We start from the raw sequence: 144,179 nt of genomic DNA, 5'->3' as shown, positions 1-144,179 counted from the left end.
ATTTTCTACGAAGTTTTCATACCCTCCCTGTAAGGACCCTCGCTTGAGGGTTAACAGTATTGTTAAATAAATAAATAAATATGCGCCCTGGCGTCCTCATCGGCACACTGCTGGAGAAATTTCATGCTCACGCGCTAAATGTTCTTTGGTGCACTGTTATCTTCAAGCACTTACGTAGACAGAACACGAGCTATTTGCTAAGCAAAGAGCAGGCAAAAGCGAGCAGCAGGTATCAAAATGAGCAGCCACAGAGCCGAAAGCTGCTCGCGCGGCTGTGGGCGGGGCGAAGCGATCGCGGCGGCAACGCCTATTGGTCGGTTCGGGCTGCGTTCGCGTTTCGACGGCATTTCAAAATCTGGAATGTCCCCGCCGAGCTCCGTCGACTCGAATGTCATCCGAACCGAATGCCGTTGAGAAACTTCATGTAGCAGCGTAAGTTCGGCAGTCGAGTCGAATGACATTAGGTTGGAAGGCATTCGATATACTAAATTCGGTATACTAAGGTCGGTGCGACTTACTAATATCAAATACTAAATTTAACAACTATTAGCCGGCACGCAATACTACGCGAAAATGTTGTGACCCATAACAGAAGCGCAACAAACATTTTTATAACAACATTACAGAAAACGATATGTATATGAACTTGTACATTTTTGTGAATGATACGATGTTGTCTTGCTCCGGACTAGTCCGGCGCAAAGTGGAGCAAGTGCATTTGAATATGGGAATGCAGTTTGCACCTCGTTCCTAACCGGGTGAAAACAGTCAACTATTAGACTAAATGATGCGTGAGCGGAGTAAATATAAGTGACCCTCAATGTTGTTTTATTCCCTACCATATGCATACTGCCCTTAACAAGTTTGTGTTCGGTGATAGATGAATCATCCTAACTTAAAGCAGATAATCTAATACAATGCGTAATTACTTTTTGTTCTTGCGTTGCCGTTATTTTAAATGGAGCGATTTTTCCAGGGTACCTTTTTAACAATCTCTGAAAGACCATTACTTAGGTTTCATACTTGGTGCTGCAGATGGAATAAAAGCACTTAATTTTTCTGATGAAGTATATGGCTGCACATACCAAAATCAAACCACAGGTAATGACCCAGTAGTGCGTTACAAATATAAAAAAAAGGTTTTAATGTTACATTATTCAAACAAAAAAGTTAAAAACTTACCGTTTTCGCGATGACTCTCTCGACGGAGTGGTACATCAGTTGCTTCTGGCAGAAAGGTGAGGCTGCAGTTGCTGGGTGTGGACGAATGGTGTTCAGCATCTCGATGGTACTGTATTTATAGTACGCCAGCTAACAACCTAGCATAAAAACAGCGTCAAGGATTCGGGATCACGTGCAAGGCTCACGTGCTTTCCCTTTTGTCCGAAGACGCCTCCCGGAAACTAAACATCGCGAAAGAATTCCTTTTTTTTGGAATTTTGCTTTACCTTCCTACGAAACCGGTTGTGTAAACCAAAGCATTGTCACTTTCTTTACAGCGGGGAGCGACCTATCCCTGGGGTAAACAGCGTGACGTCAAAGGGGAAAGGCCCGATGAGCAGAATCGTCAAGTTTTTCTTCTAAACTGGCTTTGCACGTGACGAGCACCTGCTACCCATCCATGTCAAAACGCGCATTCCAGCCGCCTGAGTCGAAGCGACAAAGGCGGCTACGGGAAAAGCCAAATACCTATGTGTCCCCCTCATTCCCATCCCATGTTCCTTCAGCTGGTTGCCGACGCCATTTATTATTCGCCATTTTTTCTACTTTATTGCCATGCTCCCTGTTTTCCTCTTTTTTTATTTTGGTGCGTCTCTGTCAGGAATTCGGTCAGGCGTGTCAGTCCTATACTAGTACTGTCGAATGTGGGCGAGTAATTCTCACTATTCAAGCGGCTTTGCCTCCCCAAATCTCTCGCGGCGCACAGAAGAAGGCAGCTGGTCGGCCCGACGATTAAGTATCGCTGTTTAGTTATTGCGGCGATAAACTCACCCCCATGGCAAAAAGTGGAGATGTTCTACTACCGGCGCATTTCGCGAGTGACTTTGGGAATTGGATCCCTTTAAAGACTTTGTATCTATTAAAGAATTTTGAAGACTTCGTTAACTTTCGATGTTTACAGCCTTCAATTTATAGTTCAATAATAGTTTTTGAAATGAATATAATCGCGGATATAATGTCCGCCTTGGCGCACAATCCACCTGCACGGACCACGACGATGCATCTTTTACGGCTTTTAAAAGAAAAATCTGAATACATTAGCAAAAAAAAGCACGCGCTATTTGCTGCAGCCAACACGTTATTAATGAACGTCCGTCACGTCTGCAGCTTGGCAGCGTTAACAACAAGGAACAAAACAAAGAAAAAATTCAATATACACGCAAAAAATTTTGAAAAGAGTATGATACAAGCAAGAACGCGAATTCAGCTTCTCATAACGAGATGAAGGGCAAATGCTTACCCATGAATTCTCTCTAGTGAGGCTATTTGTTTAGTTATTTTTTGTTAAGAGACTTCAAGAGAGTTAAGAACGAATTCTTCTCAGAAGCGAGACACTATCCTAAAATCGGGTCGCAAGCACTTACTGATAGCAGTGCATTGACAAGGAATCATCGTTCCAAGTCTTTACTTTATTGTTATAGCGTCGCCGCCGGCAACTAATACAGCAAACGGTTTCATCACTTTTGCAAGAGCATAGTATTTGAATGCAAGCATGCAAATACTCAGATAGTAGTTCTACAATCTTTCCGTTCCACAACCAAGCGAGCTAACGACTACGCTACTTCCTGCCAACGCATATGTAGTTCTGCTTGTCTAGGACGCTGGAGAGTGTTTGCAGAAGGGCGTCGAATCAGATGGATGCCTCCCAAATGCCCTGCAGTCTCTCCAGCCTTTAATATTCAGAGGCAATTATGTACTTAATTAACATATTAAACCCCACATCAGTGACACAAGCAGCAACACCGCGCTAAAGGCTTTCGCCTCACCGCACTTTAGTTCAACAAAGTGCCCCCTGAATTGTTTTTCTGGTTCTAACGTATTAATTGTTTGCAGCCTGATACTGCGATGCAAATGTTACATTTGCGCAGGTAAGAAGCGTATTACACGCCGCGTATTCTGTATAGCAACGTTGTGTCCATTTTCGGGAGGTTACGTTGCTGCATTCCCAATTTTATCCACAGATTCAATTCTGAAACTATGCTGCAAATGTACAAATTGCATGCAGTGGGAGACCGAGACAGGCAACCATAGAGGGATATAACGTCGGAACCCGACGCATGGCGTTGCAGCGCTTCTAATATTGTCGCAACACTGAAGTCAGTGTTCTGAATAACTGTCCGGCTCGATTACGATGTACGAGAGCTGTAGTACACAGAACATGGTGAGGACGGTTAGTTTTTTTCTTTTGCTTCGGGCTAGTCTGGTTTGGTTTATTGGGTTTTAACGTCCCAAAGCGACTCAGGCTATGAGGGACGCCGTAGTGAAGGACTCCGGAAATTTCGACCACATGGGGTTCTTGAACGTGCACTGACATCGCACAGTACACAGGCCGCTAGAATTTCGCCTCCATCGACATTCGACCGCCGCGGCCGGGATCGAACCCGCGTCATTCGGGCCACCAGCCGAGCGCCATAACCACTTAGCCACCGCGGCGACTCTTCGGGCTAGGATAATTTAACAAACAAGCGCAAACAATGGTACCTGGATTTGTTTGATAACTACGTAACAGAACCAAGAAACAATCCTACTCATGCTTTGTGCAGCTTGTTGGGACAGCAGTGGTGGTGGTTTCAATGTACATGCGGGATTACCCTTACTGTGGTCTGTCGGCAATTGCTCCATCTGAGACGGTGTCCAAGAGAACGTTCAGTCTCCTCAGATTGCACAGGAGTGTCTCACTATACGGTCCCAAAAAAAAACCTGGAGTGCGCCGCTATTCGTGGTTTCACCAGTTGATGTTAGATACGTTAAGTTCTGGACACGAAGTCCTGTATTTATTTATTTATTTACTTATTTATTCAATACTGCAGACCCCTGCTTGGGTGCAAGCAGGAAGGGCACAAAGATATAACATACAAGGGCAATAAGTCAGTAATAAAAGCATGCACGACAAATAAAACTGAAGAATATCTCTATACAGCAACTAAAATACATCATCAAAGGCCTTCAGAAAGTCAACAGCGGATATCACTCTCTCAGGGAGAGCATTGCAGTCAGTAACCCTCCTCGGAAAAAAAAGAAAGAAAATTTATAACCGTTACTTTTCGCGAAATATAGCGCTGAACTATAGTCGTGCTGATGAGGAGTTCGACGTGTTTCTGAAAACTGTACATGGCATTACGCGGATAAAAGAGCTGGTTCACTGATCCGCCACAAAGATAGGCGACAGCAATTACACAACCAAGACGGCATCTTGCAACTAACTCCCCAAATGATTGTTGAGATTGGCCTTTTGGACACTTCCATTGCGTTCGCCCAAAAAATTCTTCTACAAGCATCTGACATCCCAGCATTCGGCGTCTTTGATTTTTAATTTTTATACATATTAATTTGGCTTCTAATCACGAGCTTAAATCCAGGAGTTCACTAAGGTGGCAGTTTGGGCTAGTTGTAATGCAGCGGAAAGATACGGCGCCGGTGAGACATGACACACTGTATCACTGCGTCCTGTTTCTGCTGGGATGTATCTCTTCTCTACCTTACAACTCGTCAAAAAGAACCACGGGTTTTCACTCCACACAGCGTCCCTATCGAACGGCCTCAACAACCCCTTCAGCCATCTTGCCTTTTCCGTCCCCTCTTTCTCTTCTAACTGGGCGCCTTTCTCAATATCCTGCTACCGAACATGCGTTCCTCAGGCGCAGCGAAGGCTTCACGCCGCATTGATAGTTTTTTTTTTTTCGCCCACAAATCCCTACTTGCTCCTTCCTCCTCCTACAGTGTGGAATCCGAACAATGGTTAACCGCCCAACCCAACCCCGCAGCTGTGCGCCCTCCCGTCTGCCTGCGTGCGGCTATGCGAGGCAGGAAAGGGGAAAAGAAAAGAGAAAGAAGGAGTTCAGGGTGAAGCGGCCCGTGGTGGCAGTTTTCCGAACTAAACGGCCATCTCCCTGAAAGGTGGGCTTGACGGCGCAAAAGAGACAAGGACAAGGAATGCACAAAAAATTAAATTCTGCCCCGTTATTTATTTTCTGCGTTCCTTGTCCTCTCTTTTTCGCCATCTTCAGAATCCAGCCTAGTCGAGAGAATACTCGTCAGGAAAAAAAAAAAGCTTGCAGCCTTACACTTATCAGAACAAGGTTCTAGGGATGCAACAATATCAAACATAACACCGTAATCAACTTGCGGGAAAAAAATTTCATGTGGAAATCCATATTTTTCGTCAGTCAGCAGGTCATTATCTGTCCATCGAATGCCGATAGGAACTCATTACATTTGGATAAGCAGCATAGGCTATTTGCTCGAGATAGATGTGAGCCATTTAGTTCTATTTTGACAGGGTTTGGTTTAGAGTGTATATTTTCCTTTTTGCAGTTGTGCTCTGAAGCACTAACAGTGCAGTACGCAATGCTCGCCCAAACGTAGGAGCTTGTCAGGCGCGCCTGCAGTAGTCATGACAACCGCTGGCGTCAATATAATATTATTCGCGCGTGTGGCCGACAGCTGAAAACAAGAAGGTGCGACATGATCTTCGTGGTCGTAAGCCAGCGCGCACGTAAGGATGCCTGTTTATAGGTTTTTGCTAATCACTAGGCGCATTTGCTTGGCAGCGTCTGCACGCAACCCAATCTGGATACATGCTTTTTTTATCCTCTGCTACGTTTCATAGCAGCGATCAAAGTCAGCAGGTAGCAGCGACGAAAAGCTTACACAATAGCATTTCCTCTCAACCCAACTCCGTGAGTTTGAATGACTGGTGTGAAATGAATGGTGTTTTTGATTACTTTCTTGCGCAGAATATGTGGTGACAATTTTTTTATGTCCCAACGGTTCTTTGGCAAAGTAGGACCATATCAATATTCAAATCAGATCGATGATCCTCAAGAGCGCTGTTACCTAAAAAAAAAGTTCATTCTGATGGAGAGACGGTTTAGCGGATGTTGATCACATCTTCCTGAGCTCGCTACTAGACTTTCAAAAGAGAAGGAAAAGACGTGTTGTACTGAGAAGGAAAGAGAATAGAATTTAACACTTTTAAATGAGTGGTGACTTATTCACAGCTTTGAGTGTTCTCTACTGCTGTGCATAGATGCAACATTTATGTATTTTTTGTTTGTGAGTTCAGATGGAGTTATTTTCGCTTTTTATTCATGAGTTCCGGCACACCATCTCCTGAGGACAGCGAAAAGCTCCTCCAAACCTGTCACCAAGCTTGGCAGTAGCCAAGAAGAATACATTAAACATTGCGTCCCCTAGGACGTCTCATATAAGTAAACTGAATTTCCCAATTTAACTGGACGACTGTCGTGGGGGTTGCTAACTTTTACAGTTTCCTACGTTAAATTTAAAGCCTCATTCAACAAAAATTCGGCTTAATTTCTCTGCCCATTTAATGAAATCTGCTGTTCGAAGAAGTACCCTAGAGCTGAGCCCGCTTCTGAAGCTACATAATACTATCGTAGCTGAAGCACTTCGCTACAGGTGCTCAAAATAAATAATTCAATGCACGAAAAAAATTAAAATAAAGCGGTCACTGCGAAGAAAGCCTAGCAAGCCTGTATTCTAGGTGACCATAACACGCGCACCTTGGGTTGCAATCCCGACAATTTTCTGCACAGGAAAATCGATCCTTTCCAGCGCTGTTAACAAAGCGACCTTTATGCAAACACCACGAGTGGTTTCTTCGAGAGCCACCATATCCAAATGGTCTTCCCTCATGCCGTCATCGAATGAAACATAACGAAAGAAAACGGCCAGTTGTGGCTCGTTCTGGATATCCATCGATTAATCAAGCACTAAGCCTATAGCTTGACAACTATTCAACCATTCTTAAGCTTGCTCACTAAGTCAGAACTACGCAGTACTACGTGATTGCAGCGGCCCGTCAATTTTTTCCAAACCATGACTGCACCGCTACGTCTCCACCTGACTTATCGGTTACAGAGCCCTCCGATGGGAAAACTTCTGAATTCACCATGGCCGAGCTGCTGGCCTCCATTGAACGTTTAAAAACTACTTCTACTCCCGGGCACGACGGCATACTTAACTCCTTATTCCGTAACTTGGAAGGGAGGGCTTTGCAAACCCTACTTGATACTTTTAACGAACTGTGGATTTCTGGCGTCATGCCGGGAGACTGGAAACATTCTATTGTGATTCCAATAACCAAGTCAGGTCAGCCTCCAGTATCTCTCTCGGCCCTTCGTCTAATTTTCCTTACGCCTACCATCTGCAAGCTTTATGAAAACATTCTAGCCGCACGCTAGTCGTGGTGGCTGGAATCCCATGATTATTAGCCAGATTCCCAAATTGGTTTCCGCCCACAAATTGGAACGGAGGACGGCCTTGCTACTTTGGCTGCTGACGTGCTTGTACACTCTCCGCAGAGTCATCTTGTACGAACCGTAATCGCTACAGACATAACAAAGGCATATGCTAACATCCTTCACTCTGCCATTCTTGCCTCCCTTCAAACTCTTGGTCTCCTTCACCGGTTCCTCCTCTCCATTCACGCCTTTTTAGCAAATCGAACCTTCAGCGTGAGTGTCCACGGAAAGCACTTTGGTAACTTCACTTCCAATAGAGGAGTGCCGCAGGGCTCCGTTCTCCCAACACATTATTTAATGTGGCTTTAATTCCACTTTTTCGAGCCCTAGAGACCATCCCTTCTATCCGCATGCTTGCGTATGCCGATGATATAACCTTGTGGTGCTGTCATCCAGATGCGTCTATTCATCAATCGGTCCTTCAGCACGCGCTGGATGTATTGACATCTCGCCTCCTACCTCTGGGTCTAACACTCTCTCCTACTAAATCATGTTTCATTCGCACTGAAAATAATGCCGTCTTACGGAAAGCTCCCCCTTTAAATTTTACGGTACATAATTCTCTGATTCCTCAGGTAGAAAGTGTTCGTATTCTTGGTCTTCTCCTCCATACATCTGGGACTGGCACGCCGTGGCTGACAGCCAAACGCCAATCGGCACACGCTACTCTAGGTCTGATTCGTCGCATAGCTATGCGCTCTGGTGGCGCACGTGCTCATAGAGCCCGCCAGCTTGTGCGCTCTATCCTTCAGCCACGGATAGTATATCAGGCACAATTTAAACTTCTCACCCACCGACAGTGGGACTCCCTTGACGCTATCAATCGTGAGGCTATGCGCGTCATAACATATCTGCCTCGTTTAACACCCATACCTGTGCTACAGGAGTTCGCCCAACTTAATACACTCAGTGAACTCGTCGACCAACGGGTGGCAAATAGAGCTCGAAAACAGTCTCTCCAACTTCATCGTTTAAAGAAACTTCCTCCGTGGTCATATTACCAGCTCACTGACAATCACCCCACTGTTTCACCGTCGGTATCAGCAGCGTATCTGCCTGAAGGGTGCATATTATACACGGATGCATCTCATTCTGCAGAGAGGGGAGTTACTGCTGTGTATAGTCCATCTCATAAGCATCTTAACTCTCGCGCGACGTACACTGCGGATACGTGCACTCCCCTGGCATTGGAACTTCAAGCCATTTATAATGCCATTGCTTCCCTTCCACTCGTTCCAACATTCAATACAGTTCATATTTACACCGATTCCCGCGCCGCTCTTAATACAGCTTAAGGCTGTTCGACGGACATTCCAGATTTCACAGTCAATTCATGTGCTCTGTGCAAAGTATTCATGGCCTGTGCGCATACACTGGGTTCGCGGCCATGCCCAGGATCCACATAACATTCAAGCGGATGCTATGACTCATCTTCATACATCAGACGATCCGCCACCTTCCCCTCTTCCCCCAGATCCGTTCCTGTCCCATGTTTCCGATTCCGAAGTTCTGCGCCAGCGAACACGTGCTCTAATTCCTCCGTGTTCGCACCCTCTCCCCCGTAGTCTTACTCGGCAGGAGGAGGTATCCGTGCGCCGGATTCGGGCAGGGGCGGCTCTGACACCATCTGTCCGTCATCGGTGGCGTGCCAAAGATCTGCCAGCACCTGACAGGTGCCCTCACTGTAGTGCTGCACCGAACATTTGTGATGTGCAGCACTTGTTGTGGACGTGCCCAGAGACGGCTGCTATCATAAAACGGCTCCTCAGGGAGGTGGGCCTGCAGTGGAACCGCGAAAGTGACTACGTGAAGTGGACTATGAACAACAGTTTCATTAGCTACCTCTGGGACTACCTCAGCGTAACGGGTCTTCACTCCTTCTTTTAACTTTCGGTCCCGTGCATCCCTTTCCCCCTTCCTTTTTTTTCAACTGATGCCTCATGGCACACTTCTCGAATAAACAAAAATAAAAAAAGTCAGAACTCAGCTCTGAAAAGCACCTCTCGACCGAGTGCCGTGACACTGAGAGTTGGCTGAACAGCTTTTGAAGTTTCATTTTGTTCGGGTCCAACACTGTCAAGATGTTGCAGATGTTTTTCTTTACGAATTCTCTCCTAGAATAGGAGCGCTTAGCGCGAGCAATGTTCTGTGAAATTAAGACGCTAGCGTCAGCCCCTTTGTACAATTCTTTGCTTAAGACCTGCCCCAGGGACTGCTGGTTCTGAAGTCATGATTTGATTAATTTGTTTATTTGGGACGCTAATTGTGCCGCACGGCAAAAACCGTGATGTCATTAAAGAACGTTGTAATACGTTACAAAAAATGCCGTTAAGTCTGGTTATGTATAAAAGTTCACATAATCTTCGGGCGTAAATGTATTTCGTTAGCCACAGGTGTAAATCGGAGTAATTGTTTGAGGACAGGCCTGCCTCTTGAAGAACGCGAGCGCGCACCAACGAAGTTCCTGGGCATGTCCACAATAGGTGGTGGACAGTGGTGTCAGAAGCGGGTGTTTCGCAGTGAGGGCGCAATAATCTTCTCACTTTTCCACTGGTTGAGAACTGCAGGCGTAAGGGCCATTTCGACCCGCAGCCGCCTCAGAGAGACCTCCTCCACCCGTGATAGGTTGGGGGAAGGGGTATGTACACGGGGTAATGAGAGCACATGTACGCTGTCTGAGAGAGGCTGAAGATGTTAAAAGCGTCAGAAGTGGACCCGGTGGCAAAGAGGCAGGGGGAGTTTGTGGAACGTCCGTTAAACGAGATATCATGTCAGGGGCGATGCTATTCACCTCTGTGCGCGCTTGAACAAAGTGGATGAGTATAGGCGCCGGGTAAGATTGACAATCAGCATTTATGGCCTGGGAATCCTTGGAAGTCGTGATTTGAGCGGCGCCAATTTCGCTTCCGCAGATCCCATCAGGCTGGAGAATCCCTAGAAAACATTTTGTGTTTGGCCTCAAAGGGACGTCAGGGATTACTCGGCTAGTATTCCTTTCTTTCCTTCTTTCTTTCTTCCTTTCTTTCCTTCATTCTTTCTTTTTTCCTTTCTTTCTTTCTTTCCTTCCTGTTTCTTGATTTATTTATTTATTTGTTTGTTTCTTTATTTATTTGTTTAAATTTTATTCATTTATTGCTATAAAGACCCTGAATGTGGGGCTTATTACGTGAGGGAATGTGAGTGTGCATCAATATTAATGAGACAAATGTTTTTACCATTTTTCTCCGTGGGGAAGTCTTTCTACCATTCAGGAAGAAAACTACAATGTTCTTCTTCGTACTTGCGCTCTCTGTTAGGTGTCGAACGCCGTTTTGCTGGGGATGGTCAGTCCCACTGCAGTAATTATCTTCATTTGCGGACAGAGGATATAAAACATCGGTGTTGCAGCTCAAGTGGCCGCATATGCGGAAGAGGGCTGCAGCATGCATTAGCTGGAACGAATGGACCATAAATATACTCAGAAACTACGAGTTGCACACGCATAATTTCGCGGATTGCCCGCAGGACGGCGCCAACTGCCGAGCGCCGGTGTTCTACAATATAAGAGAAGGTGTCTTAGACAATGAAATAGGTAAGTGGGCGGGGTTCCAGAGAGACACGACCCGCACTTGGAATCGCGAGGAGCCGCAGCCTGGCCACATCTGCATAGACGCTCTATATGTAGCCAAATGTTAGTGACCATTAAGTCTCCGTTCCTTGAAGCAGAAGCCAAGTATCATGAATATCTAGTGACATTTATTATATGTCTTTTCTAACTTGTATGGCGCATTCTTTTGTACCCGCGATTTTCATGTTATTTAAGCTCTTTGGTGATTCAGATTTCTTGTCTCTGCAGTAATGAAACCAATTTTTGGGCAGTGCTAATGCAGGCATTTACCTTTCTACCGCCCTGGTCAATTTTCACTGAAGCCTTAGACTGTTCCTTTCGAGTTCGTTCATCCTTCTGACTGAAGTCAGATTTCGCGAAATAAACAACCTATTCCTTTGAAATAAAAGTCGCGTCTTTTCCTTTTTACCTCAAGCTCAGTTGCTGTCAACAACCCCGGGATCTATATTTCAAAGAGTGAGGGACAGCACGCTGAAAAGTTACCCTTGCTTGGCAACATACAAATTTGCCCGTGCAATATAATAGGACATCCATAAACTTCTCTCTCGTAATCTAAGCCACATTTCAAGAGGATTTCCCAATACATTTCCTTTGAAGTAGCTCAAATCCACCATGTCTTGAAGACATAAAGGACAGCAGATACAGTGTGACATGGCGCCCGATATAGAAAGAGCCGAAAAGAAAAATTAACAAAATTGTGCGTGGAAACGTCGCAACCATCAAGTACAGTTTCAGAGGTAAAAAGAAAACGAACAAAAAAGTAAGATGTTTGACTTGTTATGAATTCACTTTCAGCGCTCCTCTTTGGAAATTGGATTCACATCAAGTTCGAATGACGCGCCTAAGTTCAACTTTATCCAGCTACGAATACCTTTCCTAACCCTTGCCTACGCCGATGTCGGCGTAGGCAGTCGCTGGGCTTTCGTAAAAAAACTGGCAGGGAAAATGACTTTTCTGTCACTGAAGCCATCGAATGTCACACAAGGCTTCGAAACGTTACATGTAGACAAGTAATCTCATATTGCGTCAGCTTTTTTCCCATCGGTCAATATAGCAATGGAAAAACTTGCGCAGGAACTTTAAGAACGGCACAACGTTTTTCTATGCAGCATTTCGTAGTAGTCTTTGGACTACAGGGTTTCTCATGAACGAGCTGCGTTCAGTTAGCGCCACGAAATGAAATCGCAGCGAAGCTGCAGGCTTCTACAGCGATGTTTGGAATGTTTTGGTAAGAAGTAAAAAATCTTTAGTCACTAGGCATAAGTCAGTGTACGAGTGGCTTAAGCTTATACACTACTAAACGTGTGGTATTGTATGATATTTAAATAGGAGTCCAATGTTCGAAAACATTACATATGCTATGAGAGACCCCGTAGAAGAGGTTCTGGTCGAATGCAGGCCACTTGAGGCTCTTTACGCGCACTTAAATGGTTAAGCGCGCGGGCTTATATGCAGTTCAAGTGCACCGAATGCGGCCTCCGTTGCACTGTATCTACCATGTTTCCCCGCCTGCAATGCAGTAGTCGCAAAAGAATTTCTTGTTGGGCTAATTTATTATATTAATGCCGGTAGAATTGAAGCGAAGCTTGAGTCAGGCATCACACGTTGCGTTAAACAAGACAGCCGTGCAAAATGCAACAGGAAGCAGTAATGCTACAAGGCCTGGTTTAAGGTGTTGTTATTTTACCAGAAGCATGACGCTGTTTGTGAAACACTAGTTTTCACCTAGGCTCTGTACTTTACGGCTTTTACCAAACAACACCAATAAACAACCACCAGTAAACAGAAATACAAAAGAGGTTACAACCGAGATGCACCGACTTCTGGGCAGTTTAAGGCTAGCCGATGTTTGTTTTTGGCAACATATTTTCGTTTTAGTTTTCGTTTGCAAGTGACGAAAAGTTGGGCACGCACTCAAATTTGTATGCCCAATATTTGAAACTCGCGTCGATGTGAACGCCGCCACAAAGCTTCTTTTATTTGTTCAAAGAACGCACTGAACAAGTTTGACAAGCGCAGACAGCCGACTCGATTCTAGGAATGATTTTTATGCTCAGCAGCAAATTGTACTGGTTGATGAATTGAACTGTCCTTTATTTATCCACAGCAAAAGAAAGCATAGAATTGGTCTAGCTCATGGGCAGAAGCGTTAACTACTTCGGAGGAAAGTACTGGATTACGGCTATCCGGAAGAGCTGCCACTAAGTGGAGCGCGTTAAGTTTAACGTTCTGTATCACTTTTCGGTTCCGAACGAAAGAGAATGTGCAGAGTGAGCTGAGATGGTTTTCTGCCGGGCACTCGTTAATATTTTCAGGAATTAGCGCCAGATTTTTGCCGTTTTTCAAGCTTAATAATGCCGTCAGAAGAGCCCTAAAATCACTGGTAAATATATTCTATCATTCACATGAAATTCATAAATTGGCCTTTCAATACAATGCACCTGCCTCATTACCCGAAATTTAGAAGAAGCTTCAGTCCCAGAAATACCTCGCATATTAGATGTCCTTTCCCAGGTGTGAAACTTGTCACCTTGCGCAAGAAGTTAAAGCAAGGACTGCGGTAATTTACTAAAAGCGTAGACACCTTATCGAACATAGAAGACCAAGATATAAGAATAATGCTCAGTCAATTTTTCGGCATTCTTCAAGGCTCTTAAGAATTTCTGATCAACATCCAGAGAAGCACCACTTGTATTTCATAGGTGAAACCCACACGGTTCCCTATATGTTTACGATTGTGGAAATCAAATTTTCCGGTAAAATTTGTGCACTATGAACAGAGCCACACATTCTTAGTGCGCCACAAATACAGGTAGAAAAATATTAGGCAGTGGCTTAGCTCTGGTTAAGCCTGGATATACAAGCGAAAAGCTTCAGTCATGCTTGGTTTGGCGTCACGTTATGCTTTGTAGGTTTGCCGGTATTATATACATTGTTTATCTATAGGCGTAGACATGGTTACTCAATGGCTGCACGTTTAGCTATGGCTCTATAATTTTTTCGCTGTTGTGCAGCCAGCTCCTAAGCGAGTACTTCTGGATCGGACGAATTTAGTTTCTCAGCTTTTCTGCGTAGTCTAGCAGCAGCCGCATTCTCCTTCCCTTCCATGTCGAGTGCGCACGCCTATTCTCTGGCAAGCGCATTATATAGCCTCCTTGCACATGCACATGACGCACATGTGCAGTAGCGTGCGGCTGCGCCGAAAGGTCAGACGACGGCTGCGCCAGCGGCGAGGAGCGACCACCTGCGCGGCTCGTGACGTCACTCGTTTTCGCGCATGCGCATAACTCAGAAGGGTATATGCTTGGGCTTGTTGGTTCATAACTTCAAGGTGAAAAACGTAGCGCAAAGAAACGAGGACACAGAAAGACGGACAACACACGGCGCTTACTTCCAACAATGGTTTTTCTCAGAAAGAAAAAGTGGTTTTATAACGAAATCACGACCAACACGAAGTCAAACCATGTGCTAGCAAAGCGTATCAGCCAGATATGCGAGCTCTTTCGCCATCAATGATACAGAGGGGGTACTCACACAATCATCTTTCAAAAGTGATATCCATTCCGCTTCTATGATTTCTCGTGTCAACCGGTTATTGTGCACTTTTAAAACCATGCATTGTTCAAGAAGCGGTATGCAGTGACATGACCGGCAGTGGACTGACAACCCTTTTCCACGCATATCATCTACGTCACGCCCATGCTCTCGAAGCCTATCATTCAGGCATCTGCCGGTTTGCCCTACATACTGCTTGCCACAGGAAAGAGGAATTTGATAGATGACATTTTCAATACAATGGACAAACTTTTTCCTATGTTTTTTCGTACAACCAACACCGTTTTTTGATTTTTTGAAATCTTTCGTACACAGATGACTCAACTTCTTAGCGCCGAAAAAACCACTCTGGCTCCCGAACGTTGCGCTATTTTTTTTTGATTATGAGAAAACTTATGAAAATAAGGAATGACGGCAACTTTTTCTTTCTTACTCATGGCTTCCTGGTTATCCTGGCCTTTTTTATTGCCGACTTTCTTCAAAACACCTTCCGCCACAGACACTAGGACATGGGAAGGGTAACCAGCATTCTCAAGCCTCTTACATTGCTGAGAAAAACTTTCATGCATGAGGTGCGGGCAAGACTTGTTCAAACAATCAAAAAGTGAAAGGCTAGCAATAGATCTTTTTACGAGCTTAGAATGGGCTGAATGAAATGATAACAATGGTTTTTCGCCGCGGGGTTTGAACATCCAGCACGTCCGATCATGATGCATTGTGATGCTGATGTCAAGGAATTGGATAACCCTGTTTTCAGGTAGTTCAAACGTTAGTTCAAGAGGACTAAAATGGTTACGAAAAAGGTTGAGAACATTAAGAACATCATCCTTAAAGGAACTGTCATTACTGTTAAGAACAATCAGAAAGTCGTCAACGTACCTAAAAATATTGATTACATTGGTATCTTTTACAATATCAGCAAACGACCTATCCAAACGGGCTAAAAACAAATCGCTGAGGATGGGTGCAATGCAGGAACCTATACAGATGCCATCTTTCTGAAGATAAGGTTTTTCATCCCATACAATGAACGTTGACTTGAGATATAATTTCAAAAGTTCTATAAATTCATTCACCGAGATGCCAGAAGCATTTTGAAAAGCAATCGGCCGTTGCTGGTCTATACATTCTTCAATACAAGATAACAAAGCATCATGCGGAATGGAATAATACAGATCTTTTATGTCCACAGAGAAAGCGCATAGGCCTTGTCCTTCATGTGACCTGAAAAAATCTAGAACCTGCTCAGAATTACGGACAAGAAATGGATCCTGAATAGAAAGCAGCTTTAGTTTTTCTTGTAGGCACATGGCAACCAGTTCGGCTCACGCGAAGCTCGACTCTGACCCGCGTAGTGAAGCTTTTCGTTTCAAAACTGCCTGAGGTTCAACCCGGCTGAACCCAGTTTACAGAGCGGAATTTCGATTAAGCATGGTCAGACACGGCTTGCTGTGGTTTATACAACGTTTCCTCACTCTATACTTCGCGAGAATAACACAAAATCGAAAGAAAAAAAAGGAAAAAATGTTGCAACTGGATACTATCGGGTGCACGTACGTTTAACCTTTCCTGATATATTTCTGAATGATGAGAATCGCCTTTGTGCTTCTTTCAATGATATATTTTCTTTGGTATTGATGGCTATAATGTCATTTTCTTTCTTCCAAGATGGACACGCCCGGCTTTTATACAACTACTCCACTCCTTACCCATGTGTATCAGCAATGCAGCCTCGCTAATGCACAGCCGTGAGTATGTGCCATTCAGTCTGAGGACATCGTCATCATCATCATCATATGCCGGCTGGTCCCCCTAGCAGTTTGCACAACAAGGTGTACCGTCACAGCTATCTGACTTGTAATCTTTTGAAGCGCATTTCGCGCACTTTTCGTGGCCGCGACAGCTGAGCGAACCATGACCGTATTTCTGGTATCTGAAGCATTTCCGGGGGTTTGGCGTGTATGGGCGTGCATTTAGTTTCATGTACCGCTCTTTTATTGAAGCTGGGTAAAATAGGTGTTCAGGGGCTGTTCCCATCCATGCTGATAGCAGCTGTGGTGTTTGAGACAAAAATACTAGCGGTAAAAAGAAACAGATACAAGTAATATCTTCGAAGGTAGCGTTCTTCTGCGTCAGTCATGCTTGTATTTGTCTCTCTTTGGCGCTGTTATTTCCTGTCTCAAATAGTATGCACCATCTAGCCCAAACTGACGTTCGTTTAAAGCAGGTGTGGTGTTTTTTTCGCATTCACAAAACATTGCTGCGGTCTACGCGGTGAACTGATTCCAATCGAAGAGATAGCACTGCTGCCCAGTTTGGGAAAAATACTGCACTTCCAAAGCTTTGGTAAAAAGAGCAGCCGTGAGTAGCCGTCATCACTCGAGAAACAACCGCCACCTTTCTTCAGACTGCATCGGCGCTGTATTGAACTAAAGAACTGTGCGCAACTACAAAGAATATTTATTACGAGACAGGATATCAGACGCTTTGGGCTGCGCTTGTGCGAGTCCAGGTTGCGTGAAATTTTATCCCGAATAATTTTTTGAGTTACTCCAAAATAGATAATATTACGGACCTGAGAATGCGACGAAGTGCCTACTCAGACGCCCAATTTACTCGCACTGTGTGTTTATTACACTTTAGCAATGAAACATGAACGCCGTTTTAATGCGCTATATGGAGCACTGGATTGATGCGGAAACACTCGCTAGCACTTAAGGAGAAGCATCAGCAACATAGGCTACTAATGAAGCCGCTTGTGACAAGGGCGCCCTGTGCATTGCATGCACCGCCGATTCTTCGTTTTGAATCTCTCCCGAAAGTACATTAGCCCAACCCGCATCAATGTGTGAGGTTAGTAGCGTTTTCATATTGCTTTTCTCCATTTGATCTTTTGGGGGGTATGAAGTTTAACACATCAGAAAGATTCGGTCGAAGTTTCAAGCTTTTCACTGTTTTTCCACTTGCGAAGAGTGTGCAATGTTCAATTATTTTGTCGCTTAAGGCAGAATCAGAAGATGCAGTAACGTATGTCTTTCAAAGATCTTGGGTCCATTAAGTTAATAAAGCGAAAAAAAATGTCAAATCAAGTGAAATCAATAATGCGTCACCGCCTTTGTCTCGCAATGTTTACAAGGTGAACAAGTGGAAAACAAAGGAATTTTGTTTTTCTAATGGTCTTGGATGAAGGGCTATTCTTCCAGCGACATTTAAGTATATCCTACATTAAAGTTTCTTTAAGGCCTTCAATTGCACAGTGAAATGACTCAAAGGTACTGAATATAAGCCTCCAAACTATGGCCCAATAAAGTTCCTTTTGAACTAATTTCTTATTTTCTTAAATGTGATATGATAAAAAAATCATGTGACATGAATAGCCTAGCTACACGACATCCCAACTAAATTTGGAGCCCTGCTTCCTACGCATCACAGCCAGTAAGCAATGTATCAAAAAGAGGAAGCAGCCTACTCTGATGGCGCCGGTTAAACTCGGAGAGAACTCCAATATAGCCTCTGGCAGGGTAGACCAAACGCCGGCTCTATGCGTCGTCCGGATTCAGAGCACGGCTTGACGGGAAATCCCAGGATGGGGAAAGTTAAACTTCTGTTGCTTTCTCTCTAGGCAGTTGATAGTACTAGAGTCGATTGCCTTCCTATCTGTACGCCCTGTTTTGTCGGAACGCTGACGCGACGCGCCTTGAATGGGGAGACGTCTACAGTGGTGTTTCCGAAGCTGGCGACCGGAGCGTTATTGCTTTAATGTAGATAGTGGGCTCCTATGTTTCGAAATTTCTATTCCAACTTTCAAACTACATACCGCGCAACTCGTTAAAATGCCGCTTCTACAGAAAAGTATTGAGTAGTAGGGAATGAATGTTGGACAGCCAAATACACACGTCCTGGGACACCTTTAAGGAAGTGCCGGTGCAAGTTGCTTTGCAGCCGTTGAGTGTGATAAACTCCGCCGCCACAATGAAGAATCTTGATGTGAATATTTTTTAAGAGCAGCAGCTCATAAGTGCCAAAAAAGATTCACCACGCGATACACTTTGAATATGGAAATGGCAATATACAATAAAGCAACTCTTCAAGAAGAAATAAGCTCATGTTGACGCACAATAAAATATAAGCGTATATTCAGATCAAGTGGCTCCCTCCTTCATCACGTAGGGTGAGTTCTAAGAGCTTAAGTCCAGTGGCCTTTAGTGCGGAAATGTAGATATGTTGATGAGCACTAAACTTGTATATTCTCAGGAACACCAACGCGTTTTCAAAGTAGGTAATGCCATATTTCAGGAGATCTAAGGAGGCACGTTGTCGTACACAATTCGAATTGCCCTTGTCCTCGTCCCACACATTAGCCATTCATGGTATTATGAAATCTGTGGGCTCTGTGCGATTATGGATTGCAGATATGTATGAATGAAATGTTTCATGTAAAACCAAAGTTTGCTTGCAAGGGATGTTACCTAACTAATAGTGAACCGTTTAAGTGCGTGCCATTTCAATCGTTCGATTAAAAAAAATTATTGGACGTGAGAATGAAGTGAAGCTGGGAAGCACAAAAACAAGAGCAAAGAAAGACGGTGGAAGACGCAGGGCTGGAACACCATCGTCCTTGCTGTAATGTATCTTTCGCATGTTTCAAGCTGGCGTCTCATAATGTTTACTGAGATTGCTGACCTTAAATCATTGACCAGTATTGTCTTTATTGTTACTGTAGTTTCAGAACAACAGTGGAACTGGCCCTTTCTATGGCAGTAGTTTATGCGGCCTCTCACTGCAGGTGTATCTGTGCAAGTCGGTCACGAAGTGCTCAGCACAGCACACTCATGGCACAAAGAGAAAAGCACCTTATTCTGGGACTCCACCAAAAAAACACAGCGGCAGCAAAAGGCATCGTAGAAAGAAAATATACATTCTTTTAGTCTACAACATTCTTAGATGAAATGGCACCCAAAATAATAAACGTCCGCACGAACCAAGAAACCTTTTATGCAACAGCCTGCCGTCTCCTCTCTCATTGCGTCCTTTGGCCATTCTGTATTTTCCTCTCAATGATGGTGCCAGCGGCAAAGCGTCAATTGCAGGAGGCAGTCAGAATGAGGGGACGCTTAGTTATGTTCGTGGAGTATGCCTGATAGTGATAGAGACAGTAGCACACAAAGGTCTGCTCGTTAAGGATAAACAGGAAGCTCTGCCTCCAGCATAGCAATTTAAACACTCTAGTTGAAGAGTGCAGATGACCTGAAAGCAAATAAACTAGCCTTTCGGCATAAAGACGATCTCGTCTTGGGCCAGAATGATTCACTCTGCGCAGAATAAAAGGCAACAGAACAGTGAACGTATGTCCCGAATGGAAGTGCCCTGGCGAGATCTTGACGAGCACGATGTACCAAAAAGTAACTGTGCGGTGACTGAACGCGATCCGCCATTCAATGGCCCTACGTGCGATCCAAAAAGGCCACATCCATTGATCGCTGTGCGTGCAGAGGCCTAGGAGTAACGATGTTACCTCTTCCCCGCGAGGCCCACTTCGACGCCGCACACATCTGGCTCTGCCGAAAATGAAGAGGCAGAAAGCTATTCATCGCAGCCAAGCAAGGCCTTCAGTCGCTACGCCGAAGAACACAGAGGTGCACGGAGAGGGATAGCAAAGTTTCTCGCTGCATTCAAATGCATGACATGTTTGAAATCTCGCAACCGTTCAATCACCGAATGCAGCAGAGTCGAAGAGAGCGTGATATCATCAGTGTTTTTTTTTGCTAAAGGGCGTGTCTTCAGACGATTTTTTTTTAAATATACAAGAATAAAAGTTTCGTGCAGTATTTTGCATATGGCTTCAACAACAAGGATCGTTCGCGTTCAATTATTCGCTCGAGAATAAATTTTACGAGAGTATGCATCCATTTGGCGTTGCTACTGCTAAAGAACTAGCTGGCGCTCTAGCGTTGCTAATCACAAAATATTCTGCAAAATCAGAGCATTCCGCACGTGTACACCACCATTGCATACATGAAAGCGCAGTTGAAGTGTCTACTTACCCGGATAGCCAGTTATGCGCGTGTTAAACTTTTTCGTCGTCAATGCCAATTTGCCCATTGTACGTCAGTAAGCAGTGTTGTCAGCGCCAACAGGTATTGCTCTAATGCGTGTTTTTGCCACATCGTTGTCCACTCCAGCGCATGCCTCGCACATCTGCATTTTACCGTCACTAACGCCATAAAGCTCAAAGCGCGAATATCAGTTTGATAGTAGTATTAGTTGATGAAGAGAACGATGTGCAATGCGCAGTGCGAGAGCGTGTTGCGCATTAACACGAGGCGCGATTGGCTGCAGGGATCCGTTTCTTCTTATTTCCTGATAGCTTCCATCCCATTATTAGAGCATTCTTGCCGATTAATTTCATTACACTCTTTCGAAATTTAGTGGCTTCTTCAAATTTTAGTGAGCGCCCCCTTTACTGAGCATTATGCAGGAAGTTTCTTGTTCTGTGGGTTTTTGACAGTCGATTTTATAACGATTACTTATTTTCTGTTTCGTGTAAGAGTCTGTACAGGGATTTCATAAGGATGCTATTTACGCCACCATTGCATCCTTCTGTGTACATTGGCCTCAAGTGTCATGACGTGTTAACGCGTCTGTATAAGATGCCGATCCCTTCTTGCACAAAAGTTTTTCTACAAATTACAGACAGAAGTTCTACCTGTTGACACGTGGCTCCACAGGAAAAACATTTTTGTGTCTCCTGTTAATTGCAGTCCGAGCAATGAACTTGAAATCATTGAACAGTGTTTTATTAACGGCAAGGATGCAATTTTGCTTTGGGTAGTATTGCAGAGGACGCTAAAGAAATATTTCGTTTTAAATTCCTGCTTGATTCGTTACCTTGCGGCTACCAAACCTGATTACGAACTTTATGACACGTTTTTCCTCACTGAAATTAAGCCTGTGAAAAACATGCATGCTGGACTGCTAAGCCGCACCTCTTGTTTCAGCCAGCAGCCATTTCAGTCGGATGCTCCAACTCAGGGGCATTTGTGATGAAAGGGACTTTCTACCGGACTGGCTGCCGCTGTTGATGCGGTGTCTGTCTTTGCCGCCATTTTAGCTGTACTGTTTTCTATCAAACTAGTGCAGTTAAGTCACTGTCTGCATGCTTTGTAAATCATCTGTAAATAGCTTCTTTCTGTACATACATAACCTCATTTATTAAATGCCATGTTGGAAAAAAAATGCGGCGAAAGCTTAGTGCTCTTGTGAAGTGGCCACCGAAGCAGATGTCTCCGCGCCGCCACGGGTTCATATCCCAGTCGTGGCAATCTTTATTTTATTCATGGTTTGCCCAAGGTGATCCTCCACACAAATCCATGAGCCGGTTCGATTTCGTGAAGTAGGGTTTCGCACTAAAAAAGCACAAAAAATAAATGCTCTCAGCGTGCCGAACACCCTAGCGAGTCCAGTGATTTGGACTACGAGAGCATGCAGCAATGATCGGAGCTTTGTGTACGCGGACAACTAGAAAAAAAACTATTTGTGCCACAGTGCTTTCTGAGGGAGGTACTTACATAAAAGAGTCTCGGAACAACCTAAGAAGATTTAATCTTAAACTAATCCCATTACATTGCATTTGTTCGCTGTTAGATTTGTTGGGGTACGGTGGAGAGCAACTTCTCTGCTCTTTCCTAGGGCGGAATAACCGCTCCGATTTGCATAAGACTTTTTGACGCGGTAAAAAGAGCTCATTAATTAATTTTAGGTTCAACAACTCAGAGTTTTCAGCCAAAAAAATGTACAAAAATGGGCTCTGAAAAAATTCTGGAGCGAATGAGAGGATACAAACTTATCAGTTCATTAGCATAGTATTGACCTGAAATCTCTCCACTTCCATATTTTGACAAAAAAAAACGTTTTGCATCTTGGTTACTATTATTTGAGTTGTTCCACAGAAGTTTTGCTGCCTGCCTGCAAGCCTTTTTTTCGTTTTTCGTTGTTGACAAAGCACTGTGCAATTGTATCCCCACTCCTGGCTTGGCCACCAAAGGGCGGCAGGCGGTATTGAATAAATTGTAACGAGGGGTTTGTTACGAGGTACTGGGGCGACGGGAACGGCAACGGCAGCAGTCTGGGATCAGATCGGCAAAAGACACACAAGCGTAGCGCTGGCAAAAACTCTCGAGAACACTGTCACCTCGTCTTCGTCTTTTCAAATCATCAGACGCATCTTCTTCTTTAGCCTTACAATCACCCCGGGGACAAGAGGAGCCATCCTGGCGACTTAGGATGATGGCAAGACGGCGGGGTCGTAGTAGGGCTTGAGGCGCTGGACATGAACGGTCTCCCGTCCTCGGCGGCGGAGATCAGGAGACGGCGTGAGGGGTTCCACGATATAATTAACCGGAGAGGTGCGCTCCAGCACATGGTAGGGACCATGGTACTTCGCAAGAAATTTTGAGGAGAGACCGGGAGTTCCTGAAGGGATCCAGAGCCACACAAGTGCACCAGAAGTGTAGTTCGGTGGGGTTTGGTCGTGGTCGAGGCGGGAGCGCTGGCGATGCTGGGTGTCAGTGGTGAGTGACCGGGCAATTTGGCGGCAGGCTTCGGCGTGTTGCCCACCAAATGTAACGAGGGGTTTGTTACGAGGTACTGGGGCGACGGGAACGGCAACGGAGCAGTCTGGGATCAGATCGGCAAAAGACACACAAGCGTAGCGCTGGCAAAAACTCTCGAGAACACTGTCACCTCGTCTTCGTCTTTTCAAATCATCAGACGCATCTTCTTTTTTAGCCTTACAAAATGAAATAATTAATTAAAATACTGATAAGAAAAAATGTAACATGAATAAAACACCTCAACTTTCATTATAAATCAACTTACTACTCTTTTTGGTGTAAAAAAGGTTGGCACATTACTGGTTTAGGAAAGATTTCGAAGCCTCTACGGTTCTACCTAGACATGCGGTTAAAAAATTCTGGTTACTGAATTTCGTTGGTTCAAGTAGCAAGTTATGTTTCGTAGCCTTATGCGGTTCAAACATTTATGGGGGAAACGGTAGTCAAAAAACACAATTTTTAGCTAGGTATGCATCCAGTACTCTGAGCGGAGCTCTAATGACATCTGGTCGAAATTGTGCTGGAGCTGGTGCCCAAGATAAAACGAAAAATGCGTTAAAATTGAATGTTTGCTTTCTTCTAGCTTAACACAAGAGAAAACTTTGCGTCAGGCGTTTGCCTCTTTCAATGAAGGCATAAAGCTCAGGTACTTATAGGATATGAAATAAACGATATAAATTACTCAGCGTTCAGATACCGGCGACGCGATAGTCCCTTCCGGCCCCACTGTGTGAACATACCTTTTAATTCATTTTTTTGACAGGCATCGTCTTATGAGTGAAGAAAGAACAGGAACAGTCCTTCAAAATATAGTGAAGATTTTCATGCTGGTGGTCAGCCTTTACGAATTACGATTCTGCATTTCTTCTCCAGAGGACGTCTCGTGCGCTGCGATGGTAAACGCTGAAGGAAAAGAGAGGTCTGTATACTCCCTACTGGGAAATATTCTTTTCTAAAAAAAAACAAAGATAACATTGAACATGGAACTGCGGCTACGGAGAGTGTGCTTAACATTAACGCATTTAGAAATATCCTAGCTGCTTTACACACCGCCTCTGTTTTGTTTTGGTGCGCTCCCTTCATGTGGACATCATGACACCTAAGTAAAAAACAAAAACATTGTTGCGCAATAAATAGTGCGCCCTCATTTACACTGTCGATCCTCTAAAGAGCAGTAGGGCACGCCAATGTTCCAAAACTAAGAAAAGAAAACACATGCTTCCACCGCACATGCATCCAAGGCAACGCTAAAAAAACGCGAAAGTCCCTTTTCAAATTGCCGGGAAAACTGCACGGATCGATTACGAGCCAACCTCGACGAGCCTCAGATGTTGGCGGGGCTGTATTGACGTAAAGTATCTTTTCCTTTTTATTGTTAACACTCGAACTGCCCGGCAGTATTGCCTTTTTTTTCTTGCGAGAATCTGCTCGTGCATGTTTTCTCTCCTGCGGCGGAAAGAAAGCAGCCGTCGAACTCGGTTTCAGCGCTCCGCTGTCCTTTTCACTTCTGAGTTTTATCTGCCTTGACTCGCAGGAGTTGGGGCTGTCTTCGCCGCACTTGGTGGCGAGAAAGCGCGCATTGGTCATTAGAAAAGAAAAAGGAAAATCCTGGCCCCGCTTGCAGTCTGACAGCGTTATAACTTTATGCCCGCGGCAATTTCAAAACAAGTCATTCGACGTCCCTTTTTCACCAAGTACCAGATGTGAAACCAGGGCAACCTTCCGACTGTTCTGTTGTTCGTTGAAGCGAGATGGCGGAGCCTTGAGGACAGGCAAACATGCACGGAGAAAGCTAGGTAAAAACAGCAGTTGCCTCTAGGGAGGGCTAGGCGGTTACTTATGTTGTTCAATATGGATGTGCGCCCACTCTTTCAACCCTACACTTTAAACACGAATACGCCTATACGGGAGCAGAAAGGTAATAAGTCGTACGCTGGCTTACACCCTTTATGAAATGAAGAGAGCTAGGGGAAAGTTTACTCTCTTTTTAATACTTTCTGTTTGGTGTGTACTACACCCACGCGAGTTCGGGAGGTCGCGTGGAGGCTTGAGCTAAGTGACACGCTGCAGAGGTGCACTATTGGTTGCGGAAAGGTCTGATCTGGGCGGTGAGAACCATTGGTCACTTATCGGATAAAATTTTGTTTGTAAACAGCTGCATAGACTTTAAGTATGCGTTTGGAATTGGGAAATTTCTTCCTAAATCGAAGCCTAAATGGCCGACAACTTTATGCGAAATGCTCATGGTTGCTGAGGCGGCCAAAACTGTGCCTGTTAAATTTTGCTAAACAATAAAAAAGGGCATGTGAAATAAATAGAGCAATTGCAGCCACAGTAAACAGGGTAAGTAAACGTCAAATCTTTCGGAGAAAAAAAAATTATTCCTTTACACATTTTCGCCGTGTTCCATTTCATTCATAAGCTCGCACCAAGGCATTAATGTTGCCTAATTATGATTCTGTTCTTATTACAGCCTTGATCTGAATGACGCTTTTTAAACGCTTTCCAGAATGCACTACCACTAGAGATTTATCGATGAGATGCGCAAAGCCCACAACTTTTTTTTCTTATTTTGCACCATCGCCAATGTATGCTTTATGAAAGCAATCGTCCATAGAATCCTGCTACCTTGCATAGTTCGAAAATACGGGAACAGGAAGGAATGTTATTGCTAAAGCGGGAATCTAAGGCGTAGAATATTAAAAAGTCCGGAGATTTGGTTTTGCATACATTTTGTAGCGCATGAAAATGATAGCGCTTGTCTTCTGGTCTGTTGTACTCCTTTTCGTGCACAACGATGTGAATGTAAAGTGTGACCTACGCAGTAATTCACACTTTCTTTTCAAAACAAAAAAGAGGATGCATTTGAACGTTTATAACTTTTCAGCCAAATTTGCGTACGGTAAGCAGGTACCACAGCACCGCGAGCACGACAGTAATGATCACTGTTCAGCAAAGTTGTGAATGTATTAGCGCGTGCAATAATTTCCTTGCAATGCAGGGCGCAAGCATTCACAATCTTCCCAAGAGACAACTTAAAGAGGCATGAAATTCACAAAGCTTTATGTCGTTCTCCACCTACTAGATCCAATGAGGGCACTCCCACCTAATTCATACGCCCTCCTGGTCAGCAAATGACCTAAATTTTTTTTCACACATGGAAAGGAAAAAAAGCTCCCCATTGAAAATATTGAGGCCGAGCAATTACAGCAGTAAACACTGTTAGGCGAAAGCATATCGGTTTCTCCCTCTCGGTTTTTCATCAGGGCTATAATCATAGTCTGGTACTTTATTTTGACGCATGTTCCTAGAAACCTCGGGTAATAAATATGCTGTCCTGCCGAACGTTCACTGTTTCGAATCACAAAGCCCATATAAAACAGGCGGACAGATTTCGTAACTTAAATTGCAGAAGCAGAAAAGATTTTCCTCCTTACGTCAGAGTCAAATGCCCAAAAGTGCTTCATCGCAAATTTTTTGATAGTGAAGTCTCTAGAATTTCAGACACCGCACGCTCGCTAAAGACTGCAACCCAGGCAGGCTTCCCTTATCTTAGTTTCAAATCAGGCTTCCTACAGACACCATTCTCTGGCTTTCAACATAGCTCTGTGGAGGTTTCCTGCCAATGGTCCTGCGAAAGGATTTTAGACAGCAAACTTCCGCGCGCGTCGGAGCAGTTTCCTCCTGTTACACAGAAACGCAACAAAAAGAACGTTATCACCTACGAAATCACGGCGTAAATATCCGGTTTGCTTGCCTCCGGGCATTGCACACAATGTGGCGAGGAGTTTCTTTTGATAGCCAATTTCCCTTGCCGTTTGAGTGGGCTGGTGTCATTGTTAGCCGCCAAGAGATTATTATCGATATCGACGTTCTGGGATTGAAATGTTGGTGACGGCACAATAAAACAGGAATGTATTATTAAACTTGTTTTATTAGAGCGCTGCAGTTTTGTTTGCTTGGGAGTATAACGCATAAGACACATTTCAAAGAAAACGATGTTTTTCTATGAGTACTGAAATTCGGTGTCCTCAGCAGTGATTAGCTTCAAAGATGAGTGCCAGTAAATAATCGACCAGTGTAAAGAAGCATTTCGATAATCGCAAGGCGCACACTGTGTCGTCAAGATATCAGAGATAATCTGTGTACAGAAGGTATAGCTTGCGATCACTCACTTGCTTATTAGTATGGTACAAGTGACGTCATCATAGCGAAAAATAACCACTTTAAAAGGCGTGCAGTTAACAGCAAGCCACTCGTTAAGTATCCCTAATATGAGCAGTAAGTGGCCTCATAAAAAATAGTTTTGAGGAGAAAGAGAGACAGAGAAAAACTTGGGTGCTTTCAAGGGCTTGGCGTCTCGAGGGCCCCGTCGTCTTCACTGCGCTGGCGACTTGAGGCCTCTTCTTAAGCAAGGTTAGGCCCCTATTCCAGGGCTCCACTGAGCCTAGCTACCTCACTTGCGTGCTGCACTAAAGCCCTTTGGGCCGTGAGCTCGCAGCTGGTGAGCCGACTCTCCCATTGCTCCGCACTCGGGTTATTGTGTTGGTGGAATGTTTGGTTGCGTTTACATTCCCATGTGATGTGGTAGAGTGTGGGTGTGGCCCCGCACCAGGGGCAGGTATCTCTGGACTGCGTCGGGTACATTTTGTTTAGGATGTACAAATTTGGGAAGGAGTTTGTTTGCAGTCTGCGCCAAAACGTTGCTTCCTCTTTCGTCAGGGCTTTATGCGTTGGGGGGTATTTAGCTCTCGTCCCCTTGTGTAGGTTTAGGATGTCTGTTCTTTTTAGGAAGCCGAGCGTTGTGTTTTCTGTTTTGAAACTCATCGCGCCTAATAATTCATTTGCGGCCTCCTCATAGAAAATTGGCCAGAAAAAAACTCTGTTGAGGTTCATTTTTTTTCTTATAGGTTGATTTTGTCTTCCGCACTGATCGGTTGGCGGTGCGAATAAAGCAAGCGAATGCTTCAGGTCGTCTTTCATCTGCTAGAACAAACACCGCCTTTCATTACACGCAGCTATGAAGGCTTTTAGACTTAAGTGCACAAGGGCTTCATGTCTAGTTGATTGGCGGCAGAAGGAGAGGAAATTCTTTTGAGAACAGAATAGACTTACTTTAAAACTGTTGCAGCAGAAAAATATGGTGTCATAACACGTTATTAACGTGCTTTGTCGCATGTTTGTACATTGCAGCAGGCTCGCATACACCTTTGTAAACTTTTGTTCCGGTAATTGGGTTTTTTGTCCTTGCAGCTTGTAGCTTGGGTTTATAGAGTCGTGCCTCGATAATATGGACACTTTGTTTCCCGAGCAACACTGTCCATAAAGCAAGTCTTCCATTATAACGAATCACTAAGAAAAAAGTATTTAGAAAAAAATACACGCTATGATTAGGTTTGGTTTATTTTGGATTATATGATTATTATGGGAATATTATGGGATTATTATTTTTTCTCACCGGTACTCACCTACGGGGCTGAAACGTGGAGGCTAACGAAAATAGTTCAGCTTAAGCTAAGAAAAACTCAGCGAACCATGGAAAGAAAAATGATAGGTGCAACGTTAATGAGACTGGAAGCGGACAGAGTGGGTGAGGAAACAAACGCGGGTTAATTACATCCTAGTCGGCATCAAGAGGAAGAAATGGGCTTGGGCAGGGCATGTAATGCGAAGGCAAGATAACTGCTGGACCTTAAAGGTAACGAAGTGGATACCAAGAGAAAGTAACCGTAGCAAGGGGCGGCAGAAGGTTAGCTGGACGGATGAGATTAAGAAGTTTCCAGGCAAATGGTGGATTCATCTGGCAAAGGAGAGAGATAATTCGAGAGACATGGGAGAGGCCTTTGCCCTGCAGTGGGTGTAGTAAGGCTGATGATGATGATGGTGGATTATGGGGGTTAACGTCCCAAAGCGACTCGGGCAATTAGGGACTTCATAGTGAAGGGCTGCGGATATTTTGGACCATCTGGGGTTCTTTAACGTGCACTGACATCGCATAGTACACCGGCCTCTAGAATTGCACCTCCATTGAACTTAGACCGCCGCGACCAGGATCGAGCCCGCGTCTTTCGGGCCAGCAGCCGAATACCATAACCACCGAGCCATCGAGGCGGCCACACTATGATTAGGGGTCCGCTACTGTGCAGAGTGGTGGTCAGTGAAGTTTATTTTAGATAAAATTCTGGGAGACCCAAGCCCATTAGCCTGGTCGCCATTGTGCTTGAAATAATGTGTTGCAGCTTCTTGCGCGTAATGATCTATATGTGTGATACGCTTCAGAACGTATAACGGCTAGATGACCTAACTCCTAATACAACTGCTTACATCCGATGACCCCACGACTCAGTTAGTTGGCAGCTGCTGATTAGGACTGCTATGTAGCATAAACTTCCGAGAGAGTTTTCTTCGCAGTCATTCATGCTATATGGCAAATGGTAAGGGGCGTCTACTCCGCAACGTTAACTTTAAAACATCAAACTTGTAAAGAAAAGGACCCCACACAGTGAATTTGAAATTTTGCACTTCGTTAATCGTGGTCTCCTTTCGAAATGTAGAAACTGAGACATCCGTTGAAGCGCGGGGGGGGGGGGGGGGGGGGGGGAAGATTTTCTTCTAATCGCTGTCCATATTAACAGGACAAAAAATGCATGGACCCCAATGAGCTGTGCCCATTTTTTCTCTATCTATTGTCCGGACAATGAGTTTCCTTATGAACGAGGCGCAAATGCTATGGAAAAGGTTGTTCCCCAGAAAAATTGTCCAAATTCGAGTCTTCCAGGAGTCGTATTAACGAGGAACGACCTGTATTGGAACGAAATGTTCAGTCCGGACCCTCTTTAGGCGTTGAGTCTAAAATTTGAACGTGATAATAACGCTATAAAACGCTCGTATACGAGACAAACTGATTGCAATCACGATGGATCCAAAATGGGCAGAAATTGGAAAATTCGTTTGATGATCTGGTTATGGGACGTTGGTTTTGAGGGGCAGGCGGGGTTAATATTATGCTGAACATGTCTGGCGTTGCACCACCGGTGTTGCGTAGGGACTACCAAACGTAATGCCTATCATTGCCCCAGAAAGCTATCCTCCTTTAGGAACCTCGGAAGTCGCGTTCCTATGCGCCATTTTAGTCGTTAAGCTTTCTGGGAACGCTACTGGGAACGCTAATAACGCATTTGATCCGCTTGAGTGCGTCGATATATCTCACGCTAATGTGAAGAACACGGTGGTTGTAGAAAAAAATATTCCTCGTCAGGCAAACACAGCAAAATGGGCGCGCAAGCCAGTAGCTTGTACAAGGGCGACCAGAATGTAATTCCAGTCACATCTTCGAAAACATATGTTATTTCAATAGCGAGAGCGTCCTTTTTTGGGGGCAATATTTCATGCTTTCAGTTCTATGCGACACAGTGTTGAAAATCGATTCACTGTAGTAGAGCCCTGTGCATTGTTATTGAGCCATTTCTTACACAGCTAAAGACTGCAAAGTTCTAAAGCAGAACCCGCTCCCCGTAGAAGTAGTGCATCGTTAGCTACGCAGCCTGAAGAACACTATTAGACTATGGTCCTCAAGTAACCTTTACAGAAGTATTCCAGTAACAAATATTTATTGAAAGCAAAAACCAAGTAATATAAAACATGCAAACAACAGCCATATGACCTTGACCGAAGTACTGTCGAAGATATATTTGTCAAAACCAACAAAGCGACATGATCTACGGTATGTAAAGAAGTTTTGAAGGTTACTCGAACAATGAAACACATATGCATAAATATTCTGTAAATTATCCACTGAATCGCCAAGTAGCGCACATGAGTGCTATGATCGATACAAAGGAGAATACTACCGAAATAGGCTCCCTATAGTTTTGAGAGTTTGTATTGTATTAATCACGGACAGGGTTAATTGGAGCGGTATAGGGAAGGCGTTTATCCTGCAGTGAGCCTAGTCAGGCTGCTTATGATTAATCAATACGAAATAATAAAGAACACACCCATCGCACACAGAACACTGCTTCTAGAAACTTGTAGCTGTTATCAACAGACGATCTGTCACTTTGTGTCAATAAGTGATGTGGCTCGTTGAAAAGAAGTAGAGACGAAAAATAATTTAATTAAAGCGCATAAACCACTAGAGCTATGCGAGCTGAACGCTGCAAAATAATTAGTGTTGACATTTCACGAAATAACCTTGCGTCAATTTCACGGAAATACTTTTCCTCGCTACATTCCGAGACCAATCAAGCGGGAAATTGTCTGAAGCTTGGCGGAGAAAAAAATACATCAATATCACACGTCAACTGAGCGCCATGAAAATCTTTGAGGCCATTATTTTGGGCCTTGCAGGCTTGGACGTTCATGCGTGCCAAATTAGGAATGACCGGTCACCCAGAGCAAAACTTCATTAGAGTTTCGTGCACAATGCGAGATGGACAAGTGGGCGGGGAGAGTGTCTGCGTTTTTCTTTTTCGTGTTCGTAGAATTGCAGTCCCATTGCGCATCCAAATTTTTTTGACGCCGAACATCTTTTTGTTAATTTGATCTACATCTTGCACTTTTGATGGAACCAGGATTGAAGTTAAAAGTTGGAGTGCGTATAATAAACTAACACGTGCAGCTGGTTATCATAGGAACTGCTTTCAATCTAGACATTCATCTGCTTGCGTTGAATCGACATCAAACAGAGTCGGAGTATTCAGGAGGAGTTGATCGCAAGATATGCACGTTTGCCTAAAAATTCAGCCTGATTTTGAAAACATACATTGTTAAATAAATGCATTATATTGTTAATTACTGGCTGTATAAATATTACTGTGACTTAAATACTATTACATAATTCAAATTGATGTCCTCCATTGCATTCTGCAGAGCTCCTTTGGCTTTAAGATCACTATGATGTGCCTTCCGGATGGCCGTGTAATTACCTAGTTTCGACAGCACCTTCTGCGTGACCACGCTGGCCTTGATGAAATCAACCGGTCGTTCTTTAAAGTAAGCATTAAATACAGATCTCCATCGAAATGAACCAATACCTTCGGTGAAATGTAAGAACGTGGTTGTATAAAATAGGGAGTGCGATAATTGTTACCCAGGATAAAACACATTTTACATTTAAAAGTCACCCGTCACGGCCAGTGGCTTTTGCATTAGGCTCCTTCGATCCAAAGGTCTTGGGATGAAAACCATCCGGTTGTGGAGTTAGCCTCTACCCTTTCCATGTTTTTACAAGCCTGTTCTAACCGAAAGTTTTGCTAAGCTGCGCTGATGACGATGATTACTTCGAGGAGGTCATTTCGCCCATCCCCGGATTTTTATGCACCTAACAACAGGAACATGCGGCGTCCAGCCACAGCTGACCAGAACTGTCCTCTTCGCTGGAGTCTTGCCTTATTGTTTTATTCCGTACCTCCATTCAGTAGGCAAGTGATCTGCACCCGACAGGCTCTATTATAGCAGTCTACCTTTGCCTATTTTATTATAGGACAGGCGTCCTCGAGGCCTTTATTTCTGGCAGCGCCATGTCTGCTTGTCTCTCCACATTTCTCTTTGCTTTCCCCCCGTCATAAACAATGTGTGGGATTACAGAGCAAGCGAAAATATCCTAGTGCTTCTTTGGTTTCTCTTGTCACCTTATAACCAGTTGCCTAGAAAATGGTGCCTTTGCACAGCAAGCTTGTTTTTTCCTCCTCTTTGCGGGCCGTTCGCGCCTGTGCTGGGGCTTTATTACTCATGCAGCGACGTCAGCTTTCTGCATCATCTGCAGAGAAGCCCTGACTGACCACAAAAATAAATATCCATAACTGCAAGTCCATGAATCTGCCCCCGAATATTTTTCCTTGCCATGTAACTGAAGCATGAATCATGGTGTCGTCTCCGCACTCCGGGTTGCCACGGTTCATGATTGAGCAGAACTCGCTGGTGCCACAGTTTTTAATGTCGCACCACGGATGAAAGGTGTCTCATGAACTACTGGGTTATGCGAAAAAAACACTCTCTGACAGCATAAAGCGTGTTTGTAAATGACCGTCTCCTGTTTTTATTTCAAATAATAAACTTCAAATCTCCTACGATTGATGAAATGGTATGTAATACTACAGGTCTGCTCACGAGCCAACCACATAGATTGCCTCTATAGACGTATTCATGTCAGCCGGCTTCAATGCACATTCAGCACAAACGCACGTACATCCAATTCGTGTGGTTTTCTGTGCCGGAATAGCAACTAAATTCATGCCACTAAAGGCATATGATTTGTATACCGTTAATGTTACTGCGACTGCAGTTCGCATTTAATAGGTGCTGCATTGTAAAACAAGGGTTTCATTGCAGCAGTAACAGTGTATCACAGGAACTGAAGTGCTCTTTTCTTTCATATTTGTTCGAGCGTATCAACATTTGTTATGCCGAACCAATTTCTCGATGCGATCACGCCCTGCGGATGTTATGGCTCACGTCGTTAATCATTAGCGTTTCTCTGTGTCTTTTGACCTGCGCCGCCGCGGTGGCTCAGTGGTTATGGCGCTCGACTGCTGACCCGAAAAACACGGGTTCGATCCTGACCGTGGAGGTCAAATTTCGATGGGGGCGAAATTCCAGAGGCCCGCGTACTGTGCGATGCCAGTGCACATTAAGGAACCCCAGGTGGACTAAATCTCCGGAGACGTTCACTACGGCGCCCCTCAGAGCCTGAGTCGCTTTGGGACGTTAAACCTTGTAAACCACAAACCACAATATTTTGTTTGATCAACGATCAGCATCTGGAATAGAAAGAAATGCCCTTGAAGCATGTAATTAATGTGCTGTGGGCTGAAACGGCATATTGCATTCAGAGCCAACTGTTATGGGCCTCAGGGTGCTGTGCAACAAGCACTGCAGAAAAATGTGTACGACGCTGCGGAACACTGAATGGGAGACCCCTTTGGGATGGCGACTATAACGTTGTGTCTTCGTTCCCTCAGTGCGTGCAGATAATTTCAGTAACTTTCTGTGGTCTATTGATTGTGCGTACCGCAACTCCTGCTACCAGGATAGGACCTGTCAGCGAATGAGCAAAGAGAAATTGGCGGTGGTTTAGCTCTGGTTAAACTTGGAGTGACTCGATGGTTACAGCTGGCCGTGTGGAACTTCCCGAGTTGAATTGCAAATTCCTTCATCTTCCTTCTTCATCTTCGTCCCACTTGACACGGCGCATGTGCACAGCTGTTGCAGCTCGGTTTCGCCGGCGTGCCACGCCGCCAGCAGCAGCAGCTGCTCCGCACCACGTGGCTGGTCACGTGACCAACCACGTGACGAACAACGTGAGGCGCGCTGAAGGCTCGAAATGCTAGCGTAATGTAGCTATCTCTACAAAACCTTTCTCGAGTCGAGCAACGCCGTCTCTGGCGACTGGATGGAGCCCCTATTCCAGGTCCCCTACGGACACTGAACCAGCTCACCACTTCTCTCAGCGAGAAGCAGCACTTTCGCGGGTCCCCAATATTGCGAGACAAAATGTAATGAAGCTGGCATATGTGCCCAAGAGGTCCCTGTAAGTAAAAGAATTGAAGTTAGTATTCCTGCTTCTGATCACTGTCCTAAACGCCTGAGCACTTATTTCTTGTTTCTTAAAGTTAAAGGAGCATCGCTGCACGAGGAGAGGTACGATGACTTCCAGGGATGTATGGATAAAAGGCAGAGAATGATCAATTCCGCATATATGAACATTAACCAAATACCGCTATCCAAACACCGGAACAGACGTTAAGACCGCAGAGCTAGCGCACCTAATTCGCATTTGTTCCAGATTCGCAAATCGGCCGTCATTTTTTTTTCTTTTCTCGCTCACCTCATCACCTGCTATAATATTTTATAATTGGGCACGTTGCAGACTACAGCATAGTGGTATTGCATCGTTCAAAATGTTATTATGCTTAACGTGAAGCATGCCCGGAGTTGCGCTTACACTGCATATATCTCTGCAACTTTTACTGGAATTTCTTCCTTAGACTGTCAGAGTAAATGTGTTTAGGAAAAAGGCGTTTCATTTTTGCCAATCCATCAGGAATTGCATTCATAGATTAATCAGCAATGGAGTGTATTCCGAACTCGTTCCACATTATAATTCATTTCTCTATCTTTCCGGAGAGATTCCTTTCTACACCTATAAATTATAAAATACCAGGGAATGAATCTGAGAATTCAAAGCTGCAGTGAATATTTGGTGCGTCTTCTAACTCATAGTAAATACTGCGCTCGACGATACACGAGCTTAAGTAAGTAGATAGCGCCAGACCATGTTTCCTTCCTAGCACAATTCCCAAGAAGAATGTTGTAACTTTGCATTGCTCAATAAATTCCACCGAAATCAGGAAGCCTATTGGAACGCGCAAATCGGGCAATGAGATTTTAAACCAACAAATAAATGATCAGGTCACCATGAAATCCTTGCGTAACGCCATTTCACGCTCGTCAGTTCCTTCTCGTAAAGTCAGGCATAGTAAGTAGAGTGTAGTCTAGTCTCAGAACCCTGTCTCTTTAAGATACTTCAAATGGAATACATTTGGGCAGAAAACGCAAACTACTCACAATAGACCGTGGTTCGTCGAAGCCTCTCCATCAGGAAGCTTTCCCAAAGGAAGACGGGTGGATGGCAAAGAGCTCTTTCAAGAGACAGTACGTTTTTTTATGTTGCTAAAAAATTACATTTAGAAACGGTTGACTTTGCATAGTGTTGCCCGCCAAGGGGCTTGTGAAAGAACGGAAATAAAATGGGCTGCCAAGTAGCGGCCTGAATAAATACATTGCATGCATTCTGTCCTGAATGAAAGCAGAAGGCTCAACGCATCGTTATATTCGGCAATCACTGCCTCAAATCATGAAGTTCAGATGGAGCTGTCGACTTTGCGTATATTTCGGCGCTTCGCTCTCTTATAATCAAGGCAGTTTCTTCATTTAAGGGTAGCGGCATTTGCATTTGAATCCTTCGGGATCCCTGCGTGTTCTGGCTTTCCATCGAGGATTAAAAGCGGCATTTCCTGGTGGGAAATAAACCTTATTCTACGGTGCGATTTTGCCCAAATTCGCGTTTTTAAGAAACGTGAGTTCAGGTACCTTTGAGGTCTTAAAAACTAGGCAATTTAACTACAGGTGCATGAAGCGGCTCAGTTCAGCCCACGTTAAGTACCCCTCTCCACAAAAACGCAGTACCAGCTTCATCGCCACTGCGAGGTTGGCCTAGTGCCGGGCCATTTTTTATATCATTAACTCTGTAAACTAGCATACTTCATTTTCCTTTCTGTGAGGCATATATGCATTATTGAATCCTTGATCGAAAAGCATTATTTACAGAATTTCTACCCGCCGTGGTGGCTCAGTGGTTAAGGCGCTCGGCTACTGATGCGGAGTTCCCGGGTTCGAACCCGACCGCAGTGGCTGCGTTTTTATGGAGGCAAAACGCTAAGGCGCCCGTGTGCTGTGCGATGTCAGTGCACGTTAAAGATCCCCAAGTGGTCGAAATTATTCCGGAGCCCTCCACTACGGCACCTCTTTCTTCCTTGGTTCAAGTGTCCGCCTATATGTGCGAGAGATACAGCGCCATTTCCTTTCCCCAAAAACCAATTTTTAATTTTTTGAAGACTTCAGAGACCGAAATCGCCGGCTAATGATGTTTCGCGGCTGGGAATATTGATTGGTACTCATCATAATAGCAATAATAATAATAATTGGCATTTGGGGAAAGGAAATGGCGCAGTATCTGTCTCATATATCGTTGGACACATGAACCGTGCCGTAAGACAAGGAGGAAAGGAGGGAGTGAAAGAAGAAAAGAAGAAAGAGGTGCGTAGTGGAGGGCTCCGGGATAATTTAGACCACCTGGGGATCTTTAACGTGCACTGACATCACACAGCACACAGAGCCTTAGCGTTTTTCCACCATAAAAACGAAGCCGCCGGGGTCGGGTTCGAACCCGGGAACTCCGGATCATGATAATAGCAAGAAACCGACTGTGCTGATAAGAGCACCTAACTTGTGCTTCCTCGCTTTGACCTTCGTAGCGGACCCGATAGATGCAGTCGCAACGCAGAAGCGCTGCTCGAACCCTGCAGCTTACCGTGCCGCCGCTCGCAGCTGCATTTCTTCTTCCATCAATGTGGGAAGGTTGCGTATCAAATTGAACCTTCTTGTGAGGAGCATGGCGATAGATAAAAATTATGTGTAAAGTTCCTTGAGCAAGGGAAGGTGAGCGAAGTGAGAGGGCACTTGAAAATGCTAAAAGTCTGACTCCAGAATGGAGTTATCGGCGCCTGTCGGGTGCAATGCGGCATGCTCGATTCGGCGCTCTTCTCTATCACACTTGGTAGGAATCACAAAGTGCAGTCATGTTTTTTTTTTCATGCATGTGACCCAAGTGACCAAAGTTGCCTTGATGCAGCTACTGCATTGTAACTGAAAAAGACGATAAGACCTCCCATAACACCGACCGCACGTCGAAGCCATATAAAGCGGTCTGCACCATGCGACATAAAAATGCACCAAGCACTGTTCGGAAGTGAGAACGTCGAGCTTAGAGCGCGTTTAGTTTGGCATGTTCGGATTTCATACTTCGTGCCCTCTTATAGCACTCGGCCCCCATTTGATTCACTCTATTATTGAGGCCGTTCCACCCAGCAGAGATGGGCCTTCGGATATACTTGCAGCCTCACTTCAGCGAAAAAAAATATACAGAGTGATATTCACATTAGTTCGGAATATGCAGCCTACAAATGCTTGTTTCACTAAAAAACAGCAAGTACAGCATTTAAACGCGGTTAGCCTGAATACGGTCATCAAAGATTTCCTTTGGGTGAGACCTTATCATGCATGAGCCAACAGTTTTTCCGGGACAGTGAGTTTAGACTGTTTGCGCGACGCAACATTCGGTGCAGCTGTAAGTAAAATGTGCCACGCTAACTGTCACCCTCTTCTGATTTCCCATAATGCTATAACAGGTAACACAGATGCGTGAAAAGTAACAGCATAAAGGCGTACTTGATGTTTGGACAGCTGCATTGAAACTTTCTTTAACTCGCGGAATCAAAAGATAGCACTGTTAAACGAACGTTAGAATTTCCTCTTTTCCAGAAGCCCAATAATTTGAAGCAGAGTGGGACAAAACTTCACATTCTTTACTACTGCCCCTAAATCCCAAACAAGGAACCACAGTAATTGGATATCTAGCTCAAAGGAACCCCCGCATGTATACCGGTACTCACCTTAAATGACGGTCAGCTGACTTATTTTCTCTACAGTCGACAGCTCCTTGGCTGAAACTTGGATGGAAACTTGGATGAAAACTTGGCTTTGGAGCGTAACATGACATCATATTTGAAACCTTTTTTTATATGCAAATCTTGCTTTGTATTGGCCGTCGCCGTATGATAACCGAGCTTTTCATCGGGGATATTAAAAAAAATAAGTACAGTGAGTCTATGTAAGCGCTTTGGTGTGCCTAAAGACACCCTCCACAGAGGGCAAAAATCAAGGAACCTAATTGGAAAGGACAGCATAAAGTTAATTTGGGATCTAAGTGGGGACATTCTCGAAGACGCAAGATATGCTATTTGTGTAACACATGACGATGTAGCGGGGTATGTTCGGTCTTACCCACCAATGCGCCCAAAAGGCTATATTCACGCACTGTGATCGGAGCAATTCCGCAAAATTATTCGTCGCGGACAAAGCGAAAGACCAACAACTGCGACACTAGGACATGAAAAGTCACAACGAAAGCACGAAATTGGAAATGATTGCTCAGCCAGGCCGCACGCAAACCCAGGCTGGCTGAAGGAGTGCGAAGTTTGTAGCGGGCCGTGGAATACAACCCCACTGTGTCTGAATAAAGTGTTTGTTAATAAAACAGGCAACAAAGATCATTTGGCTATCTATGGAGAAAGTTTTAGGCGCACTCATTACAGTACTGATTAACACCTTTTGATTTGGATTTCTGATGGTTGTTTTCCAAGTACAGGCATCATTTTGAAAGCATTCGATTCACGCCTCAGGACGAGGTCCCGATTGCAGTTTTTGGTTGTTGTTTCAAGAGCCACTTTGTTGCTTCTAGGACAGCATGCAAAGGTTTGTGCACCATTTACAGAATTGTATTGCAACTGTTGGGAACTATAAATAAAACAAATTGCTCTTGGGAACCGCAATTTTTCATAGCAATTTAATATATTTCAATTCTGTGGCTTAATAGATGACATAAAATGAAGAGAAGACTCAATAACGGTGTCTTTCATGCACATGTATTGAGTATAAGCGATACACAAAAAAAGAGGTATAATGATATGCATTTGTATTACCCGTGCCGTAGTATCACTTTATCCAAGAGCGTGATAAAGGGAGGGGGGGGGGGGGGGGGCTCTAGTTGGTACGACGTTCTATAACGTAAAACTGCCAAATGACAGGCCCATTCCGGATTTTTTTACTGTTCTTTACAAGCACTAATTAACACGTTCCCAGGCAACAATCGTGTGTGAGGCCTTTGAGTAACTGCGGTCAGGTCAGGTTATTTCAGAGCAGCGTCGCGCAAGCTGCAGCCAATGGGAGGAAGCTCGGGTAAGTTCGGAAGAGCGTAGCCACCTGGAGACAGTGGGAAGGTGACCTTGAGGGTCACCTTGGCTGAGCCTAGCATAAAAAGAGACCATGCAGAAATAAAATATATATTTCCACGACTGGGCTTCGAACCCGTGGTGCCTCGAACAGGTCAGCCTTGCTGGCCACTGCACTAAAGCCACTACACTTTCATTTGCGGCGCGAACAGATCAGACAAGCTTAACCCCGATCAGAACTTAACTTGAATCTAACATTATCGTCTGAATTGCTGACCACCCAGCAAAGCAAAACAACTAGCCAAACAGGCTGAAGGAATGCGTTTGCACCATTGTTCGGTTTAACTACTTTGAAACCGTGCCAAGTTTTTATGTTTATGGGCCTTGAGAGATCGCCAATGAATAAAGATAAAACTTATAGATTATTTTGCCAACCGCAATACATGCAGGGCGGCAAAGCATTACTGCTTCAAAAGTCTTGTTTTCTCTCTGGGAGCTCAGTCGTTTTACTCTTCAGCTTCGCTTCAATAAAAGGTATATCTCTATTTACTGCCACGAATGTCCCTGACCCTGGGGCTGATGCTTTAAACGTTTGTCGGATGGCACTCTTCGTTCTTCAGCAAGCATTCATTGACACTTGAGTGGTCCAGAAGCAACAAATCAACAAAGATGCAACGGAACCTTCCGATATTTATAGCGGCTGTAGTTACCGCTCTGCAATGGGTAGACTCGTAGCACGGACAACCGAAGAATGAAGCTGGAAAATTGATTTCTCACGAAGCTGCCCTTTAGAAGAAATTTCAGACATTCAAAATATGCAAAGAATAAATGTAGTACAAACAAATTAGATTTTTAGGCACTTAGAGGACATTAGTGACGCGAGCTATTGAACTGAGCATAAAAATTGTTAGTAAATGCCAAAAAACAGGTCATTAGGCGTTAAATATGACAAAAAATGAAAACTAGGTTTACGACCGAGGACTGAGCTTTTGATAGAAGACAACTCAGGTAACTTGGACAGACAGAATGAAAGACGCATAACTTAGAAAATCATATCGATCTACCTTCCTTTCTTTATTTAAGGTTTTTTCGCACCACCGCGGTGGCTCAGTGGTTATGGTGCTGGACCGCTAACCTGAAAGTCGCGGGTTCGATCCCGGCCGCGGCGGTCGCATTTCGATGTAGGCGAAATGCTACAGGCCCCTGTATACTGTGCGACGTCAATGTACGTTAAAGAACCCCGACCTTCGAAATTATCTCTAGCCGTCCACTACGGCAGACCTCACAGCCTGAGTCGGTTTGGGACGTTAAACCCCATACAACAAACCATTGTGTGCCATTTTCTTAGTTTCCCCTTTTGGCTATTAAGCCAAGATGTAACCTATCGTAGTCATTTCGCTAGAGAGACAAGATGAATGACTAAATAAATAAATAAAGTGCTGCAAACGTGCGAACCAAGAGAAGGAAACTGATACGGGCAGGACGAAATCAACGTGGAGAAGGCTTTGTTTGAGGACTTCCTAGCGTAAGAGATACATAGCTGGATGTGCAGGAATATCAGATGGTGAGGTGAGTTCTGAAAATTTAGCAGGAAACATTTACCAAAAACGGCGCCTGATCGGTGCATTGCACGACTGGGGGTGACAATTTTTTTGCTGCAGCAGATGCAATTTGCCACCTGAAGTGGTCATTATGACGATGGCGATGATGAAGCTTCTCTAGGTTCTTCTCAGTGGTTTGGAGGCACAAATGGCATTTCTTGTTTGGCATGGCCATTGGCGCTGCGTACGCATCAATAATTGTAGGAGACCATCAGGGCTGATGGAGATGCCTGGCGGTGCGGCTCCTCTTTAGTATCCTGTTTCACTAGCAATTAGATTAGGGGGCGATCTTTCAGAATACAATGAACGCCGTTTTTTATGGAGTGGGAAATATTGCTCAGTGTTTGGTTTTGTATGTTTGGGCGACCTAGTGCGATCTTGCAACCGCGCTGTTACTAAACACGGTCCGTGTGGGTTAGGGTGGAGAACTATTTTTATGATGGTCTGTAACTCTGGTACATTTCAAGAAGGTTTGAGGAGGGCAAAGTATATGGACCGTATAGCAACTCTGCGCTCCATGGGGACATTACACGGTGCGCAGAAGCGCGGTGTTGACTACCGTACTTGTGCTACCTGGATGGAGGAGTTTTACAGCTCTGTAAAACGCACCACACGTAGCTGCTGTCCGATCGCTTGTTTTTTGCTGCGGATGTTTAGGGCGCCTGCCAGACAGAAATATTCAACAAATAAGCAAGGCTGTTTTTCCATGACCAAAGACGATGCTTAAACCCCTTAGGACTTTTTCACCTTGCTGCGAAATCCCACAACAATGGTGCGAAGAGTGAAAGAAAAAAAATTGTTTTCTTTTATTCTAATGTAGACAACGCAACTAAAAGAAGGCCGTGCAAACTCGTGTGCAGGAGACTACAAAAAAAGACCCAGGCCTTAACGGAGATTAATTTTTACTACAAGTTTTTGGGTTGATCGAGGCGTTCTACACACTGTGCATTCACGCATACAGTTCTAACCGACACAGCTCGTATATAACAGCTTCTCGAACTGGAATTGTTGCATTACGCGTTAGGCCTGGATAGCACGTTATGATTCATAATGAGGAGCTTTGTCTGGTTAGGAACAGCTAATGAATAATCTTTGAGAGTACGTTAAAACACAAAAACGTTACCCTTAGCGTTTATAACACTTGTTCTCGTGATTACCTAACTTTGTGATGACTGAGAGCACTAATCAAAGTGTCGTTACGACCGTAAAGCAAGTTCAAAGCGCCCACCAGTCCACACAATTCTTTTTAAGCAATTCCGTTGATTAAGAATCAGTCGCATCCTGTAGCGACATAGTTTTTTAATAAAAATAAAGCAGAGACAGTGCTATGTCAGACAACTAGCGAATACATAGAGGAAGATAATAAAGTATACATCTCTGGATGCAGTTTACTTAAAGAAGGCTAACATGACATGCTGTTCGCCCCCAATCAATTGCGTACCACTTAGACCCTTGCTGAAGATTTTTGAAAGTGTCTTTTATAGGGTCATCATTACTAGTGGTATCGTTGAGTACAGAACGACAGATCTCTTCGTCAATTAGACGCAGATATTGCGAAGACTGGTCTTTGAACTGTGGCGAAAAGGTGGAAAAGCCCAGGCTACCGCTCGAATCGTGCTGGAAGCAGTATTCGCAATGTCTGTAAGCATATAAAAAAAGATGCCTAAACCAAACGACACTTTTCCTGAAGAACAAATAAGTATGCTGAAAAAAACAATAATAGGATAGTCAAGATTCGTTACTTCTCTATGGCGTACTCCTATTGTGGAAAAACTGATATTCTCTTTGAGACAAAGCCACACGTTTATTGACACAGAACGCACACTATTCCAGTGTTCAGTCAGACGTTCCTTCGCTTTGTTTTAGCATAACAGAAAGTAGTGTTGCCAGGAAAGAGGTGGCCAGTATCGGAACCGGATCAAGGATGCATTCGGCTACGATATTTTAGTGCACGGGTCTAGTCTAACGCTATAAAATCCCATTATAAAAAGTAATAACTGCTGTTAGCCGCTTAGAAGTACTTACAACTGGGCTTGTTGGTGCATATTCGTGATTCGGAGATGGTATTCCTGACACATAATTTAGGTCTTACCATCTTGTGTGCGCACAACTTTAAAACTAATGGTGACACAAAAGAAAAGGCTAAAAACAACGAACCATGTTTAAAAGTGCTTTTCAAGTGCCATACAGCCAGATGTTCCCTTTAGCAGCTTCTGGAGGCACTAGTGCGGCGAATCCGAGCTGTTGATATAAATATGAATTGCTCTAACTCAGACCGGTGTTTCCACAGCCCGCTAGTTTTTCAATATGCTGCACCGAAGGGTAGTTCTGAAAGCCGAACGAAAACAGGACGAAGGGCCGATCCGTCTATCCGCCGCCTTTTTGAAATCCTGGGGAAAATGCTAACTCCGGAAGGTTAGCAATACGAACGTTTCCAAAGCAAAGAATAGCAAAGCTATTATTTCTCAACCCGTTTCGTATTTGCGGGTACTTTTTCAGGTTGCATATCTCCTGTGTTCACATTTTTCTCAAATTTTTCATGTTAACGAATCAAAGCCACAGAGGGGAATGCGGCAGGTTGAAAAACAAATAGTTGTTTAGCGCTCAAAATTTATTCCTGGCACCTCGTTTTCATACAATGCGTGGGAATCTTAGAACACAGGATGCATTTTTGGAAATACGTGCGTTTCAGCAGGAATAGAGCCGGATTTTGTGACATGAGCATTTCTCATATCCTAGGTTATTCTGAGAGGAGCGCGCAATTTGCGCTTATCCTGTCAACGCTTTTACCAGCGTAAAGACGTTAATATTTTTTTTTAAAGCAGTACTGGCCTAGTCGTTTGAGCATCCGCCTCGCATGCTGGAAGTGCGGGGTTCGATCCCCAGGGCCCCCGCGTACCCACCGGTGATAGAACGGACACAAGCTTTCACCTGTCTGGTGCTCGGCTTCATTAGGGTGAAATGCTTGGGAAAGGGGTCTTAGACACCACCTTGAGTAGAAGAAAAACCTTTTGCCATGTCGCTCTTTGGCCACAGAAGGCCTTGCGCCATAAAAATTCATCATCAACATCATTATCTCTTTAAAGCATGCTATTTGAGGGTTAGGAGCTCATTAAAAGTTATCGCTGACTCGGTACTTAAAATTCTACATTGACACCTCATTCCTATCAGCTATGACCTCTCGACACCTACGCGCTGTACGGAACAGCCTCTTGTAATTTGTTTTACCAAATACAAGTTTTTTGTAAAGCAATTCATGAGCAGCTGGTTCCTCCAGAAACCACTTCTTTGGGCCACGATTATTGCCGACAAAAATAGGAAACAAAAAAACGTAAAAGAGCACCGACACTATTTCTTTTCGTCCAGGTCCACTGTTCTCGCCTTGTGACCACATCTACCGATTGCAACTCTATCTCAAAAGAACACTTCACGAAGCAAACCGATGGGACACGGCATTCCGTTTCGCAACCAGGCCAGTCTGTTCTGTGTGCGCCGCCTATTTTGGGCGTCACTGTGCGTCGGACATGCCAGAAGTTGCTCTTTACTGGCAAGCCACATAACTGACTGAACCTTTTCCCTTGACACTTGCCACAGGAGCCAAGAACATCCAGCTAAGAGGATTCAGCGGACATTGACACCCTTTCGGGCGGTCAGGCTATTTGTTCTCTGCCGCAGACTGCGGCCAATCGATGGGCAGTGAGAGTGAGCGCGACAGTCGAGGAGTAACGTACAGCCTGCCGTAGATGGTAACGTGAAGGAACAAATAGAAAGGTCACCACCATTTTGCTATACTCAGCCAACAAGTGACAGTAGAGAGTAAAAGGCCAGTACACCTCTACAGGGCGTATTCCTTCCAGTTAAACCAAAAAGCCATGCTATAAACTGTGATTTTTTAATTTACAGTTTGTTTCGAAAACTTCAAGGTATACATCGGTGCGGTCTGTGCAGGTAGATTATATGCCAAAGCGGATAATGTCAACAGTCGTGGACAAATGTGCAGAATGCGAGCTCGTAGAAAAAGTTTTGTTTCTGTACGGTCGGTAAAAGAAGGTCCCTACAATGTACTGAATCAAATCACCACAGGTCATGCGTGCTTTATTCACGCATGTGAATAAATGAGGTGACTGACTAGCGAGGCAACGCAGAAATATTACTTGCACGAATCCGCATCCTGCCAACTTTTCACCAATACTTTACATGACGGAGCTCAAGAATTGGGCGATTAATAAACTAAAATAACTAGTCTACTTATTCCCTGTACACGTCTGCAGAGATGGTGCTAATGCAAAATTGAGGGCAGCCAATATCTAAGGTGAGCTCTGATTTTCAATTTTCTTATTGGGCAATGTGGTTCGAAATATTCAACGTAGCTCATTGTTTAAGCTTTCCCACAATGCATATATATAAAACCGCGTCACCCACATTTGTTACGCATCAAATAGAGACGCTGTTTATGCATTTGGCGATGCCGAAGAAGTTGCTTTGATTTGGACAACGATGTCACGCGCAGGAACGGCATTTTATGGACGCGCACTCAGGGGCGATTAAGAAAATTTACTAACAGGGTTTACCTTCGAATTTGACAACCTTCATTTTAATAATATAATCTAGTCCACTAAAACATGTTGACAGTTTTTTAACGTTAGTTATTTAGTAGTCTAATAATTAGCACTATACAATATGTAATGTCCGCCTTCTGTGCGATCCACCTGCACAGACCGCACAGACGTATATATTGCAGTTTTAAAATAAACATCTGTACATGTCAAGGAAAATGTAACCCGCAAACTGAATTGATTCCTTCATGAAACTGTTGGAATGCTTCATTCAAGCGCGGACTCACTAAAGACACAGACCCTTAAACGGCTAACGACCAACGTTCAAGTCTAGTGACTTAAGTGATCGAGGTTCATGCTGCAGATTTGCGTAGGGATTTGTTGACACGGGTCAAAGAATAAATATTGTGAAGTAATGCGCTTGAAAGAAAAAAAGGGGCGTCTTCAACCTTTGAAACTGTTGAGAGTTTATATAAGAAACAAAATGCCGGAAATGATACTCTGCACAAACAAAACAAAATTTTAAACCGCCAACGTAAGACGGTCGTAAAGAAAGCATTCAGCCGCTTACTGTCAGTTAACGACGCGTGATAAGAGCTAACTGGCTCCAAAAATGATTAACACAGTGATGGCGTACGTTCACAAGTAGCTGCAGCAGTCCACTGAACGAAGAGTTTCAAGGTGAGGAACTCGTTCCGACATTCGTATGAAAGAAGCCGACAGAGCTGGGACCATTTACTCTATGGTAAATTGTTATTGGAATTAATTTGGGCTTCTTGTTGTGATTTGCCGCGTGGAAAAAGCTACAAAATCATAACTTCTGTTTTTTAAATAAATTTCTAGTGTTTTACGTATATACACTCAGAAATATAATGTCAGCAGCTGCTGTTGCAGCTGAGTTCGTACAGCTGCGCCATGGTCAGAGGTAATTGCCTTTTACCTAATTTCGAATTAAGTAAATTAGGCGTGAAAGTTGTTACACTTCATATTTTCTATTTATGAACACCCGAAATTATTTTTTAATTCCGTTATGCATTTCTTATTTCAACGGCTGGTTGTTTTGTTGACAGCAGTAGTCTAAATGATCGGGCGATTTTCGGTCAGGAGGAAGGGCACACCGTCTTACGGTTTGAGACGGCATCTCTGATACAAATTCGGTGGCCTAAGTTTTTCTTCGCCCGAGTGTAAACGGTAGACCACGGTGGAGTGTAGGCTAGAGCTGAGTGTGGACCTTAGTGTACACCATGGTAGAGTGGCTCTGCTTCCGAGCTCACTGCTATATGCATAAAGTGTCCATCATTTTCATGTGAATGAGCCATGGGTACGGGAAAACTACGGCAATGCGAAACTTTAGGATCTAGGCGAGTAAAATTTCCGTGTTATGAGAGATATAACGCAAAACAACCAGGAGAGAGTAGCTAGAGTTAAATGGCAAACGTGAAGTGAGAGCACCCGAAGTCAAGATGAAAAAGCATGGTTTGCACTTCACATGCATTACGGGTGTCCAATCCGCAACTGCCGAAACATTTAAAAAAAATGTTAGAGTGAAAAGAAGAGATACTTTATAGAATGTAAACAAAATCGATGGCAGCAGAGAACTAAGCCGAGCAATGAGTTTAGACGAATGATTTTCATAAGTGGCCGTTTCCGGCGCCCAACAGATGTGACTGCCGGGATCGCGAAGATATTTGTATCTTGCAAATTAACTCGGTCCTTTGTAATTATGCAAAACGTTGCGCCTAAAGCTGCGTGCGCAATAACGCCATTTAATTTAAACAGTTCGAGAAATTTTGTGTATTTCATTATTTATGTCATTTTACCAAAATCCGCATTAGCTTCCAAGACTCATGTTTTCAAGAAAATCTGAGCAGTAAATCAAAAGCTTTTCTTTAGAGAAAAGTATTGGCACGCATCATTAGAAACAGATACAAAAATGACTTTCTCTGTTCCAGCACAGTCCATTGGCTATAATATTAATGCGAATCTATTTACAGGTGAAATGAACTTTAAAATAAGCCAGTAATTGTTATGCGGTCAACTAGAATGCCAGAATTATGCGTGATAGGCAAACGTTTCTTTTGTTTAGCATTTACCGTCAAGCTCACAGTTCCTAGCACCTTTTTACTTCGATAAGACAACACGGCTGACTGATGCCTGCAAGCAGTGTTGCCTTCCACATTTATCGCACCTATACTTACGCAAGTTCAATAATTTTTTCAGACGATGAAAAATGAACGGACGCCAATGAGCCACGAAAACCCTAACTGTAAATAACTCTCCAGTCGTTTTTCTCATTCTTTTTCTAAGGCCCAATATGAGACCTATGTTGGCAAGAACCACCATTAGTACGCAAAAAAAAGCTATCGAGAGAGTTAAAACTATCCAATTTAACCATAGTAATGAAGTTAACACTTTCCTTCCATCTTCCCTGTGGTCTGTCTCGCACGTGTTCTCGGAATAATGAGCGATCGTTAGTAGCGCTTCCTTCAACCGCAAATGACTTTCACTTTTTTGGAGATTAGCGGCCCCACGACTGACGTGATTGCTGAATTAAAGGTGGTCCCGTAATTAATGAAGCGCTCGTTGCGTGCCAAGGGTAATTTGTAGCGGCTGCAAGCAATTCAATGAGATGAGCTTTCAATTAGCCTGACGGCCATTCAGGAAACATCTCAAGTGGGCGTACTCATAGAAAAATCCAATTACGAGCGGCTTTTTTTAAGGCAGGATAAAATGCGCTGTGTGACGTCATGTCCTCTGTATAGAACACTTTTCTCATTTTTAGGACAGGTTGCCAGTAGGGGACCTCGCTTTCTGACCGTATTAATTGCTGTCCAAGCTCTCTCTCGTGATGAGTGTAGTATTTTAGCACTTGAAAGCAGTTCTTTTTCTCTAAAACTTCATTTTTGCATCATTCATTCACGTGTGCGGTAACTGAGTGTACAGATATATATATATATATATATATATATATATATATATATATATATATATATATATATATATATATATATAAGCCAACAACAGAAGCCAAGGAGCACAGGAGATTTGTTTTAATGTGTGCTGTTGACCAATGGAGATAAATACACACACACTCTTATATATATATATATATATATATATATATATATATATATATATATATATATATATATATATATATATATATATATATATATATATATATATATATATATATATATATATATATATATATATATAGAAGCTAGTGAAGAGGAAGAATTCTAAAGAGTTAGCCGTGAGAGGGAAAGTACAGGAGTTTATGATAGCGCTGCAGAACAGATATTCGGCTTTAACTGAGGAAGACAGTCTTGATGTCCATACAATGAACGATAATCGGACAGCCATCATTACGGAGTGCGCAGTAGAAATACGCGGTAGGACAGTTCGACAGGATACCGGAAAACTATCTCAGGTGACGAAAGAATTTATTATGAAGCACCAAAGTATGAGGGCGTCTAGCCCTACCGACAGAATAGAACAGAGTTATCGGAGTTAATAATTAAGCGCAAGGTAGCCGACATAAGAAAGTTTAATATGGAGAGAATCGAGCATGCTCTAAAGAACGGAGGTAGCCTAAAAGCAGTGAAGAGAAAACTAGGCATGGGTAAAAACCAGATTTAAGCATTAAGAGACAAGCAGGGCAATGTCATTAGAAATAAGGATAAGATAGTTAACATAGCTGAAGAGTTCTACACAGACCTGTACAGTAGCCAATGTAATCAGAACGTTAATGAGAAAGACAGTAGTGCACAACAATGCGTCATCCCGCCAGTAACGAAAGTTGAAGTAAGGAAAGCCAGAGAAGCAATGGAAAGGAGAAAGACCGCTGGGGAGGATCAGGTAACAGCAGATCTGTTGAAGGATGGAGGGGACATCGTGCTAGAAAAACTAGCAACCCTGTATACGCAATGCCTGATGACCTCGACTGTACCAGCAGTTTGGAAGAATGCAAACATTATCTTAATTCATAAGAGAGACGGCAAGGATTTGAAAGATTACAGGCCGATCAGCTTACTATCCGTTGCCTACAAAGTATTTACTAAGGTAATCGCTAATAGAGTCAGGGCAACCTTAGACTTCAATCATCCAAATGATCAGGCAGGTTTTCGTAAAGAATATTCCACAATAGATCATATTCACACTATCAATCAGGCGATAGAGAAATGCGCAGAATATAACCAACCTCTATATATAGCCTTCATTGATTACGAGAAAGCATTCGACTCAGTGGAAACCTCAGCAGTCATGCAGACATTGCGTAATCAGGGGGTAGAAGAACCTTATGTCAAAATACTAGAAAATATATAGAGAAACTGCACAGCTACTATAACCTTCCATAAAGTAAGCAATAAAATTCAAATAGGGAAGGACTTCAGGCAAGGATACACGATCTCGCCAATGCTATTCGTCGCCTGTTTACAGGAGGTATTCCGAAGCATAAATAGGGAACAATGTGGAATGAGAGTAAATGGACAATACCTAAGTAATCTGCGATTCGCTGATGACATTGCCTTGCTGAGTCACTCGGGAGGTGAACTGCAAATCATGATCAGTGACTTTGGCAGAGCAGAACGCTGGGTCTAAAAATTACCATGCAGAAAACTAAGGTAATGTTCAACAGTCTAGCAAGGGAACAGGAGTTCACAATTGGCAGCGAGAGCCTGGAAGTTGTGAAGGAATACGCCTACTTAGGGCAGGTAGTGGCAGCTGATCCCGATCACGAGAGGGAGATAACTAGAACGATAAGGATGGGTTGGAGCGCATTTGGCAGGTTCTCCAGATCATGAGTGGCAGTTTACCAATTTCCCTCAAGAGAAAAGTGTACAACAGCTGTACTTAGCGGTAATCACCTACTGGGCAGAAACGTGCAAGCTAACGAAAAGCGCTCAGCTCAAGTTAAGGACAACACAGCGAGCCATGGAAAGAAAAATGATAGGTGTAACGTTAAGATACCGGAAGCGGGCAGAGTGGGCGAAGGAAGAAACGCGGGTTAACGACATCCTAGTCGAAATCAAGAAGAAGAAATGGGCTTTGGCAGTCCATGTAATGCGAAGGCAAGATAACCGCTGGTCCTTAAGGCTAACGGAGTGGATTCCAAGCGGAAGTAAGCGTAGCAGGGGGCGGCAGAAGATTAGGTGGGCGGATGAGATTAAGAAGCTTGCAGGCAGAGGTTGGATGCAGCTGGCAAGGGCAGGGTTAATGGGAGGGACATGGGAGAGGCCTTTGCCCAGCATTGAGTGTAGTAAGGCTGATGTACGTATATATATATATATATATATATATATATATATATATATATATATATATATATATATATATATATATATATATATATATATAAACAGGGGTGAAGGTCGGATGGACACTACACAACATAAACGCAATAGAGTGGGCGCACGATGGAAAAAGTAACAATTTCTATTCCAACGTTTCGACCAGGGTCTGGCCTTCGTCAGAGTACTATGCACGAATACATGCTTTTCGCGCAGTTCTGAGAGAAATATTTTGGCGCGTATCACGTAGTCTGAGGAAGGCCAGACCCTGGTCGAAACGTTAGAATAAAGATTGTTACTTTTTCCACCGTGCGCCCACTCTATTACGTTTATATATATTATTTTTTGAAATTTCTCTGTGCTATATTTTTTGTTTTTTTTTCCATTCCTGTCAACAAGCCTTTCCATCTGGTGCTCCTATGGGAAGCTCATCTGGTTTTAGCGGCTCGCGTGTCACCATGTGGAGCCACTTTGGGCGGTCTCAACCTGTTCCGCCTCGTCCGGGCCATCTTTCGGAGCCGCTCGGCGCCGCACATACGCGGACAGAGGCATACAGAGACCCACAATTGGCGGACGCATCCCTTCTTTTGTTAAGCCCCACCACGTTTCTTCTTTGCTTCCCCCTTTTTCTCTGCTTTTGCTTCTCTCTCTCTTTTTTTCTTTCTCTTTTCTTGTCGCAGTAGCCGCGTGCGCACCCAGCTCAGCCTCCCTCTTTCGCCTCGTGTGTGTGTGTGTGTGTGTGTGTGTGTGTGTGTGTGTGTGTGTGTGTGTGTGTGTGTGTGTGTGTGTGTGTGTGTGTGTGTGTGTGTGTGTGTGTGCGTGCGTGCGTGCGTGCGTGCGTGCGTGCGTGCGTGTGTGTGTGTGTGTGTGTGTGTGTGTGTGTGTGTGTGTGTGTGTGTGTGTGTGTGTGTGTGTGTGTGTGTGTGTGTGTGCGCGTGCGCGTGCGCGTGTGCGTGTGCGTGTGCGTGTGCGTGTGTGTGTGTGTGTGTGTGTGTGTGTGTGTGTGTGTGTGTGTGTGTGTGTGTGTGTGTGTGTGTGTGTGTGTGTGTGTGTGTGTGTGTGTGTGTGTGTGTGTGTGTGTGTGTGTGTGTGTGTGTGTAGTGAGTTCACGGGTACGCGACGCGCCACCTTTGCTTCCCTAATATGCCATCGGTGTCAGTTGTGTTCCGTTCTCCCGGCCGCCCCCTCCCCTTTTTTCTTTTCTTTACTTTTCTTTATTTTTTTTCTTTTTAAGCCTTCTGTGTGTCAAGTCCCATGCTATAAAAACACGCGCCCATGCACTGTATGGTCACTCTTGAAAAAGATCGGTCCTCCAATCGAAACGTCGAGTCAAATAAAAATGTTTCCTTAAATGAAGCGTATACTTCGATGTATATATTGTAGAGCGGTTTATTGGCAAAGCCTGCGCGTCCGAGCTCAGCACACGGATGAGACTTTCACCAGCTACATTGAAGACGTAGTAGACCTCTGCAAGCGTGTTGATCCGGCTATGTCCGAGGCTGACAAGATCAAACACATCATGAAGGGTATCGATTACGATGCTTTTCAGTTGTTGTTAGCGAAGAGTCCCACCACCGTTACCTCGGTGTATCAGCATCATCATCATCATCATCAGCCCTACTACACCCACTGCAGGGCAAAGGCCTCTCCCATGTCTCTCCAATTAACCCTATCCTTTGCCAGCTGCATCCACCCTTTGCCTGCAAACTTCTTAATCTCATCCGCCCATCTAACCTTCTGCCGCCCCCTGCTACGCTTACTTTCTCTTGGAACCCACTCCGTTACCCTTAAAGACCAGCGGTTATCTTGCCTTCGCATTACATGCCCTGCCCAAGCCCATTTCTTTCTCTTGATTTCGACTAGGATGTCATTAACCCGTGTTTGTTCCCTCACCCACTCTGCCCGCTTCCGATCTCTTAACGTTACACCTATCATTTTTCTTTCCATGGCTCGCTGCGTTGTCCTTAACTTAAGCTGAACTCTTTTCGTCAGCCTCCACGTTTCTGCCCCGTAGGTGAGTACCGGTAAGATTATGCTGTTGTACACTTTCCTCTTGAGGGAAATTGGTAAACTGCCACTCATGATCTGCGAGAATTTGCCATATGCGCTCCACCCCATTCTTATCCTTCTAGTTATCTCCCTCTCATGATCCGGATCAGCTGTCACTACCTGCCCTAAGTAGACGTATTCCGGCACAATTTCTAGGCTCTCGCTGCCAATTGTGAACTGTTGTTCCCTTGCTAGGCTGTTGAACATTGCCTTGGTTTTCTGCATGTTAATTTTTAGACCCATCGATCTGCTCTGCCTGTCTAACTCGTTGATCATGATTTGCAGTTCACCTCCTGAGTGACTCAGCAAGGCAATGTCATCAGCAAATCTCAGATTATTTAGGTATTCTCCATTTATTCTTATTCCCAACTGTTCCCAATTCAGGCCTCGAAATACCTCCTGCAAACATGCGGTGAACAGCATTGGCGAGATCGTGTCTCCTTGCCTGACGCCCTTCCTTATTGAAATTTTATTGCTGACTTTATGGAGGACTATAGTAGCTGTGCAGTTGCTATATATATCTTCCAGTATTTTGACATAAGGCTCTTCTACCCCCTGATTACGCAATGCCTGTATGACTGCTGAGGTTTCCACTGAGTCGAATGCTTTCTCGTAATCAATGAAAGCTATATATAGAGGTTGGTTATATTCTGCGCATTTCTCTATCACCTGATTGATGGTGTGAATATGATCTATTGTAGATTATCCTTTACGAAAGGCGGCCTGATCATTTGGTTGATTAAAATCTAACGTTGCCCTGACTCTATTAGCGATTACCTTAGTAAATACTTTGTAAGCAACGGATAGTAAGCTGATCGGCCTGTAATTTTTCAAGTCCTTGACGTCTCCCTTCTTATGAATTAAGATAATGTTTGCATTCTTCCAAGCTTCTGGTACAGTCGAGGTCATCAGGCATTGCGTATACAGGGTTGCTAGTTTTTCCAGCACGATGTCCCCTCCATCCTTCAACAGATCTGCTGTTACCTGATCCTCCCCAGCTGCTTTTCCCCTTTTCATTGCTTCTAAGGCTTTCTTTACTTCATCTTTCGTTACTGGCGGGATGACGCATTGCTGTGCACTGCTGTCTTTCTCATTAGCGTTCTGATTACATTGGCTACTGTACAGGTCTGTGTAGAACTCTTCGGCTACATTAACTATCTTATCCATATTGCTAATGACATTGCCCTGCTTGTCTCTTAATGCATACATCTGGTTTTTACCTATGCCTAGTTTCCTCTTCACTGTTTTTAGGCTACCTCCGTTCTTTAGAGCATGCTCGATTCTCTCCATATTAAACTTCCTTATGTCGGCTACCTTGCGCTTATTTATTAACTTTGATAGCTCCGTTAGTTCTATTCTATCGGTAGTGTTAGATGCCTTCATGTTTTGGCGCTTCTTAATCAGATCTTTCGTCACCTGAGATAGCTTCCCGGTATCTTTTCGAACTGTCCTACCGCCTACTTCTACTGCGCAATCCGTAATTATTGATGTCAGGTTATCGTGCATTGAATGAACATCAAGATCATCTTCCTCAGTTAAAGCCGAGTATCTGCTTTGCAGCGCTATCCTAAACTCCTGTGCTTTCCCTCTTACGGCTAACTCGTTAATGGTCTTCTTCTTCGCTAGCTTCTTCCGTTCCCTCTTCATGTCTAGGCTAATTCTAGACCTTACCATTCTATGGTCGCTGCAACGCACCCTTCCGAGGACGGCCACATCCTGAATGAGGCCAGGTTTAGCGCATAGTATGAAGTCTATTTCATTTTTAATCTCAGCATTGGGGCTCTTCCAGGTCCACTTCCTGTTTTCTCGTTTGCGGAAGAAGGTATTCATAATCCGTAAATTATTTCTATCCGCGAATTCGACTAATAACTCTCCCCTGCTATTTCTAGAGCCTATCGCATAGTCACCTACCGCGTGGTCGTCAGCCTGCTTCTTGCCCACCTTCGCATTGAAATCGCCCATCAGTACAGTGTACTGCGATTTTACTGTATTCATTGCTGATTCTACGTCCTCATAGAAGCTTTCAACGGTCTGGTCATCATGGCTGGATGTGGGTGCGTAGGCCTGCACCACTTTCAGCTTGTACCTCCTATTCAGCCTAATTACTATAGCTGCTACCCTCTCATTAATACTGTAGAACTCCTCTACGTTGCCAGCTATATGCTTATTAATGAGGAAACCCACACCTAGTTCTCGTCTACCCACTAACCCGCGATAGCACAGTATGTGTCCGTCCTTTAGTACTGTATACGCCTCACCTGTCCTCCTAACTTCGCTAAGCCCTATCACATCCCATTTAATTCCCGCTAGTTCCTCGAACAGCACTGCTAGGCTAGCCTCACTAGCTAAAGTTCTAGCGTTAAACGTTGCCAGGTTCAGATTCCAATGGCGGCCTGTCCGGAGCCAGAGATTCTTAGCACCCTCCGCTGCGTCACAGGTCTGACCGCCGCCGTGGTCAGTTGCTCTGCAGCCGCTGGGGACTGAGGGCCGAGGGTTAATTGGTTTGATCATAGAAGGTTGTGGCCAAGTACTACACCAGGGTGGCCAAATCCTGCTCTGGTGAGAGAGTGCGTTGTCGGTTCTGGTCACCGAGATAAGGCCGCACTCCAGGCCTGGTTATGCAATTCCATCGACACGCGGATTTTTCTTTTTTTTAAACCCGGTGGAGAATTGCGCGGCAGCAGGATTTGAACCCCGGTCCTCTTGCACGCGAGGCGGATGTTCTACCTCTACGCCATCGCTGCATCGCTCCTCGGTGTATACCCTTTGCCAGAGTTTCGACGAGTTGCGCAAGCAACGTCTTTGCGCTCGTCGGCCTCCTCCGCCTGCCGACTCCATCTCCGGCCTGGCCATCAATCCAGATCTACTTGCTACCATCAAAGACTTTGTGCGGGACGAGGTCGGCCGGCAGCTCTCGCTCCTATCTCGACAACATCAGACACCGACCCCCCTCAGCGCTGAGATCCGGCACGCCATCACGCAGGCGGTCGCTGACGCCCTCCCTCCTCTTCCACAACCAGCCCCCTTGGATCCCCAGGTCGGCCTTCCCCCGACCCCGCCACCGCCTGTTGCTGCTCCGTTGAGCTACGGTCTTCCAGTTGAAGTGCCGCCTGCCCTCACTCCCGTGCCTCTCACGTATGCCGACGCTGTCGACCGACCACCGCGACCGCAGGCTTATACGTACGTTCCTCAAGTGGTGCCTGCGCCTGCTGCTCCACGGACCCGCTTCACGCCCCCTACCTACAACCCTTGGCGCACGGCTGACAATCGACCGATATGCTACGCCTGCGGTCTTCCGGGCCACGTCGCGCGCCTCTGTCGACGTACTCTGCATGCGCCTGTCCACCCTCTGCCAGACTACCCTGATGCAGACCGTACCTTTCGCCCACGTTTCGGACCACAACCTCAGGAGACCTCTCCTGACCGCGAGCGCTTCGTCGTCGTTGGCTTATATATATATATAGTATATATATATATACTTTTTATTTGAAGCGTGAATTGCACCGAAATTCGTAAATAAAATTGGGTGAATTAAATCTCCAACTAAGAACTATGCTGTCATGTTCCTGGAGCACGTTGCGCGATGCCCATCATTCTGCTTTCTTCGAACCAAGCCGGACACTTGGCACGCATTATAGCTCAAAGGATCCGCCCAGCTCCTTTTTCTTTGGTTGGCCTGAGAGGAGATATCACACTGGTGTGAAAATCAGGCTATGACCCTTTTTTTATAATGGCTAAATCTTACAATGTGTAGTAGGTTGTCCCATACTACACATGTGTATTACGGTATAGTAAGTAGTGTACTATACTTTTTACTAGGCAGAGTACCAGGGTCAAGATAACTGAACTGTTTTATGCAAACTATTATATCAATTTATTTTTTCCACAGTTCGTCCTTACGATATCTTTAATGAGGGCGCAAGGGCAGGCTTAGGGAGGTCGCGGTTAAGGGACGAACAATAAGTAAGGACTCTTATGTTAGCCAGACCTGGACGTGAAAAACACTTCTAACTCGCGCTCTTTTAAAATATGCAACTCGGTTGATGTTCTCGTTCCGAGCGTTCCCGCTTAAGAGATTATTATATCATCTCAACTGGCCCTCTAGACTCCACTATGGTGCGGGATACCGAGATAGGAATTATTCTCAATGTTAGGCTAATGAGCCCCATCTTAGCTGGTTCGCTAAAATAGCAGTCCATTTTCAGGATGATATTTACCTCTTGCAGACAGAGAAAGAGCACTGTGTGCCCATGCGAACATTTTTTTTTCACCACCAACGGTCGAATCCGGCTAATATTGCACTGATTACATGGCGTCGAATGCGCCGATAACAGCGGTCTGTATTAGGCCAACGTGTTCACTTTCAGACAACACAAAATCACACGTGCCAATCAGCTGTTTCTCTACTTGCTACAAGGGCACGGCATTTTTTAGTTATATGAAATAGCGGGGAATCAGGAATACAAATAACATATGCGTAGAAAAACCGCAGACATGTGTTTCTGGTGGAGTTCTGATTAAGCAGTTAGGCGTAAGTGTCGTCGGGATCTATGCACAGAAATTCAAGCCAAACGCGTTTTTCAACGGAAAGAGTTTATGAGCGCATTTTTTTCTTAGATCGAAAGATTTCTGTGTAGAAATTGATGCATAGGCAGATCTCCCATCGGCAGGCTTGGGTTATTGGCGTTTAGCGTTTTTGCTGTCGTCAAAAACGTTTTCTCTTGGTTTTTTGTACCAGTGTTAACCACTAGATGCTAGTGATACGGAAATTTATAAAAAAAAAGCTTTTGCTACCCGCAACAGTGAACCATTGCCATCAATATTTCCGTAGGACTGCATTAGAAAATTGTATGGCTGATTCAAAATTAAAATTAATGCCCAAGAACCCTGAACTTCACGCAGCACTCGTAACTGCATTAACTACCTTAAAAAGCGCCGTCAGCAATAGGGTTCACCTGTAAGACCTCAAGATCTCATATGTGTTGCTTGTGCATTATAGGTTAGGTTACTGTGGCTGGTTTGCCCTGACATAGGGCACGGCAGCAGGGCTTACACGCAGATGGCTCATCCGTTTGTCTTCTTCGTGCAGATCGTCGCCAGCCTGCTGCTGATACCAGTGGGACAACAAGAGTTAAACCGGTCCCACGTGATTCACCGCGCGCATGTGCTACAAAACACCAGTTTTTTGCCACTTCCTATCCTTGAACCTGCGAATGAGAATTCATCATCGTCTACTTCCAGCGGAAGTAAATTCTTCAAGTCGCTCAGCGCAGCGCCACACCCCTTCCTGCGGATAGAAACCGCCAACGTGCCACCGCATTCCAAAGGGCACGGCAGCAGGGCTTACACGCAGATGGCTGATCCGTGTGCCTTCTTCGTGCAGGTAAGAAGACGTTTTGGAAAATATTTTCTTCCTAGCGAGCGTGGTGTTGTCATGCTGCCATGCCCTGCGGTACCTCTGGATGCTTTGTATGACATAGTGTACCTTTCAAAGTTACTATTGCTTGGCGGTGATGTTGAGACAAATCCGGGGCCCAGGATGTCAGCGCTTTCAGAACCGCTAAAACAAATCGCTGCCGACATAAATTCTATAAAAGAAGAACGACTGACGTCTATCGAAGAAAAGCTAGAACGTCTAACATCCTGGAAAATAATGTTTTACCTGCACTAAACAAATCGCTAGCTTACAAAAACATGCGTCATCCCTAGAGTGAAGAATAGACGACCTAGAAAATTGATCTAGAAGATCGAACCTCATCGTGTATGGTATGCCAGAAGAAGAAGAATAAAACTCCGAATCCATGGAACACGCAGTGAACGAAAAGGTCGTTAAGGGTACTTTAAAGTTAGATGAGGTCGAAATTGAACGAATCCATCGATTAGGCAAACCAGAGGTAGACAAAACAGGACCAATAATTCTAAAGATGTTAGATTTCTGAGAGAAAACAAATATTTTGCGAAACTGTCCACACAGAAGGGGAGTGACTACGTCATCAGCGAAGATTTTTCACCCCGTGTTCGAGACATTAGGCGGAAGCTATGGGAATATGAGAAACCAAAGAAGGACTATGGTGATAAAGTGGCTTTGGTTTTTGACAAAGTAAAGATCAACAGTCGCCTTTATTTTTGGGATGAACAAAAAAATGCTGTCTCCCATAGGACCAACCTCTAATGAACCAAAAAACCCGGACCATGAAACGCGCAACCTGCGTCCACGCCGCCCTCAGTGTCCAATATAACCTTCGGTAATGTTAACGCCCGAAGTATAATTAACAAGCTTGATCCCCTTGAATCAATGATATTAAATTTTGAGCCAGAATTTATCGCTAAACAGAAACTTGACTAACCAAAGACATCAAAGACTTTGAAATAACTCCCCCAAATTACGTCATTATTCACAAAGATCGGACAACACGAGGCGGAGGCGTTGCTCTGTTGATAAAGAAAAGAAAGAAATACCGTTCATTACCTTGCCTGACGTTGTAGGAGTTGAAACAGTTTTTTGTAAACTTTGCCTTATAGATACTACGATCACTGTGGGATGCGTTTATCGCTGTCCTTCTTCCGGTCTGATTAATATGCAATCATTGTACGCGTATAAGCAGTAGCATGTGAAGAGAAACAAGGTGATATTACTGGGCGACTTCAATATACCTGACATCAACTGGCACACACTACATCACCGATCACCTTGCGCCGATTTTCTTCTTTATACCAAGCTTTCTTTTGATCTAACCATGATAATAAACGAACCCACCCGTGTACAAGGACCTAGCTCAAACATTTTAGACCCAGTATTTCTTAGTAATCATTTGCCTATCCGTGAGGCAAAATCAGCAGTGTCAGCCGGCCTGTCGGACCACAGACTGGTCTCTTGTGCTGTCCCATATAATGGTTCTCTACCCTCTTCACGATCAACAATAATGACAATAATGTAAAAAGATTACAGCAGAGCCGATGATACAAGCATCATTGATACACTCTTACTCGAACTCTCAACCTTCCATCAACTCGCACACAATAAAAACACACACATAGAATCCCTGTGGCATAAATTTAAATCAGTTGTGTCATACTGAGTCACTAACTACGTACCATTGAAAACTAAAAGGACCCCTAAATCATAACCCCCGCATAACTCGAACCGTAATCCACGCAAAACGAAAAGTTAGACGACTCAGAAAGAGCCAGAAAGCCCATCCGTCACAACAAACAGTTCTAAAACTTATTTCCGCTGTTGACGATTTGAAATCAAAAATCAAGAGGGCCAAGACATATCACTTTTACAGAAATACTTGCTAAATTTCTAAAAATTGCTCTCCAAAAATTTTGGTGTTATATAAACCCCAACAAGCAAGGTGAAAGACAGGCATCACCGGAGGATAACAGAAATACAGCAACTACTCTTAATAACTACTTCTGCTCCATCTTCACAACGGATAACGAGTACAACCGTGAATGAACTCTAGCGCAGGCGTGAGAATTGAACCGCTAACGATAACTGAACCAGGAGTGTTAAACATTTTATTAAATCTTGACACTAAGAAAGCACCAGGACCTGACAACATTTCTAACATATTCTTAGATAAATATTCCGAGTGGATAGCTAAATTTCTAATACTACTTCTTAACAAATCATTGTCCACTTGCTGCCTCCCTAGGGATTGGAAAACCGCAAAGATAACACCGATACACAGATCAGAAAATAAATCTGACCATTCGAACTTCAGGCCTATATCACTAACGAGCACGGTATGCAAGTTATTAGAACATATTGTTTTAAAACAAATAAAGGCTTATCTTCAAATAAATGACATTTTAACCCCGTGTCAGCACGGCTTCCGTAAGGGGCTTTCCACTATTACTCAACTAATCGAATTAACACATGACATATCCATGAGCATTGATAACCAGAAACAAATTTACCTCATAATTTAGACTTCTCGAAAGCATTTGACTGTGTCTCGCACACTGAACTTATTGTAAAACTTCAACATATTTTAGGAACTGGCATTATTCAAAACTGTATTAAAACGTATCTTAGTAATCGGATGCGATTTGTTGTAATTAACAATGAGAAATCAGCGACGACTAAAGTTGAATTGGGAGTACCCCAAGGAAGTGTCCTGGCACCGGTACTGTTTCTAATATTTATAAATGACCTACGATCTTGTGGTTCACAAAATATTAAACCTTTCGCAGATGACTGCGTCCTTTACAAGATAATTAACTCTCTTAATGACCATATAGGTTTAAATAACGCGTTAACAGCAGTGTCCCAGTGGTGTAAAGACTGGCATATGGACATAAATTTAAATAAATCTGTACTTTTAGCTATAACTACGACAAAACACACATCAGCTTTTCAGTATATGCTTATTAATCTTCATCTAGCATCTGTCCTTGAGCATAAGTACGTTGGTATGACACTAACTTCTGATTTCAGGTGGGATTCGCACGTTAACATCATCACATCTAATACACTAAAACAAGTCTTCTTTATTAATAGACGCCTTAAACTAGCACCCACTGAAACAAAATTACTAGCATATAAAACTATTGTCAGACCAATCCTTGAGTATGCCAACAACGTTTCGTTTCCCTTTACTAACAAGCTCATTAAAATCTTGGAGGGGTGCAGAGAGAGGCACTAAGATGTGTGTACAATAAACACTCCCTTACAGACTCACCAACGCAATTACTAAAATGTGCAGGACTCCTAACCCTAAAGAACAGAGCAAAACTTGCAAGACTTAACATCATGTATCAGCTAATTCATAACCAACTAAAAGTGTCCGCTAAAAAATACATAACGATCACAAAAACTAGATCGACCCGCCAGAACCTCACTCTCAAATTAAACGAGTTTCCATTCCCTACTGACATATTGAAATACTCAATTTTTCCTCGAGAAACACGAGAATCGAACATTCTAAACATTGATATTATTAACAGCTCATCATTAGATGCGTTTAGTGCCGTGTTTAGAGATCACCTGTTTGTTTTCCAGTAATTATTCTTATTTTCCACACTTTCCTATTCTGCCCTGTTTACTTGTACCGTTTTTTGTGCTTAGACTGAAATTACAGCGGTAACTGCTGCCGATTTTCTTTTTTTTTGCTTTCACAATGTTTGCAGCCTATTACTTGTACCTCAACTTGAATTCTAAGCGATTTTGTAACATTTTGTAGCATATGTTATAGTTCAAGTTGTTTTAGTTGCCAATATGTGCCATACACCTTGTTGTATTATTCACCGCCCTTCCTGTTACAGTTCCTGATGGGACTTACCGTATCAATAAAAAAAATGAAGCATCGCCGTTCTTTGTGGCACTTATGTAAGATACCTCCCTGATGGTTAAAGCCTGAACGCAGCGTATTCCATAGCTGCCATTACAAAAGAAGCAAAAGAATAAAGCCACGAAAGAGGAGAATGCTATACCAGTTCCCATTGTTTATTCGAGCTACCCATAATTGGTTTTGATTTTTGATGAAAGGAAATGGCGCATTAACTGTCTCCCATCATGGCGGACACACGAACCGCGCCGTAAGGGAATAGAGGAAGGTGGGAGTGAACTCTAGCTCCCTCGTGTGGAAGTTACTTGCATGGAGTAGAGCAAAAAAAGTCACATGAAAGCTCTGTGCATCTTCCTTTGTGGTCATGTTGTTGCTGATCACCTCGGTTGAAGCATCACATACCACTGCGGTGATTTTGGCCGGTCTTGTGGGCAAGTGTGATGTCGGCAGAGTACCAAGACTTCTTTTAGCTTGTCAAATCTGCCTACGCAGGTTCGCAATTTATAACCTGTATCCTGCGCTTATTTCTTTCTTGGCCGGTAATACTCAGTGTAACAAGTAGGTACACTTTTATTTTTCAGTCCTCTTTCATTAATTAGTATGCCTATATTGTTTCAACTGAACAATGCCCACTGAGAACTACTTCGCCCGAATGTTTGTCCTGACCAGCTCTCTCCCTTCTTACTAGTTGTTGCCGTGCCCTTAGTGTGTCCCTAACAGCTTCCTCGAGACACATTTATCTTTCTCGGTCACGTGTGCAAACCAAAGGTGCCTGCACTCATCCAGCCTCGCTTTTGTGATTGCCACGTGTTGTGTGCCTCAACAACAAAACAAAACAATTTCATTCTGTAGCATTTGCTTGCTATCCTGCCTGAATATACAAAGAAAAGCAGCCATCAACAGTCCACACAGACTGGTAAAACGCAGCCAAAGTGGCGCAACGATGGGCATTGAAATGCCTTCGAGAAAATTGTCAGTCAATAAAGTGCGCACATCCAGGCGCCCACATTTTAGAAGACGCTTTCTGCTAACATGCACAACAGTAAAGGCAAAAAAACTGTGATGCTGCATTTTCGCGATGCCTGAGGCACGTTTGAGCGCGATGTGGCTATGTGGCCTACTTCGAAGCACGCTTCGCTCCGGAGCGTAATTTCCGGTATCAGCGGGACGCATGCAAGCTGTGCTGGAGGGTGCGTTAATCTCGTGAGTCCATAGTACGTGCCCGCATTAGATGACCCCATTTCAGCTTTCAGCAATGTACGAAGAGCAGAGCCGGCAGCATGCGCAAAGCAGCCCAACAACGCAGCCTGTGATCCACTACTTCTGCCCCTGCAGTGAAAACTGTGCATGCCACTCGGCTCGCTTTTAAACTGCGTAGTAGAGTACTTAAGGCGCAGCTAAAGCTCCACAGTATGTATATATGTGGTGAAATAAATGAATTGAATTGAAATGAAATTAATACCGATCGTCCTCAGCTTAAAAATTGGTAGACGTTTAACATAGCTAAACCGAGTAGACGCCCGAAAGCAGGTATTATTTCTACATTTGAAGGAGACATTTATCTCCGCCTTAAGGGTATGACTTGGTAGCTTCAGTGGGTTAATGTCCCTTTATGCAAAATTGGTAATTCTCTACCTGGCATTCAAAGATGGCGGCGAGTCCTCATGCCACTACCAGTGAAGCCCCAGTGCCCTAGCAGGTGGCTGTTGGTTGTGTGACAGGTGTCAGCGTGGAAGGTGGCTGTAACAGCGACCGCTAGGGATTGTGTGACCTTGTTGGTCTCCTTGAGCAACCTCTCGCTCAGCTGGCGTGAAGCTCCAGCGCGCTATAACGATCCTACTCGAGAGTAACTCCGGTAAGTTCGGTTTAGTTCGGAACACAAGAAAAGGTGACAAGGCTCTTGCTCGGGGTTGGTACGTCTGCAGGAGTGCTTTCACACGAAAATACGTTTCGGACGCTCTAATTCCTCGCAATGCTCAACTCTACGGCGAATGAAATAACCATGAGGCATGAAGCGTTTTATTCAGGCTGTATGTAAAAAAGCAAGCACCCAAAAAAAAATTACGTGCGATCAATTGAAATACGTTAGCATATCTGCTCCAATTTGCTGAGCACTTTGTGTCGCCATACTGAGGTCATTCACACCAATGACAACATATTTCGTTTGATATCCTGCTGTGGTAGTTCAAATCGGAAGCCGTTTCGTCTGATTTGCTCATGCTAAAGTCCAAGCGTCTCCTGTGATATGCTGCATGCACGTTAGATGGCGCTTTCTTCACGCAGTCGCGTAGCTGAAATATCTCGCTGTTTCGTGCGAACTGCTGCATGGTCGTCAGGTGGTGTTTTCTGGTGCCTCTTCTCGACGTAAAGTCCTCCGTACATTCTATCTTGATCTCGCATGTGCAAGTGGCCACGTGCTCTTGCATTTCGACTTATTTGCGAATTAATTCAAGCTGATGATGATGACGATGAGTCCTCAGGGCGAGGGGCTGACACTTTAATGCATGGAAAGACAGGATGCGGCGATATTGATTTATTCGCGCCGACGCAGGTTAGAGTCCTGTTTGACGATATAAGTACATTGTGTTTTTTTTAACTTTACTTCACCTGAGGCTCGACGACCACAGCGTAGGGACAGTTATTTAAGAGTTGGAGGGTTCTAACGCTTGCAAATTAAACAAAAATTGCTTGCGTGGCACGGAGCAACCTTGGTAACTTTATGGCTTTCTGGCCTCTTAAAACTTCGTGTTTTTGCATTTTTCTACCTGAACAATAAGTCTATAAAGTATTCGTGAAAGCACGCGTCAGGGTTAAAGAGCCTTGAATGTTCTTATGCTAATACGTTTCTCCTCACAATTGCTGTGGAACTGGGCTCCATAAAATAGCATGGAAGCTGATGCCTCGAGAATTCGCGCCGATAGACACAGGCTACTTCCTTCTCCCGTATGCGCAAGTTCCCTCCAACCTGACTGCCGTCTGTGGCTCGCTCTTCATCATGCAAGCCTGATTGGAAGGTGGTCTCCAGGGCCCTCTATTGAACGAGCACGCCGCATTGGAGTTCCTTGTGCATTGAAGCTGGCGGTGTTGCAAAGCCTATACTCGTGCGCCGATTGGACGCGCCAGATTTCTGAAGTTCTGCTCACTTCAAGTGCTCTCGAAAGTGGAGAACTAATCAATAACGCTGCAGGTGTCGCCGCCTTCTTTTATAAAAACGGTCTATGACAGTCTATAGACTTCTTATAAGCTCTGTAGCCTTCCTATATATATTTAGTCTTGTCTATTCAAAGTCTATAGGCTGTCTATAGAAGAAGGCTGCTAAAATTTATGGCCACAAACATATAAAATGATTATAGACTGTCTATAGCATTTGTATTGCCAATAGAATAATTTTCAAGATTTGTCAATAGACAGTCTATTGGGAGTTTAAAGAATTTATAGACAGAAGTCTAGAGACAGCCTACAGACTGTCTAAAAAAATTTTACAGCTTCATGCAATAAGTGTTCCGACTATTTTATTGTGTCTTTTCTACAGCATTACTTATTTTATGTTGACACTTTCGCGACTCTCGATACCCGTCGGATTCGAACTGTGGCAATTAAGTACATGCCGTTACTTTGTATCCCAAGTTAGCTGCATTCCGCGGCCGCATTCCACCCAGAGCTCAGCATTCAACATGGGTATGTGCCCGATTTCTTTGTAAAACCAACGCTTCCATGATATCAGTGCAAGCCAGGACAGGCGGTTTCAGAGGATAGAGACCTCACTCCTCTCCTTCGTTAGTCTTCGTGGCTTTTCAGCGGATGAAGTGTGACAGTGAATAAATGAAAAATAAACGTGCTTCGTCGGTCATGAATGGGAGGCCAATAAAATGGCAAACATTCAAACGCGAAAGCATGATAGCATGCTGCAGTTCTGTTGCTTCTGTCGCGAGAATTACCGGTGCGAAGCCCCTCAATAGAGGCTAATGAGCGCATTTTGATAACGATTGAAAAGCTCCAAAAGAACAGAGAGGGAGAAAAAAACGTTCACATCTGTGTAAATTGTTTGCCTAGCATCTGTCCATGTGCACGCCACTTCGGCGGGAGTCATTTGCTGCATGGTTCCTGCATTAGGGCCCTTTAAAAGACGAGATTTGCTGAACAACTTCTGCACTTTTGGTTAGTATGTAATGATACTTTTATTCAATTAAAAATAAAGGTAAAAACACAGCATCCTTATTTTCTTTACCATACAACGAAGTAAATAACGTGGCGCTCGCTGCACTTAGACCGCGGATTAATAATCGCTCAGACCACACTATTACCCTCGCGAAAGAAGTCATACCACTCGGCATGAATACAACCCAACACATTAAATGTTGCCATACTTGTTGCCTCGATGTTTTTTTTTTTTGTCGGTCCTAATCATAGCACTGTTCTATTTCTCCTCAGAGCAGTGATTACAGACAATTGTGGAAAAGGAAAGGGTAAATGAACGCCAAATATATGCGTCGAACATAAAAAAAGCTACAAACAGGAAGGACGTTCGCATGGTGTCCTGGCCGCTTGAGAATAAAAGATTAATTTCGCAGTTTGCTCTAGCGCGTAACCGATCAACTTTGCGCCGGCCACAAGTATGCGCCTGGGTGTTGGTTTGCAAACCGCATTGCGCCTTCAAGGCAGATTTGTTATTCTGTCTGTCCTCGTTGGGAAGCTTGGGCACGTTCAAAAGAAAGTGAGCTGGTCATTGCGTGGCGTGTTTGTGGGATTCAGGGTTGGTTTCACTCTCTAAAACGCATCCTCTCGAATAAACCTCGCAAATCACCAATGAAGACCTGGAAGTGGTTGGAAAGGAAATGACCGAAAGTGAGCTGCACACTTGGTTCAGTTCGAGGTAATTTATTTTTTGTTTGTGATGGGATTGGCAATTGCGATTCCTGGCTTTTTTCGGGCTAAAGCACAACAATGCTTTATCGGGAGCCAGTACACAAACCACAAAAGAGGAAAATACGGCACGTGAAGTTCTTTATACGTGTGTTAGCAAATATCTGAAAAAATAAAAAGAGTGGTTCTAACTTTCACGGCTTGCCCTTTTATACAGCGGAATTTCTGGTGCAGTTCACAAGGAAAAAATATATAGGACGCTAGGTAGCATACATACGGGAGAAAGAAGTTAGGCAAGCATTAGGAGCATCAGGAGTTTAAAAAGCTCTTATGCCCAATACACTGTTTTCAGAGTTCTGGTCGTAACATTCTTTGGTATTCTGCAATTATTAAAGGTATCTTAAGGTATCTTTCAGCATTTAATCATTGAGTGCATTGCAATCACATTTTCGCCATTTATTATAGTGGAAATTGTATTTTGCTCTCATCAACGAAAATGAACTACTTGCCACATGGTAAGCACTAAATGTTCAACTTACATGCATACATACATACATACAAGTTATATTCTCCACAAAGAAGTGAAAGGAGGTGGAGGGAAAAGCCGTAGATCTGCGGCTTGAAAAATCATCCGCCCCCTTAGAGTGTATAAAGCAGCAGAGTGGGGCAGTAGACAGACACATTTTTTTGTTGTAAAGTGAAAAGAAAAACAGCACTGTATCGCATCAGAAAATAAAATAGGCCTAAATAAGAGCTTCAATAGAGCACTGAATTTGAACGCCTGGAAATTTTTTTTTTGAAAATAAAACAATGTAATGTAATTGAACATAACGATAGACCTTTGCATTCATTCACAAAAAAAGAATGTGAGTAGCAAAATATTTGTACATATTTGGAAGAGATATATTGAATAGATCAGCACCTTCTTTTTTCTGCAGCATTCAATAATCGCGGAAGATTATACCGGAGTGTTTGTTGTCTATAGGCAGTCTGACATTTTGGAACTTTCCATCATTCTGGAGTTCTGGTGCTGTAGGTGGGATAATTGGGTCTTAATTTTGCCATTTCCGTAAAAACTGTACTCTCTCGTTGGATACTTAAATGATACTGCCTGCATAATTTGTATTCGTATATATTTCTTACTTTCAATAAATTAAGCGAAGCAAAGATATGTGAAGAAGGTGCTGTGTATTCAACGTTTTCAATTATTCGTACTATTTTTTTCTGTAGCCTTCCAAGCTTCAACACATTAGTTTTTTTTATGTTCCCCAAACTAAATGAGAGTTGTTTAGGTGGGAGACAAAGATAGCGTTGTAGACCATTAGTTTAACTTTTTTTTGAAAGAGTATAGCGGTTGCGATTTAAAATTCCAGTTATGCAGCTCAGTTTGCTGATTAGACTGTTTACATCATCATTCCATTGTAAAGTTGAAGTAAAATATACCCCTAACACCTTGACAGTATCTACCACATCAATGACTGCGGATATAAACATTACGGTTCCTTGTAACGAAATTTGTCTATCTTTTGGTCGAAAAACTACCACCTTTGTATTGTTCGCGTTAAGTTTTATTAGATTGCTGGAAGTCCACGAGTCCAATTTGCGCAAAAAAAGTATTTGTTTTAGTAGTTCCTTCAGCTTCAGAACGTGATGGCACCAAAGCACTCATGTCATCGGCATATATAACGAACTTGGTGTCTGAGCAGATGTGTACAATATCAATAATTTACAAATAAATAGGACACGGCCTAAAATGCTACCCTGTGGGACTCCTGAAATTATTTTTTTTCTGTGAGAAATGAAACCATTTATGTCGACATATTGAAATCTATTTGACAGGTAACTTTTGAGCAGAGCCAAAACATGTCCCCGTATACCATAATAATGCAGTTTTTCAAGAAGGATAGTATGACTAATATAATCGAAAGCTTAGCTAAAATTAAAAAAATACCCATAACAATACATTTCTCTTCAAAACGTTTTAGAATATATTCCTTAAGGTCCAACAGTGCCAGCTCTGTAGACCTGTTCCTCCTAAAGCCATATTGCGAAGAAGTTATTATATTATGCTTGCTGGAGAAGCGCAATATTCGATCTAAGATAATTTTCTCGAGACTTTCCGAAAAGGTAAGAAGAATTGACACCGGTCTATAGTTCGATACATCATTTTTATCTCATTTCTTTTATAAGGCTATCATACGGGCGACTTTGCATTTTTGTAGAAAAAACAGCTGTATAAATGCAGAGACTAAAAACGCGCTAGAATGGGGCTGATTATACGTATCACATACTTGACGGGTCTTATTTGTATACCGTCAGCATCAACACTATGAGAATTATTCAAACTCAAAAAAAGAGAACACACTTCATTTGCATCTGTTAGTTCAAAAAATGTTGTGATAGAGTTTTTCTGCCCTAAAATTTTGTATGATGCCTGGTTTTTAGTAGAATCTCTTAACAAAGTATTCATCTGCCATTTTTCCTTTTAATATCTGTCCTTCGTGAAAAATTTCTTCAACTCTATGTTTTCTCTCGCTCCGACCCATCAGTGCATTTAAGTTATTCCACATTAAGTCAGTGCGCTTTACGTTGGAACCGAACATGTTCTCTTAGTACAGTTCTCTTGATTTTCTTAGCTGCTTAGTGAAGTCATTACGAAATTTTTTGAACGTAGCGAGATCAGATGCTGTACGAGATCGTATAAATGTTTTAAACAGACGTTCTTTCTTTTCTATCTTCTTCAATACGTAATTTGCCACCCTCGGTTTTCGACATCTCTTATTACCCGTATGGCGTTTGAAAACGAAGTGACGTTGGTATAGCGAAAGAAACAAACTCAAAATGGCATTATAAGCTACGTTCGCATTTGTTGCCTGAAGGACGTTGTCGCAGCAAACTGTTTCTAACTCATGATAAAAAGCTTCTAAGAGGGTAGGTGTAACAGGCTGAAAAAGATCAAACACTTTATGGTGGGAGTTTCCCCGAGTACTAAATTTTATGCTACAAAACACAGGCAAGTGATCACTAATAAGGTAAGTGAGAACACCGGAACTGACAAGGTGTTAGCATCATAATTTGTTATTACTAAGTCAGGAATTGTTTGCGTGGACGTCGTTAGTCTTGCGGGAGACGTAATATGGTTTATACAGCCATTGGATAGCAATACATTTTCAAAATCTGTTTTCTTCGTACTATTGCTACTCATATCAACGTTAAAATCACAGGCAAGTATCACATTGTATCTGCTTTGGTTAACAAATGACAATAAATTATCTAAAAACACAAAACATTCAAGGAGAGAACCATCCGGAGGGCAATAACAAGTTGCAAATACAGCATCTTTCACTTGCAGACAAATAATCTGAAAACTATCTGTGACACAAGAAAATTCTGAAAGCAAGACAGGCTGTAAAAGAGAGCTTACTTGCACAGACACCACCACCGCGATGAGTGGTTCTATTAACAAAAAAAGTTGTCATATTAGGAAGGTCAAAAGTGTCACAACTGCTTGATTGCCATTTTCAGTTATCATCAGAACATCAAAACAATTCTCAAGCTTTTTTAACAAGGATTCTAGTTCAGCAACCTTGTTGAACACAGACTGTGTATTTAAGTGAAAACAACAAAGGTAACTATGTGTCTGACCACCAAGCTCTCTTAAGAGTTCTTCTAAGGTAACGTGCCCTAGGTGCGCCATTTCAAGATAGGAGTCATGGGTTCCCGACTACACGAAGAAAGCATTTAGCTACGAAGTGTGGAGAGGTCACTCATGCTCTTGATAACCTTAGCGCCATAGCCACTCTTTCTACGCCCCAAAATTTTCCCATTGACATGCCACACATATGCAAAGCCAGCCTGTTTAGCCCACTCTTTTGTGGCTTGCAACAATACTCTCGAATAGTTGGTCATGTTTTCTGTGATGTACACTGAGTCGTCTTTTTCCCTAAGACCCACCCTTTTCTGCAGCCAAGCGTCTCGAAGATTCTGCCTTACAAAACGGGCGATCACACCTTTTGTCTTTCCTGGTTTCGCCGACATCCCATGAAGTGCGAGGGTGTCCGCCTCAGTGAGATGGTTCATGCCAATCTTGTCCGCCACTTCGTTGACTTTTGACAAGAGGTCCTCTCCTTCCGCCTCAGGAATGCCATGAAGCTCGATGTTCAAGCGCCTGCTGCGCCATTCTAAGTCATGGACACTGAGTTGTAACTGAGTTATATATTTTGAGCCAGCATCTCTCTCGAGCGTGTCAATTCTGCCTTTAATTCCTTTGATTTCCTTATCCTGCGTATCAAGGCGATCTTTTATAGTGGCAAACTCTTCATGCAGCATCTGGATTGAGCTCTCTACTGCATCTAGCTTTTCGGCAAGAGGGAGAAGGGAAGTCAATTTCCTGTTCATTAGCACAATAAGGACTTTCAGGTCGGCATCCTTATTCGAGTCACCGTTTGAGGCGTCATCCTTGCCTCCAGTCGAACGTTTACACGTTTCACACTTCCAAACCTTCTTAGCCGACCAACGCTTTGAAGCAAATGTCGGTTCACTCATGCTTGAACATATCACGCGATGAAAACAAAATTCACACTCACTGCATGTGATGGCGCTATCGTCATTCTTTAGTTTTTCGCGACATTTGAAACACCAATATTGACTAGTTTTTGCAGCACCAATATCGACTAGCAAGTTGGCAGCAGCGGCAGATAGCTAAGCAGCATGCACGAACTTAATATGAAAAGGTTTGACCAACCTGTAAAACACAGCGAAGAACGGATTATTCGACGTCCGCCCTGCTCCACCGCTGCTGCCAAAGTGCCTGGCGAAGTACGCCCCCCGTTGCAAAAGTTTCCGCAGCTTTCGTCACAGCCGTCGGCTCCCGTTGATTGGCTCTGTCTTGCTGATATCGAAACGATGCTTGAAAACAGTGCTTGAGTTTAGCAAGGAAAAATGTAACCTCTTTTGTCTTGAGAAACTTCAGGGCTGCATACTGAGGGCACTTCTCAGCTGAGAACAGGCACATCCAGATCTCGTCATATCTAAAATTACCAAAAACGCGTCCACTTTGCCTTCCTAGAACACAATCTGTATTTCGTACTATAATTCAACACAAACGCTCTTTTCAACTTGTTCTAAACGTCTTCCAGCCTAGAGGCATATTTCTTAGCCAAAAAACCTGGATTTAAGAAGCCACCAGCCGCGTATGGCAAATTATGCACCGTTTCTCCAGGTAGTTATCTTCGCAGGTTCGTCGCACCATATCTCTAATTGCTTGGAGATAATGCCTTTCAGTTATCAACGCTTATATATGCGTAGTTGTTTCTCGCTTCAATATCTGCCCTCTGGTCGTGCCGGCACATCAACAGAGGAAGATTGGCATTTGTCACAATGATAATATAAGGCAGCACGAAGGAGAAGAAACAGGCCATCTCCCAAGGAAGCGCGCTCGGACCTTGCCGGTTACACTTTGTGCCCAAGGGTGGTAGCCAAAATCCATTCTTTGCTGCCATGCTCATGTTTCTTCCAGCAGGCAAAAGTTTTTTTTTTACCAATTCTATTTTGTGTCCATTTTTTTCGGAAGCTGCTTTAATTTCCAGCATCGTATTGTGCACGCCACGGCATCCCTCAATGCCGAAAGGTCATGAAAACCGAGTACAATGACTCTCCCCACCTTACAGTGGATTGGAACATGATGGGTGTACAAAAGCAAGAAACGTGGGCACGAAGGCTTGACTAACGCTATACATAAGGTTTGTGTATGCTCCCAGTCGATCGCGTGCAAACTGAAGGGTGGCTATGGTTGTCGTCGAGGAAGAAACTTGTTAGTTTTCATTTGTTAAGATAGTTTTTTGTACTCCTCCTTTCCCTAAAGGATGATTTTTCAAGGAGCGCTGGCAGTACGCTCATTCTCACTGGATAATCAATGTACGTTATTTTTTTGTCTCCATCCGTCAGTGTCGTGAAAACCATTAGGGAGTTATGATAGTTTGTTCTATTGCCCTTAAAACAATTTGAAGATTATCTTTACAATGCTGGGAAGCAATTCGACTGCAGGCGTATACTTTCGATGTACGGTATACATTAAAAACGCCATGGTTTTGAGGAACGAAGTATTTCGGTCTCTTGGTCCACAGTATTTTTGAAGTCCTGCTCAACCAAACATTTGAACATTTCTAAGAGTTGAGCACCGTCATGGGTATATATTGTAAACCAGTAATAGTCACAGTAAAACATCCGAGTTCCTTGCCCATTTACGCGGCCTGCAATTTCCCCATGGGAACTAACGCAAAGTTTCAGCGCTTTCTCCACGTATGCTGCTTGCATACTCGTCTTGTACAAGCTTACCTCTGCTTTACACTGGTGCCTCAAGACTGGCATGAAAGATGGCTTGCGATTTTTACACTCTAATCAAAAAGCGTCAAAACAGAAAGCAATTATTGCCTTTTCGAAGTTACTCCACATGCTAAGTAGACATAGTAAATAAGCCACCGACTTGCTGAGGAGCCCTGTGGAAGTCAGCCTTAAAATATGGAGCTTTAGCAGCCAAGCTTGGTAATAGCGCGCGTAGCCTTTAGATAACTCCGAAACTTCGCCAATGAAAACTTTTGTGAGTGTTGACGCCCGGTAAGCTGGCAGTATGTAGCTGAATGTGGTTGCTTCATCGAAAAAATGCACGCTCCTTCTCGCTGTAAAGTCGTATATCGGTCATCGTGGGCATATATAGCGGGCAGCGCCTGCATGTGAATGAGCCTCTGCGATGGTCTTTAACATGATAAGGTGCACTCAAAGCAGAGTGGCCTGCTTTCTATATCTCGAAGCGTCAAGACAAGTGACTATATTTTATGAGCTAGCGTTAAGGCCTCCACTCTGAAGAAAACCCGTTGTCGTCAGCGGCATTCTTTACGAAAAAGCAATGAGCCCACCTGCCTCCTACATCACATGACTTCCTGACGTCTTCACAACCCGTCTGCCGCAGCAGCTGGCAGTAAATGATTGGCCGTGAAAGGGCACTCGGGAAGAGTAACCTGGGTGTCAGAAGTTCTTATTTGGAGGGGGACGTAGCGCCAGAGAAGCAACGACTTATGGACGTCATCAAACTTTCACTTTTCTCAGAAGTCTCTCCGGTCGTTGTGTTTCAAACAAAACACAATCCGTAGAGTGGCGCATCGAGTAACCGCTGTACTATTGCACCAGCAGTGGTTGGAGGATTCCTCGCGATCTATGAATTTAAACTACTGAATGACCTATTCCGTATGCACGGGCACGTGGGTAGCGCCTAGGCTACAGAGATGGAGTACTTGTGCGGGAAAGATGTCTAATGCGTCTAATTTTACTCTGGAGGGTGTGTTATGTGCTATGTGACGGTGCAAGAAAGAAGAGTATCCGTGTGTGAAAAGGGATAAACAATAAGGAACCCAACCGGCATAAGGGAGTCATTGAAGCTACCATGTCTTACCTTTAAGGCCGATCTTAAGTGTCCCCTCATGATTTAGTCCTTTATTTCTTGCTTGGATCTGGTACCGCCACTTCTCAGGTGATAGGTCACTGGAATTTTCTTTTTTAGTGCAAACAAATTAATGTAAGGGTAATACATATTACTATTTCCCTCCAGCTGATCCTGCTAGGTTTCGCTTCTATGTAGACCTATAAACGCGTGAATAATCACCTGAGTAACGTAATCCTTTAAACGTGGCGCATCTTGTTTGCACTCGAGCTTTTTCGAAATTTTCTTATCTTTCACTCATCAATTTTTGTTTCTTGTCTGCTTCTTTCGATACAGTTGCGAAACTCGTTCATCTATGCAAGGGTCGCAAGAGAAGAAAATGCATTTCTTGAAATAAATGTGCGAAACTGACGCGAGCTTTAGTAGCAGCTTACTAACACCTATTTATAAACAGAGTTGCGACTTGCACAAGCCGTCAATATGTTTCTACCAACATTAGACGACAAGTAGAACAATCTAACCATCCTTATTCATTCAAACGAAAAATAAAAGCAATTACGTCGTATTCAAGTCAAATGCCTTGTGTAATGCAATATTTTGATTTGTTCTACGCACATTTGCTTTATTATCTCAAGAGTACAATTTCTTTTATCCCGTTAACATTCTTACGGCACAATCTTTCTGCAGCACGGGGGCATGTGGCGTTCCAATCAATTTTTTTTTTCACGCCCTTGTGAAACTAGGCAAAACACTGAAGCAACAAACCACAAATACTCTGTTACCAGCTGCCATTTTCGAATGGAATTAATTGCTAGAAAATGTTGTAGAGTGTACGTCCGCAGATTCATTTGTAAATTTCATTCCAAACATTTCCTTTGATTTTTATATTTCTTTATCTGTACCTTGTGTTTAGAGGAGAGAACTTCTGTTTCTTTTTGCGTGTGTATACTTCTTGTCTTTACCACTACAGCGTTTTTTAAACACACTTGCGTGGGCTTGAAAAGGGCCTGCAGTAAGTTTAAATTATTGAATAAATAAGAGAAACCCTGTACGCAGCAAACGTCTACGAAACAGGCCATACAAAACGAGCAACTTTCAAAAGTTAGCAAAACACCGTCGTCCGCAAGTCGCCCGGTGTTTGCATTCGCGGTATTCGGTGCCTTCAAGCGATGTTAATGAAGAGGTGTATTCTGAGAACTCATTGGGTAAGCAATAACTAAGCGTGAAAAATGGAGTAAAAAATTGCGCAGTTGGAAAGATTTATCATAATATGCAACCTGGTAGCGACGATTGCATGCTTGCTTACAGCTGCTTGCAAATCAGGGGCAGTGTCTTAAGCATGCAAAGCACCGCGTTGCTTCGACAGAAAAAGAGAATTTCTATGAATAGCTTTAATCACAGGTAACGAAGAGTAAGGCTCGCGTAGAGGCAAACACACGCACAGGTATGTGTTGAGCAATGTCAGCAGAAGTTCTTCTAATTGCGGTGGCAGGCTTTGCATTCACAGGGGTTATTAATTACATTCTATCCAACGTCAATCATGGCGCAACACACTGCAAATTAGCGTGCGTTTCATTTGTTATTACAGCGAAAGCCGGATGTGTGGATATATGCTAGGGTAAAAAACATCGGCGTATTGCGCCATGATCGGAAACTAGGATTCATATTAGGAAACTAGGATTGGTAATGCTGTCACGGCGAGGCAGCTGACTAATCACGCGTCCACTCCGTGCGCAGTGCTACCACAGATTGTGGATTATAAAAAGTACGACTACATTTTGGGCGTCCATATATTGAAAAACGGCAGCATGGGTCATAGCTAGGACACTGGGTAAAGTAAATTGTGTTCACGTTTAAAATATAGAGAAGGTTGACATCCGTGGTGCTCTTTGGCAACTAAATTATTGAAACAGATGAGGAAACAAGAATGCCTTGGAAACGTGAATTGAAAACCTTAAACGCAGTGCCAAGGGCCAAGGACGGCTGCTGCTGACGTTTTTGTCGCAACAAGCCGAAAACCGTCGGGGATGGGTAGACTCATTCCTCTAACTTCTCGTCCTAGAAAGAGGGCAGGAAGCCCGCGATATTTTGTTTGAATGAGGAGAGAAATTCATTATTTACAGGTGTACAGTGACTGTTACGCGTATTTCGGATACTGGTTCTCTCTTGCAACGTCGATACCGAGAGGCTGTGTCCTAGCCGCTTAAATGCTGCACATAGCTGAAATGCTGCAAAGGAAAATTTTCACTGTGCACAAAGTAGCATAATAGATAGACACTGCCTTGTAGGGCACAAAAAGTGATCCGGTGAAAATATATCTTCTATCGTACAAACAAAATATGAACTGCAGTAACATGAGTACATCATTGGGCACATTGAGAATGACCTAGACAGTAAAAACACTGAGTTATTTCCGGGCCGTTGCAAGACAGTTTCTGACAGACACTCATTTAAAAATTAAGATATTTACTCAGGACTCTCTACTCTGTCAGGTGGGGTTTTTCAATGGCGCATGGCACGTAAAACATGATTTAGATTTCTAGAGATGTACTCTTAAGTGTAAAATTGAGAGCAAAATTTCGTTCTTCGCGGTCTTTTTAGAAACGTTTATTTAGGAACACCGCTCTGCTTATTGTAATCAGATATAAAAACTTTGATTGAGCCAGCAACGCTCATGCACAAAGGCGGATCTGATGAACGAAATTAAAATTATGGTCGGGGACATCTGAACTGAAGTAAAGGTGGGCAATAAAACGACCACTGGAACGATTGGTTAAGAGAAAATGATGCTCATATTTTAGCGTTGCGCGCATTTTCTTTTGTCCGTGTGTACGAACGACAAGAGCAGCCACTCATTCTATTTCCGACCATTCCCTGGCTGTTTCTTGGAGCGGGGCGCCGTGTGTATTGCAGAGCGCACGAATTTGCATATGTGCTTGTGCTACAAGTGTTGTTAGTTGTACCCCCTCCCTTTATGTAATGCCCGAAAGGGCCCTTGAGGTGAATGAATGAATAAATGAATGAATGAATGGATGAATCAATGAATGAATCAATGAATGAATTAATTTTATTCTCTACTGTCCTACTTTGTCGCTTGTATACACAGCTGGCGAAGCTAGGACCTGGGTCGCACAAACGCGTCAGTTTGAGAGAACAATCGATGGCTGAGGCGGGCATTCTAGAAAACCAGTGAGGCAAACAATCACGTAACTTATTATGTAAAGCAAAACACCGCAAACTGCGTAGGAAGTTATGTCGACAGCGGTAGCGGCTGGCTGCCTGCAGACAAATTGAACCAACTCTCTGGGTAATAAGATATTTGTTCGTGATGAAGAAATGAAGGGCCAGCTTATTTGGTTGCCTGCATGTAACCACTACTTTCAAAGATTTAGAGTAAACACAGAAGAAAATGTGTTACGCTCCACGTACGTGTGAGCCTACAAAGAGAGGAAAATAAAACTTTACGCTTGGGAGCGCTGGAGGGGGAGGGGGGGAACAATGTTTGCTTAGCATGCTTCTGAATACCAGTCTCCCGGGACATTAATTTGCTTCAATTTGGTTTGTATAGTATGGTAACGCTTGTGACGCTGCAGTTTCTTGACACCATATATAAATCTCACCATGTATTGATAAACAAGTCATTCTCAAAATTTTAAATGCATAGCAGGCTCTATGAAAAAATACTTCGTTGATGCCATGGGCGCTTCCTTCTCTCCGTCTGCTGCAACGCGGTGTGACAGAAACCGTGTTCTAAGAAGGCATTACGGACCATTGGTGGTGGTAAAACTTTATATCCCACAGTAGGGGTCCTGAAGGACACTCGGCTAGGCGCCAGGTGTAGAGGGCAGCTCCCACGTTGGCACAAAGAGCCCGAAGCTCTCCGCCGCCGCGCAGGCTTCCTGGACAGCCCGAAGCTGGTCGTGTAGTGAAGCACGTTTTAGCACTTTGTCCCAATGGTCCTTGTTCTTGGCGTAGGCGTCACTCGATGCACAACCACACAGCATATGGTTCAAGTCTACATGTTCACTGCACTGTTCACACACATGTTGTCCGTCGTAGTCTGGGTCGATGTGCTTCATGTGCCAGGGGTCGGGGTATGAGTTCGTGTGGAGCAAGCGTTACGTGACCAACTGACTGCGGGTTAATTTCTTATCCGGGAGAGGAAACTCTCGTCTTCCTAAATAAAAGTGCTTAGTGAGCTCGTTGTACGTGAATAATTGATCCCTGTACTCGATATGTGGGGTAGCGGAGGAAACCGGAGGGACGCGGTCGATGAGTCCTCGCGCCGCCTCGTGTGCGATCTCGTTGAGATCCCGCAGACCGCCCCCTAAGCTACCCATGTGTGCGGAGAACCATACGATGGAGTGATCGGTGATGTTACTTCCGCCTAAGATTCGTAGCGTTGTCTTGTTTATTGCGCCCTTGGCGAAAGCTCGTGTGGCTGCTCTAGAGTCGCTGTAGACAGTTCTGAAGCTCGAGTCTTTGAGAGCTAGTGCTATCGCTGAATGTTCAGCTACCTCTGGCTTCTTGGTGTAAAGCGTGAGTGAGTTGCGCGTTCGCCCGTGTCCGTCGATTACTGCTACAGAGTAGGCATGCTTTCCCGGTATGTAGGCTGCATCCACTAAAGCTGTCTCGTCGGGAAACCTTGCCGCGTCCACAGCGAGAGCTTTGGCGCGGGCAAGTCTTCGTCCTGGATTGTGGACCGGGTGTACATTTCTTGGGAAGGGGAGCACTTTAATTGCTTCTCGCATGACTTCAGGCAACTGCAGGACGTTGTCCCTTTCTGTTATGGTGTTCAGGCCGAGCTTGAAGAGAATCTCTCAGCCCGCTTTGGTGCTTGATAGGCGTGCGATCTGTGCCGTGTGCTGAGCCTCGATGATTTCGTAAAGGGCATTGTGGAGTCCTAGCTGTAAGAGTAGATCAGTGGAGGCATTATCGGGGAGCCCCAACGCTGTCTTGAAAGCTCGGCGTATGATCACTTCGAGCCTTTTCCGATGTTCTTTTTTCCAGTTAAGCATCGCAACAACGTATGGGATGTGACGAGTACAAAAGCGTGGACCATTCTAATGGCGTTGTCCTCGCTCAGTCCCCTCTGTCTATTCATGACGCGCCGAAACATTCGGATCGCGTTCGCAATCTTGATCGTGATGCTGTCCAGCATCGCCCAGTTGGAGCCGTTACTTTGGATGATTAGTCCTAGAATTCGTATTTTGTCAACCGTAGGTATGCGATTTCCGTCCATATCGTGTAACTCTAAGCACGAAGTGTGGTGTTTGCGCCAGTCGTTGTACGGACGCCTTGGTCTTGGGGCGTGGTAGATGAGCAGCTCGGATTTTCTAGAAGAGCAGTGAAGTCAAATTGTTGTGAGATGGGCCTCGGTAACTGAAATGGCTTCTTGCCTGCGAGCTTCCAATTCCGCATCGCTGCCACCGGTGCTCCAGATGGTGACATCGTCTGCGTATATGTTGTGCTCCACATCGGCAATTTCACCGAGTGCGCGAGAGAGCTTTGTCATCGCCAAGTTAAATAAGAATGGTGAAAGTACGGAGCCTTGTGGTGTTCCCTTATCGCCCAGATCAAAGCTCTCCGAGACGTGCTCGCCTATCCGGAGAGTGGTCGTTCGATCCTCCAGAAACGCCTTGACGTAGTGGTAGAAGCGTGTTCCGAGATTGTGGTCAGATATGGCTTTGAGAATGGCTTGATTGCGGATGTTGTCAAAAGCGTGCTCCACGTCGAGTCCGTGTAGCGTCTTGGTGCCTCGGGTGGGGCGATCCAGCAGACTTTTCTTGATTCGTAGCATAGTGTCTTGCGTTGAGAGGCCCGGCCTAAAGCCGATCATATTGTAGGGGAAGTACTCCTTTTCTTCTACGCATTCCGATAGTCTATTCAAGATGACGTTTTCGGCTAGCTTTCCTAGGCAGGACGTTAGTGAGATTGGCCTTAGGTTTGGTAGGCCCAGCGGCTTGCCCGGTTTTGGGATAAGGACCATGTTGGCATGTTTCCACTCTGCAGGTAGATGGCCAGTTTTCCAGGCTTCGTTGATTTGTGGCGTTAGGAACGTGACAGAGTTGTCCTCTAAATTTCGTTGAGCCCGATTAGTGATACCATCCTTATCTAGCTCTGAGTTTGGGGCGCCGTCATACTTCGTCCTTTGTAAGTTGCTAGGTTGCCCCGATTTAAGCGGTAAGTACGGTTTGGCAAGGTCATCCAGAAGTTCCTCGGCAGTACTGCTTTGCATCGCACGGTGCACTAATTTGCTTAGCCTGATCCATTGCATAGTCTTGGACTTTGTTCCGTTTTCATCGAGGAGGTATTTTATGAGCACCCACCCACTCCCTCTGAGTATTTTCCCGTTGAGGGAGTTACAGACTTCGTCCCATTGTTGTCGGGAGAGAACCACGCAGTATTATTCAATGATCTTGTTGAGCTCGGCAAGTTTTCTTCGTAGTCTTCTGTTGAAAAGTTGACCCTTCCACCTGGCTAGAATGGAATTTTTGGCTTCGAGAAGATTCGCTAGCCGACTGTCAATTCTCTCTACCTTAACATCCGTAGTAAACGTTCGTTCTGAGGCTGCGATGTCTGCTTTGAGCTGCTCGGTCCAGCTCGTTATCGTGTGCTTTGTGTCTGCCCCTGATGAGTCGAATGGCTGCGTCCGTATTGCACGAAATTTGTCCCAGTCGATGAGTTTGTACTCCCTTTGCTTCTTTCCCGGTATCTCTGCATCAATTCGGAGAATATAGTGGTCGCTGCCAAGATCTATACCCGAGTTGTGCCAGGCACATTTTTCAAGGCCTCATACGAATGTGAGGTCCGGTGTGGTGTTTCGACATGTGGAAGTGCGACATCTAGTTGGAGTTTCCGGGTCTGTGATCAGCGTGAAGTCGAGATCAGAGGTTGTCGCTTGAAGACGATCGCTCTTACTAGAGGGATATGTGTAGCCCCATGCCTGGTGTGGGGCGTAAAAATCTCCACCTACAATCTGCAGACTATTTTTGACGATGTGCGCAATCTTGCCGAGAATGCCTGTGAATCCTTGCCTGGTATCCTTAGCGCTGCTGTACAGATTTGTGAGGAATATGCTTTGTTTGTTCCCTACGTGGTCGTTCGGTATGATCTCGATCGTGAGGTGTTCTAGATAGGAGGCTGTGTGGCGGATGTCATGCCGAATGTACGGGATCTTCTTTCCAATCAGTAAAGCGACGCCTCTGCCTTGCTCGTTTCTGTGGGCTTCGGCCTTATAGCCCGTAAGCGCCAGTTCGGTTGTCAGTGTTTCTTGTAGCATAATGACATGTGGCTTCTCGGTTTCTGATTTGACCAGCTGCAGGAGGACCGCCTTTTTTGAGGCGATCCCCTGCAGTTCTATTGCCAGACGCGAAGATTTCGTGTCTCATTTGTCACTGCCATGTTGACCATTGTAGCCCTCTTCGCTTGCAGTGAGACAGTGGCGAGGTGGGCCTTGCGCAGCGATGTGTTGTGAACCCATCCTCTCCTTTGGCGGTACTACTGTGTTGTTTAGATACATTTCCATTTTCGGTACTCGTGTGCTAAGTATATCCAACTTCTCGTTATAGCGCGCCATGGTCTCGTGCATTAGCCCCATATTATCGCTCATGGCGTTCATGGCGTCCTTAACGTCTGATCGCACGGCCATTCGCTTCTTAGGAGGCGGGCATTGCAAACCATTCACTTTTTGTGCAGGCGCACAGCAGGCCTCTCCATCACCATCATCATCTCCTCTGGCACAGCGAAGCGCAAGAAATAGTCTGCCGCTCATCAACTGTTTACACACACTCTAAACACGAATACACCCATATGGGAGTAAAAAGGTAGCAAGCTGTCCTCTAGCGCACACCCTTTCATCTCTAGAGCGCACCCTTTCATAAAGGGCATGCGCTAGAGTACAGCTTTAATCCCTTTTTACTCCCTTCCGTTTAGAGTGATGTCCTACTAGCGCGCCCTTCACACGCTCAGCGAACAACAACAACAACAACAACAACAACAACAACAACAACAACAACAACAACAACAACAACAACAACAATAATAATAATAATAATAATAATAATAATAATATTAATAGTAATAATAATAATAATCAATCTTTATTTTTTCGGTGCCCAGGAACAACCCAAAGGTCTTGGTGCTGGTACACCATTCACACGCACAAAATGTACATTTATTTCACTACAAAGGAAGACACTCAGGGGAGGTAATGCAGCAGTCAAGGCGATAGAAAAAAAAGACACATAAACTAGGCGCGACAGCAAGCATGAAACAAAAAAGCGAGAACAGCGGTAAATGAAAACAACTAGAACAGGCAACAGACATATAAATAACTAATAAAACAATAAACAAAGAGAATGAACACAAGAACGACCGATAACAGCTAAGTACAGCATATATCAAAATACAAACAAGAATAAAGCCAATACTAATATGAACGAATAAGAGATCTCTGAAATACAAGCTAGAAATACAATCATACACAATAAGAAATGTAATTAGTGAACGCGTTACAGACAATCAGGCGTGAGTACACAGTATTAAAGAAATAATTTTAATGAAAACAAGTACACGTGATGTACAATTAAGGAGAGAAAAAAACAATATAATACCGGTGCAAACGCACAAGTGTAGTAAAGACAAAATGCATGAAAGGGGAAGTTATGTATGAGAAAAAGAGTGCTCAAAGTGGAACGTCACGGACATTCAATATAAAGGAAGGGAGAGAATTTTCGAATATATCAAGGTGAGGACAAAGAGAATTAAACAACTTTTGCATTCTGTCCAGAGGGGAGAGGGAGTGCAGGAGCGCAGAAACTTGAAATGGTCTGAATTCCCTTATGCTCTTTCGCGGTACACGCAAAAGGATACGCGCTAGGAGCTGAGGGCATAGAATGTGACCATGAAGAAGTTTATACAAGAAAATTATATCTGCCCTCACGCGACGGCAGCTAAGAGAAGGAAGCTGCAGTGAGTTACTCCGTCTGGGACGAGAGCTAGAAGTTTCGCAAGAAAGCCGATGTTGAAATATGCGTAAAAACTTTAGCTGAACTCTGTCGATTTTTTCACAGTTCGACTGGCAAGTGCCACTCCAAACAACAGACGCATATTCCAAAAGCGGCAAGCATATGGAGAGGTAGAGCTTTAAGAAAGGGAGTTGGGATCGAAACTCTCTCGAAAGCCTGCAGATGAAGCCGAGTGTACGCATAGCCCGTAGATCAATGCGTTTTGTATGAGAGGAGAAGCTGAGGCTACGGTCGAAATGTACGCCGAGGTCATTAATTTCATCAACCCTGGGCAGCGGCCTACCATTCACAGAATAAGAGTAGAGAAGACTGTGCGTTTTACGCGTAAATGAGACAACCTTGGTTTTAGACGAATCGAGAGTGAGCCCATTCTTCAAGCACCAATCAGAGAAGGCGGATATGTCCGATTGCAATGACAAGCTGTCATGAAGAGTATGTATTGCCTTGAACATTTTTATATCGTCCGCATAAAGGAGAAACGAGGAGTTTTTGACCACGGAGGAAACGTCATTGATAAAAACAGAGAACAGAAGCGGGCCTAATACCGAGCCTTGAGGAACTCCGCTGGTTGGAGTGTAAACAAATGAGGTCTGTCCATTTACACTGACAAAGCAGGACCAATCAAGAAGATAGTTGCGTAAGAGGGCTACAATTGAAACGTCGATCTCAAGCAGCAGAAGCTTTTGAAGAAGTAATGAGTGAGGAACAACGTCGAAAGCTTTGCTAAAATCACAGTACACAGCGTCTACCTGACTCCTCTGAAGGACTTCAGCTGATGTATACGTCATAAAAGTCACAAGGTTAGTTGTAGTAGAACGACCTTTTATGAAACCATGCTGATTATGTATGATTAAATGTTTGAGGTGGAAGGAAAGTACTTTGTGCAAAGCTAGTTCAAAAAGCTTAGAGGTTGCACAAAGAAGAGAAATGGGGCGGTAGTTCGAAACATCAGATTTGTTTCCTGATTTGAAAACAGGGAAAACACGCGCCGTTTTCCACACGCGGGGGAAGGCAGAATTTTTCAAACAGTTATTAAATATCGTGGTTAAAACAGGAACGAAGGTACTACTGAAGGCTTTTATTATGGCGGCTGGAATGCCATCAGGTCCAGGGGACAAAGATGGTTTCAAACACTTAAGACTCTCAATCACTAACTTCTCGTCAAGAAGAACGGAATTAGGTGCGCCAGCTGGAAGGCATACAGAATCGCAACGTGGAGATTTGTACACGGAGGAAAAGTGTTGAGCAAAGCCGTCAGCGACATTCCGAATTTCATTTCCATGAGAGTCAACTAAGTGAATATGACTATCAGATTTATTCGAACGCTTGCGAACGTATCGCCAGAATTCAATAGGACGATTAGAGGCACTATTCTCTAAGTATTCAAGATAGGACTCATGATCCCGCTTGTACAGGCGTTTGCAAAGGGAACGCAAGCGGCGAAATTCTTCTGCCCATGTATCCAGCCCAGGGCATTTCGCTTTATGGTGGGCCCGCTCCTTAAGTTTCAGCGCTGTTCTAAGTTCCTTGGAAAACCAGAACGGAAACTTGCTGCGAGCAGGAGTGTGCATAGGTATGTACTGGCGCATACCATTGAGAACTATTTCAGTGAAGCGGCTGACTTGTTCGTCAACATCGCTGATTTCGTTTAAAACGGACCAGTCGACAGAAGAGAAAAAACCGGAGACCAACATAGTCGCCAAGTGCGTAAGCGAAACGGGGGGAATTCCCCGCACGATTTGAATTAGCAGAAGGTGGGACAGAAACCGAAGCCGTTATTAGAATTGGAGGATGAAATTTGTCACAACGAGTAAGTGAGATGTCAGATGACGAGACTCGAACATTTTCAAAATTAGATAAACAAATGTCAAGAACATTACCACAACAGTTTTCAATTAAATTGTGTTGCTGCAAGGTGTTAAAAGCTGTGAAATCTAGAAGCCGGTTGCACTTACTAACTACATAATGATTGTTGTGAGAATATGTAAAGGTATTGCAGTTAATACCTGGAGTATTAAAATCCCCTAAAATGAGTAGTTTGTGCTTGCTATGAGAAGTGATAACATATTCGATAGAATGTAGTACATCGTCGTAGGCAGGAGGAGGCAGATTAGGGGAAATGTAGAAAGCTGCCAATAAAAGTTTTTGATGTCGAGTTAAAGTGAGCTCTAACCAGACAGATTCCTGGTTGGTTTCCAGGTCGGAACGCCGAACGCACTGCACGGAACTGTCAATAGCAATGAGCACTCCCCCTCCCTTTTGTTTAGAAGCTGATTCAGGGCGGTCACTTCGAAAAACAGAATAGTTATTAGGAAAGAAGTCACCTGAGCTAACTTCGCTAGACCGCCAAGTCTCAGTAATTACCACAGCCGAATAACAAGAGGCTAATACATTGGAAAAAAATACAGGTCCCTTAGTCCGAAGACCTCGGGCATTTTGGTAATATATATCCAAATTAGGGTTGACTGCGATCTACCGTCAGCTCGGAAGGATGCAACATACCATCCAGGAGCTTTCCACGAAAAGCCTTGAAGATGCAGCCCGTAGGCCACATAGAAGGGTCGACAAGCTGATCGTAAAATTCCGCGCCGACTGTGAGGTAGAAGGACGAGTAAGAGTCATATTTCGTTTTCAGCTGCCGGCAGGAAAGGGGGGTGACGTTCACGGACTTCAGATGATTCGTCAGATCAGCCGACGTCGTCTCAGGGCACAGCTTGGAGACGAAAATAGCCTTCGGGCGCTTCTGAGGTCTGGCGACGTTCAGACTGGATGAGCTCGACGAGCCAGTGATGGCTGGGCTTCGGTGCTTCTTCTGCGCCTCAGGCGAATTAACTATAAGTGGGGGAACAGATACAGATGTCGGGCAGGTGGCCAAATCAGCTGGTGCCATACCACAGTGAAGGGCAGCAGAGTAGCTCTTCGATGGCTGGAACATACGGGAAGGACTGCTCGCGGACAGGGGCTCGACGAAAGGCGGATCACGCTGGGATGAAGCAGGGCGCCTCGCAAGCTCCTCGCGTAGGCTGCGAACGTCAGCCCGCAGAGAGGCAACGACCTCGGCCTGGAGAGCGAGCGCCCGCGAGTTGTCACCACGAAGGCGCTCATTCTCCTCCCGCAGCTGGGCGACCTCGTCGCTCAGAAACGAGATTCCCTCAAGTGCGTCGAGGAGGAGAGCCCGAAGCGAGGCAAGCGCACCGTCAGGTTCGCCCGTCGGGGAGGAAGCGAGGGAACCGGTCGGGTCGGTCGGGTGATGAGGCTGGTGGGCCGTGGAAGAAAGGAATGCAGCCACTGACTCGCCACCGTCGCTAGGCTTAGCACCGCCACAAGACGACAAACAAAGATTGCACATGAATGGTCGCGAGCCGGACTTCAAAAGCTGCAGCTCGTCGTCACTCCAAGTGACACACTTCGCGTGTACACGTTTGTTGCAGTCGGCACAACGAAAGAACTGCTGCTTACCAAAAAACGGACGGGAGCACAGCACACATGCGTCCTTACTAGGCGCCATGTTGGGCGCAATAATAATAATAATAATAATAATAATAATAATAATAATAATAATAATAATAATAATAATAATAATAATAATAATAATAATAATAATAATAATAATATTAATAATAATAATAATAATAATAATAATAATAATAATAATAATATTGCGCGGCCGATGGAGGTGAGGCCGCCGGCGAGTCGATGACGTCCAATCTACCTCTGCCCGTGTTTATGTTGAAGAACAAACTGGAAGTGTTTATTGATGGTGTGAAAACAATGGCTCTTGTGGACACTGGTGCTACCGTATCCGTTATGAGTTTGAGGTTTAAGAATCGTTTAGGTAGGAAAGTGATGTTTAGTGGTGACCGTGCAGCGTTATTCCGTGGTGTCGGTGGTGAACCTTTGGTTCCACTTGGTGTGTGTGCTTCGGATGTTGTTATTGGTGGTCTAACGTTTAGAACAGAATTCGCAGTGCTACCACGGTCAACGCATGATGTGATTCTTGGGATTGATTTTCTGCAAGAGTGTGGTGCAACTTTAGACTGTCGTACGGGAGAAGTTGCTTTGAATTCTTCGTTACTTTCAGCTCTTGTGGATAACTCGACACCGGATTTTGGAGCATTTGAGGTGGAAGAAGATACTATTGTACCAGCTTTCTCTGCAGCATTCGTGCGGGTTTCCTCTATTCACAATCAGTGCGAATCTTTTGAAGCTGTGGTAGAGCCTACGACACTCGCCTGCTCTAAGAAGAGTATCGTCGTGCCTCGTTGCGTCGTTCCCGTGGTGAGAGGCCGTACCGAGCTGTGGACAGTGAACCACTCTGAAGAGCCAGCTGTGTTGCCCCGGGGCCTCAAACTCGCCCGTTTCGAGGAAGGTGTGTCAGGTTTCGTCGCGGCGTTAACCAACTCTGTCAGTGAGCAGCACGTGAAAAGAGATATGGAGACCCAAGTTAAGGCTATGATTAATCAGGCTCTTTCCCCAACCGAGCGTCGCACTCTAGTGGAACTCCTTCTGAAACACGTGTTCGTGTTCGACTTTGCCAAAGACGATTCAACACCACCGCCTACCAGTCGTATTCATCACACGATCAACACCGGCTCCGCACCTCCTATACGCCAGAAGCCCTATCGAGTCTCAGCCACTGAGCGTAAGTTAATAGATGACCAAGTTCAAGAGATGCTAAAGCGAGGCATAATTCGAGAATCCTCCAGTCCTTGGGCGGCTCCAGTTATCCTTGTTAAGAAAAAAGATGGCACATGGAGGTTCTGTGTTGACTACCGTCGCTTAAATACGGCCACGAAGAAGGACGTCTACCCGCTTCCACGTATAGATGACGCAATTGATTGTCTGCACTCCGCTTCATACTTTTCTTCTATTGATTTGAGATCCGGCTACTGGCAAATCCCCGTGCACGCTGCAGATAGGGAAAAAACGGCATTCATTACACCAGACGGACTTTACGAGTTCAACGTTATGCCTTTCGGATTATGTAATGCACCTGCAACATTCGAGCGGTTCATGGATACAATCCTGCGTGGCCTCAAGTGGCAAATTTGTTTATGTTATCTGGACGACGTTGTAATTTTTGGCAAAACGTTTAGTGAGCACAACCGCCGTCTGGATATTGTGCTTGATTGCATGGAACGAGCTGGCCTTATCCTCAATTCCAAGAAATGTCATTTTGGGAACCGTGAAACAATTGTTCTTGGTCATTTAGTTGATAAAGAAGGTGTTCGACCAGATCCAAAGAAAATTGAAGCTGTCAAAAGTTTTACGGTGCCTCAATCAGTGAAAGAGCTGCAGAGTTTTTTAGGGCTCTGCTCGTACTTTCGACGCTTTATAGCTAGGTTTGCGGACATCGCTTACCCACTCACGTGTTTGCTGCATAAAGATGCACCGTTCAATTGGACCAGCGAATGTGACGCAGCTTTCCGGCATCTGAAATTTCTTTTGACCTCGGGCCCCATCCTACGCCACTTCTGCCCATCTGCACCAATTGAAGTGCACACTGATGCAAGTGGTATCGGTATCGGCGCTGTACTTATACAACGCCATGGTCACGATCAGCACGTGGTAGCATATGCCAGCCGTTCGTTGAGTAAGAGCGAAAGAAATTACACGGTTACTGAGCAAGAATGTCTCGCCGTTGTTTTCGCTGTACAGCGCTTCCGCTCCTATCTGTACGGGAATGCTTTCACCGTCGTGACCGACCACCACTCGCTTTGCTGGTTAGTGAGTCTTCGTGACCCCTGTGGCCGGCTTGCTCGATGGGCTTTGCGCCTACAAGAATTTAATTTCACTGTTGTGCATAAAAGCGGCCGTAAACACTCAGATGCCGATTGTCTTTCCCGTTTGCCGCTTCTAACGACTGAGGACGACGCAGACAACTTTGATGAATACTTGTCGTCACTTTCACAAGCCTTCCCCGATCTTCAAGTTTTTCGAACTGAGCAACGCAAGGACCAAACATTAACCTCTTTGTTTGATGCCGCTCAAGATCCTGTAAAGAATACTTTTTGCATTCGCGACGGTTTGCTTTATAAGAAGAATTTCGCTTCTGGAGGAGCACGCATGCTTCTTGTCGTACCCGAAAGCCTACGCATCACAGTTCTTGAAATGATGCACGACGACGCCACGTCTGGGCACTTGGGAGTGACACGCACACTCCACCGCACACAACAACGATTTTAGTGGCCTAACATGCGTTCAACCATCCAGCACTATGTAGCCAGCTGTGTGCAATGCCAGCGCTTTAAGCTGCCGACTTCAAGTCCACCGGGCAAATTGCGGCCAATCACACCTCCAACAGCCCCGTTTGAGCAAGTTGGCATTGACCTCCTTGGACCTTTCCCACGATCCTCTAAAGGAAATCGATGGATTCTTGTGTGCGTAGACCACTTAACCCGTTATTGTGAGACAGCCGCGATACCAGTTGCTACTGCGTCTGAAGTATCTAACTTCTTACTTCGATTCGTCATTCTTCGGCACGGCCCTCCTGCAGTTCTCATTAGCGACCGTGGACGTCAATTTACAGCGGACGTTGTTGAAGAACTTCTCCGCCTCAGCAGCTGCAGTTTTCGCCACTCCACGCCATATCATCCCCAAACGAACGGTGTGGTAGAACGCACTAATCGTACGCTCACCACCATGCTTGCCATGTACGTCGCTGCAGATCATAAGGACTGGGATGGCGTACTCCCGTTCATCACTCATGCGTACAACACCGCGCAACATGAGACAACTGGCTACAGCCCCTTTTACCTGCTCTATGCTCGCTCGCCTCGCTGCGGCCTTGACACCATGCTACCATTTTTCATCCACGATGAACCTTCTCTTGCGACCACACTCTGCAGAGCTGAAGAAGCTCGCCAGCTTGCCCGCGTTCGAATTTTATCTTCGCAAGAGCGTTCCAAGAACCGCTACGACGTCCAACACCAAGAAGTTTCTTATGTTCCTGGTGACATTGTGTGGTTGTGGACCCCTCTACGCAAGCGTGGTCTGTGTCAGAAACTGCTATCCCACTACACTGGACCATTTGTTGTGTTGGAGTGCATAAGTGACGTTAATTACGTTATAGCACGACTAACTGCTAGTGGTCGACGGTCACGCCAATCTCAGGTGGTGCATGTAGCCCGCCTCAAGCGATTCCATCCCAGACGGTCTGTTTAACTCGCCCGACGGGCATCGTCTGCGAGGAGGGAAATGTAACGTGCTTCCACAGAACCTCGACGGAAGAAGCAGAAGATGAAGGACTGACCCGCGGAGAAAGAGGAAGAAAAAGAGAGAGCTGAAGGACGCTGCTAGGCTTCCTGCTTCCATCCTGCTTCGACCGGTCCCCTCTTTGAATAAACCCCCGTGCGTGCAAAGCACGTAACAATATTAATAATAATAATAATAATAATAATAATAATAATAATAATAATAATAATAATAATAATAATAATAATAATAATAATAATAATAATAATAATAATAATAATAATAATCAATCTTTATTTTTCGGTGCCCAGGAACAACCCAAAGGTCTTGGTGCTGGTACACCATTCACACGCACAAAATGTAATAATAATAATAATAATAATAATAATAATTGGTTTTTTGTGGAAAGGAAATGGCGCAGTATCTGTCTCATATATATTTGGACATCTGAACCGCGCCGTAAGGGAAGGGAAAAAGGAGGGAGTGAAAGAAGAAAGGAACAAAGAGGTGCCGTAGTGGAGGGCTCCGGATTTATTTCGACCACCTGGGGATCTTTAATGTGCACTGACATCGCACAGCACACGGTAAAAGCGTTTCGCCTCCATAAAAATGCAGCCGCCGAGGTCGGGTTCTAACCCGGGAACTCCGGATCAATAGCCGAGCGCCCTAACCACTGAGCCACCACGGCGGGGGCGCTCAGTGACGCAAACATTCGTTTCACGTGTCATCGCACATAACCGTCAGTCTCGTTGCGATGTGCCGGTGCGATGAGCACGGCTCCGAGTTCGGAGTTTGCTTCGTCCACACGGGTGAGCCTGAATTCTAAACCAGCCTCAAACACGCATCGTTGGTCATCACGTTTAATCTCATCTGGTCCTATACCGGCGACCGGATTGAGTTGCGCAGCTGGTATAGCAGCATACGCCTAACTGTCAGTGGGAACTACCACGAGAGCTTGGATGCAGTCGGCGAATAGCACGGAGCTTGCTGATGCGAGAGTGCCAAGTTTTCGGCCTGCTTACACAATCCTATCCCCCTCCCTCCACCACTCCTCGGTTGCTCTTGAGCAAGCTACCCGACATGTGGAGGGTAGGAACACCAAAGCATTTTTGACAGCTTGCATGAACAAGTGGACGTCCGCAGTGCTCTTGCATACAAAAGTTACCGCGCAATAGCACTGGCGAATGCACGCAATTTTTAAAAGGTGACATCGCGGCTTTTGAGCACTTAGAACAAAAAATACCGTTTTTTCTAATGGAGAGCTTACAGCTTCAGTCTAAAAATGAGTCATGGCGGTTATCGTTGGCGCCGTTACCGGTTATAACTGGTGAAGTTTGCTTTCACTACGACTGGTCTTGCTGCAGCTACGAAGTGTGAGCCGTACCATCGCCCTGTTCTTGAGATGCTCTATCAATTTTTTGTGCTCCCAGGCGTAATGGATCAAAGCTTTGATATAACATCTCAGGGCGGAACACGAATGAATTCCGATCTTTGTAACGGTATTTTATGTCTAGCAATGATTTATCACAACCATTGATATTAAAACTGCAGTAGTATTTAGAGCAATACATTTTATACAATAACAAGGGCTCTTGCTCGAGTTGATTGCAGTTAGGAATTTGTACAGTAGATGGCACCACAGTGTACGCGTTTCTTTTCCGAGATTCTTTCAATCTTCAAGCGTTTATTTGGCATTTCACTGGCGCAGATAAGGGTTTCTCTAATAATCGGCTGTGATAAGAGTCCAAAGCTAATTCCGTTTTATTGATGTTCATGACGACCATTTTTAAAGTAGTTTACGTTTAATGTTTTCGGAGCGGAATAAAAAAAACGAAATGTGCTGAAATTTTGATCGCGACAAGCTAAAGTAATTTCCTTGAAGTCCTCTATGAGGCTACTTTGACACGAAAACCCTCTTTTGTGAAGTACGCTCCTATACTGCTATCCTTTACTTCCGCTGCCACAGCTCAGGTGCTTCAGTATCGATGGCAGATGCCGGGGCTAGCAAAAATGTTTTCCTTCCTTTTTATTTACTTTAGTAAGAAAACACTTACTACTACTACTACTACTACTACTACTACTACTACTACTACTACGAATACGCTTAGGCGCTGTACAGAAGATACCCTGTAACTTCCGAACCGTGGGCTGAGATAGAGACAAAGTCTGAAGCTAGGAACTCTGACTCACACTCTCCTCTGTTTAAACATTTGGGTTACCTGTCTTCGTTCCATTTTTTATTATAACCATTTATATTGAAAAGTACCAACCAACAGACAGTGCTTTTGGAAAATAAATGTTGGCTAGCTATATTGCCGCATGGTCTATTCGATTTTTATGTCTTCTTTTCTTAGCCTCAGTTACGGACGGGGATGTATTCACCGGTTGACATTGTATTAATAAATGAATTTCTCTAATCGGTACTGGCCTCCGCAAAAAGCAGAATCTCGAAATCTTGTCCTCTATTGACATAATAAAAAAGTGCGTTTGAGCGGAAAAGCTAATCACGGCTCCCTTCAGTATAAAAGTGTTTTCTAAATGATGCCTTCAAAAGATTTGAAGTTATCCTTTAACCTTTGCAAATAGCGAAGAGCGAACAACCACAAATGCTTCCCTTCCTAATATATTATGCGTAACCGGAGGCGAATATGTTTGCATAACCGAATGATCGCCTGAAACTTACTGAAGCGCGCAGCATCCTTAAAATCGTCAGCAACGCTTTCAGTTACCCTGGCTGCGGATAGCGGGTTGTGTGGTTCGATGTACGCATAAGCACGAAGCCTTCTTTGGTTAAAAGGGTTGACGTCTCTTTGGTGGTCACTGGTAATCTCGAGCAAAGCTAAATTTGAAATCTTGCAAATAGGCAGTGTACTTGGTATATGTTAAGAAAAAGTAGAACTTCGCAATGTGATACAGCATTCCACGCTAACAAACTTTTTATTCCTTATTTAGGGATAGAGTATTACTGTTTGAAGGAGACTTTCCGGGAACCAATTCTTTCAATGCGAGCTCATGTACTGGGAATTACGGCTGCTTGTTATGTCATAAACAGCGATAGATCTGTACTTAATCTATTGTAGCAACACTTCCTATTTGCGAAGAATGCGGAGAATGAGAGCTCAATGATTAAACTCACTAAATTAAAATTAAATAAAGCTTAGTCTAATAAGAAACCACTATTTAAATAGGTGATATCCTGATATGCACTGTCCAACGAAAGCGCAGCCCAAAATTGAGGTAAAAGTCTGGTTGCCGAAAGTGAGGCATGAGCGGGAGGTGTGCGCGACGGAGGCCTTCGATCGTTAGTATGCCTCGTGCACGAGTATGTCGTCCCGATCTTTTGAGAGCAGAGAAATAAATCACGGTTTTCATTTTCTACGGCCACTACGAGCTGTACAGTGCATATACCCGCCTAATCACCATGAGGCGCAGATAACAGCAACTAAGATAGGCTGGACAGTGAGTGGCGCATTGTCCAGCTCCGAGCCCCCTGCTTTCAAAATTCATAGTCGACCTCATCCATTGGACTAAACGACTTACCCGCCGTGATATGAAGAGACAGCCCGTGGGAGGACGAAGGTCCGCTGGGCAAGCAAAGTCTATTATTTACGTCCCGTCGCCTTCCCGTTGTTACCTTAACTGGGGCGTGTCACGAGTGGGATCTGCTGCGTTCCAGCAATCTGCTGAATAATATCTCGTGATCGCCAGAGGAATCGCCAAGAATAGCAGTGGAGCGGCCTCTACGTTCAGTCAGAGCGAAGCAGGCTGCGTTTTTTCCACAGCTGTGTGAAGTCAATTAATGGGTTTGATAGCAATTGCTAAAGGTGAAACATTTCCGATAACAGAGAGTAAACATGGATAGGAGAAAAAAAGAACACCAGCATTGGTTTAAAAAAAATCATATGATTAATTTTAGGATCAACCTGCAAAAATGAGTTACTTAATTTCGACGTGGAAAGTTGTTCAAGGGACATCACATCCCCTGTACGACGACCTAGCTTCTTCCCTCCGAAGCGTTATTCTTCTACCTGCGCCGTCTAAAGCAGACCACTCACAACCTCAAACTTAATGAGAAATGAGCAATGACATTGATAGTTGTGCACCAAACTCGCCGACCTAGAAATGCGCCAAATCATTTGGACTCCTGGAAGCGGTATGACCAAAGCTGGCCCGTCCTTCAGATCCACGACTGTGCAGTCTACATGTCTATACAGCAGAGAACTACCTCGGTCGTGTTATTTTGGGCGAGAGTAGAGGGCGGGATTTCTTGGATGTCACCTTACAGGACCCCATTTAACTCAGTCGAAGTCTCCGGCGCTTCTTTTGGTGCTTTGCGTCAATGCATCATTAGCGCGGGGCTTAAAAGAGGCGCATACTGAAAATAACACGTATAGTCATCGCTGCACTGCAAAGTGCAACTTTTTTATGAATGCTGGTAGAGAATAAACATACCGCAGTGCGTTTATCAGTTGTTTTATTTTATGTAGAACCAATCAACTGTAACAGTGTTGTGCTTCTGTCGTTCTTCAATACCTGTGAAAACGGGCCCTTTACCCTATCTCGCGCAAACAAGAACGCCCTAGTTATGGCGCGTGTCGGCCTAGCTGCATTTATGAAATTGAATTAAATTTTTTTAATCACCTCAATCACATTCACGCTCAATTCCAAGGTTGATGTCACCTCTGCAACATCACCATCTTAATCCTTGATGAAAACTATGGCTGTTTTACTTTACAACTGATAGTAATGAAAAGCCGAGCCATGCATTCCCATTACTTCACGATTTTCTCTATAATGAACGTCTTCTACGGTAACTAGCAGGGTCCACAGGTTAGACGGTTTCCAAAACCTTTCAGTAGCTCACACATTCAACAATGCAACGTAATATGTTTGTCAGGCACTTAAGCCACGCTGCTCTTAAACTCACTAAGGCTACCTCAAGTTGCCTACACCTCTCGTGCATGGAACAATTGCTGCAGATGAGATATCATCGATGCACACTGCACCAAACATAAAAGGCGACATCAACAATACAAACGCCAACTTGCCCGGAGAGCGAATGTTGTGAATACTTTTGCATATTGAACTTTTGTGAGAAATCGGAGTTCTCTTTTATGTACGAGGATATTACCACAGGTGCTCCTGCACAAGGGTACAGGGACTATCTTCAACACCTGGACAGTTAAGCAGTAACTTTACAGGAAATTTTGATATGTATGCCTTCCATAGCAGCACAGTTACTGACGCAGGCTGTAGATGAGGGCTACGATTTAATTTTGGCCCTTTCAAGTACTGTTTATTTACTCTGAAGTTTAGGTATTCAGTAAATTTTGTTTTTTCTTGTATTTGTATAAGCCCAGAAGGGCGTGATCCCACCCACGCTCTGCAGCTCAGTACACGAATGATAGAAAGAACGTGAGCGAAAGGGACACCATGTAATCGAATACTTACGAAAAGAAGGTGATCATCAGCGTATGCGCTCCCTATCATATCTCATTAATTAACCCGGCCCTTGGCCACCAGCTGTCACTTTATTCTTGCGAACGTTCTACTACTATCCTCCAACCTGAAGCTCTGACGCCTCTTGCCGCCACCTGCACCACGGTTGGAATCGATTCTCTTATCTGAAAGGACCGTCGTCTTGCCTTAAGATTACTACATGCCCAGCTCATGTCCACTTGTTCTTCATTTCGCCTAGAATGTCGTTTACTCTCGCTAGTTCTTTGACTTAATCTGCTCTTTGCCTGACTCTTAGGTTACATTTATTAGTTTCGTTTACATGGCTCGTTAGACTGCCCTGAATTATAGTACCTCCGTTTTCGTTAGTCTCCACAATACTGTCCATTTTGGTTACTAATTGTTTGATATTTTTGCTCTATACTTTCAACTTTAGAGTCGTTGATAAGCTGGTGCTCCTTGCAAATGGCCTTGCAAGAGTGCCTTGCAAATGGCCTCCATGCCATTTTTATTCTGAATGTTATTTCACTCTTGGTTCCGGATCAGCATTGACTAGCGGCCCTGAGCAGATCTATTCTCTACCACTTCCAATGATTTGCTGCCTAACGTAAATTGGTGTTCATCTGCGACCCGCTTGAATATTATTTTTGATCTCTTTAAATCATTTCATAGACTCACCGTTATGCTTTTCCTGTCTACGTCGTCATTTATGCTTAGGAGCTTTTTCCTGAGTTACTTAGCAAGCCAGTGCCATTAGCAAATCGAGGATTGTTAAGGTATTCTCTGTTAGCTTTTATACCCGATACTGGAGACACAGAAGTCAGCGGTTTAGCGCCTTTCACTGGTGCAAATTGAGGAACGGATATGTAGGTGAAGGCGAGAAGTGGGCTGAGTTAAGAATGAAGAGTCCCATTTAGAGAAAGTAGGAACTTTACATAGCCTAACAGCATAGCCACTGCGCATAGACATTTCGGCGAAAAAAATTAAGCGAAATATTAACCAAGGCACATAAAGGAATATAAGCTGTACATGTGCTGTGCAAGTGCTATACATGTGAGTCTCCTGAGCACGAAGAGGAAGAAAGCCATTAAGACATACAAGTGGATTGCTTGCAAATCATCAAGGTGTACCAAAAGCACGAGTATCTCTATTTGTCTCCATTTGTAGTGTACTTTTGAGTTGCGAAAACGAATGAAGAAAATGCTATAATCATTCACCTCCTCATAACTGCAATGCAATTATGCCAGAATTTCTTTCTAAAACAATCAGAGGTTGTGACGCCGCGATAATCCATTTTTTCCGTCTCGCTTGCGGGTAATGTTCCAGCCACAGAAAGTAATTTGATTTTGAGAGAAAGCTAAATGCGATTATGCTAATGAGAGCTGGACAAGAGAGGAATATCCTGAGCAGTGTAGCTTCTTGAGGTAATACGCACTGATAATGTTTTCTCCAATTTATGCTCTGAATAATCTAGCCTTCTCTGAAGCCATTACTCCAAGGCATAGTAAATTACGAAGAGTGTTAGCATAGCAGAGACATGCTAAATTCGACGCACACTGGATTGCCTAACGCCTACTGCGTAAGCGCCCTGGCAAGGGCGGAAACACGTGGATACTCGCGCATGCGCAGCAGGCGCTCTGTGTACTTCTCTGCTAGTAAATCTCCGCTATGCTAACGATTTTCATTATTAAAATTTTCACATGAGGCAACGCTGTTTTTAAAAAACGAAATAATTTAAGTACCATAGACTTGCTTTTATATATTTCGGTATCCTGTCACTGGCAGCGGTAAAGTTGCCCAAGAACATCAAAATATTTACGAAAGCAGTGTTCTGGCTTGTTCTGGCTTGATTTGTGCCAAACCCTTATTTCCAGAGCGACGTAACTGGCTCCCGGTCACTGCAGTGATGATCTTGATACGAACTATGTTCGGTTATCTTTGATTTGACTTGAACTCCAGTTCCAGCTCGGTCTCTAAAAAACAGATCAAAACAATACAGTACAGACTACGCTACGCTTAACACTAGCACTAAAAATAACGAGACGTCTGTTGTGGGCAGAACAGAAAACAAAACGAATTTTTGTTTAGACTCACCAGCAAGATATATCACAAGAATTCCCCTGCAATCAGGGTTTGCCATAACAGCTGTAGCAGCGCGATAGACGAGAATAAAAACAAATAGTTTGCTATGCTTTATGCAGCTAAGTGTCATCATTTTTATGTATCTTGCATCAATTGGGTAAGAAATTGAAAATTAGATGCAGTATAATTTTTTTCTGAAATATATAATCCAACTGCCGTCAGACGTATTACCCATGATGATTTAACGTGCAAGAAAACGTTTGAACATATCGGAAATTTCTGTTCATCCTAATGTCGTGTCACAAAAAAGCTTTGTTTTTTTCAGGAAATATCGGCACATCGTAAGAGCTGGTAGTTTTGTGTTGAGCGTGCTTCTTCAGCAAGAAATAAAAGGACTCAAGTAGTTCAATAAAGTCCTCAAAATTATTGCATCCCCATTGTTCCTTTAACATCAACCAAGCAAAGTGCTTCATCTATCCGCTCCTGAAAACGTGCACATTATTTTTTATATATCATCTTGTTGTTGAAGAAAATTATAATAGGGAACTACTGTGAGTGAGTGAAGCACTGCCCCTTTCGTTTTGTCAAAGAATTTTTTCATGTAGCCGCTTGGACAATCAATCGCGGCTTAGAAAAAGGGACCAACAACGATGGAGACGACGAATGGAAAGCACAGCGCGAGAGGCTCGCAGTTAAGCCTGCGAATATGTTTTAAGGCAGCAGGGGAAGCAGGGAATCAAAAGTGAACTCTTTTCCACCGCTGCTTCAAATCCCTTACGGGAATGTACAAAGTTCCCTGCTACTAAGTACGATCAGACCGAAAATTAGGGAACATTTCGGATATGTTGCGGTCATTTTCGGCGTAAAGTTCTTCCTGATGTTCGGTATTTGATTCGGGCAATGTTCACCTTATTTCACCGAGAAACATATCTAGAATCATTCTTATCGTCGTAGCCTAGCTACGCCCTCAGCAGCACGCAGACCTTTCTCATAACTATTCAATGAAGTCTACAGACTCTATTTAACCCTCCACGATCCAATTAATAAGCAATCGATATTTTAAAACTCGTCGCTGCCCCTCATTTCGCGGATGAAAGCGACGACAAATATACTGCCACTAATACCATTCACTCAGGGAGGTTATCGCAGGCACATTGAATGCTCACGCTAACATGGAGAACTGCAGTAGAAGCCACGGCTTGCATAGATATGTTCTGCTCTCTGTCACAGCAGAGTAAAGTTCACAGCAGCCTTCGAAGTTACTTTTGAATACAGTCCTTATTTTTAGGCTATCTCTAATACTATCTATAAAGCACAGTGAAATCATTAGTCGCAATAAAGATGTTTCAAAGCATTGCTGTCCATAAAAAAGGCGCATGGAGATATTTAAAGCTGTCCACTTTCGCATCGACATCATGCTCTATTATTTTTGTGCCGCCTTACGCTGCTGCCGCGTATCGGGCAGCGCTTTACGTGCCGGTTGCTGGATGCACCGAATCATTTTTTAAAGTGATGCGCAGAAAGGTTGACGATGTTATCCAGCTGAACAGGCAATACTGTTATTGTTTGTAAACATTAGCTTTAGAAAGCATATCTCAGCTATGAGCTGTGAGAGATACGTTAATAAAACTGCGGTATGAGTATTACTATGCCATATCAGGGGTAATAACATTACGGGATGAAGGTAATAAATGATCATGGCACTGATGCGCTCTAAGGTCGATGATACTTGAAAGAATCACATCGCCTTGAATCATACCACATAGGAGCGGTATATTCTAGAGAAAGGGTTTCGCCTGTTTTCATTCGGTACGTACTTAATTTAAACAGTATAACATTTGTTTCTTCAACGTTCGGCAAGGCGTTTGCGTGGTTTTCTGACTTTTCCTCGCATGCGACTTTTCAGTCGAGTTGTAAAGCTTTTTTATACTTGAACTTGTGGCTGCCATTCCGCTGATGCTGGAACCGCGGTAGAAATTTAAAAGAAGTTCTCCATCGAAGTAGGGCAGTTGCACGCAAGAGGTCGTCTGTCCCCGTCTCAACTTACGTTTACATTTAGAATTAACGCAAAAACAACTCGTCCAGATGAAGCGACACTTCACGCTTTCTACGTTTGACGCCCCACCAGAGGCTGGCCGATAAGATAAGACTCACTACGATGGAGTGCGCGGTGGACACCGGATGCCATAAAAGCTTTCTGTATAAAACATATTGCAGACTGCACAGGCTTCTTCACACTGCGCGTTCCTGCAGACAGCGTCTCGGTGAACACTTAACGCCAATTCTTCCATTGCCTGCTGCGTGAGCATTGCTAAGGAGCGTGTTATTGTTGTCAATAATAGACGGCTCCTTTCAAATTTTCTGTCTGAACTTCTCGAATTTCGAGTGGGCCAATATTCTCGCTGCTTCCAGCTGGTGAGCCTTATTGCTGAGCTCTCTTTTATGCTAACTCATTTGCACTTCTTTCCTTCACTCTTTAGCAGCTTAATTGAGGGGTGAAGCCACAAAGCGGCAGCTCAGTGGTTACAGCTCTTGGCGGCGTGGGACGAAATCCCACTGCTTAGGCTGTATTTGCAGACAGGCGAAATAGAAAATTCGCCCGAGTCCGCTGTGATGTCAGTGCGCGTTAATGAACCTGACGCGTTTAAAACTAATCCGAAGTCCTCCAATTAGGCGCCTCTTCTTCTCTTCCCTCATTCACTCCGGCCTTCCTCCTTCCCCTGACTGCGAAATTCGGGCCTCCGCCAAGAATAAGAAATTTAGAGCGTCTTTCTTTTCTACCCTGGACCCGCTCCACAATGTTGCTGAGGTGTTAGGGCGCTCCACTGCTGACACCGAGGACACGAGTTCGTTACCGGTACCGGCAGCTGGGCTTTGATAGAAGCTAAATGCAACATGGCCGAGCAGCTTTTGATGTGAATACGCATTAAAAACAACAAATGGTCGAAATTAATCTAGACCACTCCACTACGGCGTCCTTCAGAACTCATATGTCGATTTGGGAAGTTAAACACCTTATACAATACCTTCACCATTAATTCTTTTCATGTGTTCCCCGAGTATGAAAAAATTTTCAAACGTGCAAGAGCATCAATACGGCTAGAACGAAAAGTTTAACAGATTTCAATAAAAAATTCACAGTTGAAAAAAAATTGATCCCGGTCGCTGGACCAGAATATTTTTTTCAACTATGAAGTTTCATTGAAAGCTGTGCGCTCTATTTTCACGGGCGAGGAGGAAAGCGGTAGTACCGAAGGGGTCCTTCCTCCTGTAGCTCGCTTGTTCGACGGTAGTTCAGCGGTCTCTGCGTAGGCGGCGCTGGTCTACAAAGTCGGTTCTTTTTAACACAGCATTATTTTCTGGTAGCACATATCGGTGTCATATTAGTATTTGGCAACAAACGCTCATTTAATCGTATTATGAGAACAGAAGCGAGAACTGGTGCCCTGTGCCAACTGTCGTGGGTGTAATTCTAAGCTTTGCACTGCCGTACAACAGTGGTAGTCAGCGTACTCGCGTTATTCCCGCAGTGGCGCAGAGCCTCCTAGAAGAAAAATGAAACATCTGCGTTCGTTTTGAAAGTTTTCACTCCGAAGTAAAGCTTAATAAATGCTTTAATTACAGATGCGCCAAGAAATTTTCACGTTATCTTTGTACTGAAAATGTCTTATTCATTGAGGCACGGAGGGATGCTGTACATGTACATAACGAATTCGAGCTTTGAAACAAGCTTCCGATGAATGTTAAACATTTTATGCACACATCTGAGATTTCTAAGCATCAGTATTTGCCAGCTTGTGATTGGTTTGTTGATTTTTGTAAGTATCAGCGTGAAAAGCATTTGAGAGGAAAAGAGCATGCAAACCGTATTACGTAGGAATCGATTGAGTGTTGATTCAAGGGTAAAATATTTCACATGAGTTTCTGATGTATACAGAAAGAGTTTATCGCATCTATTACATATTTTCAAAGACCGCATTAAGAGAATTCAGAAATACCGCCATGTCAACTTAGCCTGACAATTCCTGCTGCTTTTAAACTCCGAAAAAAGGTAAGCGTTTCTGCACCATTGTTTATTTTCATCGAGCAAGTGTTGATTGTACAGCGCAAATCTGGCACGAGCAAAGGCACGCCGTGCCGTCAACAGCAGTGAGAGGTAACGATTTGCGCTACTGAAAGAGCTCTGTCAGAGCAATTTTCTGTTAAAAAGCCACTACCCCGGAAAGAAATGCTCACAAGAAATTACTGAGCTAGGCTACCGTCTGCTTATGCTAAACCAAACACGGTTGTATTCAGAAGGACAAGCCAGCTGGTTCGACGGAAAACCTTACGTCGGCGTAAGCGTAGCCATGACGGATACATTCCGATTGGTTTGGTCGATAAGGCAGTAACTGTGAAAAGCAGTTGCGTTGAAAAGGAAAAAGGATAAGCAATCGAACTGCAGTTCTTTCGGTGGGGAGACGGGAACGCAACCTTTACACCAATATTCAGCGTTTGCTCTTTAGAATAAATGAAGGTCTTGTGCGAGAAACATACACCGCACAGTAGCCAAATTTCATTACAGGAGCGCTTAGCTAATTAGAATTGATAATTAACATCACGAATCCACAAGCAGAAGGAAGAAATAAAGCCGCACGTAACTGCAACGAGCGTGGTGATGTCTGCGAAAAGGTGTGCCAGAGGATCCCAGAGCAAACATAGGGACCTATTAACGTTATCGCACCATAGTTTTAATGTGAACGTAAGTGTCGCCCACGTTTTTCAAAACACTGTGTGGACAATGCCCTGAAATTTCTTTACCGAGACCCCTGTGTGCAAATAACCGCCACTTTTAAAATGTTTAGCTTGAAAAGTGCTTCATGTCTCCATTGGAACCTCCACCATAATTCATAAACGCAACAGGCACCGAGAAACGGAGTGATAAGCCCCACAAGTGCAAGTTATACTAGCTGCTCAGAATGATTAGCATTGCAAAAAATAAATATATTATATGCACACAATCAATGGGGCTCAGTAGTTATGGCGCTCGGCCGCTCACCCGAAATACTCGGCTTCGATCCCGACCGCGGTGGTCGAGTTTCAGTGGAGGCGAACTTCCAGAGGCCTGTGTACCGTGCGATGTCAACGAACGTTAAAGAATCCTAGGTGGCGGAAATTTCCGGACCCCTTCACTACACCGTCCCTCACAGCCTGTGTCGCTTTGGGACCATATATATATATATATATATATATATATATATATATATATATATATATATATATATATATATACATGGATATGTACAATTTGAAAGGGGAAGCTCACTTCCTTTCTTTCGGTTGATAACTATATTTCTTAGAGGGAGGGGGGTGTAAACCACAACACTTAAAAACGCCTAGCATATCTTTTGAGTTGTGCGAGGTATACAGCTGTCCGGCGATAACCTGTCGGGACAAGAAGAGCTCGCCCTTTTTAAATTTCCGGCGCATTGCAAAACACTTCGAGCATAACAAGCAAGTGCCGACTTTGAAAAAATTTGCAGTCTCGAACGGTACACTTTTTAAATCTGTTCAAATAAAGCTGCATTTTTCTAGCTATATCTTGAGGTAAATATTATTCACCCCTTTGGGAATGTTACACTGCAAAAAATAATATTCATTTTATTAGGAGTGTTCTCAGGCAGAACTGTTGATATTAATTCAAATATCCTGAATAAGCGTTATCGAGCTTAATTTTCTTCGCTTACTTCTAAGAAGAAACGTCTACGATGCAATAATACTTTGTTAAATTCTGTTCAACACCATCTTTAGTCACCTATGCACACGTCACACGCAACACAATGCAAAGGAGATATAGAAGATAAAAGAACATATTTTTTTAACGTCTTAATTTTTTTTCAAAAGAACATGTTGAGAAGCCTCGCTAATAACGAAATTGTCGATGGACCGAAAACTCAACCAAATTTTGCCGATGGTTTTTGTTCTCATGCCAATTCTGTTTTTAAACTACCCTCACATTCCAACCAAATTCATCACGGTTCTTGACATTTCTGTCTCAAATCGTTTAATACCAAAAGAAATCAGATGAAAAACAGCAATGTAACGCTACTTTGGAAGCACCATGAAAAGCTCAACACAGTTTCTACAGCTTTCTCATAGCGTTCCCTAATCGTCTTGCATACTTACACTACTGTACAGAAGGTTTCTGCAACAACCTAAGGTGTAACTCCAGCAAAAGTTTGACGAGAATCTCCAATGCGAAAGGAGTATAAGAAGGAGGCTTAATGTATTGTAATTTCTTCGAAGCTATCGCTCAGCGCTTCATTCCAACTCCCAGCGACTTTTCAAGAACGAATATAAGTTTTCTAGAACTTCCTGCTAAGAGGGGCGAAGAAAACGCAGCAGAGGGATTCCATACTACTTGTAAGAATTTTTTCACTGAACAAAAGGTAACAGAGAGCGCTCTCAAAGCAAAAACAAAACTGTTAAACTCCAGACAGTAAATGGCGTTTAATAAATTTCCTCTACATTCTCACGGTGTTATGAAATCACGAATAGAAAATTGGAACGGTACTTAACCCACAGTACTTCAGAGAAGGAAATGTGTGATATTCTGGTTGTCGAAGAATGTATCAATGATAAAAGAAATTGTTGCTTAACGAACCGACATCTTTTCGGCATCAGTCATTGGGATTTAGCTGGCTTATGCAAACATTTGTTCACAGAATTTTAAACTAACTTCAGAAAATTGAGGCTTTCTAATTAGCGCTCACTTCTTTACATTACATTTGAGTTGATTTCATTGTTTTTTTCTTACTTTCGCCAAACACTGCACACGCCATGGTGGCTCAGTGGTTAGGGCGCTCGGCTACATATCCGGAGTTCCTGGGCTCGAACCTGACCGCGCCGGATGGTTTCGATGGAGACGAAACGTTAAGGCTCCCGTGTGCTGTGCGATGTCATTGCACGTCAAAGGTCCCAGGTGGTCGAAATTATACCGAAGCCCTCCACTACGGCACCTCTTTCTTCCTTTCTTCTTTGTCTCCCTCCTTTATTTCTTCCCTTACGGCTCGGTTCAGGTGTCCGTCGATATGTGAGACATACTGCGTCATTTCCTTTCTCAGAAAAACGATTTTAATTTTTCAAAACACTGCGCATGAAGTTTAGGCCGAGTAACAGCCTTCAAATATATCGAAACTACAAGTCTGGAAGTAGTTAAAATTGGTATGAGCACAATCAACTAACCACATCACTGCAGATACCGTTAGTTAATCATTGATGAAGATTCGACATTCGGCTAAAAAGAAAGCAAAAAGCTTTGCCATGGCACCGCTTTTTTGTGGTTTCTGGTGGTTTAACATTCCAAAGCGACTTAGGCTATGAGCGAAGCCATAGTGAAGGGCTCCGAAAATTTCGAGCCGCTGGGATTCTTGAACATGCACTAACACTGCACCGCATACGGGTCTCTAGAATTTCGCCGCCACCGAAATTCGACTGCCACGGCCAGGATCAACACCATGCCTTTCGAGCCATCAGCCGAGTGCTATCACCACTGAGCCACCGCGGCGGCGTAGGAAATACATTTAGAAAAAGTGGTGGACTTCGTGACAGAACGGTAAAGAATAGCCAGTGGCCATTTCCATTTTAGGAGAACTAGATCAGCAGAAGCCGCACTGCTAGAGGCAGATAGAAATTTAATAATAACACACGAAGAGGCTGGCTTCAAAGAAATTTTCCCCTACATTATAAATCTATTCCACTTAGTTATCTGTTTGGTTTTTACTGGGGTATAACCTCCCAAAGCGACACAGACTATGAAGGATATCGTAGGGGATTGCGCCGGATTATTTCCACCACCAGGGTTTTACCGTGCACTGACATCACACAGTACACGGTCATTTAGCGTTTCGCCTGCATCAAAATGCGACCGCCGCGGCCAGGATCGAACCCACGTCTTCCAAGTCAGCAGCCGAGTGCCATAAACACCGAGCCACCACGGCGGCTGCATGGCGTAGTATTGTCGTAATCAGAATACGAATAATAACATCCCCCTTCGAAAAGGTTTTGTGAAACAGGTTCGATAGTTCTCGTTATTTTGTTGCATGACTTGTACCTATCCTAGGTAGTTCGTACGCAATAGATCAGTTCGTATGTATTGACTCCTTGTCGTACTTATGAGGCGGTAATGTTGATGGATTGGTAATATAAACCAGGAAGAAAACATACAGAGACAAATCCAGGCTAAGCAGTATCGTAAAGACATCGTACTTCCACTAGTCAAAACATGCTTATATTAGGACCGTTAACCAATTACTATTTATGTGTGCTGGCAAGAAGAGGAGCAATAACAGTCAGATATCGTCATAATTGTTTATTCTGTGCATAAACGAATAAAACATGAGAAGTAACACTTTGATAAAAGCCCATTTCACTACCTTAAAAATAGGCCAAAGCAGGGAGAGTATCAAGCTGTTTCGTTCAAAGCGCGGACAAGACAAAGGTGCGCGTATTTAAATTTTCTGCGTTGCTTTTATACTGCAATTGCTGTGCTCATGGAAACAAAGCTGCTATGTTGAAGGAAATAGGAGACGCGTGCCTTTGCTATGCGGTTCTTTGGAAGGGACAGAACCGATGACCATGATGCTGCAAGTGCGCTTTTACACACGAGGACAAAAATGGGGATCTCCCTCACTCCAATATAAAAAGCTCACATAATGGTTCACTCCCATATTTTACTGAGCCAGACAGCTGACAGAAGATAAAAAAATTGGCGTGGTTTAGCCCTGGTAAAAGCTGGATTGACTCGCCGCTCCGTTTCGCTGGGCGTTCTTTCTTCATCTTCGTCCCACTTGACATGGCGCATGCGCACAACTGTAGCAGCTCGGATTCACCGGCGCGCCGCGCCGCTGGCAGCAGCAGCTGCTCTGCAACACGTGGCTGGTCACGCGACCAACCAGGTGAGGAAGCACGTGATCAACCACGGGGCCACGCTGCCGGAAGCTGCACCGCACCCCGTGACCAACCACGTGACAGCGTGGCGGCGCCACAGGATCGCGGCGCCGCCACCGCCATGGCGCCGCCACGCTGTAGGCTCGAAATGCTACCGTAATATAGCTATCGCTACAAAAATGCTTAAAGCCCGAACTCCTATTTCAGTCACCAGGAGCTGAAAACTGAAGCAGTAAAACTGGACAAAAAAAAGAGCCAGCTTGTACCAAGATAGCAGTGGGGAAAAAGACAAGTAAACAGGTCTCCGTTCAGGGACAGCGCACAGACCCACATTTCCTTGTTACGATTTCTTTCAAATACGTTCTTTCCTTGTGATGTTATCTCCTACTGCTCCTGGCGCTCCGTTTTGCCCCTGGGCCCTTCGTTTTGGCGGAGAAGTCTAAGAAACCGCGAAAAGAATTGTTTTGCCTTGTGCTGACGCTACTGCGTCCCTCTCTGTTCTGTTATCTTGTGACTGGCTGCTATGCCTGTTTTCAGCTGCGAGTCAAAGTTGGAATTGCCCAAAGCTCAATACGCGTCAAGGAAAGGCACGCTGCCGGCTTCTGTTACAGCCTTATGAGTGGATGCTGGAAAAGGTAAAACTAGGACTGGTCGCTACCACTCTGTTGTCATAGCGCGTTAATCAAAGAGGATGGTACCTAAGGAGGTTCCGTTTCGCGCTGAAGCGAGGCCGGTGCCATTTTTGAAATAAATATTAAGACTTTCTCTCATACCGGAAGCAAGGAAAGCGAGGGATTCGACCCCTTTGCTGGGAACTCGGCTTCAATAGTCGCTGGTGCACAATTTAAGTATTTTTTTTTTTACCGCTCTGCTTCTGGTTTTCTAGCTGCCGCACACAGCTGTTTCGCATGGCCCAATACTCCAGCCGTTGCATATCTTTCCCTAAAAAAAACTGCAGCGCATGAACACTCCGTGAAAGTGACCAATACTACTGCGGCTATTACGCAATGTAAACAACTATCTTGGCATCTTTAGAACCATAAGAGTAACTGAAGGGCTTACCACAGGACACGTACTTCCATTTCCTTTCAAGGCATATTTAGGATTCGTTTTATCTGCAACTGCCGCGGAAAGTTCATTCAGGTTAATTTAAATTTATTAAATATTTCGTTTTGTTTTATTGCGCTAGAAGTACTCATTTGTACCATATTAACCGGTTATAGCGTATAACCGGTTATAACGCTACGATGTTCGAAATACGGTTATTAATTTGATTCGTAAAAAAAATAACGTACGTGCATAGAGAAGACAATCCAAGGAAAACATCACTTCTGTTTTCAATCTGCTGCTGATGTTAATCATCATCTTTTCCATAACTATGTCCACTACACGACTAAAGCTTCTACCACTCAAGTCCTATCAACTATCCACTCCTCCGGCTATGGCCGTGTTATTCCCGCAAAACTTCGCGATCTCACCCGTCCGTCTCTCGCCCCCTCCCAACGGTCACCCCTACTTCTACGCTTGTACCGCCGCCCCGGTGGCTCAGTGGTCCCAAAGCGACTCACGCTATGTGAGACGCCGTATAGTGAAGGGCTCCGGAAATTTCGACCACTTTGGGTTATTTAACGTGCTCTGACATCGCTCAGTACACGGGTCTCTGGAATTTCGCCTCAATCGAAATTCGATCGCCGCGGCCGAGATCGAACACGCGTCTTGCGGGTCAGCAGGTGGCTCAGTGGGTATGGTGCCCGGCTACTGGCCCCAAAGACGCGGGTTCGATTCCGGCCACGGCGGTCGAATTTCGATGGAGGCGAAATTCTAGAGGCCCGTGTACTGTGCGATGTCGGTGCACGTTGAAGAACCCCAGGTGGTCGAATTTTCAGGAAGCCCTTCACTACGGTGTACCCTATTGCCTGAGTCGCTTTAGGACGTTAAACCCCCGTAAACCCAACCCCCAACCCTTCATCCAGGTGCTGGCACTCATTGAAATTCTTCAGAGTTTGCTTTTTTACATGTCTGTATTACCTCGGAGCCTTGATGACTTTATGTGCTGGCGCATATTCTCTAAATGCTTTGCTGTTTAAGATCTCACTGAGGAAAGCTGAAGTGTTGTGCATGGCGCGAACTCTTTTATGCAAACAATCTCTGTAAATTTATTTGCCACAAATCTATTCTCTACAATCTCTACAAATTAATTTATTAGAGCCCAGAAGGCACAAGTCTCCTTGTCTGGAAATTTTCTCAAGGCGTCAGAACGAATATTTCAATATTTTGTTGCGATCAGAAATGGTAAACTGACTTCGAACAAAGTATATTCAACAACTACTTAATGATGAGGAATTAAAAAAAAACCTCGCAGATGATTTTCATGCTGTAGATACACCAAGGTCTCTACTTTGGACGACGCAATGCTTCAGCTACCACCCAAACTTTTCTTTATGGTGTATGTGCGTGCGCATGCGAGAACTGCAGCACCTGCTTTATGCGCACTAATTTACGTCTCCTATGGAACCGCTAGTGTACGACCCGTGAGATATCACCTGTTGCTAATTACAACTCATGAGGTGGGCCGAAAAAAGGTGTTTTAATTTTTAACTCCTCCGTGTAGCCAAGCGTAGCTACGCTCTTCGGACGGCAGATTGCTGTAACTTCTGGTGCTGAACATGATTTATAGATTACCACTAAATTTTTAGGCCAGAGGGCATATAAAACACAGCATTACACGAAAAGTCTTGGTTAGTGGGTGCTGAGTTTAACAATTCCTATGGCTACTGCACACCGTTGTATGCAATTTGAAATAGCACTTGAGTTTGTTGTAAGAGGCAAAACATAATTTACCCAACCTCAGACTGATTCCTAAAGTTACTTCATTATTCAGTTGCCCGAGAGATGGATGACAGATGTCTGCGCACTCTCCTTTTCAGAGAATCCAGCTTTGAGTTCTCCACGATACTTAGTTCGCTATATTGCGCGTGCACAAATTTCCAGTTTTCTCTGTAGCTAAGTTTCTAATGCAATAAATATATTTTTCTTATCTTTCATTGCGTTTATTTCTTTTTGTTTCGCCAGACATGAGGAAACTGTTTCAAAAGACATGGGCGGCGCATCATTCCCGCCCACCTTGGTCTATTTTAAAGTGCAGTGCGGTTATGACGCACAACTTCCCCCTGTAGTTTTCTTCCCAATGTTATATTTTGCCGAAAACCAAAAAAAAAAAGTTTTGCATAATGCTTCACGGTGATCATAGTGATTGTTTGAATTCTGAATTGTGGAAAAAGAACAAGGGGGGGTTTGAGTTCAGAGTATACTATTTTTCTAAGACGTAGAAGCGAAACTTACTGAGATGAGCATAACCACGCCTTGTTGCTAGTTTGAGTACAAAGAGAGAAGAGATGTAGCAAAAGAATACGAAGAATTTTTTTTGAAATTATTCTGTGTAATGAATCATGCGAAGCCTTGGTAGGACAAAGGTCTAGACGAATGAACATGTAGATTAGCAAACCCTGCAATCTGTGAAACAGTTGCTTATGCAAAAAAAAAAAAGAAATCTTAGATCAATCTATCCTGTCTTGCTGGCAATTTTAAGTCCTTTCCAGCTAATCTCGTTCTTTCTTGGAATAGAATAGACCTTCTTTCTGTCCCTCGGCTCATATCCATCACTGCTGGCGTTATTAACACTTTTAGCACGATGCGATCTTGTGTTTGAGATGGAAAAAAAATAGGGCATAAAGACTGACAAACACAAGTAAGAGATGCAGGACGAGTGCTGACTTCATCTAACTTTATTCGCTGCCAAGCCAGCAAATATAAAGAATATAAAATCCAAGGCGTGCTCAGTAAACAAGAAAACGAGGCATCAACCAAACTGACACGTCATATCTTGAACGGTTTGGTTGATGCATCGTTTTCTTGTTTTCTGCGCATGCCTTGGCTTTTCTTTTCTTTATATTTGCTGGCTTCTCAGCGAATAATGTGAGATGAAGTCAGCGCTCGTCCTGCGTCTCTTAATTGTGTTTGTTTACCGTTATGCGCTATTATTTTTCCTGTCTCAAATAGCGCGCACCATCTAGCTGAAATAGACGTTCTTTTATGCCACCTTATGCGCGAAGACAATTAGTTTATTGCAAATTTGATGAGTAAGCTTTTAAATACCTAGACTGCTTTAGAAACAGCTAAAAAAACTGGTAACTTTATTAAAGTACCCATAAAAGTAAGATTTTATTAACTTTTCTGCTAAATACGACAGACCACTATCAGAAGCCGATTCAGATTGTGCAACTGCATATAAACGGTAAAAAATCTTGCTGTATACATTTTTTATAGATAGTGTGCCATAGCGTATATATCAGTGCAAAGAGACAGACCCCTTCTTCGGCATAAAAGGGTTGCATTTTTGGACATCAAAAAACTAGTGATACGTCAATGATTACGCCTATTAACTATACTCTCATAAATAGCGTTCTAGTTAACGTAGTACGGAGCTCCATCGCAACTATCTCTATTTCGCTGACATTTAGCAAATCCTTAAAAAAGTTTAATTTTAAATGCCTGGGGGCAAAGCGGCTGTGGCGTTTGACTGTTTATTCCAAGGGTGCGGCTTCCATCCAGACCGCGGTGGCCCTATTTCGATGGTTTGTCTGTACGTCTGTTGTTGCCAGGAAGCAAGAAAAGGAAAGTGCACAGGCCTGCCGACTGGCTCAAGCCGAGCCACAATCGCTGCCACGTGCTGATAGTAGGAGAGTTTAAAAATGGGATAGAAAGACAGGATAGAAAAGACGCGTGGTATAATGACCCAGCCCGATACCGGAGGCAGTGCAATACCGGGCCAACCGGTGGCGAAGTGAAGCAACCTTGAAGCACTCCGCCACATTTCCAAAAATAAGTCCAATATGTTGGGTTCAAATGGGACCCGTATAAGATATTCTACGGGTATACACGTATCAATGGAAGCGAAAATCAAAAGCGCCCATATACTGCGCCATGTGACGGTATGCTAAACAACCCTAGGTAGCCTAAATTATTCCAAAGGCTTCCAATAGGGAGTTTCATATAGCCTTCGCCACACCGGCAGGTTTCAATACACTGTAGCGCAGCAAAAGACGAGGACACAAGAGACGAGAGGCGAACACCACGAGCGTCTCTCGTCTCTCGTGTCCTCGTCTTTTGCTGCGCTACAGTGAATTGGAACTATGTACCAACAAGCCCAAAAATCCACGCGGCAGGTTTAAACCCCGCAATCTTAAAATATATTTCCATAATAAATGTCACTTCCAATGCTGCATGGGCATCCGCACTCTGGAGATTCAGCCCGGCAACATTATCTGGCCTCAGGTGCAGTTTATGACAAAGGCGCCGGTCTGCTATAGACAGCCCTGGCCACGCAATGGATGGGGGGAGAGTCATAACCAGCTTTCAGTGTGAGATGCAAGTTTGTGCACTTCTATGTTATTTAGAATAATTTTTTGAGGTTTAACACCCCAAACCGACTCAGACTGTGAGAGACGGCGTAGTGGAGGACTCCAAAAATTTCGAGCACCTGAGATTCTTTAACGTGCACCTACATCTCAGAGTACACCGGCCTCTATATTTAAGATAAAAACTGGTTTTTGATGAAAGGAAATGAAGCAGAACTCTGTCTAACATATCGGCGGACACCTGAACCACGCCGTAAAGAAAAGGTTAAAAGAGGGAGTGAAAGAAGAAAGGAGTGAGGAGGTGCTGTAGTCGAGGGCTTCGGAGTAATTTCGACAAGCTGGGGATCTTTAACGTGCACTGACATCGCACCGCACACGGGAGAATTTTGCGTTTCGCCTCCATAGAAAATCCGCGGCGGTGGCTCAGTGGTTAGAGCGCTTGGCTACTGATCCGGAGTTCCCGGGTTCGAACCCGACCGCGGCGGCTCCGTTTCGATGGAGGCAAAACGCTAAAGGCGCCCGTGTGCTGTGCGATGTCAGTGCACGTTAAAGATCCCCAGGTGGTTTAAATTATTCCGGAGCCGTCCACTACGGCACCTCTTCTTTCACTCCCACCTTTGTGCCTTTCTTTCCTGCGCGGTTCAGGTGTCCGCCGATATATGAGACAGATACTGCGCAATTTTCTTTCCCCAAAATTCAATTATCATTAGTATTACTCCATCGAAACGCGGCCCCCGCGGTCGCGTTTCATATGATTTCGCCTTCATCGAAATTCAACCGCCGCGGCGGGCATCGAACCCGCGTCTTTCGGGTTAGCAGCCGAGTGCCATAACCACTGAACCACCACGGCGGCCTATGTAATTTAAGAGCCATGCCACTATCCTCACGATGACTGTGAGGGAGATGGGTGATTGAATATTTCGCATAAAAGGAAAAACATCTATGTACATGTAAATGAAACAGCTGAGTTCATGGCGCATATCTCCTAACTAACCCCAAACATAGCCATGGAAGAAATTAGGAAGTGAGCCGAATCCTTTTTGTGCGGCTCGGGAAATCAAATTATCCACCATTGAAAAAAAATATATTTCAAGTATACTTGGATAACTCGCCGCGGTGGCTCAGTTGTTTGAGCTCTCGGTACCTGATTTAGAGTTCCCGCGTTCGAACCCGACCGCGGTGGCCGCATTTCGATGGAGGCGAAGCGCAAAGGCGCCCATGTGCTGTGCGATGTCAGTGCACTTTAATGATCCCCAGGTGGTCGAAATTATTCCGGAGCGCTCCACTACGACACCTCTTTCTTTCTTTCTTCTTTCACTTCCTCCTTCCCTTCCCTTACGGCGCGGTTCAGGTGTCCGCCGATATATAAGGCATATACTGAGCCATTTCCTTTCCCCAAAATACAATTATTATGATTATTATTGTCATTTTTGCTGTTCCAAAAATTTCTATTGTTTACCTTTCCTTTTGATCATTGTAATGTTTTTACGAAAAAAAAAGGTGTATGGGCGCTTTCCTCGCAGAATTCAGTTCAAGCTTTTTGAGCGTGCAAACAACAGACATTTACACCCGCGGGCATGAAACTGCATCAACCGTTTCAAAAGCGACAAGTGGAACGCGTCCTGTTTGCTTTGATCTTCTGTGGCGAGACCGCGTTTTCTGAGTCATAGTGATGGCTTATAGAACTGACTGATCATTATGGATCTTAAATGGGGTCCCACATGGGCTATTCATCAAGCCGCATAGTGTATGTTTGCTCGGGAGCTTCTGCGTGCATACACGGCATGCCAGGCCATATTACCTTTGAGCCTGAAAATGAATCCTGCTGCCTGCCTGCTTGAAATTCACGAGAGAGGCCTTCATTCAGCGCATAGTACACACTTTCAGAGTGAGGTCTGCAGAACGCAAAACAACACGACTGAAAATCGAATTTTGGACGCTTACGGGTTTACCATTCTAGCACCCACAGGGCAACAGCAAAATGTTAAGGCGAACAACAGTTCACTTTGCATTCGTTGTTCGCTGTTCTTGCTTTTCATTTTATGTTTTAGTGTTCGCTTTCGATTCGGTCAACTCCTCGAAGGTGTAGCAAAAAGTGGAACTTTGTCAATAATTCTGCAAAATATAGAGAAAATTACGCAACGAACAAATTGCGGTTCTTGTTGAAAGTTCACTTTGGAACTTATGAACCTTCGGGTCAGCTTTGTTCATGTAAGCATATCTTGTTGTAGTTTTTGCTTGTAATTAAAGCTTGAAGAAAGTTTGCTTTTCTGCGTCGTCTCACATAACGTTGTTTACCAGCGTCGCAATTTTTATTTGCTGTCTGATATTCAACAAAAAATCTGAAATAGTTCAGTGTTGAAAACATTGTCTAAAATAATTGCTGGTGGTTTATCTCTGGTTAACCCTAGATACGAACACAAAGATAAATGTGTTAGTGCAGCACCTATCTCGATCTCAAAGTAAGGAATTGATTTCGTTGATGATGTAAATAAAAAGTTAGTGTGTGTTACGTGGTGACTCACGGCATGATAGCCTGGTAGTTTTTGTGCGATATTCAACCTGTATAAGAACTTCACAAGCAATGAATAAACTTCAGTTGAAAGTTAGCGCTCGTGGTGTCTCTTTCTTTGTTCGTCCTGGTTTCTTAGAGCTATATGTTTCGTACATCTTAACACGCAAACTTCTGAACCTGAGGTCTCAGGGCGCAGAGTCTATTTAGCACGATGGTACGGGGTAATGATTGAACTGACTTTAAATTCGAATATTTCCGAAGAGTGATGAAGAGCCTTTTTTGGCAGCTTAGTACCTTGGTAGGTTCACACGCGCAATGTCTATATGGCTATATAGCACAGATGAACATGTGACATGTGAACGAGATTTTTGGAACCTATAAATTTCCGAAATTGATAAGACTCGTTGTAACGCCTAAATGGTTCGGTTTACGGTTTATTAGGGTTTAACGTCCGAAAGCGACTCAGGCTATGAGGGACGCCGTAGTGAAGGGCTCCTAAAATTTCGACCACCTGGGGTGTTTTAACGTGCACAGACATCGCACAATACACAGGCCTATAGAATTTCGCCTCCATGGAAATTCGACCGCCGTGGCCGCGATCGAACCCGCCTCTTTCGGGTCAGCAGCCGAGCGCCATAACCTCTGAGTTGTAACGCCTAAAAGTTTTCTCTCAATAATTCTGAAACATATACATTATGAACAAAAGTATCAAAGGGAGGAGCGAAAACTAATCAAGTGTCACAGAGAGAAATCCATCAAACTTGTTGCAAATGCATTCTGGGAAATATGCTACAATGATCGCATATGAAGTAGAGACTGTGGAGAATGCGTGCTGAGAGACAATATACATTAAAGCTGCATAAAACAGACAAAAAATTAGGAATGGCTTAGCTCGGCTGTGCCAAGATATACGTAGCGAAAGCTAAGGCATAGCATGGTTAGCCTTGGTTAATCTTGATTGCAACTCCAGGTTAGTCTGGCTGTCTAGCTGTGTTGTTGTCACATTAAAGATGACACAAGTGTGCTTGCGGCGCACGCGAGTTGTCGTTTTCAATCCTCCGACATGCTATCAGGCATCCGACGCAGCTGGCGAATGCAGGCGAGCGCAACGACGATGGATGGATGGATGAAGAAAACTTTAATAGTGACAAATATGAAATATTCGTGACCCTTGCGGGTCACTGGGCGCAGTAGTAGATCCTCGGTCCTGGATGCCGTACACTGCTGCCATCATGGCTCGGCGTACGAGGAATCGTTGCGCTTCCTCGTCTTGGCTGGCTGGCCATCAAGTGCTCCCACTGCGTCACACTCGGGTGGTCTATTTTAGGCTCTAAGTCTGCCTTAGGGCAGGTCCATGTGACTTACCTGGTGTCGGGTCACCGGCGATCGCAACGACGAGGAACGCGGTGTGGCGTCAAACCGAACGGCGGCGGCGGCGAGCCTCGCGGTGTGACGTCTGCCAGATGGCGCGGCGAGCGCGCAAAGCACAGTAACCGTTTCACATATCTCGGTGGACACCCGCATCGCACCGCCAAAAAAGGTATAATGGAGGGAGGGAACGAAAGCGCGGTTCGGGTGTCCACCGAGATATGTGAGGCGCGCGTTGTGACGTCATGTGCCTCCTCGGAGTGCGGCCACGGCGAAATCGCAAGTTCGCGGCCAGTAAGGCTTCAGCTCTAAAACTCTGAAGGCACTTAAATATGCTTGCGTGAAATGAAATGAAAATGAAAATTAGTTTTTGTGGAGAGGAAATGGCAGAGTGTCTCACATAACGGCTGACACCTGAACCGCGCCTTATGGGAAGCGATAAAGAAGGGACTAAGAGAAGAAAGGAAGAAAGAGATGTCGTAGTGGAGGCCTCCGGAATAATTTCGACCACCTGGGGATCTTTAACGTGCACTGACATTGCACAGCACGCGGGCGCCTTGAACGTTTCGCCTCCATCGAAACGCAGCCGCCGCGGTCGAGATCGAACATAGGTACTCCGCATCAGTAGCCGAGCGCACTAACCATTGAGCCACTGCGGCGGGCTGCTTACGTGGAGGAATGCGAAAGCATGTGTTTTGAGGAAAGGAAAGGATGAAGTAGCGCTCTCGATATCTTGTTGGACACCTCAACAGCGCCTTAAAGAATGCAACTGAATGTGCACGTCATCTGTCCGAACCTGTGTCGCAAGTCTAAAATAGCATTCAATTGAAGATGCATATGTCGTTGGTCCGAATCCCTGTCGCAAGCTAGCCTCGAACTTGACTAAAACTTATAAGTTATATGCAAAGAGAAATGTTATGACAGCAACCAGAATACTGTACGAACGGTTGCTGAAAATTTTGGTGAATTGGTTCGGGACTATAGCCACCACCTTGTGGTCAACCAATAATGACATAGCTGGGATTTCGCCTCTACATGAGCTGTCTGTTGGTAAAACCATCGTCGATGCGTGTGATTTCGCAGTTTTGAGAAAAGCAAACTTTTTTTAAGCGGAAAGGCTTAAGTCTGATCGTTCGCCGTTTGCGCAATCGGTCGCACTCAGAAGTTATCTTATTTATTTATTCACGTCAACCCTAAAGGCCCTCCATGAGAGGGTATTACAAAGGGGGGGGGGGGTACAGTCGTCAATAAACGTGATACATTTAAGTAAAAAGTGTTATACAACCAGAAAAAAAACATTAAAACATAAGGCAATAACAGAAAAGGGAAAAATGAACAAACACAAACAGCAAATTTTACACATTTCCGTCACAGCGAAGAAACCCTTGAAATTTTATGATGTCAGTTTCTGTGGTGATGACTGATGGTAAACTATTCCATTCAGTGATAGTAAGGGGAATGAATGATTTGGCGTAAAACGATGAATGACAGTTCACGCGTTTAACTTTGTAAAAATGATCACGGCGTGGAAAGATGGCATGAGGTTACTGAAGCAAATCACTTCGGAGGGAGGGGCGGTGATAAAGCTTATGGAAAAGTGTTAAACGTGCAAGTTTACGGCGATATGACAAATTTTCAACTTCGGCACGTTTTTATAATGCAGTAACAGTTCTGAGGGATGAGTAGTCAGAAAATATGAAGCGAACAGCACGGTTCTGCAAGGATTCCATGCTATTGATAATGCTTGCATAGCATATATTGCTCTAGCGAATATACTTCTCGCAATTACTAAGTAATGGCATGCTACTGTATGGTAATGACGGACAAATATTTAGGTAATTAGTCTATAATTAGTAATTACAAACAAATAAAGCAAGAAAAAAATTAAAAATAAAAAGTTAACAGTACCGATAAACAACCTTAACAAAAACATTAAAGTAACAATGAAGTGAAAATTCTTTAAGGAATTAAAATAAAGCAGAATTCAAGCATTGACAAGAAAACAAAAATAAAAATAATCAAAACAAAAGAAAAGAAAAAATAAAAACAGAAAAATGCAATGTCTACAGGCGCCATGGAGAGAGAGAGAGAGAAACTTTATTGTTGGAGAGGAAGTCGGGGCACGCCCCTGGGTCTCCGCACGACCCCACTGCACTCAAGTGTTTATGTCCCTAAGGTCCATAACACTGGCAGCCCGGCCGGTGGCGATTGTCTGCACGGCCGGGTCCTCCGAGCGCAGTAGGGTCTCCCAGTCCTCTTAGGTCTCGAGGTCCTCTAGGCCGCGCGGGGGAGGGTCCGCCGGGCAGAGGGGGAGGATGTGGAGGGAAGAGACTAATGGTTCTGGGCACAAGGTGCAGGCAGGAGTGGGGAAGGAGGGGCGATAGTGGGCTAGGGTCAGGGGTGAGGAGAGTGTGTGTGTCTGTAGTTTGCGCCAGAGTGTTGCGTGTTTGTTATCTAGGGAGGGGTGGGGCGGGGGGTAGAGCTGGCGCGAGGCTCTGTAGGCCTGCGTCATCTCGCTGAACGAGTGCATTCGCTCCCTCGCGAATCCCCGATCCGAGGCGACCTGAACCCGGTTTAAAGAACCTCGGGCTAAAAGGTTGGCGGCCTCGTTTCCGGGATTCCCAGAGTGCGCAGGCACCCATATAAGCTCTACATGGGGGATGGGGGTGCATCGGGCGAGCCCAGTATGCCAAAAGCAGGGACGTGGACTGGGCCTCGCGCAAAATTTAGAATTGCAGTTTTACAGTCTGTTAAAATGTACTGGGCTTCCGTGCGGGTGATGCGATGGCGGCTTCCTCTGCAGCCTCTGGGGTGGTGTCAGGGGGAGAGGTAGTGTGAGGAGGGCGGATGAAGAGCAGTCCACCACGGCTGCGGTTGCTTCGTCACCCGTGCAGGCGGCGTCCACCCATACGGCTTCCGGCTCGGAGCCCGCGTTCTAGAAAGCTCCATGGCTTCGCATTGCAGCACGTAAACAGACATAAATGCCCCGAGAATTTTTGACGAAAGGAAAAGACGCAGTACAGATCTCATCTAATACATTCTATAATAATTTGTTTTTTGGGGGGAAAGGAAATGGCGCAGTATCTGTCTCATATATCGTTGGACACCTGAACCGCGCCGTAAGGGAAGGGATAAAGGAAGGAGTGAAAGAAAGGAAGAAAGTGGTGCCGTAGTGGAGGGCTCCGGAGTAATTTCGGCCACCCGGGGATCTTTAACCTGCAGTGACATCGCACAGCACACGGGCGCCTTAGCGTTTTTCCTCCATAAGAACGCAGCCGCCGCGGACGGGTTCGAACCCTTGAACTCCGGATCAGTAGTCGAGCTTCCTAACCACTGAGCCACCGCGGCGGGTCTAATACATTTTGCCCAAAAGGGCAGTCCTTGGGGGGCTATCCGCTTCAGGGCGTCTGTAATTATCCGGCGCTGACACCTGAATCGCGCCTAAAGGGAAGAGATAAAGGAAAGAGTGAGAGATGAAAAGAAGAAAGAGGTGCCATAGTGGAGGGCTCCGGAAATTTTTCGACCACCTTGAGATCTTTAACGTGCACTGACATCGCACAGCACACGGGTTCCTTTTGAGTTTCGCCTCCATCGAAACGCGGCCGCCGCTGTCGGGCATAGAGTAAAATAAAAGTAAACAGTGGACACTCGGGGCGTTTCTAGCCCGAGTTAGGCGTTGTGCCATGTCTGCCAGATGACGCTGCACGCACAAAAAAAGAAAAAGCGCACGGTCTTGGCTCGGAGTGGCTAACGCTGCGGCTACGGCCGTGATTAAGTCAACAGCAGCGTCTCCCCTAGACCCCGCCGCGGTGGCTCAGTGGTTAGGGTGCTCGACTACTGATCCGGAGTTCCCGGGTTCGAACCCGACCGCGGCGGCTGCGTTTTTATGGAGGAAAAACGCTAAGGCGCCCGTGTGCTTTGCGAGGTCAGTGCACGTTAAAGATCCCCAGGTGGTCGAAATTATTCCGGAGCTCTCCACTACGGGACCTCATTCTTCCTTTCTTCTTTCACTCCCTCCTTTATCCCTTCCCTTACGGCGCGGTTCAGGTGTCCAACGATATATGAGACAGATACTGCGCCATTTCCTTTCCCCCAAAAACCAATTATTATTATTATTATTATTATTATTATTATTATTATTATTATTATTATCTCCCCTAGCGAGGGAGCAAAAGCAGTGACTGACTGATTGAGCGAGCGACCAGTCAACGGCGTCGCCGGTCACTTTTTGTGGCGGGCTCCGCATGGTGATTTTCAACTCGTAAGTGTTGCAAGCGCATTTTTCTGCCCAGGAGTACGGCTGAGCTGCGGCGACTATTGTTTCTTTGTCAGTCCGCAGTTAAGTATTGTTTTGTGCCGCACGGTGTGCACGCAAGTATCTGGCTACCGGCACACTCGTTTTACTGTTTGTAACTTCAGCAAAGTTCATTTTCGTTTATCTGTTTCTGCTTTGCAGCCTGAAAAGATGTTAGGTTTGATCTGGGCTATCCCCGGACATTTTTTCGTTAAGCGACCTTGATTAATTAGTCGACAGTATTTAACTTTTCTAATGTGGCTATAAATGCTTGGACGCGAATAATACTGGTTTAGAGCACCGCGAGAACGGTCCGTTCCAGGTGGTTCCGACCAAGTATCGTTAGCGCTACTCATTTTATTTTAGAAAAACGGAAGCCCGTGAAGTTTAAAAAATAAAATGAGCTGCGCTAATTCTTAGTCGCAACCACCTGAAACACACCATTTTCGCGGTGCTCTAAAACATTATTATTCACATCCCAGCATTTCTAGCCACATTAGAAAAGTTAAATAATCAATGTCGACTAATTAATAAACCTCGCAGAGCGAAGAAAATGGCCGAAGCTAGTCTAGATAAATCATATCATTTCATTTGTTTCTACTGGGACGAAGTTTTATTTAAAATGTTGGCTCATGTTAGTGGTATACCTTGTACATACATATATTTGCACGTTTTCATGAACTGTAAAATATGGCTAGGGTATGTCGTCTTCCTTGACAAGCTTCAGGCCAACAACGTTTCGCTGGTATCGGTTTCGATTTTTTGCGCACGCTTGTTTGTTCTTCTCTTGGCTGTTCAAAAATGTGCGACAGTTGCTTGTATGTGACTGTTTTGTACTATGATTTAGCCACTTTGACTTATACAATTAAAGCCTACCTAACTTATCAACATCTGGTGTTATTTTGTCGTTGTTCTTCTGCATGACAATCTTCTACATGATTCGAAGCGGCCCAGGTACCTAGCCGGGTCTAAAACTCACTTGCTCAATAAAGTTTTTCTGTCTGTCTGTCGAAGCGGTAGAGCAGTAGCATCGAGCTGTGGTCAGCGCCAAAAATAAGAGTGCAATAGCACGAGCGCCAGCACAAACCGACGCAATGCAGGCGAAAACAAAACCGAAAGCCAAAGTACAGCCTCTAAGATTTAAGCGAATATACGGCCATCTCCGAGGCCGGTAAGTGTGCCGGTTCCGCTAGGCATGCTGTGCACTAAGTCGGCCGCTGGGGCCTACGGAAGTGTCCTCTCTTTTCCTGTATGTTACTCTGTGGGTCGCGTTCGAGCCCGGGTACTCCGGACCAGTAGCCGAGCGCCTTAACCACTGATCCGCCCTGGCGGGTAAACTGCTTTTCACGTTTCAAGCTGTCCTCTACCGACAGACAATATTCTGGATCATGCGCCACAAAACTTCCCAAGGCAATGCCGAGCGGCCAGCGCGGAATTAAATGCCCCTCGCAGTATGTCGCGTAATTTCCGCCACACTGAACACTTCATCGCCTTCTTCTCTTCAATATTTTATAAAGTGTGCCTGATCATGGGTACTCCCCAGACACGTGACCTAAGGCTGTAAGTTTTCTGGACGGCCCTACCCAGAAATAGATGGGAAATATGGTACTTAAATGTGAATCGGCGTGGAAAATTTGGTTTTTGGGGAAAAGAAATGGCGCAGTACCTGTCTGACATATCGGCGGACGCCTGAACTGCGCCGTAAAGGAAGGATAAAGGAGGGAGTGAAAGAAGAAAGAGAGAAAGAGGTGCCATAGTGGAGGGCTGCGGAATAATTTCGACCACCTGGAGATCTTTAATGTGCACTGACATCGCACAGCAGACGGGCGCCTTAGCGTTTTGCCTCCATCATGATCAGTCTGAATAACTGGAACGCTGGCCGCACCTTACGAGCTAGAATGAGATTCGAGCCCAACAATATATGCCCCGGAAGTTTTCTACTGCAAAGCGCCGATGGTTAAAGGCACTCGTTTCGTTTTTGGTGGATATTGCATTTGATTGTGCACCATATGTTGAACCTAGCAGAAAAGCGCAATATTTATTTTAAAGAGGAAGGGTTTGTTTTTCTGCGAAGCCACAAGATAGCTCGCTAAGAAATTAAGACCACAAGCCCAAACTAAGCGCGGCATAAAACATTTTAATTGCCTCCTACCCATACCATAATAGTTAGTAAAAGCAGTAGCTGTGTATCTTGTAGTTTTCATCAATAAAATAAGTAAGCCACTGGGCATTCACCAGAAATTTATGCGACCTAAAGAATATAACGAACTGTTGCCCGCATCTAGGGCGAGAGAAATGTTTCAAAATTATAGACACATACACAGCCGTGAAGGCAACAAGCGAATTTCGTTCTGCGGTTATACTTCCGACGGACAAGAAAATTCATCTTCTAACAAAATAAAATAAAACCTATGGCTGGAACGAAGACGTCTCTGATATAGAAACGTTCGAAGCATTCAAGGGAGCGCATGTACGAAAAAAAATTGCTAGTTTCCTTATACGGACTGCAATACACATCAATTTCGTTACGGCTTCTACAACTATGGAAGGGCCTTGCTTGAGAACATCAGTCACGTCCGCAAGGGAATGTTTTCGTTTTTCATTGGTCTTCAAGAGCCGCTATCAGCTTAGGTTCCTTGTACGAAAGCGCATCTACTAAAGAGGGAACTTTTTGCAAGTGGGCGACGTGCCACGGAAAGTACACAGTGATGTTCTTCACAGGTCCGCTATTTCTTGTGGCTCACAAGCTTTCGCCTCATGCGCGTAGAATGGGAATCTCGTTAAAAACCGCATCCGCAATTTCGGCCTGAAGGGACAACTTCTTCTGAAAAACGGCTGATGCCGACTGATTTCCATTCGCTCCCGTCTACAGATGGAGCATACCAAAAAACCCATCACATTTACGGTACCGTATATAAGCCACGCATGCAGTGTCATTAAAGTGTCAATCGGCATGATCTGAAAAAATATTAGAAAATTCGTATCAATTCCTTAAATTTCCCTTATGGTTCTCGCTTTTATCTTTCACTGCTTCCACACCAGTTTCAAATGATGTAAACGGCGTGTTGCACGGTCTGTAGGCATTCCTACCACTCTGTACTTGCACCTATAGTCAGCAGTGATGCAAATGTTCGTTAAGGTCATGCGAAAGTGGAATAAAAATTTAAGAATCACGACAAAAGATATTTCATGAATGCAACAAGACGACGAAGGCCTCCACGAGTGCAGAACTTTTAAATTAAGGATAAGGAGATGTCTGTCTTGAAATGCGCTGCGAGAAAGAGTCCTACTCACACAGAAAGCCAGACAAGTAGGCCGTGGAAATGATCATATGGGCTCCTACTCTGAACAGCGGATTGGGAAGAGAGAACTTAGTTATCATGACTGACAATGTGGGCAATAGAGGTGCCAGAATACGTGAGATCGTGAAGAATGCGTTTGATTACAGTCGTGAGTAGTGGTTTGCGTTGCGCCTGAAGCGAAGCTAACGCGCGTCGCCGGTACAGATTTCCAAGCATCTGGTTAAGGACCCAGCGCAAAGTTCTCTACCAGTGTTTGGCTGTCGAAAATCACCTATGAAGCAGCCAACGGCGGTCACTCGCGCGTATCATATTGCGATTATATGGTTTGAAGTACAATTAACCTGCTACAAACGAGAACTGTTGTTTCTAAAGTGCGCGCATATTTTGAATATGAAGTTAATCTTTCTTCCGAAGCTGAACGGCTGCGTTCGGGTTGGATGGTAAGAAGAAAATACCATTCACAGGGAACGTTTCATCAAATCGGGCGCTTTTTGCTTGTCGAGTTTTTGTGTTCCCTTGGAATGGACAAGCTCGTCATGATAACAATTCCTTTGAGCCTTGAGAGGTGAACTAGGAGCTTTCGATGCTGGACGGCATTCATGCGTAATTTTTCTTTGAACTCGCTACCTCCGTCGAGTTCTAGAGAAGGGGATTTGTTTGACTATTGCGGCTGCGATAGCGGCCTCGCTGCGTTTACCTCTGCCTTTAAATTCTGTCGGCAACAGGGTTATTCAGATTCCTGCGCTTATTTCTTCATTCTTTCTCCTATCGCCGCCCTCGTATTCGTCGCATTATCTTTCCGTCCTGGACTGAGTGATCTTGGGCGGGCTTCATCCAAGCTACGGCACGAGTTGGGCTCCATATAACAGCTCCCGCCGTAAAGATTTCTGGACTGAGGAGGAAGAATTAATTCTACAATGAACCGACTTTCTGGAAAACAATTTTCTGTCACCTGACTCGTACCAAGCTAAAATAACCTGCACACGCCTAATTTTGTGCTGCCAGCACAGTAGGAGATATTGTTCCAAACATTTTTCTGTACTATTTGCCAGCCTGCATGAACATAGCTTTCCCCTCTACCGCAAATACGGAATCTAATCAGTTGAAAAAGGCCGTAAAACATGCGTCGGCACATTTACACATAAAAAACGTTTGATTCTAGTTCATAATATATTCAACAAAGAGTTACTTGCTGATACCTGTCTCCACATGTTTAAAAAATGCCGCTTTGGTCTAAATTTGTTCAAAAGCTTATTCGTCTTTCCCTTTTTTGTGTTTTTATCAAAACTAGCTTCCATCAGGCTTCGCAAAGCCCCGTGGTGGAATACCTTTCGAAGCTCTTGGATAGTTTACGTGTTTGGTAAATAAAGATTACAAGGTGCTTATGGGGGCTTATCTTCAATTGAAGCCTGTAAGCACGCATTAAGGTCAAAAGTGCCGCAGAAATTATGTTTGAAAAACGAGATCAGCTCCTCACCGCATATAACCGCGCACCCACATTTACCGGTTTGGGTGAAGTGAGGCTTGCTCTTTCAACTAAGAGCCATTCAACTGAGAGATCAGTGAAACGTGATACGGTTGAATGGCTTCTTAAACATGCCCTATAACACTGTCGCCTGCTTTACTGCAATGCTTGCTCTAAGTGCGAATTTAAAAATAGGTATGATACGCATTCACGAAATTTCTTAGGTGAACACAGTTTGACCTTCATCTCATCGTTTTCAAGGTCTTCTGGGCTGGTCTTCATACGTGCATGAAACAGGCATGCTCATTGCTTTCGTCATATGAGGTAATCGCTTAGAAAACACTTCCCACCAGTGTTTTATATTGTCGTGCATGTATGCGTGGAAGCTTTTGTAAATTATGCAAACAATAAGCATACTGTTATTGACTGTGAAACCACACACATTGTGCAACACACTCTGACCTCCATGAACGAAAAGTGTATGTGGCATGTAAGATTTATCGATCCGAGGCTGCAGTTTTTCCACAATATACAACAGCAGACGAGAGGGCTCCGTATTACCTTTCTACCACCTGTGGTTCGGTGCGCGCTACTATCGCCAGAATCGGATTGCAGCCGGAGGAGTTGAGATTTTATACCTAAAGCTAGGACTAGAAGCCAAAGCCACTAAACCTTGACTGCTGAAATCTGATGTATTATTTGGATTCTGAAATTCAGTGGAAAGATAAGCCGTTATTGGCATTTTAAAAATATCGGTGGTTTCGTTCAAATTCAGCAGTCATTTGTAACATTTTCCACACAAACTTCACTTTCATCTTTAGCACTTGAAATACTTCGTGCCACCGGTTTCTTACTCATTTAACTGTCTGCAGAGCGCTAGCCTCCTCGAGACAGCACAAAACACTCTTCTTCATCAGTTTTACTCATACTCATTGGTCATGTTATCTTCTCTGAGAAAAGCTTGTTTTTAAATTTCTACTTCTGTTATACTACCGGCCATCTTTCCAATAAATACCTGCTCACTCTCTTGTACAGCGTCGGTAGTATCAAATCCACATGACAAGCATTGCTCTCCTAAAAATGTTTTTTGTGCATATTTGTTTGTGGGCAAACTAAGAATTTGTCTTGCTATCGGTAAACTACACAGCGCAACAAAAAAAAGCAACTACTCTAAAACCAACAAGCGGGAGGTGTATGAAAGCAAGGTAAATTTTGACAATTTTTCTTGAACCACACGTTTTGCGAATGCAAAGTAGCCTACTACTCGTAGAGCGCACTACTTTTGATTCGCGAAATGAATGAGTAAAGTAAAAATAAATTTCCTTTATAACAAAGTGATCTCCGTCGCGTAATTTTTTTCATGATAGTTAAGGCAGACCCTTTCAGTCTACAATATACATTAGGTTGCGCTCGATTATATATTTTTTTCCTTGGTTATCTTCTTGTAGAAAGCAATATATATTACCGGAGCACAAGCTGATAATTGGAAGGAAGAGGAAGACGACGCTGCTCGATCTGTTGTCACCTCAGCTCAGTAATTTTGCCTTGTTTTATAGTTTTTAACTAGGTTATTTCCATCCTTGGAAGACGGCCGCGTCTTTAAGGCGGTACTGTCCCTACGGGAAGGGTACGGCAGCTCCGGCGCCGGTATCCTTAAAGGGACAGCGCCATCCGAAGGAGCCCAGTGGGGCGGAGGCGGCCATGGCATCACATGGCGGGGATCTGCCAGTCATCAGGGACGTCCAGCAGTGCAGTGCGTCATCATCGCTCAGTGGGAACGACTCAACTATCGTCGCCTTTGACGAAGACGTGGCTGACATGGCGGAAATGGACAACGATGGCTTCAAAGTGGTGAGTCATCGGAAGCACCGGACAGTCGGCATCCCAGTGATAGTTCAGCCAAAAGAGAAAGGTGACTTCAGAGAGTGCAACCCTATCAGGCTGTTCGATGATATTAAAGCGCTACTGGGATCTGCTCCGATTCGCAGTCGCTTCACAACGCAAGGGCTCTTCACTCTTCATCTAGATATCTCAACGGAAGAGCAAGTAGACGTTCTTCTGCGGTGCTCTCAGATCGGTGACATACGAGTTCAAGCCCGGTTGCCACACTCCTACATGACTAACACATGTGTTCTAAGGGGAGTACCAGTGTGGTATTCGGAAAGTGCCCTTCTTGACTACTTGAAACCGCAAGGAGTTCTGCACGTGCGACGGTTAATGCGCCGGGTGGAGCCTGGAGAACAACAATGGGCAGCGAAGCCTACAAACTCTATTGTGCTAACGTTTGCTCCCAAGACCGAGCGCCCTGGAATAATTGACCTTGGTTTCACCAAACATGCAGTCCACGAGTTCGTTGAAACTCCTCCCCGGTGCTTCAGGTGCCAACGCTTTGGACATGTAGCGAGAGTTTGCAACAAAGATCAACGTTGCAAGCGGTGTGGTGGTGGCCATGATTACAAAGAGTGCAAGGCAGATTTTGCTTGCGCTAATTGTGGAGGTGACCATCCAGCGAGTTTCAGTGGCTGCACATTCTGTGTAAGCGCCTTACACCGTCGCAAGTCCTTCATTAGTGGCCCCAAACCACAACCTACTGAGAAGCCGATACATGTAAGTGAAGAGTTCCCTGCGCTCGAGTCGGAAGCTCGGGACGTGGTAGCAAGCGACGTCGCTGCACGACCTGATCCGAGCAAGTCGGCAACGGCCTCCGAGGGTGAGCTGGCCGTTCGATCTGCTTCTGCAAAAAGTGTCCATGTTCCTCAGCGACCAGATCACAGCAAGACTCGACAACATGGAGGACATCCCCTTGCCTTAAATGAGATGCAGACACCAGCTACCGTGGCCAAGAGTGGGTCCCAGTCCCCGTCTTTTGTCGAAGTGGTGCGCCAGTGCGTGCAGAAAAATAAGGAGCTCAAAAGCCGGAATCTCTCCGACCTTCTACGCGTTTTGTTTGATGTTCTGCGTTCATATAGCCAAGCGATGCAGCCTGGCACTTTTAAGAACTTTATACAACTGGTGCTTTCTATTGAGACCTTGATCACCGCCTTCGCAGAGAACTTCAACTCCTAGATGGCTAGTTTTCTTCAACCTGTTGCAACTAAAAACCCTAGAAAAGTGCCGTTTATCATGCAATGGAACTGCGCTAGGATTATAAGTCGATTAGCAGAACTAAAATTGTTCTTGAAAGAGGCCTGTGTTCCAGTACTGGCCCTCTCGGAGGCTGGCTTGCCAAGCGGGAGGTCTTTGCCGGGATACGTCGCCCACAAGAATTGCAGCATAAAGTCTTTTCCCGCAGGAAGTGCCGCCCTTTACATACGAAGGCAGATTCCTCATGTGGCTTTGAACGTCACCGATCTTTGCACCGACAGTATTGAGGTAGTAGCTGTGAGGATTCGGCTCGCCTTCCGAACTCTGTCCGTTGCATCAGTATACGTGTCCCCGCGGAAGAAGGTCAATATGAATTTGTTCCTCCAGCAACTTTGTGACCGCTGCCCAGCACCCAGAATCATCTGCGGTGACCAACGCCCACCACCCTGTCTGGGATGACAGGAACACAGATCCTCGCGGACGCCAACTTGTAGAAGTCATCGACAGTTTGGACCTGTGCGTGGCCAATGACGGAAGTCCCACTTTCCTTCGGCCTCCAACCTCACCCACATCTATAGACCTAACCTTACATTCACCTGACGTCCGTGTGCAGTGGTCAACTAGAGCTGACCGAATGGGAAGTGATCACTACCCGATATTTGTGTTCACCGCCGACTTCCATCTGCGTGGTCCTAAAATTTGCCATGTTGTTAATTGGGACAAATACAGGGAGCACATAGCCTATGTTTCCGGTGATGTGACAGACAAAATGATTTATGCTAAGATGGCTGCTACCACGGCGCTCAAGCTACCTGATCATTTTCGACTCCGGATTTAAAACTCAGGAACCTCTGCGCAGCGCGCAGAAGGGCGGAGCGACAACTGTTGCGGAAGAAGGACGACAGAGCCTTGAAGACAACTTTCAACAGGCTCAACTCTGCCATTAGACGTCATGCGAACAAGCTCTAAAGAAGCTACGGTGTTGTACGCCTCAACCTACTGCCATAATTACGGATTCAAAATCTGCCCTTCAAAGGTTAGAGTACGGGTTCCCCACTGATGCCTTGAGTCTTAGATCCCTACGTTTGGTGCAGAATCTACATAGCAAAGGCTTCTCTATACGCTTTCAATGGGTGCCCTCGCACTTAGGTGTCTTAGGCAACGAGATAGCAGACAACCTCGCCCATAGAGCTCTCTCCGGGATTCCAGTACATGGAGTCCCTCATGAAGTCAAGCAAATGTTCAGATATGTGCTGTTGTGCCACTTCAGTTCTTTGTGGAGCTCTCCTCATCAGCCATCTGTGACCAAGGGTCTCAAAAGGTACCAAGCCACTTTGCTGCACCGCGTTCGCACGGATTCTGCTCGTACACCGGCGTGGATGTAAAAGACTGGCCTAGCGTTGTCACCATTGTGTTCAACGTGTGGTGTGTGTGGTGACATAGAACATTACCTCTTGTGCTGTACTTTGTACAACGCGGAACGGGCTGTGTTATTCTGATCCCTCAAGAAGGCAGGAGTTCCTCACAGTTCTCTTCAGGACATTGTTTTCCCGCGCGGGAGCCAGTCGAGTAGAAGGGATGCTTCTCGCCTTCTTCTACTTTACCTGCAGGACACGGATTTGGCCTCCACATGGTGACCTCAGGAGTGTCTATTTGGGTTTTTGCGGACAGTGTTTCTGTGATTTCTATTTCAGTGTCGCTACGGTGGAGCAATTGCCGGCAGCAACTGCAAAGCTAATCCCACCGGTAGTTTACAACCACTCAACTCAACTCAAGCTGATAAGTTATCATGTCTTAAAGGGGCTCTGAAACGCCTTCCGAGGAGAGCACATTAACTCACTTAATCACTGCACTGTGTTGCCATGAAAACCAGAGCCAAATAATACTCTTCTACACGCAGCAGACGCCCAACAATCACGCGTCAAAGTTTGCGAGCCCTTTCCGGCTACTTTTTCATGCTCGCACCCTGCTCCGTCTCCCGCATCTGCGTAGAAAAGGTCAGAGGTGGCCATTGGTTAGATTCTTTCAGACGTCAGGCAGCTACCGTGGCCCCGGCCAATAAGCCGCTTAGCTCCGGCGGGTCGGGAAGCTCCGCTCCCAGAAAGGGGGGGGGGGGGGGAGGTGGCGAAGGAGCGCCTATCTTCAAGCGTGCGAAAAGCAACGAGAGGAGAGCGAAAGGCACGAAGACGCTGAAATTCAACTTTTAACTATAGATAACTCAGCTTCTAAAAAACGCATTTAAAAAATTCTTGCTGGACACTATTCGTGATTCGGCGTGCTCCAATATCCCAAGAATGCCGCAACTTTATTAGAGCCCCCTTCGCAGCCCCTTAAAAAAAAAAAACGCAGTCCCCGATAGAACTCGTTTATTTTGAAACTAAATCACGCTTCCTTCTTCACTATGGGTCCTAAGCAATTACTGAACCTTAGTTGCAACGTTATTTAATAATTTCATCCTCTCAAGCATGTACTCTGAAATGGGGCTTATAATCACCGGCGCTTAACTGACTCTCTAATGCTTATCCCCCACGCGGTGGAGTTTGCTGCGCAACCTATGGTCATCGGAAGACCCAGCGCGTAGAGAGATGACTCTCTGGGACACCGTCATTAAGTTTTAAAGTGCGGCCTCGGGAGCAAGTAGTCAACCGTTTCCGCTTCTGGAAACCCTCAGGCGGTGGTTCGCAAGAACACGGCAGCCACTACGTTGTGGAAGCGTTCTCCGGACGACACTTTAAACTCCGAGCTATTAGAGACGCGTAGCAAAAGGCTACTGGGAAAGTAAACTGTGCTCCGAGAAGCGGCAAAGCGGAGTCCGGTGATTAGAGAGCTTTCGCGCGCCTGAGAGGGAGCAGCTGCAATGCTAGGAGCGCGCGTTAAATAGTGCGATAAAATGACATTTACGCATGGCACAGTTAGCATTGAACAAAGCTAAAGGAAGAAGAAGGAAGGAAGCATTACGCCGGCTGATTCATTTTGTTGTATTTGTCGCTGACTGTTTAAAGAGGTAGGGCTGTCCAGCAGGATGATCTTTAGTGCCATAAATGTAGTAGGAAATTAAACATTTCGAGAGTTCTCTAGCTTCAGATCAGTGAATTCTCTGATCGGTAAACTTTCTCCCCCAAAAAATCTAAGACCTGTAGAGACCTGAAGGTAGATATCTAGAGGCATGTTGCCGCCTCAATCATCGAAAAGTGTGATTTTTGACCAGAGGACACACCGCGGTGCCTCAGTGGTTAAGGAGCATCACCTACTCATCCGGAGTGCCCGGGTTCGAACGCGACCGCGGCTGCCGCGTTTCGATAGAGATGAAACGCAAAAGGCGCCCGGTGTGCTGCGGGATAGTACGCTTTAAAGATCCGCCGGTGGTCGAAATTATTCCAGATCTCTCCCCTACAGCATCTCTTTCTTCCTTTCTTTTTTTCACTCCCTCCTTTACCCCATTCTTTAGGGCGTAGTTCGGGTGTCAAGCGAGATATGTGAAATAGTTACTGCGTCATTTCCTTTCCTCAAAACCAGTTTTCAATTTAATGTTTTACTGTATTCGTTTTAAAAGGGGAGCACATTCCTTTTTGAAACTGCAGAACACAGTCCACATTTCCCAGATTGCGTTTTATACACACTTTTGTTGGCAGCCCCGTCTTACTTCGACTCAACTGCTTAGGGGCTTCTATGTGCTTGTTTACTCGTTGTCTTTTCTATTATCCTTAACCGTCGCTTGTACGCGGGCTTTGCTCTTAAATAACTGCTCTAAATTACTCATTTAAAGCGTTTTACTTCTTTCGCCGCTCATTTATAGAGACTTCTGGAATTTCAAAGCGCCATTTTCTGCACTAAACATTGATAGGTAGTAGACCACACTCTACAGGATCTGCAAAGACGTACTGCTCATGGAGGGGAATGTGCCAGCCGACTTTATGACATCACAGCCAGAAAATGTCACGCGTGGAGACATGCTGAGAGTCAAAAGAAATAGAATTATAACCATATATTTGTTGCGCGCGGACGGAGAGCACGCAGTTGTTGTGTGTGCGTTGTCAATATTTTTTCTCGGGCACCTTTTTTCTTTCCTCTACCTTTCTTTCACGCAAATTAGTCCTCCCATAATTTTATTTTTTGGAACTCGAGCGTAGGGACCGCTATAAATTAGGCTTTTGAAATATAACGACTTTGTGTCTGCATAATCCTTAGGCCAACCTTAGATGTTCCCTTCACGTTTTCCGCGCCCTCACAGCAGTGAACGGAATAATCAATGGTAGGCATTAAAAGATAGGCCTGCCCACAGCTTCTAACCGATAGGGTTGGCTTTTTACTGATATGTCGGCATCAAAAGTTATGAAACTAGTCGAGGCACGGCAGCAATCACGATAAGCTTTAGTCGACGCATCATAAAATGTCCTTCCCGCTACTTAGTTGAGCTACGACCGCTGGTATATCACTTTCTTCCGATCTGCGGCAGTCACCGTGGCAGCCCTTTTGGTAATGCTGTTTCATCCAAGGCACGTTTCGCCACAGCCAGCCAGCCAGCCAGCAAACCAACAAACCAACAAACTAACAAACCAACCAACCAACAAACTATCAAACCAGCCAGCCAACCAGCCTACCTGCCAGCCGACCGACCGATCGATCAATCGATCAATCACTATTTCTTTAAGAAATTATTAGAGATATATATTTAAATGAAAACCAAAGAATCATCTCAAAACAAGTCCGTGCTACGAAGGTTTTAAATAACTGAATGGCCCAGGAATACGACTGCCACCAAGTTTTCAATAAACCATGCCCACGAATTGCACTTTATTTAAAAAATATTTTTTTAGTAAGTTGGGAAAGAGATGACTGCAATTATTTGGATTTTCGTAGTCTGCTGGCCGCCTGTTTTTTAAAAGATCTAGCACCCGCATGACGTCCAGATAGAAATGCACGTCTACTGCTCAGCGTAAATTATTTTCTCGACAGAAAAAATAATAAAATATGTCAAATACTCAACGACGACTTTATCGTTTGGTCTCAAGTTTTTCGTACATTTTTCTTGGTTGAACAAACGTTCTCGCCTAGGGAAGTTTGCCGTTCTTTAGGCGGAAGACAGAAGTATGGAACAGTAGCAAATGCACCTGTGCAATTCTCACGCGCTTCCAGTACACCGCACTTTTTAACCAGCCTTCGTCGCAGCGCTCTCGCATCGTCCTCTTTAATTTAAACGAATTCTGAGAATATGAGACGAACCGTAAATTTCATTTGAAGGTTCCCGCGTTGCACCGGCACGTCCTAACCCCATGAAACTGGGCCGAATTAAGGTTCTGCTGAGCACTCCGATCCCGCATCGCACGCCAGGTTTGCCTCGAGTTCCTTTCAGATGAGTTCAATCGCTATTTGTGACACAGGCAGCCATGGACAAAAATTTAGCAGATGCGTGTTCGCTGGAAAATAATATTTGTTTCTGCCTAGCCCGGGCAGCCAGGCAGCTGGTATTTCCCCAGTTTATGGAGCACGCATGTTCTACAATGCCTCTATGCTTAAAATTCACCTGCTGTCGCTGACAACCTAGAATTAATTTTTTTCCCTTAAATCCGCATCTCGTAAAATTTTTTCCATGATTACAGTACTAGTTTTGTGGGTAGCTGTAGATAACTATGCAATGGGCTGAGCAGCCCGTTTGCGTTGAATTTTATCACCTCTTTAAGTCATAGGATTATGGTCAGATGAATATAATTCTCCAGTGCATTTTGAGGGGACAGGGCGGCTTCCTTTAGGTCACCGTATTTTGAAGCAATTCGCCCTGCGATATCTAGAAATCTTGGGCAAGATGGCCATGGCTTAAGGTTGGTGTTTAATATTGCAGTAGCACATAGGGCGGCCGTGGGTTACTGCGATTCAGATCTACTAGTCTGGCAAGTGGGTATGTGATTACGGTATCGACGGATTTGCTTGATAGGCGGTACGGAGTTAGAGCGCTTTAGACAGGTCTGTGGACAACAATACAATGTTGGTGCATGGCGCCATCAATAGTGCAGAGTTGTACCTTGCTACCGGCTTAGGTAATTCCATTTTTCATAACCCAAGGCTAGGCTACTGTATTGATTATACACGCGATGATATTCGACACGGCTTTGTTTAAAACCACACGATATTATTCAAACTGTCTGGGTTTCATCCGACAACTTGCTTCCTCACTGCTTGCAGCTAAGGGGCTATTTCGGTTACTGACATCTCTTTTCGATGACCGTACGTTAATAACAGTAAAACAGGAACCTTTTGTAGCGATAGCTACGTTACTGTAGAATTTCGAGCCTTCAGCGTGGCGGCGCCGCTCAACCCTGTCGCTTCGCCGCCATGCTGTCACGTGGTTGGTCACGTGATTCGTCACGTGACCAGGTTCCACCTCTGCCAGCTGTTGCTATCGCGTCACTCAAGGTTTAACCAGAGCTAAACCACCACGATTTTTTATTTCATTAGTTTTCCTAGCTTTCAAACATTTCTTGGCCTAAGGAATTTCGCTCTGAGCGACAATTTCTGGAACGAAAGGACGCTTGTCATAAATGTTACGATTGAAGTGTAGGGACAAGAGGTGGATCATAAATTTGCATGAAGTGCTGGAGCTGTAAATTTTGGAACTCAGTTAAAAGTAAGCATTATTATGACCACTCATCGTACCTAATCATTAAAGACATTTCTTGTGAACATTCCAATGTTCAGAGGAATCTACAGAGCTTTCAGAGAAACTTCGCAGTTGAAAAACGTCTTAACAGTGCGTACGAATCTGCATACAGGTGTGTTTTGGAAGTTGCGCGCACTTTTTGATTGCACGAAACAGTTCGTAACGGTTTAGCGTCGTCAAGTTAAGAAGCTGAACGAAGGTCGCATTCGGCTGAAAATGCGTTTTGCAGTGGTCAGTAATCCCAGCGCTTTAATTTATTCTTACTATTAAGAGAAACAGAGACATACCGCGAAACGCCCAACGCAATATGCTGGTTGTGGCGCATGCTGAAAACTAGAAGCACGCTGATTTACAGACAATGGAATGCCTGCTGCTGTTGTAACGACCATGTAACGTTATGGTTGCAGCAACGATGGTTGTTGGTGACTTATTCTTGCCATTTAGTTGCTGAACGCCGTACAAGAAACAAATCAAAAGCCTAACAGGAAGTAATGAAGGTTGCAGAATTATGTAAGCAACAAGTAATTTCAGGATCAGCAGAATCCTTACGCTCATTTTAGTGCTTGCAAAGGATGTGGAAAGCGAATGCAGACTAAGGTATGTTCCTGCCTAAAGTTATGCTCCTGCTTTGCCAGTCCAGGCGTTGCACGGCACACCATTAGGATGTCGTCAACATTTTTCAAGTATTCCTGCGCTTTATCCCTGGAGGATCAAAGGATTTTAAATGGCAATGGGGACTCAGCCGTAGGACATGTCTTGCTGTGCGAAAGAACCGGAGGTTGTTATTTTCCAGCTTATCTGGTTTCAACGTCGACTAAATCCTCACTCCTTCGTTATCACACCGTAGAGAGAGATGCCTGAAACCGTTATTAGCTGTCGCATGTCAGTGTTAGCTGTTCCACCATCTTTAGCATGCACACTATTAAAGTTTTAAACAAAAAAGGTCCCCGCTAGGGATAACTTTCACGTGCGAGCAAGCAAAAAAAATTATTTATGGAGCTTTTCGCAATAGAACTGATCCCAGACATAATCACGACATGAGAAAAGGCCAATAACTTTAGTCCAAAGTACAATTGCCCTGAATATCATTAATCGATGAAAGATTTAAGCGTACAAACACTACTGTCATTGTGCATTCATATTTGGTGACGCCAACTGTGGGTTGTCCGGAATTGGTGCATTTTAGTTAGACGAATTTCATTTCATTTGAAGCCGAAGTGTGCGATTAATGCAACAGTGTAAAAACGATGCATAAAATCGTTTCACCTTACGATGCTATTCGGTGCACCCAAACGTCACAAAAAAAAGATAAAAGCCGCGTCAACGGAAGAAGAAGAAAAATATAGGCTCACAAAAGGCCATGAACCCTGTGGATGTCATCGTCATCATCATCGAGATAAAAGAAGGTTCGTGGTAAAACTTGGTCTGGTATCCGCAATGCCAAAACGAACTACCAGAGCCCCAAAGCTTCTGCCGGGGGGATGCGACCGCAGGATGGCCTTCACCAGCAGGGCATCAAATCCGAGTAGGAAAGGACATCCTGCACACTGACGCCCGCCGCCTTCAGGGCCGCCAAGCCTCTACGACGCCCATCGACGGTCGACCATGAAAGAAGCCCAACCTGTGGACGGAGGGTAGCTTCATGTTGACGTTGGTCACGTGATCGCCAACCTGGCCTGCCGCAGGAAATAGAAGTCCAGCGAAATTTGCGCGTCAAGATGGGATCACTTGCAACGCCAGTAAATGAACCCTTTAAAACCTGCATCTTTTCAAAAAGAACTAAAGCATTCTTTTTTTGCTTTTTGGCATTTTAAGATCCTTCTCCTAGTTGTACCCACTCCTGGGTCTTCTTCTAAATCATTATCAACGTGCCGACCGCCAGTGATATAACATTGCGGCTATTTCGGCCATGTTGCGACGAGTACAGCTTGTCCATGTAATCAGGGAGCCCAGAAAGCGTCGTTGGTCACTTCTTTGTTTGTGCGCGAACGCACCGCCGAGTAATATGCTCGCCAGGCATGTCACCGCAACCATCACCGCAAACCCATCGAGTCCTTGGGACTTCGCACTGCGCGTGCAGTAGTGTTACGGTTTCTTTTCGGCCTTGTGTCGTTGTGTGCCACGTTGAAAAGCACAAAGACGTGCCTAATAGACAAGCTTGCTCCCTGTCTGCCTAACTTCGACACCGCTGCTTTCACCGCACGGCCGCAATGGCGGCAAGTAGAACTGATCCACTCCTGGCCGGCAGGACTAATAAAGTACAGGTACGCGTATTCGTAGGAAATTTATGAGCCTGAATTTTTCTTCACTTTCAGAGAGTGAGTAATGGCAAATTTTCAGTAGTCGGTCAAGGCGTACTACCAAATAGAGCGCACTTTTCCCGCGTTACCGCCGACTATGTATTAAAGGGTTTTACTTTATTAGGGGCCACTAAGTGGGCCGGGCTGGGCTTGACGAAGGAATTGAATAACATTGAGCTCCATGCTTCACAAGGACTGGCCTGCTTTGCAATGAATGTGAAATTCTATTACACGTCAGTAAAGCAATATACATCGCAAATATGTGAAATCATCGCGTAGCGTCAGCAGTTATGCTGCGCTGCACTTATTCCTTTAAAGGCCGTGTTCGAAAAAGCGGAAGTCGCAGGATCTCCACTTTCTCGCCCCTCCTGTAGCAGAACGAAAAAATTAAAGAAGAAAGCGTTTCTGGCAGGATAACGCTTTTAACTTGAGAATATTCTAGACGAATGATGTAGCTCATGTACCTTTGTATCCTATTCAATGTGTTAACCTTGAAGGGTTTCCGGTGATCTCTGAAAAAAAAAGTAATTTCAAGACCCTCGACTGTAGGAGGCTAGCCCTTGCACCTTCACCCCTAGGGAGAAAGAGAGAAAAAATATTATTTATTTTCTGACTCCGAGCGGGTCGCCGTTTCAGGTTGGAGAGTCTGTGCCTATACCACAACACACGTGATATCAGCCAACGAGCAGTGGCCTCAGTGATGGGCGGTGCTCACCTGGAGGAGCGGCCCCACTCTCCAAAGAATAGGGTGCGTGAGTGGATACAAATCTGTACTAGGACATGCATCAGCACCGGTCGTTGGCTCTAACTTAGTCCCTTGATTATATAACGGTACCTGCTTTCAGATATTTCTTAGGAGTACATCTCCTTTTTGGTGCAACTCGAACCGCGTTTAGAGCTCGGTCTTATCCGAAACGATGCCTTCCCAAGCTGTCTCAAACTTCAAACTGCAACTTGCGACCGGAACGTTTCTTCTGCATGAGTGTTACCTCGCCCTTTCAAACCCTATTTGCACGTCAGCTCGTTATGCTCCACAACACGCGAAAAGCTCTTAAAAAGAAGTGGAGTGATAATAAGGTGAAAATTTATATCGTAAGCGATAAATATAACTACGGGAAACTTGAGCTTCTGTTGAACGGCCACAAGTAGTCTCGAGGTGTTTTTTAGGTTAATTTGGAGCAGTTAATGCTATATTATTGTGTGTAGGGTAGCTTCCTTGCCAATGCATAGTACCCTTGGGGAAAACTGCGATAAATTAATAATAAACATTTGCCCAAGTTCTGCACAACTGCAACCACACTAAATCTTACGTGTTTTGCCATAAATTGCTTAATTGGTGAGCAATTTTAAAATAGTTCTCTTTTCCTCTACGTACACCTCTCACAAATTCCGTTCAAATTTGATTTGAACAAGCAAAAGCCAGAATATTGTGAAGAAATTATCTTTATACGGGGAAATACACAGCACAACATAATATTTCAGCTCGGCACCCAGCGCATTATTCGTACTAAGATTTCTCTGACTGATTCTGCTTTTCCTAGCACAAATTCGGTTTTCGAAGTTCCTCTCACCTACTCCTACCCAATGTTTTCAGAAATGTGCAACTTTCGTTTTTAATAACAGACCCAAAAATAATTTTGCAACTGCACGCATGAGGCAATTACATGCATGGACAGACACATTCATCCGCCTATTTCAAAAAGGGACCACAGCAAAGTAGCGTTTCCATTCACAATCAACGTCCAACTTTTATTTCTTCACTCACAGCGATAGCGCGCATCTACCGAATGCAAACATTGCAGCTCCTACTTCGCGCTTGGCTGGTCACCCAAATTTGCGAAGTATGTGGGCGCTTATTGAGCGTGCGTATTGTCTGTACAAAGGCAAAATCCAGACCTTATCAGCGTTAAGCCCCAAATCGAATACTGCGCCACGCTTGGCTTCAGCTGCTTGCAAATGTCAAGCGAAGCGGGTCCTTTGTGTCAGCCAAAGCCTCTTACGGCGGTCTTTGCACAATGTAACCACCGCCCACCGGAAAATTGAATTTGTGCATTTCCGCATTTCTCAGTGCTTTGCCCATAAAGCGGCGGCAGAATCTTTGTGGCTGTCTCCTCCTTGTGTGACGCTGTTTGTGCTCTGTATTCAATTTTCTGCTGTAACTTCTTAAGAGACTAAGTTAAAGGCGCTAGGGACGACGTAGTACTGTGTTCTACATGTTGAAACTCTAGGGTTATGAGTTTTATTTCCGCTGCATCGCTTTGCAAGACAGATATGCGTCTCGGCGTTAGTACGAAGAAAGTTTTCTATCTCTGTGGAAGCGCATTTGCTCTGTTTTGCCGGTGGTGCTGAGTCCGATCCGCTGCATCACCCTGTGCACACCGGTAGTTCAGACTACGAGTTTCATACTACATATATCACCGCTATGTGGGTCTGAGTTTCAATCTGTCTCACTTAGTAACAGGAAAACCTACGGTACAAGGGTGCCAGATGCAGCGAGCATATTAGGGGAAAACGTGAAATGAAAGAACTGACAGTCCTCCGACTGCGCAGAGCCAATTAACGATTGAATCGTTTATACTTTCTTCTCTTCCACCCGTATTCATAACAAAGGTTACACAACACTTTTTCCACTAACTGCGGCTACTAAATGGTTAAGAAGATGCCAGTTTTCTAGATATGTAGCACACATCCTGCAAGAAACCCTTGCAAAAATATCTTTACACAGTCCATAGATTTCTATCTATAAAGTATATAGGCACCCTATAGACAAACTTTAGAGAAATGTCTATAGGTGATACAAATCCTATAGACAGTCTATAGACAATCGATATATATATAAGGCGATACACTTCTAGTAGACTTTTGTCTATAGACTGTCTTTAGACCACGAATAGACAAAAATAAATATAACACCACTGTCGTTCCCGCAGAAAAGCTATTCCTACCAAATGGTGAAATTGAAATACGAACGCACGTTAAATCACTTGGGGTATTTTTCTCAGAAAACCTATCCTGGGATAAGCACGTTGAACACGTTTGCTGCAAACTGAATAGAATCGCGGCGATATTAAGCAGGAACTGGCGTATACTACCTCAAAAGTAAAAAGAATAGTATACAAAGCCTTATTTTGATCCACACTTAACTGTTGTCATCATGTATGGGCCACCACATCTAAAGAAAACAATCATAAACTAACATGTCAAAAAACCGCAAATTAGAGCCATTGCGAATATTTCATACCGGGATCATACGTCCGCATACTTCGCATCCTATCGCATACTTCCAAGTGAGAGCATGTACTCATTTCGCCTTATTTGCCAGTACAAGACTGCTGTTCACACTGAGAATCACTATTTTCTTAAACTGTTCAACCTTGCCACGCGCAATGATAGCCACAACACCAGACAAAAAAAAAATTCATGGGTCGAACGTTTCTTCCGCACAACATATAACAATCACACTTTACCGTTTCACATCGCCGTCCTCCTGAACGCTTTTAGTCGTGTTGGTGTTGATGCAAACACAGAATCTACACGCTCACTTTTCACAAAATTAGATCGTAATGCATCCGCTTTCTCTTAGTTTCCGCATCATTGTCTCTGCTTTCATTTCTTACCTTTCGCTGCTCTATGCCCAGGTGTCTGATTCAAATTCCTTTCCTTTTTCTTGCAGGCGGCTGCTGCCATAGCTTCGAAATATGCCGAATAGCGAGAAGACACACTTCGGTGGTTCAAGAACGACATATTTTGTCCAGCTATTCCCTTCATGTTCCCAACTATGGCCACTGTGAAAAGGCCAAAAAATGAAAGCGGAATTGCGAGGGCTCAACTGCGCATCATTGTTCATTTGCAAATGTCAGCCACTTTTTTTTTCGTCTTCAATGACACGCTTTTCCGTAACGGTGTTCAAAATTAAGAACTTTGATCTTAAACAAATTTTCCATAGGCTCTTAATGCCAAGTGTTAGATTTACTTGGCAGCACGTGTATGCCGTGAGTTAGAAATCAGCTCCACTGAAACTTTTTTTACAAGACTCTCTTCCCATTTAATCTCTCCTTCTATGCATCTTCCTTAACACGCCAGAGAGAGTTAAAGTTTCTTTGACTAATTGTATATAAAAATGTCCCGGGAGCTCTTTATTATTTTACGCGGTTTACCGACGAGACAGGAAGTTCTGCGTACGTGGAATTATCCTGAAAACGAGTGTCTCAGTGCGCTTTCGGTTCTCACTGGAGCATAAATCCTCTTAACAAAAGTATGAGAGGCGCTATCAAGACATAAAGCACTTCTGCAAGCTTGGTTTAGGCACAATGCGGCAGGAATAAAAAGGCTCAAGAAAAAGGCGCAAGAAATAACTGGAGATGCTGAGCTACGCTCCAAGAAAAGGTGTTTGGTTAACCCGAGGCGGCGCAAAAACTTTTTTCGGCGCCTGTGTTGTGCAACATCAGAAGGCTCTATTCTGCGTTTACTCGGAAACACGCGATTTAGTTTTTTGTCGAATACTGCTTCCAATACGACATATTCTCATTTTTTCAGTGATGTATAATATACGGTATCCGTCAACGTACAAAAAGAAGATACACTTCACCTTGGCTTGTTTGTTAAAACGAGCAGTTGAGTTATCAGCAATTAAGCGCATATACTAGAATTTAGAGAGCTGTTTAGAGGATCAAAAGCTGCTGGCATAGAACAAAGGCCGTGAGAGTTAGTTGATGGGGCTGTAAAACTGCAATGGCAATGGAACGACGATATGACAGAAACTGTCGCTCTTAGATACGAGAGAAAAGCGACTCGAATTCTCTTGGTTTTATGAGCGCTAGTCGAGCGTCCCTAGGCACCTACGCATATTAATGTATACGAATTCGATGTGGGGAGCTCCATTGTCTTGACCAATTTTGGTCAAGACAATGTTTTTAGTTGCGTATAGAGAACCTGGTCGGAATGTGCTCTAATTACACTTAACCTTCAAGAAGGAAATTTGTAGATTGGTGGTAAGTATTTTCTTTCTTATGGACCAGCTTATAGGTGGGCGTTGTATGCAATGGCGTATCACCTTAGCAAATATGTATTCATCCTTTCATTTTTGTCCAGCCGGTGCTCTCAGCTTAGCAACACCTTTTTCATCCAATTTATTCGGAGAGTAAGGTCCTCTCTATTCCACACTCAAAATAATCATCAACGTACAAGTGATCAAGTAGCTTTACTGGCTTACGATAGCTAGATATCAAGTAAGCTGTTCCCGAACGAATAATTTCTTAAAGAAGAATTAATTACTGTGACGTATTCAATTTAAACAGAAAAAGCGCTGTATTCTGCGCACTTTGAGCTTAAGTGCCAAAATGAAATAAACGCGTGTGGGTGTGTATCGCATCCTTGATTTCTTCGTGCTTCAGATTTTGGCACTGAATTCAAGTTCAAGTACTAACGACTGTAATCCATAAACGAATGCCGATAAGAAAACGAAGTGATTAGTAAAGGAATGGAAGTTGGAATTAGCAATATAACGACGTCAATCGATTGGGCACCAATCATGCCACAGAGTCGGGACAGTGCTTGATATACTAGCAAACTGTCTATTTCATTACAATGTATTCAGCACCACCCTTCGCCTACCTGCTTAGCCTGAACATTTTAAAGAGGGCTTTGTTTCTGGCGTCCCCCTGACATGCACGCAAGGCCACCTGGTAGCGTTTGTGGCTACTTTTGTATCCTCTTTCGTTACTAAATTTCACCCTCTCACGACCAGCCATCGCTGTTATTGATGTTTTCTCTGCACGCAGTCGCCGTTTACGGAAAGAAACCGGTGTTTGGCAATCAATAGAACGATATACCCCGGGGGCTCAGTGAGCATTTCCCTGAAGGCCCTGTTTACTTTGGGGATCTCTTCGGCCTCTTAGCGAAAGGCAGGTAAGGAATCCAGTGCTTCGTCTTTGTTCCCTAATGCGAGACGGTGCTCCAAGCGGCTAGGCGAACCCTACATGTAGCAAGGTAACGCAGTTATGCTGGGTAACTGGGCAACGGGAATGTTTTTTTCCGGAAGGCGGAAAGGAGGATTGCGTTTCGTTCTCCCCCTTGCGCAAGTAACTTTGTGTGGATGCCATCACACCGGCTAACGAAACAGGCAATGTCTTGGAAGTCCTATGTGGATAATGCGGTGAAAGGA

This window comes from Amblyomma americanum, chromosome 8 (genome assembly GCF_052857255.1).
Source record: "Amblyomma americanum isolate KBUSLIRL-KWMA chromosome 8, ASM5285725v1, whole genome shotgun sequence".
Taxonomy (NCBI): Eukaryota; Metazoa; Arthropoda; class Arachnida; order Ixodida; family Ixodidae; genus Amblyomma; species Amblyomma americanum.
Note: the sequence above shows the minus strand (reverse complement) of the source record.